Raw genomic sequence first — 111,832 nt, forward strand, 5'->3', positions numbered from 1 at the left:
ATTGGATTTCCTGCTGTTGAAAGGAAATATACATGCACAACTCGGGTAGTTCACCTTTGATATCCTTTCTATTGAAAGGACATAAAAGGTCTAGAAAAGGACATAAAAGTTCATACATACATAGCAGTTCATGTTGGAGTCATTTCTACTTTGCTTCATGTTTATCTACCAACATGAACTATGAGCACTGCATACACAATGAAATAGGTTAATGTGTTGTGAAATTGATCTCTGATTTGAAGTTGCTATAGTGGAACTTTGTTAACACAAAATTAATTTATATTTAGTGTGTGTTAACAGGATTTTGTGTTATAGGTCTGTGTAATGTATAAAATGCTTGGTACTTGAAAAGCATTTTGTGTTTTCAGGAATTTAGTGTTAACAGATTTTGTGTTAAACAGTTTCCACTGTATTAATTCATAAATATCTTGACAAGGGGCAAAGATTTATTTCATGATAATACATGATATGTGACACGATCTGGTTGATGGGGCCAAAGGCGTGCAAATTTGAAACTGAGATAAAGGTAAAAATATGGAGTAAAAAACAATAAAAACATAAGAAAATAGACATCAAAAATCTTCATAACTTACGAACCAAGTATCCTAGACCTTTGGTGTTTTCAGTAAATGATATTGTATGTATAATGTAATATTTATAGTAATTCATTTTTCAAAAATGCCTCCTTTGGCCCCCATTACATGGACCAGATCATGTAACATATAGCCTATATTGTTCAACTATACTGGTAATGTGGTATGACTTGTGCATAATTGAAGACCCATTCAGTGATTTGCTCATCTGGACAATTGTAAAAATCATAAAAATTCAGATTTTAGTACCTTTGTCATTGTCATAGATGTGCTAACAATACATAGCCTGCTTGTTGTGCAGCTTAAATTCATGTTTTAAGACCAAATAAGGCATTTACATGAATCTGTAATTCATATACTGACAGTATATAAATTAGCTACATATATTTGAATGGGGCTTCAACTTTACTGCTGTTTTCTTTGCTTTTGCCAAATTTTTAATTTTAAAATACCAAATGACAATTTGAATGACTTATCCTTCACTTTTAAGCAATTTATAAACAAGTTTAATTTTTTTAGACTTTCGCTGAGATCACTGAATGGGACTTTAAGTTGAAGTAGGTTACAAATCTCTTACATTGTACTTGGAAGTTGCGACAGTGGAACCTCTTTAACACAAAATTGTCAGGGCCTCAGATTTAGTTTGTGTCTTTTTAATGTATTAAAAATATATGTTTGGGACTTGTAAAGCACTTTGTGTAAACAGATTTTGTGTTAAACATGAACTATTCATAAATATCTTGACAAGGGGGCAAAGATATTCATGGTTGATAGAACCATTTAGATTTTCTCCACCGTCACTTTCAAAAACATTAGTGCTTCCAATATAATAAGCCAAATCAGCATTAAAATTTGCAATGCATTGTGGGACATTTTTTGCAGATGTTGCACTCTGACCTATCGGTAAAATTTTGTGCATACAAACTATTGTTCAAAATGTTTTACTAGAATTTTAAAAAAATGAAAAAAAAACATGGTTATTTCATAAATTGTTTATAAATATTTAATATTTTTGATATATCATTGTTACGATAATAAATGTATGAAAATGATTAAAGCCATTTCCCCGATAGGTCAGAGTTCGGTGTGTCCCAAAACTGCCTAAACCATCCCACAATGCTGCTTTTGTAATGCTGATGTCACTTATTGTAAGATACAAGTATTATGTTTTGTTACAAAGTACACAAATATTATGCACAAACAGATGTCTATTGAGTATATTTTTGCACAGAAAATAAATAAAAAGTTCATAATTTTGCTTCAGTTGTGGGAAACATTTTATTTTGGTTAGAAAAGTCAAGAAAGCATTTTTAAGGAATACAGCTTTCTTTGTTTTTCTACTGCATGTAATTTAATGTGAAAAATCCAAATGATGAATCAATGCAAATATATGTCTTAGCTTTATTGAATTTTGTGTAAAATATACAATATCAATGCAACAAAAGAAACATATACATGTGACGTGTATGCAGCTGAAAACATTGTTTTTATATTAAAAATGATGTTCTTTGTGAACTAAATTAACTGTTTTTGTGAATAAGTATGAGATCAAGCCAAATGATTAAGGGTGAAAATAAGCAGGCTGGGGTCTTGTTGCCTACTGTAGCCTATTGACATTAAATATCACAACACCAGGCTTAACTTTTTGTCCTGAACCATAGCCCGTATAATACCCAGGAAATGGGAAAATGGTGAACAAAAATGGGGTTGCTCTGCAATTTGAGGTCACAATTTTGGTTATTATTGTTGAAAGTCTTATTGAACTGAGCCATTGGAAATTAGACCATTGGCTTAAACTTTGACTGTTCCTAAAAAAAAGTGAGTCCTGTTTAGACTAAAGTGAGTCCTAGTCCCGACTAAACTCAGGAGAACCAGAACTTACTTTTTCCCCAAACTGAGTCCTGGTAGAAAAGCTCTTATTTTCACCCTTGTAAATGATGTACGGCAAAAGTATGGACTAATTTCTGGGTTTTTCTAATTGAGTAACAAGGAATGGTTATCACCAAAGAATCCATTTTGATGGAATGATGGCGAGAAGGAGACAATATGAATTTTAATTTTGGGTTCATTTTGTTTGTACATAAGTTGGTTAAATCTGTAACTAGCTACGATAGTGGAAAAGTTGTGAGACCATAGTCATTTCTGTTAGTTTACTTTTGACTGACTTAAGCTGCATTCACACTCCCATCGCATTTGCATTGCGATGGACAATTTTATATTAGCAGTATATTATCGCAGGTCACCACATGTCACAGAATGTCATAAGTATCATTTAAGTGGATTGCGGTATCACAGAGCATTGAAGACCACGCAGTAATTTTGTGATGCAATGATTGCTGCATTGCACCACACATCGGGGAGTCTGAACGCAGCTTTATCCATACACTGCTATTGTTTCTATGCTCAAAGATGGTCCAACACTTGTGCTTTCCAAGATGCCATTTATTGACCATTTGCCCATAGCCCATAATGCACCTTGATTTTAACTTCTAAATACTTCAGATTTAATAAAAATTCCTTTAAAAAAGGAATGGGGCGCCCAAATTATGTGATCTTGGACGTGATATGGTGAATTCCATGGCATGGTGTTTAGATATGGTCCCGGGGATTTGGTATCATAATGATTTTTCTAGGGAAGAGTAGAAGATGATCAAATGCAAGACAAATGTGTTTGATTGGGGAAGGTGTATCACAGGACCGTTTTGGATGAAATAAATTGAATTGGAATGAAGCTGTCGTGTCAATTTGCGATTATGTGGGGTGGGGAGTTCAATTTTGGGGCATATTGTAGTGATGATATTGCTTTGGATATTGAATATTGTTGAATTTCGTTATGCAGGGGGTATATGATGGATAGTATAGAAGAGGATCTACCCCTATGTTGACCAAAAGAAAAGTTTTTATGAATGTATAACGTCTGTGATACATATACATCATAACGTCTGTGATACATATACATCATCTACTTGCTAATACACTGAAAATCTAATAGAGATGAAGGATAAAAGACAATTACAGAACATTCATTCTTCAAAAGTAGCTATATGGGTATACAATGTTTACAAGATAAGAACGTTAATGTTTTGTACATGAACGTAACATCTTTGATACATAGTTGTTAACACACTGAAAATCTGACTAGAGATTTACAATTTGATGATATCCAAAAGAATACTTACTAACTTAGCATTGAAGAATTAAAATAATTACAGAACTTTCATTTGTTAACATACACGTAGCAATGATTAACAATGTTGAAAATACAAACGTAACGTTTTGTTCATAAACATAACATCCTCGACACATCTAGGATCCGCATAATTTGTTGATTAATGTCATAAACAGTCACAAAAGATTTATGGTCTGATCATTTTATCATTTTAAGGGGGAACCGATATTGCATTTGGAAGAACCAGGCTTTTCAATTACTATCAAAACTGCTGGGTACCAAACTTTTTGATACAGCTTGTATAGTAATTTGTTCTAATTTCCATGCAAAAGGAGCCAGTTGTTTCATCCTTAAAACAAATAGGCTACACCATAATTTCCAATTACCCCATGCAGATAGATAAGACCTTGGTAAGATAAGCGTGTTAATTGTTATGTCACTATCACTATCTTGATCTTGATAAGATGCCTGACTTTGAAACTTTGGGTACAAAAACTCATACTCTGCAAGTTAGGTCAAATTTTGCACTATGATTGTTTATTTGAGCTTATTGGACTATGCCATTCAGATTAGGCTATTGTAATCCAAAGTGTTGGTCACCGTCTATCGGGTTCTAAGAGGCGGTAAACTGGTTACAAAGGTCAAAGTGGTTACAAAGGTCAAAGGTCTCGATTTATTTGGTGTTTTTACAAATCCATTAATTTTGTCTTTTAAACAAAGAATATACGCACACCATTTTATCCTGTGCATAACAGAAAACAATAATAAAATAAAATCCAAGCATATTGTGGATTTATTTCTGAGCAAGGGCATAATTTTAGCAAAATAGCACAACAATTGCGGAGTAAATCTAGTAAGACTGAAATTAGAAGCTACTCACAAGTACATGCCAATATTGTGGGACGCCTCCGTAGAGGGCGCCCCAAAAAGTGGTGGACAAGAAATGTCCTCTTACACAAGACATACCACATGCTAGATTGCAGGTATGGGGCATGCGAGTGATGTATTTAGAAATTAAAATCAAGATGCATTCTGGGCAAATTGTCAATTGTCATGCTTTGTCATGTGAACTAATTTGACCCTATGGAATAACAGTCCAAGATTGTACCTTTTTTCTTATAGCATATGTACAAAGCTGTATGTAGCCATATGTAATTTGTTTTATTTTGATATATTATATGCAGGGACAATTTGCTTATACCTCACAAGACCCAAGATATTCCTTAATCAATTATCTCGGCATATTTTTGTTTCATACCAAGATATCTATCAGTTTTGAGCACAAAGAAACTAAAGCATACTTCACGTACTCCTCATATCAGATAAATACAGATTTGTGTAAGTAAAATACATTAATATTGTATTTTGCCAATTTAAACATACCTCAGTCCTTAGACCTAACTGGGAATAAAAGTTTAAATTTCATATTCAAACAATTTTTCAGGCCAAAAGCATGCATTTTAAGTTGTACAAATGACAACTTTTAGTGTATGCAAAGATGCTTCTTGTTTTCTTATACAACCAATTGTTATTCAAATAAATATATATATGCATGATTTTTATGCATGATTTTGAATGCTTCATGCAATGTCTGAATTCAGTGACAGAATTGTAAGAAAACAAGAAAGTCTAACAAGCCAAAATCAAAGATCAAATAAAAGAAATCAATCTTTTACAAAACACTTAAACATCAAATAAGTTTTCGGTTTTTTTTCTAGAAGTTGATTGAATATGGAATTGTAACATACATTTATTTCCAGTTGGCCTCATCTATCAGAGATGCCACTTTCAAGGTTTTACCCTGCATTCAGGGTTTTTGTGAGCCCAAATTCACACATTTTTTTCATTTTCAGCCCGTTATGGGGCTTTTTTCTCAACAGTTTCAGGTTGTTTTAGTGATATTTAGTGGCATCTCTGCTCTATAGACTTCAAATCACTCTCTGTATTATTCTGATATTGGGAGTGGTAGGAGGTGATAAAGTATATTTATATTCTGTATATTACATGTGGGATGTTAATTTTTTTTAGATAATACTAATAAATCTTTGTAATTATGTACAAATGTATAAAAGGAAAATATATGGTTTGTAATTATAATGTTATAAAATGTATACACTACTTGGTGCCTATTAAATTTGCTACCAACTACCAATCGTGTTCCAACTAATCATTTGTTATGTGGTCCGAATTTGCAATTTTTTCCCTGTGCATATCACTAAGGGAAAAGAGCAGTTTACTTTCTCAAGCAGGATCGTTTTTGACTTGAAAATAATGCTAATTGTACAAAAAGCGCTTATATGCAGTAAAAGCTATGCCAACCCAAAAAGAAGAGTCGACAAATGTGGCTACGAAGGCTGTGTGTGACACGTTGCTTGTATTGTGTGCCCCAACCAAAAATGATCAGCATCGCAACAAAATTGCCTATTCACCTTCTTTACTTAAAAATATTAAATGTTTGCAATTTCACCATGAAAAATTATTTTGGGAGCCCGAAAAAGGCAAAATTCTAATTCATTTTCATGGCCAAAATTTATTCAAATTGAAATTTGTTGCCTGCTACGCGCACATTTGACATGAAATTATAAGAATTATAGCCAAAATCCATTTTTTTCTCGCGGAGCGCGCAATATCTTTGAAAAAGTAATAACTCAGTTTACCATTTTCCACCCTCTTGGGCCACTCACTGTATTGCAAAATCTTTTAAGATTAAAATGAAATTCCTTAGTTTTTGTTTATATATAAAAATCGCTTGAATGCAACAATTGGACTACATCTGAAAAGAACTTTTGTGGGCTATTTTGAACAGTTTTGCGTGAAAAGTGGTTCCTTTTCCTTTGTAAATTCAGGAACAGATCTCCATTTCATTACGCTTGACAGACTTTAGAAGCTCATTGAATCAGTTTCCAGCATGACGACGAAGATCAAAATAAATTGCTCTTTTCGGGATGACTCCAGTGGCCGAATATATATTATAGCACCTTCGCTAACATTGTACTAGCACGAAATTCATAGATCACAGCTCACTTCATAATTATCAAAGATCTGTCGTACACGAAAATCTCATGCTTCTTTCTTTTGTACCAAACTAGTAACATTTGAAAGTACTCCTATTTAAAGCTGTTTCTCTTACATCACATTTATAGCAACAGGGAGTTTCCATAATATGATGCAATTAATGATGTGGGAATTCCCAAGATATTAATAAATCTGCCTTGACTTGTTATTGAACTTGATTAGATGAGAGGAGAATCCCATCTCATGTAAACAAACATTAATTAATGATGGAAATTGAATTACCCAGAGCACATCACATACCTAACTGATACATTAGCAGCAATAGATATCTCTCTAAATGTAAAAGAGTGAATTTCCACTCTTTCACGGAGTTGAACGAAGGACGACCGGTTTTTGAGTTGAAAACACTCTAAAATGAAAGAAAGTATATTTTTCTTTAGGCAATATTCACGCTTTTGAGAGTAGGCCTATACAGACTACTTTTTCCAATCTTTTTTAGAACGAATTTTCCCACTCAAAAAGGGGTTGTCCTCCATTTTACTCTCTCACTCACTTTTTTTCCCACTCGTTGTATAGGTATTAACTCGGCAGTACCTTTATCAGCTAGAAATAACTACGTTATGGCATGTTTGGTGCATCATTTGTACACTATTTAAATCATTGCTTTAAACAGAAAAAAGGGCCCGAACTCAATTTGCAAAGTTTTAAATGTTACACAGGTCCACGGACACTTTACAAGTCTTGAGACTCGCAAGTCATTACTAAATTATGCATGATGGATCGACGTTGAAGTCAGCATGGAGTCCGTCTTGATACTATATCTTCACTCTAAGAAATAAAGGTTCTAAATAGAACCTTTTTTGTCCTCAGGAGAACCCTCCCTCTTAAACCTCAAAAAAGGTTCTTAAATTTGGGAGAACCCTTAAAGGTTCTCTAAAGAACCGGAAACGGTTCTGTATCACATTTTGGGGCATTTTCGATTTTTGAACCATTTTTGGTTCTTTAGAGAACCTCTAAGCGGGCCTCTAAGGGTTCTCCTGAGAGGACAGCTTTCCTTTCCTCTCCTCTCCTCTCCTCTCCTCTCCTCTTCTCATAGTTTTTGCAGTGTAGTTAGGGACCGATCGTTATTTACGGCAGGGGGGAATGGGTGTTTTGACAAAAATTTCGCGTTCCCCCCTCGCGTCCGCTCAAAATTTTCGCGTTCCCCCTTGTTTTCCCAATTTTCTCCATTTAAAATTTAACAATCCCCCCTCCTGTTTCAACTAAAAATTTCAGGTTCCCCCCTCAAGACCACAAAAAAATTCGTGTCCCCCCCTAAATTTACCCATTCCCCCCCTGCCATAAATAACGATCGCTCCCTTAACTACGGTACTTCATCAATATTTCATCAATACCCTTATAAGCAATAGATTCATCAGTACTATTAATTGGCTATATCTGGACTTTAAGCAACTAGGACACTGATTTAGGTGTTTATGTTTTTATGTAGCCTATGGAGTCAAAGATGTCAAACTTACCATTTTTTTTTTTCATTTCAAGAATACCTATTGACAATCAATGACTTTATTAATATCCTTCACTTTTAGACAATTTATAAACAATTTTAATTTTTTTGCACTTTCGCTGGGATCACTGAAAAGGTTAACAAGTAACTCTTCATATTGACCCAAAATTATTGGACAAGATTAGGCCTACTCATTTCACTTTGACAAGCCTTCTGTTCGAATTTGATTTTTTTGGTCATTTTTGACAAGATAAACTACTCAAACTTGATAATTTGTGTCATTTTTGACAAAAACTTATTCATTTTTTAAAATGACAAGGTAATCTTATCAAATTTGATGAGCTTCTTTGACTTTTGAAGAGAATATCCGATTCATATTAAAGAGAAATCTGTTATGTCCCCATCTGAATAGTTTCCCTTTGACAAGTTTCTATTAAAAAATGAGTAGGCCTAGGACTAGATCGTTTTAAAGGTGTATCCAGACAAGAAGGAACAATCAATAACTTTTAAGTACTAACTCAAAACTTGAAGTCTTTTCTGATATTAAGGTTATTAATTATTTTAAACTGTTGTGATTTGGTAGTTCACATCATCTTACGAATGGTAGTGAGCTTTGGCAAAAACTGAAATTACTCAATTCATAACGAGCGTGTAGAAGAATTAAAATATCACAGATACACTTTTATAGGTGCTGCGGTTCTTGAGTTACGTTGTAAAGAGGGCTGAAACAACAACACTTTTGTAAAACATACACAACTCATTAACAACAATAAATTAAGCAAGTTTGCAAAGTAGGCCTATATGATTTGTAGAATGAACTTTTGCAAAACATCAAGGCGTTAATTTTCAATAATATATTGATATAGGCCTAGATAATGAAAATCGATTTTTAGGTTGCTTCGACCAACAATAGTTCGTCTACCCTTAAAAGCTATAGAACAACCGATCCAATTCTTTGGAACAATTGATAAAATACCCTTAAGGGGCATTTCGTGATCCACAGCATCATCCCCCCACTTTTCTCAAAAAAAAGTTGAGATTTTTATGCCACTGGAAACCTCTGGCTACATAATGTTTATGTATACCAAAAATTTCTTGCAGAATAATTCGTTTAGAAAAAATATCGTCAAATTTGAATTTCGTTCTGGTATACCAGAACGAAATTACAACAGTGGCCTATGGAGCAGTGTAATACACAAAATCATGCATAACTCACAAACGCATAATCGGAATCAACTGAAAGTTTGGGAATAAGCTTTTTTCATGAATATCTACTGAAAATAGTCATAAAAAGTGGATGCTAGGATCACGAAATCCTCCTTTAAAACATATAAAACTGTTAAACATTTTCGGAAAGACTTTAAAGGAAGGTGACCTGATATTTGGAAAATCAAATTCTTTATAATTATGTATGCCTATAACATAAAATGTTGTCCCTTTCAAGCATTCATGCAAAAAGACCATTTAATATGTTCCCAGCAAACACAAAAACGTTTTACAAACGTTTTAAATAAGTTATATTTTGGCTTTTGGTTTTAGTAAAAACGTTTTAATAACATTAAAATGTCGGGTTGTATAAAGGTCATGATAACGTTTTAAAACGTTTTGTATGAAAACACACTACAACAATATTTTTTAATGTTTTCAAAAAATGTTATTGTAAACTATTTTTAAAAACATTTTTACCAAATATTTTGTCAATACTTAAATAACACTATGTTTAAATATTTAAACCCAGCAAACACAGAAATGTTCTTAAAATGTTTTTTTTTTTCAAAACCTTTTAATAACATTTAAATGTCAGGTTATATAAAGGTCATGAAAACGTTTTTAAAACGTTATTGCAAACATTTTGGGCAAACATTTTTCGCAAAATATTTTTTCAACCCCAAAATAACATTCTGTTTAGAATGTTTTGTATCAAGTTTTCAAGAATGTTTTTGGAATGTTATTAAAACGATTTTATACCCTTTATATAACCCGACATTTAAACGTTTTCTGTAAAACATTTTTGTTTGCTGAGCAGTAGATTATCAAAAATGTTTTTAAGGTTATGAAAACGTTTTATACTCTTAATATACCCTTTATATAACCCGACATTTAAACGTTTTCTGACAACCTTTTATCACCTTTGCGAATGATGTCAAAAACGTTTTGTGTTTGCTGGGTTCCTTGTAAATGCGAGTTATTCTTTATGGAATTACTGACATTTAATAGGCCTAGGTAGTTTACAGTGTTTATGATAATCATTATGATCATGTAATAAATTGATATCAAATGAAAGATTATATTTTTCTTATTAACATACTGAAAATACAAGTTCCAAAAATCGGTGTGTTTCCGAAGATATGCATTAAAAAACTGTTGAATTAGTCAAAAACGTGGTAGGGCTTATAGGCCTACCACAGTTGAGACTAATTCAACAGTTTTTTGACGATTTCTTCGGAAATAGGCCTATAGGCCTACTGATTTGGAACGCCTAATGTCACCTGTCAATCAGGTTACCCACCTTTAAGTTGAAATTATTTTCTTCATAATTAGGCCCCTATGCCTAAGAGTGATCGAATTTTTATTTTCCCGACTTAGGGCCTATTTGTTGGGTCTTTGTGCGCGTTGGCGCTTTTGATGCATTTTTATATTTATGGAATTAATAAAGTTCAGAAGTTAACAAAAAAGATAATTAGGTCTATATTTTGTGTAAGTTTATCATTAACTCAGTGAGTGTTATAAATGATAGCCATGAAAATTAACTGAAGAAGGACAGGTCTGGGTCTGAAACAGAAGGTTGAAGAGCGCCAACAGTAGATTATTAATCATTCATTTGACACGAAGCCTGGCCACGAAGGGTCGAGACATTCAGCGAAATGATATCGATATAAAATCAGCTGCTATCTTCAGTAGATAGCACTCGTCTGACGTCGCAATTAAAAAGGTCCCGAATCCACCTGTTTACTGTTTAGAGGAACAATATTGCAATACTTAGAATGCTATATTTATAAATCCAAAATGCGAGTTTCATACATTTTTTGCTTAATAACACTAGCGGCAGAGATAATAAATTATTCACAGTCAGATATATGAGACCTTGAAGCAGACATTGCTTTGCAGATGACGACAGACTCCACTACAACGTCATCGTTTCCGGAAGTGAATTTGACCGAAACACACTATAAAAACCGCGGGAAACCAATGCGCGTTAAGCTCGCCTAAATTGATTAATTTAAAAATCGTCAATGTAACAATCACAATTTAAAAGAATATATATTTGAAAGATAGGAGGCCCATAATTCGATGATTAGATAAGTTTCCAAACCATTTTGATTAAATTTCGAGCCTTTTATTTGGTACTATATTTTGCACGCGGATTGATTCGTTTATTTACATGTCGTGTCTGGTCGGTGGATGTTGATCACGCGTTTTGTGTGTTCTTCCATCTGGTCAATGAGGATTTGTGTTGACGAGTTGGCCACAAACCGCAAAAGCCTGGCGGCTGTCTACCAGTATTATTGGATAAGTTTTATTACCAGTTTGACACATACCCACGCGCGTGCAAGCCTATGATAGGCAGTCCAGGGGGACAAAAAGGTATGTTATATTTCAGTTTGTCAATGATTTATATGATATCGATGCGGCAATGAACATGCATGCATGTATGTTGTCAGATGTATGTGCATGATGTATGACATGATGATGTTAAACTTGCATTGCAATTTATAGGCCGTTATGGTCCACAACATTATTATGTACCAAACATGCGAGCTAAACATGGCGACATGCCAAACATGCTAAAGAAATTGATAAGCTTACAAAATGTATAATTCCTATAGGGCGCTTGCACGAAAGGTTAAAAGGTTGATAAAAATGACCTGCATTGAGAGTCAGTCAAGACAGTGTGGTGGACATGGTGGAGGACAAACAAACTATAATCATCCCAGCACAGACATTAGTCCTAGTTCGCAACACAAACTTAAATAACGGGCAAAACAGACACATCATTTATCGGTATGACATTTTCGTATTGGTGCTGCCCTATCTAAGTTTGCACTGAAGTGCCATCTCAGTTTTGGTGCTACCGATGTGGATCATGTTTTAATGAATTTTATTTATTCTGGATAAATAATGGGGTATTATTAATTACAATTACAAGCATAAGAGTTTAGACAAGAAGTACAAGAAGCTGTGTAATTAATATTATGACAAACATGCAACTATTTAAGCTACAGGAGCCTTGTATTTTTTAGTGCAACGTTGCACTAGCTTTTTGTATACACTTCATCCCATGGCCATACCGTTGTGCAGAGAGCTACTACGGTATGGGTTCCTCGTACTACATTAGTCCTGCCAGCAAGACTTCAGTCTTTATCATAAACATAATGACATCTACGGACCTAGGTATGACGAGTTACAGTTACTGGAACTAGCACGGACATAGGCCTTCAAGGTACATATTTCGAGGAGCATAACAAGCACCAAATTGGTGTCGTATGACCTTTGACATTGTTTGACATGCATGCATTCTTTTGTCGAGAGTGACATGGTCTTTTAATTTGTGCCGAGTCCGAGCAGTATAGTATTATATAATATTAAAACAATTTAAGGTTTTAAATTCGGGTGAAAAATCTTGCATGTGTAAGGGGGGGCAAAGATTTTTGGCACGTCAAAAGGGGGGCAAAGGTTTTTGGCACGTCGAAAGGAGGGGGGGCAAAGATTTTTGGCATGGCCAAAGGGGGGGAAGCGATTTTGGCAGACCATTTTGAGAATTCACCACCCGGGGTACACATAATTATTGCACCACCCCTAACGACCAAAAGATAAATGACTGAGTATCATTGAGGACTAAGTTCCGCAGTCTACCTCTAAATCTTTGGCGCGTTATTAAAACTCATGCTTTGTAAGGAATATTAGCACTCTGTAGGTGATATTTCATTTTCACGTGCTCCAATATCGTTGTTGTGCCTCCAGGGCTAGTGACCTGTGGCATACATGAAACCTCCCTATAGTACTCGAGAACGGTCTACTTAATACTTTGAATATTGTGAGCAATATCTAGTGGAGTGTTAAGGGGGTACAACACCAATGTGGTAAATTTGTGACTATTTTTGCATTTTTCTCAAAAAATAATTACACACTGGTAACAAAAGTTATGTATATTATTGGGGCAAGGAATCCAATTACTACACTGAAATTTCAGCGACTCAAGACAAGCGGTTCAGTATATATGATAGGAAACGAGGTACATGCTAGCGGTACCTTATTTCTGATCATAAATAACAAACCGCTTGTCTTGGGTCACTGAAATTCCAGTGTAGTAATTGGATTCCTTGCCCCTATAATATACATAACTTTTGTAACCACTGTGTTATTAGTTTTTGAGAAAAATGCAAAAATAGACACACATTTATTGAGGGGTGTAGTACCCCCTTAATCTTGTCCTGTATTCCATTTAAAAAAAATTTTAATCATAATTTTAAATAACTAAAGTATTAATTTAGGATACGGCCTGGTTGAAGTCCCGGCTGAAGTCCTGCAGCTGTGACATAGAGATACACTGTACATTAAAAAAATCTTAAGTTGAAGCATTTGATTGAGAAGTTTATCCCCTAGCCTGGGTCTATCCAGGCCAGAGGATAGAGCTATCTCAAGCAAATAAAATCATGTTGGATCAGTCATCAGTGAAATGTGACCCCATGCAATGGAAAATTGGAAGTAAACAAAACTGATCACGGATGGGTCTCCCAAAAAAATTGCTCAAAAATATAAATAATTACCGGTACATGAAGTTTGCAGGTTTTGCCAAATGTTGAACCCATTCAAAAGCCTGGTTCAAAAGATGAGATCAATTATCATAACATTGTAGTGTGAGTAAGTACTATCCACGCCAAAAACCCTTGAGACTGTTCCTCGGCTACATCCTTGGAGCCTTGCTAAAAAGAGCCCACATATTGTTATTTTTGCTGAACCATGAAATGGTATCAGCCTATATGTTTGAATGTTACTAGCTTACTTACTAGCTTACTGAGTAACCATTTGGTCTGAAATGGACATATCTCTAAATGCCACGAAGGTATGACCCCATGAGTGGTGTCATATGAAAGAGGAAAACATAAAGAATATAATAACAATATTTCCAAACGTCAGAGGTCATCCTGGGGTCACAGGGGTCAAAAAGGTCATTTTAACCGAAAATGCTCGATTGAGCTTAAATTTAAATGCAATGATCCTTATGACATTCTAAACATGTTTAAAATATTTAAAACATTTATTTAAGGTTTTTAAGGGGTCATAAAGGGGTCAAAGGTCAAGATTTTCAAAATGCTCCAATTGAGCTGAAATTTAAATGTAATGATCCTTATGACATTGTAAACATTTAAAACATATTTTAAAATTCTTTTAAGGTCATTAAGGGGTCATAAAGGGGTCAAAGGTCAAGTGTTTGAAATGCTCCAATTGAGGTGAAAATTATATGCAATGATCCTTATGACATTCTAAACATTTTAAAAACATTTTAAGATTCATTTAAGGTCATTAAGGGGTCAAAGGTCAAGTTTTCCAAAATGCTCGATTGAGCTGAAATTTAAACATAGCGATCCTTATGACATTCTAAACATGTCTAAAATATTTTAAACTTCATTTAAGGTCATTAAGGGGCAATAAAGGGGTCAAATGTCAAGTTTTCAAAATGCTTCAATTGAGCTGAAATTTAAATGCAATGATGACAGTGGTATAGGCCAACCACAATATACTGCCAAAGCCACATGGTTCAGCTATGGTGCGGTTATCGCTCTAGTTTATCTTTGTATAACAGATTCCAAATAAATAGTAAATAATGACACAATAATAAATTTTGAAGATACTGAGTTTAGTTTACTGAAACTAAAAGTGGCATCAGGGACTGTCTTTTGGAAATTGCAGGAGAGCATTAAATAGCTCTTCTGTAGCCTTCAAAGAGACCTGTTTAGAGCATTTGCAATATATGAGGAGAGAATGGTCAAATGAGAGCTAAAAATCTCTCTTCCTAATCCTAATCCTATCAGATTAAAATTAAGGAGGGCAGTAGAGAGTGATTGCTCTTGCTCTCCTCAAAAGGCAGTTCCTGTGGCATCACAAGAGGGTAAGGTAAGGGACCATTCACAAACACAGGGGGGGCCTGATGCAAAAAAAATTAATCACGAAAATTTTTCGGGCCCCCCCTTTACAGACCTCAAAAATTTCAGGCCCCCCTTTTTGACATGAAAATTATGGGTCAACCCCATAGAAAAGCATAAACTCAATTTTTCCAGGAAAATTTGTGGTCATTTTTTTCAGGGTCAAAAATGTTCAGGGCCTCCCCTTTTTGCATCAAGCCCCCTAACAAGTGTTTGTGAACGGTCCCTAAGGCAGGCATTTTTGGGTTATTTTGTACCCACAATTTTCCAGGCAGGTAATCAGGTACCCGGTACCTGAAATTGGAAAATTAAATAAAACAGTTCTGGGAAAAAAATTATTTTTATTTTGTTTCTAACTTTTTTTGATTTTGGAGTGTTCCTGGAAACAGGCCTTGCCGTTTGAGGCGAGCGAGCGCTCTCGCTCGCCACCACTAGCCCAAACTTGATTTCTTGTGAGCGATTTTCCACTCGCCATAGGCACTAAATATTACACGCTGTGAATCCCCCAAAATCAGCCATCAAATCAGCCAATTCAGCATGTGAAAATTCAACCACTCGCCTAGCATCATGCTAGCGAGTGATTAACCACTCGCCTTTAAAATCTAAACAGCAAGGCCTGTGGAAAAAGTGGAAAACTTTTTTTCCTGAAAAAACTTGAATGGTATAAATGGCCAAAGCATATGGCAATGATAGCTCATTATGAGAATGACAGAAAAAGAACTGGACAGAAATAGACGCTTAGTCATTTTGTAAAAGGCTAAGGGAAGAAGTGCCCACCCAAATGACTACTAAAGTGTGCATATATAGTCGTGTTCACATTGTCGGACGTACGCCCGGTGGAACTAGGTCGACGCAAGTTGCTAGGAGTAGTGGTTGGCGCTGCCAGAGTAGGTGCAGACTGACGATGGTCAACATAAATTCCCTCAGGCGCACGTCCGACAATTTACTCCTGACAAATGTCAGGAGTATCGAGCTGGGTGTAACCTCCGCCAGGCATAAGTTGCAATGTGAACGCAGATTACGCCTGGCACCCGGAGTAAGTTTGACCTTTTGTTGGTCGGAACTAAGAAATTATATAGCATGGTTAATAAAGGTCACAGAAACACCGAAAGGTGGTAGCCAATGTTTATGCCGACCAGAAGTAAATGCTTGGTGGAACTAGTCGCCGTAGTGCTAGGAGTAGGCTAGGTGTGGACATGCGGTAGGAGTAGGGAAAATATTTGTGGAATTTTGAAACTAGCAATCGCCCGTGTTCGCGGTTACTGTCTTTTACGATCAACATGGGCCTAAATATTTTGCACAGACACAGATTACCTGTCAGCTACTCCTGTAATACTGACCTAATATCAGACATTTGGTCATGTTTTTTGAGGTGGGACCCAATTGCGTCACATCTTGCAATTTGTCAAAAATCAACTCCTTTTTGTCTTTCTGATTATATTTCAACAAGTTTTCACCCAAACCATGTAAAAGTATATATTTTTAGAAATCACACATTGTCAGGATTGCAAATCTGTTAAGTTTGAGTGGATATACAGGGTGTGCCAAAAATATACAGGGTGATTCCACTGAAAAATACCTAAACAATTACATTTCTTTCCCATTCCAATATTTTTACATAGTATATTAAATTGGAAAATGAACTTGATATTTGGAATGTACACAATTAGTCCTTTCATTAAATATTTAGTTTGCACTATATTTGTTAAGCCCATTGTGTTATACAGGGTGTGAAAAAAGTTGTATTTTAAATTGTTTAATTTAATGTAAAATTTCTTTAAGTGCCATTTGTAAGCAAATGCACTTCAAATTTTGGAAACAAAATAGTTTAAAGAATTGCTATAAATCACATTTAAATATCCAATTCCATATAGGGTGTTTCAAAAATCAATTTACAGTGAATACATTGTAACAATGGTACATGTACATGTAGGCATAGGCCTATAGATGCACAATTAGCCTACATCAATAAACTATTTAACAATAACCAGAGATCAATAATGTCATCAGATTAAATCCTTTGACTGCAATAAACTCCTTTGAGAAGATTTATTTGATAGATATTTCAAAGATAAAACAATTTCAAAGATATATTTATGACAGATGAGATTTATTTTCATTCCTTTCTTCATGCATGCAAAATTTAAAAGCCATTGTATTGCATGACACACATTCCCCTGCATTAATTAAAAGCTTGTTAAATCCTTAAATTACTAAGTTTATTAAGATTAGCTAGGCAATTATAGTTATAGAAAGTTAAAAATGAGATTAACATTGTGCAAATGCATTTTACTTCTGCTAGGCAACCAAGTTCATAAATTTTATTATTGAACACCAACTTCTAATTGGATTTACACAGAGCTCCTCCTCTACCGGCTCCTCCTCTACCGGCTCCACCCCTGGCTAATTAACTTAATTAAGCGGTTGTAATTAATTAATACATTTGTTCAACTGTATTTGTTACTATTTCATTAGATTAATAATTTATCTTCAATTTGAGACCAAAACCATTTCTTCATGATGGATTTTAGCAAAAATATATGAAGAAGAAGAAATTTTTTTTTGGAAAATGTGACAGCTCCACCTTTTTTGGGTGCCCACCTCCAAAAACATGACCATTTGTTGTTTTAGTCTGAAAGGCCCTTTCAGTGTTTTTGGAACTAATTAACTTAATTTGTCCCCGTTAAAGTAAACAAAAACAAAATGTGATGTTTTATTGGGGTGCGCAAAAGTCTGTTTTCCGAAATAATGTAATAGTTTTTAGCCTTACCAATTCGCCAGTTTCAGTAATTTATTACAGATGTTGTTAGCGTGTAACTCAAAATGTGAACACGACTTAATGGCTGTTTCTATTGGGCTCCAACTATTGATCACTCTTCTATATCTTTGTACTGAGTGTTGTGCTTAATGCCCAGAGTACAATGTACATGGGGGGAATCAACAAATTTTGTGCAAAATTGCCGCAAAAAGTGGATTTTTTTTCACGTAATTTTGGGTTTTACTGGGGGAGGGGGAGGGCAACAGGGGCAAGAGTTTTGACTGGGGGCATATCCACCTCATGCCCCCCGATGACGCCGCCACTGATTATTTGACAATTCCTTGGACACCATTGACATGAAGGCATTCAGGTCTTAGTTGCCCCAGCATGTGTTTTATTTCTCAGCTGTAATCACTGTGTCAACAGAGTTATCAGTAAGAAGGGAAAGTTATCGCTTATTAAGACTTGCACTACAGCCATTATGTAAAGAATGTTTATCACAAGTAGCGATAAGGTTTGCCATGTGCTTGTTGTGTCAGATGCTATGCATCTAATTTGACATGGAGGCATATATTTTAAGACCAGAATGGGACAAAAGCATACTGAGCGTAATTAGTTGTGTCAGTAGAGGAGACTATCGGTCGTGTCTGTAAGACTAAAATATAAAAAGCACTGTTTCTTTGACTTTATGCTAAAAAAAGCACTGTAAATGGAATAAATCAATAACCCCTAAAACCTAAGTCCTACAGAAATGAAAAAAAAAAAAGGTTTGAATCATTTTTGAAAATTACGCCATATGATTCTACCATGGTTGGTAAGTTTTGAAATGAAATAAAATGCTTTATTTCACAAGGTTTTGTGCATTGTGTGTTTCACATTTCACAAGGAGTCCAGTTTCCCCAATGTAAATTATATCCATCACTTTTTACACACATTATAGGGGCTGAAGTTTTACCTCATTTGGGCTCGAAATTAAAAGGGGACAATGTGATCAGTGAATACTTAATCATGATCATGCAATTGTCGAACTATAGTCTCATTCCCAGGCTGCATGTGGCTCAATCACGAACATAGAGTATCGAGAATGGCAGACACCCTAGTGGGAAAGAGAATGTTTTGGGTATTTTGCTTTGTGAAAGTGTGTTGGAAAGTACCCTGCTGGTGCCCCATTTTTTTCTAATAGTACCCCGTTCATGGCCTTTGTATGAGGATAGGAACGAGAAGGCCATGAAGTTTCGGGCTATGTTGGGATATTTGCTCTGGCTGCTTTGATCGTGAAAATAATGTAGCATGAACATTTCCATTTTTACAGTGACAACATTTAACACTTTAATCTGGTACAAGATACACTACCTTTGGAGCTGTAGGTTGTTTCTTTAATCAGAAGTATCAGGGAGTTGTACATGTCTGAATGCTGAAAAGATCGTCTGACATGCACAAATATGTTATATTGTGTTCAATTGTGGAGCCTTCACACTGAAGTATTATTGACATTCACTCAGCATGCAGTGCATATAGACTAACTTGGAAATGTCAGAGTTTGTTCCCATGTTTTGTGAAGTGTGTAATGTACCCACAGGTAAAGCACATTTTGCTGGGAAGGGGACAGGTAGGGCAAATTTATGTTTCTTGTGACTGGATGAATATAAAAAAGTTGATTTTTGCAGGGAATTTCAAATACATACATTTTGACTGTCAGTGTTGGTTCACAATTTTAACTGTAGTTTGAATTGTCATCCTTTCCTTATAAAATCTTGCATCAAGTAAGGTGTTATTCTTTAGTGCATTGGTGTGTGATGATGTAAATGTTAGTTCAAGACCTGGTTTCATGAAAAAATTGAGCTACATGTAATTTGAAATTCCCTTGGGTAAGGAACCGTATTGTTTTGTTACTGGTATGGGAACTCAAGAGCTGATCTGGCTGTGATGGGTTGATGTGGTGTGTGTAGGGTGTGAGCATCTTAGCTGCAAGTCCCTGATGGTTGCTAAATGGTTTACATTTGTATGGTGCATCGGAGGCCCAAATGTTAAAACAAAGGGCTAGCCGTTTCTCGGTAAATAAAGCAGCTACAGCGCTGTGATTTGGTGTGCTGATAGCACTTGAGCATAAATACCTAAAATATTGATACATGAGCCCTATAGTTAAAATATTATGGGGCAGTGTCTCAGCAAATAATACAGCTTAAAAAAGGTGGTACTACACCCCTTGATAGATTTGTGACTATTTTTGCATTTTTCTCAAAAAATAACACACTGGTAACAAAAGTTATACATATTATATTATGGGAGCAAGGAATCTAGTTACCGCTAGAAAGTACCTCATTTCTTAACATATATATAATGAACCACTTGTCTTGAATTGCTGAAATTTCAGTGAAGTAATTTGATCCCTTACCCCTATAATATACATAACTTTTTTTACCAGTGTGTAGTTATATTTTTAGAAAAATGCAATATTAGTCACAAAATATATCAGGGGGTGTAAGTTTGTGCACTGGTAACATGCAGGAATAGCCGCATTTGTGTGCAAATATAAAGCCCTGTAGTTTCATACTTGTCATCAATATATTGATACCTTTCACACTTGTCCATTACTGGCTGGTGCAGTTATTACATGTACATGATTTTAAGTGTGGATCTAATTATGTAATTTCTAGTAACCAAATGTATTGATTGACAATCATTAAAAAAACAGATCAGTTTTAGAAAAAACATTTTTTTGTGCGTGTAAAATTTATCACATTTTGTGTGTGTGTAATATATCACAGTTCATAATGCTAATTGCATTTACATCTGTATACAAATTGTAATTGACCCAATGGAAATAATGACACAATCTATACTCTTTATAAAAATGTCAAAATCTGAATTTTTTTTAAATTTTTTTAATTTTGTCTTACTGAAAAGAAGAGATTTCCTAAGATTATTTTTCTTTAAATTATTGTGATGATAAGATTAAGTGGAATTCAGAAGCACATTCTTCACCATGTACTCCCTTGTTTTATTACAACATTTATGGTTTGTTACTCATCTCTAAAGTCTGCAGAAGCATGGAGAAAGTTGATGTTACATGATATTTGAAGAGAAGATGATGATGATAAACAAATATCTGATAATGACCAAAGCAGATGCATGCAATAGCGTTACAAGCTCTTTTATGGATTTATATCTCGCAAGAGAGTGTGTGTACATGTATTCTATGTATACATGTAATTAAACTTGAAGTCAATGTAGCAGAAAAGACAATAAGTGAAATGAGACTGAACTGCAGAGCTCGAGAAATGGGAAAATGCCGGTCATCATTACTGCTCTCATCAAGATCTTTTTCTAATGCCGACATGTCAAAATAATTTGATAAATAATGTTGACTTGATTGGATTCGAATTGGATTAAATATTAAGAACAACAGCCCCAGTTTCATCAGCAAATTTGCTCAATTTGTAATAGTTTTGTTTGTAAATTTCTTTTGTACATAATAGGTCAACAAGGTCTGGCCATATACATGTAAACCTCAGCCAGGAGTAAGGACCAAATTAAAACAGGAAGAAACGCCGGGAAACTTTAATTGATAGATTGGGAATCTCAGTAGTCTATGATTGCATTGATCGTATGCCAGCCGTGTCCCTCCGCTCTCTCCTCTTCACTGTATGCTGCCTAGCTTAATACATGAGCACCAAGCGGTGTGTGCTGTGACAACATTGAGAAAGATATATACCCAGGAGCACTTACAACAACCAAAATCAATTCTAAGATGGCCGACTGACCCTGAACATATTTTGGATGTGACAATGAGGATGGGACTAAATCATATGTGAACAAATCTGTAAGTATTACAAAAGAATTGATGGACTGAATGCATGCCCAATTTCAAATCTTCAGTGCACTTCATATTTATTGTCTAATTTGGTACAGTTGCAAGGTATGAGTATGATATGCTGTGTTATGTGAAAATATGGCTGAGACGAGTCTACATTGATGAATGTAAGTATAATGTAGCATCATTTTGCAATATATGTACTAAACTTTTCCCATTTTACAATTGCCATTTTCAAAATGTTACAAAATTTAAACTGCAGTTAATTTGGTTCAAAATAGGTCTATACATACACTAGACAGCCTAAAAAATTAAGAAAATTGTGAACTTCCCTTTCCTTCCTTCTTTTCTTTATTTTTTGTGAAATGTTAATGCTGCAAAAAATGTTTCATAATATGTAGGTTAAAAACAGATAAAACATTGAATCAATATTTTCCGACAAGAATGTCAATACACACATTGTACATGTAGTGCCAAGAATGATTTTATGAAGAATAATTGGCAAACAGTGGAACAGTTCCTTCCGGTCGATCAATTTTCATGTTCAAATACAGTTCTTTAAGATAAAATATTGGAAAATGTATTGATTTTAACAGTGAATAATTATGAGATTTACAAATAAAGGCTTGTATGGATCTACTTCAGCTACCAAAGTGCTGAATATTACAATTTATTTTGAAAGCTTTGGTACATGTCTATGTATTTTGTATTGGGGCCAAGGATGCCTCCATTGGGGATGCATGTAACACAGCACAATGTTTTGAATTTCAGCAGAAATACTATGAAAACAATCAGATTTTTTCCAAAACCTTTCCGTGCTGCAGAAAGGTCCTTTGAATTCTTGTGAATATTTTCCGTGTTGCGGAAAGGTCCTCTGAATACTTGTGAATACTTTCCATATTGCGGAAAGGTCCTTTCTGTGCTGCAGAAAAGGTCTCTGAATTAGATTTATTGTTTCTACACGGTTTCCGCATTGGGTAAAGGTGACAGAAATTTAGATCTTTGTGCTGTGTATAAAATGAGAATTATTGCTTTATTGTCCTGATTGAATTCATCATCATCATCATCAGTCGGCTGCGGAGCAGGCGACTACACATTGAATTATTTATAACATAATATACATGTAGTGTATTATTTTTCACTGAATGCAAGCTTTTCTTGGGCGTGTGGCACAACGCTAAAATAAATAAAATAGAAGAACAAAGTAAGAATTTAGCATCAATTGGAATGTTATGTATTTGGTATACAAAATAAGTGAAGAAAGCCAAACACGCTAGCAGACAAACAGAACCATTGACTTACGTATTGTTTCCAAAATATTAATAAAGAATAAACCAAAGTAAAATTCAATTTAAACAGTAAACAGTAAGTTCTGTTTTTAGTATGCACTATCAAAGTATGGCATTTTAAGTAAGATGAAACATAAGAACAAAATTGATTTTTAAATTTGGAACATGACACAATGTTAAAACACCACATTAATGCTCAAATCTACAACCCGATGGAATTACACATTAAATGAGGAGTAATTTAAGAGCAGAATTTGCAGTGTTTTTGCAGTCTTGTATAAGATGAAGTGGTACTAAAGAGGTGCAAAATTTCACAGAGTGGTTGATCAGAAATTTATTTTTTCCAATGTTTAGGAAGAAGTGTAGATGAATGCTGAAGCCATTATGCTTAGGAAGACTTGAAAGCACTTCAAATTGAAATTATAATTGAAATATATTTTATTCACTTGTTCTGTAAAAATTTCAAGTAGGACAAAAATAAAAAAAGGCTACAAAAAACTTGTTGTGGCATGTATTTCATGCAATGAATTCACTTTTCTGAACCTTTTTAATATTTTTTTTCTGCTGTAACTTGAATGCAATAGAAGTGGTTTTTTAAAGCTTTCCAGTAGTATTTTGAATATCTAATTGTAAAAAGTTGCCGTCATAATTTTTGTTCGGAAATTGGAATTTAATCATGATGATATGAGTTTTAATACATGATGCATGCAATCCAGTGCAAGTATATTTGAATGCCATCTTCAGTAATAATAATAATTCCACCCTTAGGTGCCCAGTAGATAACTTATCACCATGCTTGCTATCCTCAGCATATAGATTATCATGTTATTAATTTGCACTATCTTCAGTAGAAAGGTAATTGTCACCTACAGTAGCAAGCTAATTGCTACCTAGTACAGTAGATGAAAGCTACTTGCCATCTTTAGAAGAAAGCTAATTGCTACCTTCTGTAAAAATCTAATTGCTGTCTTCAGTAGAAAGCTAATTGCAATCTTCAATAGAAAGCTAATTGCTATCTTCAATAGAAAGCTAATTGCTATCTTCAGTAGAAAGCTAATTGCTATCTTCAGTAGAAAGCTAATTGCTATCTTCAGTAGAAAGCTAATTGCCATCTTCAGTAGAAAGTTAATTGCTATCTTCAGTAGAAAGCTAGTTGCTATCTTCAGTAGAAAGCTAATTGCTATATACATGTACAGTAGAAAGTTCATAATTGCTATCATCAATAGAAAGCTAATTGCTATCTTCAGTATAAAGCTAATTGCTAACCTCAGTATAAAGCTAATTAATTGCTACCTTCGTTAGAAAGCTAATGAATTGTCTCTTCAGTAAGAAGCTAATTTCTATTTTTAGTAGAAAGCTAATTTATTGCTATTTTTATTAGAAAGCTAATTGCTATCTTCTGTAGAAAGCTAATTAATTTTCATCTTCAGTAGAAAGCTAATTAATTGCCATCTTCAGTAGAACGCTAATTAATTGCCATCTTCAGTAGAAGGCTACCGGTAATTAATTGCTATCTTCAGTAGAAACCCAATTAATTGTGATCTTAATAGAAAGCTAATTGTTATCAGTAGAAAGCAAATTGTTATCAGTAGAAAGCAAATTGCTATTTCCAGTAGACATGACAAAAATTGAACAGACATAGTTGCTATCTTCAGTAGATAGCTAATTGATATCTACAGTAGAAAGCTTATTAATTGCTGTATTCCATAGAAAGCTAATTAATTGCTATCTTCAGTAGAAAGCTAATTTCTATCCTCAGTAGAAAGCTAATTTTGATCTTCAATAGCAAGGTAAGTGCTATCTTCAGTAGAAAGCTAAAATGCTGTCTTAAAGAAAGCTTATTAATTGCATTGCAATTTTCAGTAGAAGCAGTAGAAAGCAAATTTATTTCTATCTTCAGTAGAAATATAATTCATTGCTATCTTCAGTATAACGCTATTAATTGTTATCTTCAGTAGAAAGCTAATTGCTATCTTCAGTAGAAAGCTAATTGCTATCTCCAGTAGAAATCTAATTGCTGTTTGCAATAGAAAGCTAATTGCTATCTTCAATAGAAAGCTATTTCCGGTAGAAAGCTAATTGCTATCTTCAGTAGAAAGCTAATGGTTATCTCAGTAGAAAGCTAATTGCTATTTCCAGCAGAAAGCTAAATTGCTATCTTCAGTAGAAAGCTAATTGTTTTATTCAGTCAAAAGCTAATTGCTATCTTCAATACATTGTAGCCATGGGAAAAAATGAACACACAATAGCTGCTAGGCTATTGTCAGCACAGATAGTACCTATAGATATAATTTGTCATCTGGAGTTCAGGCTGTATATTACACAAGATCTGTTAATTGTATAATTTACAGTGTTGTTTCCTATGTGTCCTTGTAATACATGATAATGACAAAGAAAACAATTCATCAATGAATTAACTTGGTAATCACATGTGTGTCTCTATAACAACAAAAAGCAACAAATAGATAAAAACTAACCGAATTTTTCATACGCATTTATTTATTTTGTTAATGAGTGCATTTTTTTTTATCTCTAAATTAACATGATAACATCTGAAATAGCATCCTAACAAGAAAAATCAAAGTAGGATAAAGGAAGACTTACATTTTGTTCGCCGTAAAAAATGAAAATATAACTCAGTAAAAATTGTTTAGTACAGTTGGATTTATTTATAAATCACATGTCCTTATTTGCGTCACTGTGAAGCACCACCTGTGCAGGCAATGGCAGTTTTGCATTTCTAGTTCAAGCCAACATGAGATGGAAGTACAATAAATTCATAAGGAAGTTGAATTCCACCACTAACATGTATGAAATGCATCATTCCATCATAGACAGCGAAGTGCAGTACGGTAATTATTATTTCCAATCAAATTGGTTCAATATAGTATAGTATATGTTTGAAGTAAAATATTACAAAGAATATTTTTCTTTTAGTCTCTGAAAGTTACGATTTATTCAGATTTTCTTTTGTTTTTGTAGAGGTGCTTATAGAGGAAGGAGGGACGCTATTATCTGTTCCAATTCCAGTGACACCTCATGTATGTCTTGGGTAGGTTTATGCCTATGTTCACTGGAGGGGCAAGAAAACTAGCATTGCAACCCGGTTATATTGATTTTTCAAAATAAAATGCCAACACCTATTAGGCAAAAAAAAAAAAAAAATAATGGTTTGCCTCAAAGCTCACGAGTGGTTTGAAAACAAATGCGAAATGCGATTTTCTTTTTTTTTTTATTCCTGACTTTTTTCATGGTATTTGGAGAAAAAAATCAGATTTTCGCCGAAAAACTAAAAAAAAAAAAAATTTTGGAAATAAAAAAAAATCTGCATTTCTTTTTTTCCAAATCTCACAATTTTACAAAATGCGCGCGCGAGCTTTGAGACGAACCTTTTTTTTTTGACCTTACAATGCATCCAAAGGTCCAGGGAAATTAATGAGCTATCACTGGAGCTGGAATAGATAATAATTATTAGATCAAGTGTGGTACATTATGAAACATAAATTAACTCCAACAGTTGATTTACCCTTTTTGGTATCATAAAAAAAGTGATTTGTACAAATTTTTTGTTTTATCTCTCCGTTTTGTATCTTCTTTTTTTTAAAACAAATTTAGAGAACATAGTACCACAAACCATATGTTATCTACCTGTACATGGATGAAAGAAATGAGATTGAAAATGGAAGGGGATATTGATATGTTGGCTTGATAGCTGGCTGCGTACATGCCCACATTATTATGTTGTCCTAGAAAATGAGTGTGTGGGGGTGTGTTTGTGTACTACTGTAAAGTAGTGTAAACCAATACCGCCACTTGCATACGTATGTGTAGGGGTGTGCATGTTGAATTGCTGTGTGGGACAGTGATAGGAATGTTGAGTTCTGAGCTGTTTGTGCTGAGAAGACGTATGTCACAATATCACCCTGAGGAGAGTGCGTTGCATACTGGACGTACACTTATCCCCTCATACATGTAGTTCATTCTGATTCAAAGGAAAGCGGGCTTTTTAAGAGAATCAATGCTGGCTTAGTTTTGGAACATGGGTTCTGTTCCATGCATTTTGTGATCCTAGCATCCTCTTTTTATGGCAAATTTGAGGAAGTATCCACAAAAATAAATTGTTCCATACGCCACTGTGTTGTCATTTTGTCAACAGACCATATAAATTTAACAATCTGCAAAATATATTTTGTACACAATGATTACGTATAAACCAGCAGGGACTGCCTTTTGAGATAAGCGAGAGGTTCCCTCCTCTACAGCTCCTCTTATTCTTAAGTTGCATTTGCAAGAGCGATTTATAGAGCTGCTCGACAACAGGTGCAAACAGCTCTTCTAAAGCTCTTCTTGAAGAGACCAGAAGAGCATTCTACAGCTCATTTTCAAAGGACAGTCCCTGAACCAGAGGTATAAAAATCACACCTTTTTTAAGATAAAATTTAGCATAAATTGTGGTGACAAAAATTAATGTTCTAGGCCAACAAACAGAAAAACAAACCAATGCCAACTTTACCATTATACAATTAAGGACAGCTGAGATACATCAAGATGATGATAATTCTGCAGTCACTTCATAGTCAATAGTGCACTATGGATGAATTTGACCCACATTTCTACTCGTGTTTCGGATGTTTTTTTATAGCTACTCGCCAGTGGTTACCGCTGCGGTTTAAATCTCAAACAGCGTGTGCTTTTGCTTGTTTAAAGACTGCACTTAAAGTGATTCATTCCTAGAAGTAGTATCAAATATTCTTTGTGTACGTGCAAGTTTGCTATGTTTCAAAGTTGTTGGTGTGTAAATTATGAAATTTTCCTCAATTTATGCTGGTTTGTTGGTTTGTCTGTTGTGCTTGTGTCAGTCAGGCAATTTGGCATGCTAGGGCACTAAGGCAATAACATGCTGAAGAATGTGTCCAAAATTACACTGTTTTTTTTTGGGGGGGGGGCACCCAGGCAAAGGCATGGGGCACACAAGGCTATTCGGTGTCATGGTTATTTTTGTCTAGATGATTGTAGAAGTATTTTAAAAGACATGGAACAGCTACCTTGATATGTATGTACACATAGTTGGGACTATCTTCAGGATTTCTATTGAAACAATAGATCTCATTTGTGATGAAATCTATATCAAACATGTGTCTATTTTTTAAATACTTCTGTTTAAATTTTCAGGTAATATTTACATGTAAACAAACTCTGAATGTAAAGCAGCAAATCTCTCTCTCTCTCTCTCTCAAAATGAGTGCCGTAGGTATCCATGCAAACGTGTGAAATAAAAGAACAAAAATGGTGTTGCATTTGCACTTGAAAGAGAGCAATTTGACTCAATTGGAGTAATCCCTGTAGGTACCCCATCAAACAGCTAATGTTCATTCATATTACATGTTTACGTAACTTATGAATGCAATGTGTGCAATCTTGTTACCAACTCTTGAATTGTTCCAGACTTGTGCATTTTGCCATTTAACTCAAGCTTGAAAAATAGCAAAAAATAGTAAACTTTTATTGCAGTTGTCTATAAGGCCTAGAAAAATAGTTTGATTGGTATACGGTAACATAAAAAAAATTAGGGTAGGGATTTTTTTAAAACCTTTTTTTTGCAAAAATAAAAAGCAAAAAAAGTCATGGTCAGGCCTCTTTTAGGGTAGGTCAGGTTACGCCAATGAAACAATTTTTTTAGGCCTAATACATTGAGCATAATAATTTGTTTCTTATCACACCAGCTTATTTAGTTGATTACTTAAATTCATTTATTCATTCATTCACCCATTCAGTCATTTGATCACTCGCTTGCTCATTCATTCACTCATTTTTTTAATTGAAAATGTTTTTATTAACCCTATCACTGCCTCTGGTTTTTGGCGGAGGGAGAGGAAAGGAGTGAAGAACAAAGATGAATTGAGATGTTGCTGGAATCGGTGGGGTTTTGAACTTTGAACCAACAACCCCTTGGGCGCTGCCAACAAAATCATGAATAGCAAGCCTGACCAGCCTTTTCATATGTACATGTATGGAGAGCTCGGATTATTGCGCAATCGAATCACATGGGATGTTTGCGCTTACAGGCGCTTTATGCTCTACTATTTTGTAAGATTTTTTGTTGTTAGCATTAATTTTATTTTATGGCAAATTTAGGTATGTACGTTCTACTCTTTTATGTTTTGGCCAACCACGAATACCTGAGAAGGAAAATTTAATTTAGCAAATTGGAATCTCTTGGTATGAAATTTATTGATCGCTAAAAGGACTTGCTTAATAGTATAAGATGGCTAAAAGGACTTGTGTAATGGAATTAAGACAGTACCGTATTAAAGGAGACTGGCTTTGTTCTATCCATAGAAATCGGACCATGGAGACATTCTTCTAATCCTCTATGATCAGAACTGACTTTGTCATTCAGTAATCAGATGTGTTATTACATAGGAGTATACATGTAGAGATCACAAGCTTTGTACAATGTCAACATGATAGGAAAATTCAGAAAGCTACATGACTGTGCCACAGAATGTACAGGTGTTGGCTGTCATAACAATGTTCAGTCGTTTTTGTTTATTTTGATGATGTGCAACGATGTCAAGTCAGATCCTGATTGGGCAAGCCTGCACACAGTGCCATGGTTACAGATGGGCATATGCAACTGTAGGCGTTATTTGTGAAATCATGTTTTAGTTAATGTTGAGTTGTGTTGACAGGTTTTAGGAAATATTCAAAGTTGAATGTCACTTATTAGGAATTTGAAATAATAAAGTACATTTTAGGTGAAATGTGTTCAAAGAAAGTGAAAGAGAGGAAAATATTTCTGTCAATGACCCCATGTTCACATTGGCTAAATAAGCTGTATTTTCGCTGGTCCCCCATTTTTTTTTGTTGCAAAAGGCATGTTCTTCCTCCTGCATTACAGAATTAAAACCGTAAGTGACAGCACCAGAACAAATGACGTCATTTCTGGATTTCAGCCAGGACGGTTACACAGCCATGCATTGAACAGTATACGCACCGCCATATCTAGGTGTACTAAAGTAAAACATCTTTTGGTTCAGGTGAGTGGTGTTTTTTTTTTTTTTTTTCATCATGCACTTTTCCATTGGGCAGCATTTGAAATAGTAGTGGTTAATCCGGTTGTCCAAATTAACCCAAACAGACGTAGGACAACCTAAATGAGGTTGCGGGTGTCTGCACACAATTTCTGTATTTTGATATCATTACTTACATGTAAAGGTGACAAAAATGGTGGCTATGGTGATCAACTTTATATTGTTATTTTATGCAAGCAATCACAGCCTGGAAAAACTTGGGGAAATCCCAGCTGATGATTCCACAACCCTTGAAGCTGTTATTGTTATACAAAATATTGGTAAAATGTGGACTGCTCCAATCAGTGTTGTGAGGCTATGCCGAGTTGAATGGAACAGTTGTAGTACACAGAACTTTTCACCCCTGAAGAAATGATGTATTTTGCGACACTCCCACCGGAATGCGGCGGTCTTGGGAGTGAGTAGAGCATGATGGGAAATGGAAAAAGGTTTATCATGTGTGGAATTGTGACCTTTTTCTGTTCAGCAATTCATGTGACGTTTAATTTAATGCACGTAGCTTGGGAAACAACAATCTAAAGGAAACCATATATTATGGTATTTAATTGGTATTTTTGATGAAGGGGCAAAAATGGGCAGTTCTGAAGACAAAATAAAAGAAGTGAAAAGGCTAAGTCCTGCTAGTAGTAAAGTTTGTTCGGCTTATAATAGGCAAAACAAAAAAACATTTGTTTTTTGTTGTTGCATATATGTCAATAAAGTCCCAACTAGCACTCCCGTAAATTCACTTAAGTGTGTATCAGTCATGCATTACGCAACGCGCAACTAGTGCAAGTGTTGTGCCCAATAATGGATGAGTCTTATTTCTTTTGCTTATTATGAGCTGAACAAACTTTAGTATCGTATATTTATAGCTACTGCACATATAATTTTATGTAGTAGATCAAAGGTTCTCAACTTAATCACCACATACTATTCTGGGTTAACATCAAATTGTACACAGATTTTAGGCATGCAACTTTTGAGTATCCCATTTTTTGTTTGAAATCAGTGTAAAAAGGAGGAACAAATCCCGGAACAAATGTGCATCAGACTCATACAATATATTCATGTGTGTATGGCATTGGCAAGTGAATTCAAGTGAATTTTCTTGTATATATATTACCTCAGTCCTTTGGCAATGCAGGTGCTATTCACTCACTGCCTTTCTCATACCACGCTGTGATCAGAGATGATTAAAATACAAGGTTTCTAGTTTGACGTCAAAATAACACCCCGTATGTTCTGCATCTAGCAACCATTATATAGTTAATGTGTATGGAATTGTTCATTAAAAATTGGTCATTGTTTTATAAAAACAGATTACTAAAATACAAGGTTTCTAGTTTGACGTCAAAATGACACCCCGCATACTTTCTGCATCTAATAGAAACCTTATCGAAGCAACCATTAATTATACTTCATTGTGTATGGAATTGTTCATTAAAAATTGGTCATTGTTCTATAAAAACAGAGATGACTAAAATACAAGGTTTCTAGTTTGACGTCAAAATAACACCCCGCATATTTTCTGCATCTAATAGAAAGACCGTATAGAAGCAACCATTAATTATATTTAATTGTGTATGGAATTATTAATTAAAAATTAATCATTGTTATATAAAAACAGAGATGACTAAAATACAAGGTTTCTAGTTTGACGTCAAAATAACACTCCGTTATGTTTTCTGCATCTAGATATGAAATAAAAACCTCTATAGAAGCAACCATTATATTTCATTGTGCATAGTAATTAAATAGACATTAGACAGGTATCAAATTACAAGGAGAACATACCCATAGTTCTCTTGGGTTTATAGATACAGCTTCTCTTCATGCCAGCTTGATAAACAAATCTCAGGTTTCAGATTTTTACTTTTCTTTTTATGTCATGTTGAGGTTTTGTTACTGGTAGTTTTTCCCCCTTTAAAATAAAATTGAATGAAAGTTGAATAATATTATTAATAATGGTAATTTATAATGAGTCTTCTGATACATGTCCTTGAAATTTTCAGCGTTGGTTCTGACCCATTTTGAGTTGAGCTCAAGAGATCCTAGTATAGAATCACTGGTACATGTAGTTCAGACCAGTTACCATGGTTACACAATTAAAACAACTTTTTATAAAAGACTAAATTATTTGCAAGTTTGGTTTAGTATCAAGTTAGTATCAAGTCAATGCATTAGGTGGAGGTGCCCTAGATTTAACGTTAGGTTTGGACATTTTAATTATTTTATTGATTTTTTCACTCTGGTAAGTCAGGTGTAAAATAAAGAAAATAATTAAATATCCAAAGCTAACACTAAATAGGGCACCTCCGCCTAATGGTGTGGATTTCATCAAAAATTGAACCACATCTGTGACTTGTCGTTGTTTATAAACGAGATGGTTTCCTTTAGGCTAAAAATTTTCCAGATTTGGAGTATCTCTGGACCTATAGCTAGAGATAAATGCTAGGGGATATTTCAAGGTTGAAAATAAAAAGCTCCCCCAAAACATTTTGTGTCTTCAATATGCAAAGATATAATTTGTGTACATGTCATAGTCTATTATTATTAATGACTTCAAAATACATTGGATTTATATCCATTTTGAAATCATTAAAAGACTATGACATGAACACAAACTATAACTTTGCATATAAAGAAACAAAATGTTGTTGTTTTTTTAAGTCACCATGAATGTTTGTAAATTGTAGCTTTTAGCTCTAGCTAGGTCCAGGAATACGCCAAATCCGAAAAAAAAAAAAAAAAAAAAAAAATCCGCCCACCCGCACCTCCTCTTTCAAAGCTGTGGAGTTAGTATGCCTCCCAGGGTATGAATACATTCATTTTGTTTCAATTTGAAAAATACATACAAATGCAGATTCCTAAAACCAGGGATATCCCTTCTAAAACAGCTCTAAAATGTGAACCACATGCAGATCCTGCTGTCGCGAAATATCCATCCATGTGAAATGTTTGTGCATTCAGTACTCTCGTAACTCCTTTGGTTCGTAAGGTCATTGGCAAGCAGGTTTAATCACTGATTTGATTGATCTACACCACCTACATGTTATTGATAATATGTTTCTTTCAGCTGAATTAGCAGCGATTTGACAAAAATAGTGCAGTTATCAGTGTCTTCTCAAGGACGTAAGATATAGTTACTCAGTTTTGTTTTGAAATCACCCACGCAGGTGCTTTATTTCCCAAGTGTAAGAATGTTTACTACTTATTGTTTGAGGATTATTTTATATGATGCTTGAGGTATCATAATAATCATAAAAGAAATGAACATATTAGGCCAAGTAAAATAAAAAACATGTTTCACGTCCGGGTTTTTGAAAAAAAGGAGGAAGAGGGGCCTTTTTATTTTTTATTTTTTATCGCAAAATCGGTGTAAATACCCATCATTAGAGCTGTTTTAGCGTATACAATAATGCCTTTTTATTTGTTGTTCTGAGAGATAGGCCCCCTCTATCACAAAACCTTATAAAAGTGTTCCTTGTATATTAGGCTAATGAAAGTCAATGTTATGTTTAGCGTCACCCGCCCGCGTTCGGATTTTCTGGCCGCGTTTGTGATGCCAAAATCCCAAAACAGTTCATTATTTTGTATTTTGTACACAATTAGTTTCCAGTGGGGACACAAGCACAAATGCCAATGATAAATCAACCTATTCCAACATAAAAAAGAACTAAAAACAAGATTCTGTTATCAAATTGAACTATAATTGGCCATTACCCCAAGGAGGGCTGGTTTGGGACCAATAATGTGGACAGTCATTTAACAATTTATGGCCTTTTTAACTGGTAAGAAAGCTGGTATAAATACCTGGATGGTGAAAAATATTTTTAATACAAATGTGTTGGTTCATATGCCTTCAAAAAAGGCTTACTGTTGATTAGAGTTGTTTTAATAGAATATTGGAGGGTATATATTGCGACAAGTGTTGATGAAGTGGCTGCTATTTTGTAATTAATGAAACGTTGCAAAATAATGAATAATGAATAATGAAAAAGTTGCCTCATTGTGGTTTGAAAAAAATGTTACGCTAAACATAACATTGACTTTCATTAGCCTTAGCAAAGCTATAGAAAGCATCTCTACTTCCTAGACATATTTTTTTAAAAGTTATAACTGAATTTTAAAAAATAAAAATAAAATTGAAGAAACCTCAAAAAAGGAAGCGGGAGGGGACGTGAAACATGTTTATTTTTTTATTTGGCCTTAATGGCTCACACGCCAAAATTGGATTTACAGGCTGATTACAATAGATCTTAAGATTCGCTAGTTCTTACTGTAAAATATTGATCAGAGTCACGGCTGAGACAGGAGTCATGAGACCGTTGTTCAACCATATTAAAATGAGAAGATGCTAGTCACACAACCCCCAACCTGCATACCCCAGGGCAGAGGATGATAATTTAGATTAAATGCATTGTCATGTTTTAATTATAAGGGGATGTGCAATAATTATTGGCCCTGGGGAGGGAAAAATGGGGGGGGTGAATTCTTTTTGTCAAGCCAATAAGAGTAGACATTTTTTGCAGGTCAAAAAGAGCAGGGGTGTGGTGGCAAGCGATTGTTGGCACACATGTATGGGTAACATTCAAATAACACGCTCTGAAAAGGCCTAGGAAAACAGTACAGAAATGTTCAAATATATGCAAAATTTCCTGCTTGCTTTGCTCGCATTATATATCTAGATCATTTTAAAAGGTTTGCAAATTGGGAACCAACAAATTTGCATAAATTTGTTAAAGGGGTGCAAAGATTTTTGCTGAGATGAGGGCATTCACCGGCAAGCAATTTTTGGCATGTACGCCATTTGGATATCTCCCACCGTTGGGGGCTCCTAACCATTGCACCTGTGGCGTGATGCTGAGCAAAGGGGTGGCCGGGAGCATGCGCCTCCCCACTTTTGTCAGTCAGTGGGGGAATGCACCCAGTTGGGTAAAAATTTGGGATTTACCTATTACGGCGATCGTTTATCCCCTTCCATAGCGCTTGTCCACCTACATGTACAAGTAGCCAAGGGCCAGGTCAATTTTCAGGATGGATCTGTTCGCATATTAGATAATCCTTCTATAATCCATGATCTGTTACCCAGGTAAACATCTGAATATGTGTAGGGCCTACATCTATCAATACGATGCACTTGTCGGCTGCTATGTGTCGCTCTTTATATATTAAACTCTAGGAATAAATGCCAGAATCAAATCAAGTGGAGGTCACTTCAAATCACATCCAAGTCACATGGTTTAGGAATATACCACCACTTGAGATGATTCTGGTATTTATTCGTAACTATCATTCACATGTAGCAAGTGATCATCGACAAGTGTATCGTTTTGATATGGATGTACACATATTGTGTTATTTCATTTGTTAGCAAGGTTTTATTTTAACTGCATGAGAGACTTGAGAGTGGATGTCAATCTGGATTAACTTTGTTGTTCTAAATTAAAATATTAACCTATAATGACTGCCATTCTCTGAAATATTGCTGCATAAATATCATCTGAGTGAAAAGTGCACCCATTTTAGTGTATCCCCTGAACACATCAAGAGATCAGCTCATGCACCTTTCAACTTCCTTGTTGTGGTGCGACAACATTTTGTCAGTTGAGCTTCAGGTCTTGTTTCAGCGACCACCAACTAAAGATACGGGCAAAACTCTGTAATGTACACCGAAAAGATTTTATTATGAGTCTCGGAGTAGCCTTGTGGAACTCTAGTCGTAATCCGGTTAGCAACGCAGAATGACGTCAGACCATCATAGATGTGCTGATGGGGGCATTCAACCTGCTGGAAATTGATGCAAATTGGAACATTTTCTTCCTGTTTATGGCCTTACAGGCTTTAACATCTTAAAGCCAACATATCCAGTTTCTGGTGATTCTTTCACCAAGATGATAAAATAATTATTTATTAATAACTATCAGGATGGTTTGCTATCCATTTTGATTTATGTTTTTATCTTTTCCAGACCTATTCTTGATGACTCCTGTTTGTCAAGTAAATCTGTTATTTCAATTTTGAATATTAATATTTGAATGCCCTCTCCTCCTGATTTGCACAGAAATATATATATTTTCATTTTAGGGATTTGTTTGTAGGTTCGTTACTAATGTCAGTTGATCCTCAATGTGGGCTGTTGATGATTGTTCAGCCTGATGACACCCACTACACATGTATTTGATCATATTCTCTCTACTGTCTATGATTTGATATATATATGCATAGTAAATTCATTCCTAGTTCTTGCCATTGAAGGATATGTACGGAGTTAATACAGAAGTTGACTTCTAATTAGCTAATTGAATGACACAAATGACCTCAATCACTAAACAACAAATAAAAACCAGCCTATTCTACTGGTCTGACCAACCTAGTGTTTACATTTTCGGAATTTATTGCTTTTTTAGCTGGATAAAATTCAAAACAGCCATTTTTTTGGCTGAAGTGGATTAATTTTTCACATTTTCTTTTCAGATTTTTCAAGCTTTTTGTGATTTTTTTAGGTCAGTTAGCCTCTTCCAGAAAAACAAATCCTCACCGACTCTCTGTACGTGGTAAATCCATCTGCCCGTAGGACAGGGTGTTTTTTTTTTATTGTTACAGCATAATAAATGAAAAGCATCCGGTAGAAATGACTTACTTTGTCTGCACCTGAGGCTCTAATTAGGTTTAATACAGTACCTGCACATTTCATTACATGTATGTGTCTGGTATTGATCTCCCTCCCTCCCATGTTTGCAAATATGTTCACTAGTCTACCCTCCCAGGTACAATTGTAGTATCTGTAAGATGCATTGCAAACTAAATACTGCCTTGTTACATTGGAGACAGGCAGGTGTCTGAGAATCAGTCTGCTGCAAAGTCAGAATGCAACATCTTCAAGCAAACAACAGCAGATGCAGCATTGGCTGTAAGCAATCTGCTCCTGATGAGGTATAAGTGCAATATTTGCTACAAGTGATAAACAAGGGCAGTAATGATGTTGTAAGGGGTGAACCCGACAATTATAGGTTAATAACTGCGCATTAGTTATTTGGAGGGCATTGTGAAAAATCTAAACATTTTGCCTTTGGAACCGAGGAATATCCCGGGAGGGCCGAGGTCCAAAGCAAAATGTTAAGATTTTTCACAATGCCCGACACATAACTGATGCAAATTTAGTAGCCGAATTCATAACCGCCTCTTTTAACTCATCACTCAACCAAATCTCAAGATTTTATTCTCCGAAATTTGTTGAAATAAACAATTTTTATCAAAACGTATATTTCGCCCTTCAAAAAGTCGAACAGGCTAAAACGGACTTACCAATTACAGCACTGCACAATCACGATATGTGCAAATATGGTAGTTGCATGCACGTGAAGTGTTACGGCGCAACAGATGCGCACATGCGGAAGGCATTGTACCTCGTAAGTATATGCGGAGGTGATTGATGGATATCAATATTCAATAACCTCCGCGCCGGTACACCGCGGTGTGCGTAAAATCATCTAACAACCAATTTGATTGGGACGCACATATGGCGTGATACGCGGAGGTTATGAATATGTATTAGTGCCCAAGATTTTTTCCACCCTGGTCCTGGCATTCCCTGAATGATTACCAACCCGACACATCCTGAACATCCCCATTTTTTTCGCTCACCAGTCTGGCCGATCTGAACTAATGCTAACCTCATCCCGATCCATTCTAGCAATGTCAATTGTAAACTAAGAATGACGATCAAACATGCATTATAATGTACACTTGTAAAGTGTGCTTTGGAAAGTGTACTCCCTCCTGGAACTCAAGTTTCTCATCAGAAGTTCCATGGAAGTGATTTTTTTTGTAGATTTGTAGTGGTCCATAGAAGATGTTAGGAATATGACATGAGTTTGCTTTTTGGTAAAAAATAAATTGCTTCAATAATGTATGGTGAAGAAGTTTTCATATAATTTTGTAATCAGGAGATGTGCCTAAGTATTTTACAGGTTCATGCATGAATTTGTGTGACAACATTTGCAATCATCATTTGCAGTCACAATGTGTTACATGTAACACAATGCATATTTTATAGGGCATGCCTGCATTGAGAACATTCTGTTCGCATTTCACTTATTTGTGTATAGTTCTGCCAGCCTTTATCGATAAATAAAAAGCTATGCTGGGAAATGGTGCTGTATAATGTATATACATGTATCCATAAACTTCGCATGTTTTAATTGATTTTACATCACAATTATTGATATTAGAAAGAGACCAGCGAACAAGAAAAATGCAGCGAGGTGGTAAACATGACACAATTGAGTCTAGCCAGCTGGTTGGCTCGGCCCCATCTGTGTGAAATGCCCTCTGCAGCATAGATCCTGTTTTGACTATTTTAACATATAATTTACTAGATTTCATGGTTTTCGGGTTGGGTGGTTCTCGTGATAGGCCTATCTCTAATTACCCAACACCCGTTACCCATAATACTGACCTTTCAAACTACTACGATATACGTCTCTCAATAATTAAGACACAACTATCAACTCTGTTTTGTAGCTGTGACGCTTACTTCGGAACCCATAATCTGAAAACCTATCGTTCACCTCTTCCAAGCCCTGTCCTGCTACCACATCGGAGGACCCAAAAATACCCCGAAATTCTAGTAGTATCTGGATGTAGGCCGTCAATTCAATCGGGAGAAATGTGAATGCAAACAGGTTATATAGCCCTCACCATAACTGATGATTTTTATGTTAATCATGTTTTTAAAATAGGCCTATTGGTCCGATGAGATACACCTGTTAGTCACACTGTAATGCTTTCCGATGCATGATGCGGTACTCTGCGCACACCCCCGTTGATACTCCGCGATAGCACACCGCAAGCACGCGATATCGCAACTTGCGTACGCGATATCGCACCGCGGGAACACGATAGCGCGCGGACGGACAGACAGACGGACAGACGGACACTATGTGATTAGTATTATGATACTTCATGTGCATGTTAGGCTATCTTAATTTTATAGCGTGTCTCAAAGCCCCCACCCGCATTAATTAGTAAAATTGCCCGCGTTTTATGTGTTATTCCAGCTGGATTCTTGCCGTCTCACATTTTGATAAAAAAATAAGCACGCACAAGTCAAACACGTAGCGTAGTGCTGCGTCCAACTGCGTGCACACATTCTATATCAATACACAATGTTATGAGTCTCCTTTTTTTGGCCAATTATTGAACAAACTATATGTGACTACTATCAGTACTATGTGACACTTTCCCATGTATTACATGTCTGAACTTGACCAATGTTATCGTACTATCTGTTGGTTTTTGTAAATGGAGTGGTTTATATCCGGTTTTCTCCTCCTGCTCAGATTACACTGCCCAATCCGTCTCATGATTCTTGCATCGCTTGCATAATTGAATAGGTTGCAGGATGCTTGGATGGATCATGCAAGGAATGTTGTCTAACTTCATTATCTATTGATAAAACGAGCCACAAATAATTGATTCAGGATATTTCTTGAATAAGTTGATGTCAGATATTTTGTTTTATTATTAGGGGCCCAATTATTACTTTTTTTTTGGGGGGGGGGGGCTAATTTCATCATTTTTTACATGAAAATAAACTTGCTAGTTTTGTTTTAAAAGTGTTTCAGTTTTGTGAGTATTTAGTGACATCTTTTATTTTAACCAACCTGTGTGATCTTTACTTAAGGATGTTGTTACTGAATCTGATTGTGAAAATACAATGTGGGAATGAAAAATTTTGAAATGTGAGAAAAAACATTTGTTCTGTGATCAGAAGAAATCAACAAATCAACTAGCCTTTAATAGTGTCATACTTTTAACACACCTTTTTTGCATAATGTCAGTGGCAAAATGTTTTCATAATGTAAACATAATGCAAAAAATGTGAGCTTTTTGATATTTTAAACAGGTTATACTTCATAAAGCACTTCTAAACAAAGCCAAAATTTACTCACTAGTGTAGAATGGCCACTCAGTAGGGATACAATGTTATTACATTTTGTAATTAAAAAACGTAGGGCCTGATCATGGATTACACTGATCTCTCACTTCTCAACACATCTCTTTATGAAAACATGTAGAAATGAATGAAATAATAAGTCATTGAATATTAAAGAAAATTACAAATTATTTTTTGAACTTCCATTCATTATTTTTGTCTGACTTATGAAAGAAAGTAAGGAAAAAAAGATGCTAAGTGTTAAATGCCAGTGTCATGATTGAAATGCATCAGTCTAAATTGAGAGAGAAAGAAAGCAAAGAGTAAAATGTCTTCATACCCTCAAGCGTGATTTTTTTGTCACGTTTCCATGGCAACTTGGAAAACACGGAAATGTACGGTTACTTTGTCTTGACTCAGGGAAATGTTACATTCCCCCGGTACTTCTTTCCCTTTGCTGTCGTTAGAATTGGAAATAGTGAGCTACAGTACTCGAGAGATTGCAAATGCTGATAGTATTAGGTAACAAAAGGATGACTTCTAAATAAATTGGAATTTGTTTTCTAATTTTGTCACTTCCTGTAACAAACTTACATGGAATAATGTTCAGGACATATGCTACATTGTACTATAACATAACATCCAAATAGTCCATTTCTGCATCTGTGTAAACAAATTGTTGTTCCTTGAACTTGGTTTAATTTCTAGCATATTTTATGTAAAATCTCAATTCTTGAAATACAATATAATAAGTTCAATTTACTTGTCCAGTAGAAATGTTGAAAGAACTTGACGATAAATACATGTTTTTCCAAAGCTGTACCTTAAATCATAATCCATGCAGACATAGCTGGCTCACGTTCAACAGTGTCATGTTGCAAGCAAGCTTTGATTAGGTGGGATGGAGGAGTACACAGAATATTGAATAGGTTTCAGAATAGATTGTAAAAGATGCAAAATATTCAATTATTTCCAGTACCATATTTATATGAAGAACATGAATTAATGTTGGGCATTAATGTTGGGCATTTTGGTAGGGGTTCTTTGGTGACATTTTGTTGGAAAGTGACATTTTAGTAAAAGTAAATGCAGATAGAATAGCCATGTAATATATCAACTACTTTTCTAATGCAGTTATTATTATTTTTGATTAACATTTCTTAGCAAGTGCAAGTTATGTTGGAACCCTATAATAAACAAGGTCGAAAACAAGTAACATAGTGTCAGAAATAATATAAACCCATATATTCAGTATGAACTTGTTTAAAATCCTTAGTGCATGAAGAAAATTCTGAAGACAAAATTGCTGTTTCTCTCTAGTGTGAGCTATCGACATCTAACGGCATAGGCAAAGTGAATCCAATAATACATGAAATCTCGTCATACCAATACACACTACATGTAGTTAGCCATCACTGCTGTATGTATGTTGAGTACATGTACATGAAGAAGGCCAGAAATATTTGTAGGCACACTGATATGGTTTCAATTTTGGTGCATTCAAATGATTAACTCTTTCTCAAAGGTGGCTTGATTTTGCAGAAAACAACGGAGGGTATAAAAATGTACTTTTTCAGCAACTTTGGTGTATTGATGGGTGGGTTTTCAGCAGTAGTATAGCACCATAGGAAAAAGGCTTGTGCCTCCCCATCAGACCTAGTGCCCCCCCCAATCATGGTGGTGCCCCCCAATATGATGATCCACACCACACTAGTTTTTAGTAGAGACCAATGTGCCCACTTGGGCAAAAGTGCCCTTAAATTTGGCAAATTTGGGTGCTTTTTGACCATTCAAAATTGGTATGCCGATGTAGTATGTATTTTGGAAGTAAAATTGATGTTATAAATAATGCTGGTCATTGGCCATTGTGAAATAAAGTATAAGTGAAATTATAGTACATGTATAGTGTCATCCTGGTTGTAACATGATTTGCAAATCTTATTACACTTTATGCTGATAGGTTTCCCCAATACAACCTGATACTAGGTATGTATCATATGAAGTTATCAGGACTGGCTAGCTGCAGTCTTTATGTGTCAGAGTTCCCAGAAGGACTCTCACTTGTTGTGTGTTTTTGTGCCAATTTGTGTTTTTTACATTTGTCAATTTAAGTGAAGTATAGGGGTTTAGAGCATTCTCTGACACCCGCTTGTTGGTAATCATCCAATTTATATGGTAAATAGAAAAGATGTCAAATATGTTGGAAATATGAAGCAAAAGGGATTTATTTGGTCATAAATATGGCTTGTTATTTGAGTAAGAGATGGGTGAAAAAGTCCTAGATTGTGGTCAATTTATAATAGTCTTTTATTTACAACAAAAAAGGGTAATTTCAAATGGTTTTTGAGTATGAGTGCCAGCATTTTGTAACCTGTATCTCTGTTGAGAGGAAAACTTGATAACAAGTGATTTTAAAAGATTTTGAATTTTAAGAGTATTACAAGATTTGCTAGCTTTAGTGGAGAGGAAAACGTGATCAGGCTAGATTTACATCTTGCTGGTGAATACTGATTTTTTTGTTCAAATAATAAATTGGCAAAGAACCTGATCCCAAATCAGAAAAATAAGGCAAAAATTGGGCAGATGCCATGTACATGTAGATGTGATCAGCTCATCACTACTTGTAGTTATAAGATAGTAGGATAGGCACAATTAATCAGAGCACAAAGGGAAAATAAGTCGTATGTCCAGAGCATGTAATTCTCGCTTGCGTCATTTGATGCATGCACAAGGTAGGATTCTTTGATGTGCAGATGAATTGTGATCAATTAATTCCCAGCTATTTGGGTTGGATCCAAGTTATGATGTAGTTTTCAATAATTTGACGATCTAGAGTAGATTGGTAGTGTGTGCCAAATTTGTGGTAGATACATATTATGCAGTGGTACCAGAAGCTTATCACTACACATAAAATTGCATGTAATGTAACAAGTGCTGTCTTCTGTAAATAGCGATTCGATGCTACAATGTATCTACAGTAGAGTTACTGTATTTTGATATAAAATTGGTTGACTGAGCCCATATTTATTGGCCGAGCTATGAGTTTTAAAATATTGGACGAGACGTAGTTGAGCCCAATATTTAAAAAACTTGTAGCAAGACCATTGGGCGAAAAGCATCCAATAAACACATTATTATGTGTTTCATCCAATATTTTCACACACTTGGATTCATCAAAACATAATAATGACTGGTAGAAGTGCTATGTTCAGCAGATAGCTTAGACTCAGTACACCGGTCGATCTTACCGTTTCCGATGTTGATTAAGATACTTCTTGCATCGATCCCGAGATGCGGAAAAAACCAATAGTCATTTTGTCCCACATAAATGAATAAATAACAAAAACCCCGATCCCCGGTGGACTCACCCAAAAGGTGACGTCACACCATATGATCGTCCTTATCCTCCTTGGTCTCCGACTGACACAGGCGTGCCTATCGATTGTTCATAGCACTGTGTATCAATTTCTCGACCAAAGGCGAGATATACGGTTGTAGTTTCACACCTTAGGTAAAACCAAACCGGTATTGTTCGGCTGAGGATAGTTTTGACGGCATTTACTGGCGAAAAAGTGACAGAAAACGATCCAAAACTTAGCTACATATCGTGCCTCCGTTTATATACGGGACACACGAGCAATTCAAAATGGCCGCTCGTTGACGCCATTCATTTTGTTTCCCACGTAAAACAACCATTGCAGCCTGTAAGTTACAATAGATGTTTGTACATACACATTGTATTTCATGTACGGTAGGTTATTGTTGCTATGTTAGGGTGATTACTCTATCGTTATGTCTTCATTACCGTCCAATAAAGACGAGTTAATCAGATATTCATACGGTGGGGATTGGTAGGGACCCGTCTGACATTTTAGTAATAAAGTTAGCCAGTCCTTACTTTACCACTAACGTTAGCGACCAGCCTCCGTGCTCAGGTTTGCTTACTGGGCTTGAGTCGCGTGTTGGGGGGGGGAAGTGCCCCCCTCCCTTTTCTCCTCGCTTCGCCTCGGCCCTGTCGGGCTTGCCCTTCCCTGGTGACGGAGCGGGACCCACACCCGCTCTGTTTCAGCCACTGGGCGGGCTCACGATCTTCTAGATGTCTTTCTTTTGCTTAGGACTCTCCGAGTTCCAGCTTGACGATTTGGATAGGCTCCGTCGCCATCGCCATAAGACGAAGAAGAAATCTACCAAGGGCACTGGTAAGGTCGACACGGTGGATTCTGCTGTGACAGCCCCTATGGGTCATGGCAGGTCTGCTTAAGGGGCTCCGGTCCCGGACAAGCAAGCGGTTCCTTCGGGACTGCTAAGCGCGTCCAAAGGCTCAGCAGCCAGCGAAAGCACTGACTATACGTCGGAGCAAAGTAGCAGGCAGCAGAGCGGTAACCACCAGCGAAAACCCTAGCGGGTTTTGCAGCAGGAGGATACCAGTCGACACGGTAGATTCTGCTGTGACAGCCCCTATGGGTCATGGCAGGTCTGCTTAAGGGGCTCCGGTCCCCGGACAAGCAGGCGGTTCCTTCGGGACTGCTAGCGCGTCCAAAGGCTCAGCAGCCAGCGAAAGCACTGACTATACGTCGGAGCAAAGTAGCAGGCAGCAGAGCGGTAACCACCAGCGAAAACCCTAGCGGGTTTGTAGCAGGAGGATACCAGTCCTCTAGCGAAAATCCTCACGGGTTTTTAGCAGGAGGACACCCGCCTGTTGCAGGCATATCTACAGGCTCAAACAGCCACAGTAGTAGCCAGCGACGGGCAGCATGCAAGGGTACCCGGGCTTGCCTGGGTTGAACCCTAGCATGCATGGGTTCAGCAGAGACGATAACGCGGCTAACGCTGTGGGTGTAGTCTTAGCAGAACCAACTGGGGTTGTCACACGGCAGCGTTCCATGGCGGGACCGCCGAGTGATACCCTGGGCCCTAGAATAGCTGCTGGCTGTCCACAGGGACTGGCTGGCGATTATTCAGGGGTTGGGCTCGCAGTCTCTCACGGGACAGCGACCCAGGTGCATTCGGTGGCAGCTACAAAGACGAGCCACGGCTTGACTTCAGTGGTAGCCGCTATGCACCCGCCCATAGCTGCCGTGAGTGGTCCGCCACACACAGCGACCTTGGGCGAAGCTCTAGAGGGTACAGTAAGTAGCTTGAACAGCCTAGCTGATCAACAACCCACTTATGTCCTCGAGAGCCAGCGGAGCGTGGGTGATCCATTACCGTCAATGGGTCAATTACCCTCTCTTGATCGATCACTGTCAAATCAACAGGGCATAGCTCCATTGATTGACGCTGCCTATTCAGGTGGCGAGGTGATTGATCGGGGGTATGCACGCTCAGCTACCCGTGGTACCAGGCAAGCTCCCTCTAGCCAAGGGACAGCCGGTATAGCGGGTACCCATACACATCGGCTTGATCCCTTGCGGGGAACGCAGTGAGGCATGGGTACAGTGGTACACAGCCGGAGCCCTCACGGGCACCTACGCTAGTACCACGCCAGCACACAGCTTGATCCCCAAACAGGGAACGCAGTGTGGCGAGGGTACAGCGGTCCACAGTTGGGAACCCTCACGGGTACCCACGCTGATACCGCACCGGTACCGCAGCACCGCTTTAGTCGCCACAGTCTCTGTGGCAACAAGGGGGAGGCGGTGCTGGTACTGCAGTACCATGGGGTTACCCTGGTGGCGGATCCTTTCAGGGTCAGCTGCCGGCGGGTATGCCCGTGGTACCCGCCGCAGGGTGTTTCTTCCACGCCTAGCACCGTGGCAAGTGTCGCCAGCGATGGCCACGCAGTACCAACATCAGCTGTTGACCAGGCCAGCCGGCATGGGGCTAACCCAGATCTTGATCAGGGTAGGCCCGTGCTGCTAAGCGCTAGGACGACGGCTGCGAGAGCATCGCGGACCCAGTGGTGCCATGGCGGATACCTCAGGGTCTTGCGGGAGTACTCCCTCTTCTGCTGGCAGGTAGTCGGCGAGCCACACAGTGGTTATGCCTTCTTACCCGCTTTCAGATGCCCGTCCTCAGTTAACGCCATCATCGGAGCATGATACGGATACTGTGGGCGAGGGAAAGGAGTCGGAAGCTGAGTCCGGTAGTGACATCACTACAGTCTCCTTCCCCGCTGCCCGCGAGGGGAGCAACAGCACTGATCTTCCTCCGGACACCCCTAAGGGGAGTCCATGGAGGAGGACCAGGGGATCCTTTCAGTAGGATGCTCAGCTGCTGCTCCTCACAGGGGACGCCTGCACTCTCATTCCCGGCAAACCTCACGGGCAGATATCGTAGGGCTGTCGAGTTCAGTAGAGCTATGACGCCGCGTGCTTGCACGCTTCCTCTGCGTGTAACGCGGGAGGACCACGGGACCTACCTGAGGGGATCCGAGAGGGACCCAGATGTCGTCAAGCGTATCACGCTCAGACAACATCTGAGCTCTTCCATGAGGTGAGCCTATTAGCGGTGCTAACAGCTAGCCTCAACGAGAGCTCCATGGGCCTAGCCCATAGGGTGTCCACTCAGCGCCGGGGAGGGGCCTGCCACTCCAATCGCGCAACGCGATGGAAAGGCAGGGTCCTTTTTCTCTTTGGATGCTTCTGCGCCACGGTGGAGGACCGTGCAAAGAAGCTACCAACGGGAGCACTCTGAAGAGGTCGGAAACTGCCCTTACCATGGGTAGGAGCTCCGACTTCAGCAGGCCGTGCACCACCAACAGTACCCGAGCCCACTACCTCTGCAGCACCCATTTCTGGGAGGCGCAAGGGTAGCACAGGAACAGCTGGCAAGCCCGAAGAAGAGCAAGCGCTCTTCCAAGGGAAGCTAGGCAGAGCATTCCTGGGGGCTCAGCGGTTTTTCCACAGGGGATCTCCCAGTGGGCGACCGCTTATGGCTTTCACCCAGAGGTGGGAAACCATCTCTTTGAGCGCCTGGGTATGGTCAGTGGTGAGTGGGGGTTACAGACTGGCAACCCAGTCTCCCCACATTCATCTGCACATTTCAGAGGTCCACAGTAGTACCGCCAGACGGCCCCCAGCGCCGGGCACTACTGACAGGGATCACACAGCTTCTCACGAAGCGGGCGATTGTCCCGGTCTACCCCCGTTCTACGGGTGATCTTGGAGCCATTGGCTCCAAGGAGACCGGCGACCGGCGACGGGAGCCCCATCCGGAACCGCAGGCTGTTGAACACGTTCTTCAGGCCCAAGAGGTTCAGAATGGGGACTCTCGCCTCGGTGCTAGCCTGCTCCATCAGGGGCATGGGAACAGCATCGCTAGATCTCTCGGACGCCTATCTGCATATGCCAATCGCCTCTCAAGATCGGAGGCATCTGCGCTTCTAGGTACAGGATCAAAATTACCAGTTTTGATACCGCCATCCGCCTGTCCATCTCTCCCAGGGTGTTAACACTCTTGGTCAGAGCGGTGGCAGCGTACCTGAAGCACAGGGGTGTCAACATCAGTTGCTACCTGGACGTTTGGCTCATATACGGACGCACTCCACTGAGGGCTACGGGTCTCCTGGGGTTGATAGTCCGTAGGGTGCGGGACCCTGGATTTTTGATCAGCTCAAAAAGTCCAGCGTGGTCCCGACGCAGTCACCACTATTTGTAGGGGCCCAGGTCTCCCTCACGGAGGGGTTCGCGGTGCTCTCACCCGAGCGGGTGACGAACATGGTGCGGTGTACCTGACTCTTGGCCGAGTCTCGGGCAAAACCCGCTGTGGCATGGATGAAGGTGGTAGGCCTAATGGCCAGGATGGTAGACCTCGTACTGTACTGCCGTTTCTACGTTAGGCGTACCCAACTACACCTTCTAGCCTGCTTGCAGGCCCAGTCGTCACCCCATATCCCTCGCGGTTCCGTTGTCGGAGATCGCGCGAGAGGAACTCTGGTGGTGGACCCATCAGCCCAATTTGACCCAGTGTGTCAGGTTTCCTGCCCCCCCGGTATGTCACGTAGTGACGACCATAGCGTCAAAACGGGCTGGGGTCCACATCCACGGAGACTCCGCCTCGGGCCTATGGGGCCATAGAGACAGAGTTTCACATCAACCTCCCTCGTTTACGAGGAGGTGATCGTGGAATCACATAACGTTGTCCTGACGGATAACACAACCGTGGTAGCCTACCCCAACAGACAAGGGGACTCCGGGCCACCACGATTGAGCCTGCATGCACGACACCTGATAGGGTGGTGCAAGTTCAGGCAGATTACGATGAGAGCGATACACATCGCTGGCGTCACCAGCATCCTCGCGCACAATCTGTCACGAGGAAGGGTGTCGGGACCAGCAGAATGGTCCCTTGCTCGCAGGTCGCTCAGACGATCTTCAAGGGATGTACCACCCCTCGAAAGATCTGGTCGCATGTCATCGCACTCATCCACTGCCGGTGTACTGCTCAAGGGTCACGGACCCCCAAGCATTCACCGTGGACGCTCTGTCCATAGACTGGGGAGGGATGACAGCTTATGCAGTCCCTCCGATCTCACTACTCATGAGGGTGGTGACCAAGATCGGGTGGGAAGACTGCATTGTCATTCTGCTAGCGGCAAGGCCGCTGGCACTCCCAGGTACCAGATCTACTCCGGATGCCCGGAGCGGAGGTACCCAGTCTATCACTAGAGCACCTGCAGTTAGCTGCATGGCCCTTACCAGGGAACACGCAGCGGAGGGATACTTTTCATCAGAAGCTGTTTTCTCATCGCCGGGCTAGACGGAAGTCTACCCTCCGTGCACGATATAGCCAGAGTCTGGCTCCATACTACGCTTGGTGCAATGAGACAAATAGCTCTCCCGCTAGAGCCTCTGTGCTGCTAGTTCCGGAGTTTCTGACAGAAAAGTTCCAAGCAAGACTTCAGCGGGCCACTGGGGCCAGCTATAAGTCAGCTGTCCTCTCCATTCACCGAGGTTTGAGGCGGTCGACTATCATAGCCGATGGTTACCTTATTAGTCTACGCCTCGACGGTATGTTCAACGAGCGTCTACCAAAAAGGAAAGTGATCCTCCTAAGGGATCCCAACACAGTCTTAGATTACTTTAAGGGTCACCCTTTTGACCTTCCGTCAAAAGCGACGCTTAAATACGTAACTCTCAAGATGGCTTTCCGGTTTGGCGTTGGCTTCGGGACGGCGGTGCTGAGTTGCACACGGTCTCGAGGTTAGCTTCCGTGTTCACAAACACTGGAGCGACACTGTTTCGGCGCTCTGTTCTCGTGACTACGAACGGGCGCGGTGCATACCGACATTCGTCCCTCTCCAATCCCCAGGGTTGGGCAAGGTTCGGCTGAAGCCAAAGATAGGCTGGGGTGTCCGAAGGCGCTGCAGCACTATTTCTTCCGAACACAAGCCTTGCGAGGGACTCACGACCGCATTCATCACCCTTACAGAGTTTTCGGTCCAGCCGCTGTCGCAATGGCTGGTCCAGGTGTTGGTGGGGTCCGGGGATCGCGAAGGTTTCGCGTCCCACGACCCACTCGACACTGCAGCTATCTCATCATCTTGGGTATACCGCTCGGTTGTCCCTTGAGGAGATCTAGCAGGCGGTGTCCCGGAAGCCACCTTCGCCCTTCTCTACGATACTTCCGCTTACGTTAGTAATCAGAGACGGGCGGAGGTTTACCGGGACATTGTTCGGGCGATCATAATACGGTGGTGTACGGGTACCAGGTTTTCAGACTATACAGAATACTCAGCATGGTAATAACCAGTGTCGCTATTCTTAACCACCAAACTTATTAAGTAAGGAGGTTTATGTCTGTGATCGCGTGGTCTTTTTTGTTTCCCGACCGTTGGGGGAAAATATTTTCTGACCTCGCGAAAACCATCGTTACCGCTCCCGATCCCTGATCAGATGCTGACCAATCTTGTACCTCCATCCGTCGGTTACTTGCTAGATCGATCTTTCAGATGTTGATGCAAGAAGTATCTTAATCAACATCGGAACGGTAAGATCGACCGGTGTACTGAGTCTAGTCCCAAACAAAATGTTTGGTAGACTCATAACCGTGCGATCTTACCTTTCCGATGTTGATTATCCCGGACCCCGGCCACCCCCTACAAGTTTGGTCCGAGTAGGGGATCCCAAGTCGGATAAGGGACGATCAGATGGTGTGACGTCACCTTTGGGGAGTCCACCGGGGATCGGGGTTTTTGTTATTTATTCATTTATGTGGGACAAAATGACTATTGGTTTTTTCCGCATCTCGGGATCGATGCAAGAAGTATCTTAATCAACATCGGAAAGGTAAGATCGCACCGGTTATGAGTCTACCAAACATTTTTTGTTTGGGACTAATTGGTATGAACAGAAGATTAGATAAGCTTAACAATTGCAGAAATGTTAAAATGGGGCTATCTTCAGTAGATAGCAACATGATGTTACCTACTAATGCCCTGAGGGGTAACCTGAACACTTGACAATCATTACATTATGAACTTAACTAAATGATAATGCTATATGATTGTCAAGTAATTACGCACTACATACACATTGTGTTCACTAACCTTACTTCAGGTGAGTGTGCCTGGTATATGGGTAATGTACGGACCTGAGTGAGATCACTATTGTTGAGTAATTACACAACTACACACTGTGTTCACTATGACATGCATCTGTCATCATCATTCTCAGTTTTCAATGAATATTTGATCGGATCAGATCTAGAAAGGCTAGCATGGATCGGGATGAGGCTAACCAGTTCATATCAACCTGTGGTGTGTCAAAAAAAACCCAAATAGGTCCAGATTGGGCGAGATTGTTCCAAATTGTTTGTGACAGGTCAGACTGCATGGCATTCCTACCGATGGTAGACAAAAGCTTAATTAAATTATAATAATAGAAAGGCTGTCTTCAGTAGATTTTAGCATGATTTTAGCTGAAGCAGATAAAATTGAACAGTGTTAGCATGTTAGAATGACAATAGTGTTATCTTCAGTAGATAACTTGCTGTCTTCAGTAGATGGAAGGTTGATATAAAAAGCTCAGAAGATTGTTAAAAATAACCGATTATCACAATTAAAAAACCCAACAATCAATTTAACGAGGCAATCAAATTATGTTACCAACAATGTTCAATTTTAACATAATTTTCAAGTTTTTGTAAAATAGTTTATAACCCCCACTTGTACAGATTCTGTTTTTTACTGAGTGTTCATTTCCAAATATCTACAATTTTGCTGCAATATACATGGCCATAACATTTGATCATTTGCAGCAGCCATTGTTGTTGTTCCAGGAAGTAAAATCTAGTTTCTAGTTTGAATGCAATTTCGTCAATAGGAGGCACACTAACACGTGTCCCAGGACAAAAACTATGATTGTTTAAAATAATCGTAAGAATAGCAGTACTTTGTGATGCAATGTTTTCATACCATTGGGAATTGATTTTGAAAAATAGTCCTCGAAGTAAATTATATAAATCTAATGACATATTCTTAAAGTGTATGTAGCAGGGAGGAAAAGCCGACGGTCAATTGAAAATTTTGACCTTTCATATTGAAGATATGGATTTTTTTTTTTTGGTGTTTTGGGAAAATTTTTTCAAAATTTTCAATTGATCGTCGGCTTTTCATCCCACCTACATACACTTTAAGTATAAATCATCAGATTTATAAAGTTTACTTCAAGTACTGTTAAATATCAAAAATATCAATTTTTAATGATTTGCCATAAAATGTGTATTAAATTGAGAATTTCAAAAAATCAAAATTATTTGATATCAGAATGACATTCTTCGTATTCAGAATGCAATTCGATATGTCTGATGTATTCTAATGTCCCACAATAAATACTGTCCAAACGTTCATACCCCAGCCCTTAAAGGTGGGTAACCTGATTGACAGCCTCCAACTTTACCCCATCAAAATGCATATTTTGGTATCAGTTGAAAGCTCATATTATTCTCATTAACATATTGAAATTAGGCATTCCAAATCGGTATATTTCTGACGAAATCATCAAAACACTGTCGAACTAGTCTCAACATGTGGTATACCACGTTTGAGACTAATTAGATGATATCTTCAGAAATACACCAAGTTGGAACTTCTAATTTCAAGATGGTACTGAGACAAATAGGGTCTTTCACTTGAAATCAATATATTATTATTATATGATCATGATGATTATCATTTTTAAAAACATAGATTAGATGTATAAATGTTGGTAATTCCATAAGAAATTAGTCACCTTTACAAAAAAATATTTACATGTTCCTTTTGCATGAGTGCTTGGAAGGGATGACATTTTATGTTAAATGTAAGTTTTAAAGAATTTGATTTTCCAAATATATCAGGTCACCTTCCTTTATGATAGTAGTGCTGTCTTCAGTAGATAGCAATATAATGTTATTGCCCTTAATTGTAACTATTCAACATAATATTTATCCATCTATAAGATAAAATAGCCGGTAGTGTGGATTGCTACAATTTACCACAAGTTTACAGTATACCTCGTGGTGATCTGTATCACTTGGTTATAATGTAGTTTTGTTTCCTTTAAAATCCTTATCAGGAAAATATTTACCAAGGGCAAAGGGAAAGTTTTTTTTATCAATTTACATGTCATTATCACGCCATGGAAAAGTGATTGTCCCTATGATGCAAGTAGCCATTTCTGTTTGTCTGATTTTAGTTATGCAGGAAGTTCACAGTGATGTTAAAAATACATTTAAGAACAAAATTTTAAAACCAGGATAATTCATACGATGAAAAACGGTGTATAAAACAACCTTTTCCAAATGGGTCTTTAATTCTTTAAATAGCTGAATTAGGCAAGCACAGCCACTGAAGAAAATTTAACCATAAAAGAATGCACATTTCACATGCATATACATGTATTTATTACATGATAAAAGAGGCCAATGTACCATGTAGTACTATAAAGCAATGTAAAAATGCATTGAAAAATGTTTAAAATAAATATCCAGAGGAATCATAATTTTGCCAAAAGGAAATATGCTGTATCGTAACAAAATACTCCAATGAGAATTACATTGAAAAGCAAATTTCAAATGTTATTTACTGTGAAGAAGCCTGCCTGGGGGCGCTTATTCTTGTGCGTATCTAATGAAATTAATGACTGGTTGAATACTGTGAGATGAATGATAATGTAGGAATTCAAAAGATGCGTATTCTGTAGCAAATTGAGATACTGCAACAACATGGTGTGTGTATTTTTGCAGCAGCTTTCTTGTGTCTTTCTTATAAAATTTGATCAACTATAAGTCTATCTGCATTGAAATCTGCTATGAAACAATCCGTAGGTAACTTGTTTTGCTTCAGACATTGCATTATGTCATCAGAAGTTAGCAATAATGTGGAAGCCATAGCTATGTAAATTTGCTTGGTAATTATGATTCAAACATGGCTTTGTGGACCGTCACAATTGCCATTGGCTACATGTACTTCATGTTATGAAGCCATGATGTTGTCTGTTTTTGCCATTCATTACTAACCTGTGACATGATTAGAATAGGAATAGACTGTTTGGGGGAATTGTAATATACTTCAGCTGATGCGTAAATCGGGCAATATTTTAGTATACGAGTGGATATTCATTATGTAGTGGTAGATAAAATGAATCAAGAGTTTAATTTTGACACTACACTATTTTTCACTCACTTGGAATGTTTTCACTAGTTCGACTAGCGTCTTCTGCAGATTGTGATGCTGTAATGGTATCTTGCTTGGCTACATTCGGGATATTCCTCACTGATGACGTCATGTGATTGATAGTAGGATGTTCCAGGTGAGCGAAAAATAGTGTAGTGTCAAAGTTAAACTCTTTATTCAATATTTCAGTAGGTTTAATATCTAAAACTAGCAAATAGTACACATTATTACCATGCTTGTATGTGGTAGGTTTATCAGAGGTAGGGACAAGATTTGTGCACATTGGGTTATAAAACAAATTTTTTTCAAATCACTTTTATTATTCGTATTATGAATTTCCAATTCATAAACTGCTTGATAGATTGCCTTTTGTGTGGGTTTGAACAAATGCTGAAAAGCAATAAATAAAGTAAACAAATCATATTTCTGATAACAATAATTCCATTGAGATTGACATTTTAATTTGATGATGGGATTTGTGTGGTGAATTGTCATTTGCGGTTAACCATCCACATAATTGCTGTGTTTGAAATGGCAGTCTTGTAAAATTGTAATCGTGATATATCAGTTTGTAGGGTACATTATAAACAAGGCCCACAGTTAGAAAGTGTGCTACAGGGTTGTAGCAAGGTTGAAAATGTGGGGGCGGCCATCAAAATGTGGGACAGCCAAAATACAAATATGTGCCAAAATTAGAAGAAATTTACAAAGAAAAACATAACAAATTTTTCATAAAAAATAGGGCGGCTTGGGGGGATGTCCATGTCCCCGGGAGCCCGGTTTGTTACGGCCCAGGTGTGCTATTAAGTTGGGAATGAAATATGCAGTGAGAGAGAAAGAGACATATGGAGGAGGGTAGAGAGAAAAAGGAGACAAGAAGTTGAGAGTGTAAGAGAGAGGGCAGAAAGGAGGGTGTAGAGGAAGAGAGAGCGTACACACACCCCTACTTGGAAAGACCTGTAACAGCCTTTCCTATAAGGAAGACCATAGCTTTGCTCTAAACCGTGGACCGTCTTGACTTTTTACTATCCAACTGAAACATGGACTTCTGTGCATGTTTAAGTTGTTTGCAATGCGCTGGTTAGTACAGAAAGGGAACCACTGACGTCCTCAGTTCCTGAGTGTCCTCGGTTGTCAAGCTATATTGAATCAATATTCTCATTAGTAGGTCTTTACAAACATACACCCAATGCACACAACTAATAAACATGCTAAAAATAGTTTCTCCAAAGGTGAAAATTGGACATTACCTTGAGTGGCTCTAAACACCGCTAGTCTATAGGGATGCATACTAAATAGCTAAACCAGATATACATATTCACTTGTATGTGTACCAGCCCTACTACACTCTCTTATTAATTAACTATGTGTCCATATGGACCCAGCACACATAGCAGGTACTACACATGAGCCACCATGTGATATTATGCAAATAGGAAATGAGAATGTTATTGATTAATTAAGGCAAGAAATAGGTTAATGATTTTTTTCCCAATTTTGTTAATTTTTAAAAAATGAATTAGGCAAACATGCATGAATGATACACGATTTGTGTTTTTGTACTATATTGTATTGATTTATTTGAGGCAATTTGTCATCTCTTCAATAACATGCTGTTCAAACAGTACTTCATTGTTGTTTCAAACATGCTTGATTAAAGGTTGCCATTTTGTGACAAATTTGGTAATGAGTGAGTTTATTATTTCATACAATACGTTGGACTTCTCGTTCTGTTAATTTAAAGGTCAGATAGGAAGAATGTGTGCAGCAGTAGCTGACATGGCTGTTTCTTTGGGTTAATTGCTTTGCTGCAAAATTATCAATAACGAGTAGGAAAATATTTTTAGAGAAAGCAAAAATGTACTATTTTGATCGATTGTGAAAGCAGCAATTTCTCACAATTTTTAATTTGTACTTTTTGTATTTATATAAAAGTCTACAGTACTAGCATGCTTTTTTACCCATTCACTCTCTTTTTTGTTATAAATAAAAAACAATTTTGATTAAAATGTCAATCACATTAGTCCGTCTGTCATAAATAGAATTGCTTCCATCTGAAAGCTGAAAAGGTGGGTGAATTGTCAGCGTTGAAGAAATTGAAGCAGATATATGTTGTAGTTGTATCTGAATTCTTAATGCTTGGTCCTGACACAGCCTTTACATTGATGACTTTATAGGCAAAACATGGAGGTAAATGTTGGTTGTTCAGGATTTTCTTGATATGTAGCAAAAAGTCCCAAAATGGTAAAACGTGAGCATAATTCTGAGATTTTCTTTTCACAGAAGTGCCAAACTTTTGGGGGCTTTCTGTGATCAAAGAATAACAAAAGACTTTTTGGGTTAGAATGTTTTTGGATGGTTGTTCAGGCTAATTGTCTTTTTTTACATGTAGGCATAGTGTCAATGCTGAAATAACTTAAAATTGAAGTAATGACTTCCAACCCTTTGTTCTAATCCCTAACCCCTAACCCAAGTTTGCGTATCTTTAACCCTTAAAACCTAAACTCTAAATGATAAAACCTGGGTTAATAGATACTTGTACAGGTGAATAAGGGCTCATTGATTCCACACTAATAATACTTATGTTATTATGTTCCTTATGTGGTTGAGGTCCAATGCTCTTTAATCTTTAGCCAAAGCTCCAAGCTCTTATGGAATCTATTATAATAACTTGAATTCTCTTTTGTTGACTTTGCAGATAAACCGTTTAGATCATCTTGATGCGGTAACATACGCTAAGCGGGGCTTCATGACCAGAGACTGTGGCTTCATGTGATTGCATCAGTCGGTCATCGCTGATTGAGGGACGATGCCTCCTGCCTACATCCACCAACCTGCCATAGAGTTGTCGGCTATTGATGACTCTTTACCTCCTGGTGGCGCTGCAGGAGGAGGAACAGGAACTAATACAGATCCAGCAATCACTGAGGTAGGCTTGGGTCTTGATTTATCTATACAACAGAATGTAGACTTTGGTAAAAAATTAACTAAAAACTACCCATTTAGTAACATTAATTGGTATGCTTCATTCATTGAGACGTTCATTTCCTTATGATTGGTGATTTTTTGCCCGACAAATCCGATGTTTTGTACTCACTTTCTGAGCTTTCAATGAATGGTTATGTCATCTTGATCATCATCGAAAGCTCAGAAAGTGAGTACAAAACATTGGATTTGTCGGTCAAAAAATCACCAATTGTATGAAATAATCCTACAAATGAAACTCTTTAATTCATTCCTTAGTTAATTTTTAACATATTTTCAAATTATATATTTATGTGCATTGGATGTTCTATGTTCATATTTTTTAATTATATAGTTATATTTTATTTAAATGATAGATATTATGTGGGATAGATGTTCGCTGTTCATTAATTAAGTATGTGTTGCTAGTATGTGAGAGATGGCGAGTATGAGGGAATGAGGGAGAGGAGAGAAACCATAAACTTACAAACCAAACTCAGTTAATACTGGGTTTGTACGTGCCTTGTGAATTATTATGATCTTGAGTTCAGGGGTGGATATGGATGTACAAGTAAATGCTATTGCATTCTATTGATCGTTATTGGACTTTGACCTTGTATAGTCACACAGACTGTCTATATGATAACCACACTCTGTGTATCACATCCAAGTCTGCATCCACATGAAGTATATGAGAATACACGCTTCTCTTTTCATCAATATCTTAGAACATAATTCATACATAAAGTATGAAGGCAAAGTTACGCAGATAAATGAAAGCTAGATATCTGATGCTGTGAAATTGAAAATGGACTATTCCAGTTGAAATAAAACATCACCCACACAGGGGGTGTAGATGTGAAATGGAGTCACCCATTCTGGTATCCTCATTTGAAATTCACACTCCTTTTGTGGAAGATTAAGGTCAATGTCTTCCATAGGGGTGTATGGATTTCAACTGGAATAGCCCATTGCATTTAACCCTCTTACTGTTGTTTCTAGAAACATGTTATGTTAAAATAAACTGAGAGATAAATTTAACAAAAATTAAAAGAACCCAGTTGTCAGTAATTGAAATTTCCATCATGATAAAAAGCACTGGAAATTAGCAACTAAGTGAGTGAGGAAATGTGAACCGAGTGAATTGTTTACACTGGCTTGGCCTAGCTTGTGTCTTATTGAAGCTCAGGTAGTGCATGTGAGTGCTTCAATGGTGATCACAGCTAGACGTTATTTCAATGAAAGATGAAGTGACAGTTTTTGTGATGGCATGTCAACGAGATGTAGAGTATAACATATAGCGCATGAAGCATGGAACATTAGGTTGATTATATCGTGGCATGGATACATTAATACGCAAGCATTATTGTTGGTAGGGATAATAATAACCTCATTAATATGGTAGAATGGGTTATGTTGATATATCTAGCTTGAGGCTGAAATGGAAGGATGAATGCACACTATGTAAATTCTAGCTTATTCAATAAAATTGTTGCCAGAATATTATAGCAGTTGACACCAATAGCTGGGTAAATTAGGCTAACAACAAACAAAAACATGTTTGTTCCCTTTAGGGCACGCATGCTTGTATTTAGTTTATGGGAGCAATTCCACTTCATTTAATTTTCATATTTCAAAAATTTGAAAAAAAAGAAGATACATTTTCATGCATAAATTGGAAAACAATAATGCATGTGTAATTAACACTTCTTTTAATTTTCCTGGGATCTAACCTAAGAAGATACTGATTTGACTAGCACATTATGTTTGAGGCATAATTTTCTCAATATTTAAAAATAATAATATATCAATAATATGTCAACAAGCAACAAATTCAGGCTATATAAGGTACACAAATTGTTCATTGTACAAGAAAATCATTTTTTCATAGCATTTTTTCCATAGCATCATCAGTTGAGCATGTTGCAATGTGTTCATGTGCTATGCAGGTGTGTTCCTGTTTACATGTAGGTAGCTAGCTAGTAGCTATTTGAGTGTATTGATGGTGAAAATCTACTGCTAAGCTTGACCCAATTTTTGCCAAATGTCATGCCATCTGTCATAATTTAGTATCAGTAAGTAATCATGTGAAATATAATGTGTTGTGGGTGGTTTGGCACCTTATTTACCCTCAATCCACTTCCGATTATGATGGCAAATTATAGGATTTGATATTGCATCAGTTGTGGAGGATTTTTTGTTGTTACATGTATGTCTAAAAGCTAAATTTTGCTGATTTTGATACAAATAAAACTGTGTTATTGCAAGGTAGTGGAGAGGTTTCCTGTTGGGTGGGTAGCATTTCAGTAGTACTATATACCTTGACTCCAACATGTCTGTCCTGTGTGTGGCAACTTAAGAATTATTTTGACTTGGCTTAAAATACCAAAGGCAAAAACATTAATTGTCAAGTAGGTTAGATATGAACATTGCCTATAGGAACATTATAGGTTGATTTTCATAGATTTGATTTATATGCCAATAAAACCCAGGGTAAAATATTCTGATAATTTTGTCATTCATTTGCTTGATAATGTCATTTTTTTCTGGATTTCTCAAATAAAAGAAACCAAAACGGAGTAAAATTTCCCTCTGCCCCCCCCCACACCAAAATTTATGCATCCTGCAGGACACAAAGTTGTTTTTTGTCTTATCATCATCAAAAATGTTATAGTAAAGTATCATCATCATTCATCATGGTTTGATAGAAATTAGATATAAAAAACAATTTAATATTATTACTTGAACAATTTCTCTGTATGGAATATATTGTTTACTATAATAAGTATTTAAAAGTGCCATCTTCACTGACTTATCCTCTTCTGTTGCTTCCTGGGATGTATCTTAATGTGGGTGTGATCCTCAGCCACGCAAAAGCATGGTTTCATGGCTCTGACCACCGCCTGAGCAACGATATTGGTAATTGGGATCGCTGTCCATCAGGGTGGGATAGCTCAGATGGTAGAAACTGGTCATGCAAACCAAAGGTTGCCAGTTCGAGTCCCACTTCAGCCAAAGTTTCTTTGCTCCCCATCTTCATTTAATATTATTACCTGGTCAGTTTCTTTATACATAACATATGATATTGTTTACTATAAGAAATTATATATCACTGTCACAGCAAAATGGTTGAATTAAAAGACATTTTACAATAGCTATCATAATCATTCATCCTGCTCAGCACCTTCTCTTCCAATAACAAGATCAGCAACAACAACAATAATGATAGCGCAGAATGTAAAAATAAAAATAAAATGCTGATATGTGTGGAAGTGAATGACTTTAACGCAAATTCTGCAAATAGAACTGTTCTCTTCAAAAAGCCCTGCATTCTAATTTCTGACACATGTAAACTCCCAAAGCTGATTTCATACTGCATCTCATCAATATTTACAATCCCCCTTCCTTGTATGCAGCAAAGGTCCTAATGGAAATTGGGGTTTTATCATTTTCACTACTGGTTATTTTAGTTATAATCCGCAAGCGGATTTTGAACTTCCGATTGGAGCTATTCTCGATGCGCTGCACCAACATGCTCAAAGCATGTATTGATTTTTATCTGTTCAGTATGACATTTATAATACAGCACTAGCACCATACATAACACAGTATTTGCATTAATAAGAACCCAATGAAATGCCCAAATTTTAAAATGCATTTTTCAAATTATTTTCAATTTCTTTTACAATTTTCCTTATTTCTATTTTATGTTGACATTGGTGGTTTAGAAGCAAAGCATTTCTGTTCTCATATAGAAATGACAGGGCATTTAAATATGGCATGATTGTCTACATTTTGCTGACATGTACACACTAAAGATACAGCCTGAATACACATGTATTATTCATTCAGATAAAAATGATAGAATGGGCTAATTTTGCTCCATGCGAAAGGGGCAAAAAGGGAAAACCAAAATAACCTGACCTGAAATACCCTAAGTTTTATCGAAAGTGTCATGAGTAAGCAATGTGAGATCTTTGGGAAAAAATAAGTATGTGTTTAATAAAGCATTTCTCTGTCAAGAGTTGCAATATTAAAGGTAGTGCCAGTACATGGAGAGACACCTGTGTAGTGGTGAATGATTCTAAATTATAAATGCATTTAAACAGGTTCTTACTTGGTAGGAATCAAAGTCTATGCAAACCAAGATGAGTGAGGGGATAGTGTGATTGGTTTGCAGGAATAGACCTAAAAATGAGCAAGCTGTTCTTAATTGTTTGCTTGATTTTGAAACTGACTACCACAGTCGGTGACAAAAAAGAGGCTATGAACATGATAAAAATATACAAGCTTCCTTATAACACCAACATCTCAGGTTTGATGGGGACTTCTTTGTGGATGAAGCTGTCAATAGCATCACCACCGGTGATTGCATTGCGGACTAAAGATAGCAATAGATAGTAACTGCACTGCTGTCTACTGAAGATAGTAAATGCACTGCTGGCTAAATATAGCAATAGTAATTGGACTGCTGTCTACTGAAGATAGTAAATGCACTGCTGGCTAAATATAGCAATAGTAAGATAGTAAATGCACTGTAGACTAAAATAGTAAATTTGGTGCTGTCTTATGAAGATAGTAAATGCATTGCTGTCTACTGAAGATAGTAAATGCATTGCTGACTAAAGATGGTATATTTGGTGTTGTCTTCTGTAGATAGTAATTGAACTGCTGTCTACTGAAGATAGTAAATGCATTGCTGACTAAAGATAGTAATTGTGGTGCTGTCTTCTGTAGATAGTAATTGAACTGCTGTCTACTGAAGATAGTAAATGCATTGCTGACTTAAGATAGTATATGTGGTGCTGTCTTCTGTAGATAGTAATTGAACTGCTGTCTACTGAAGATAGTAAATGCATTGCTGACTAAAGATAGTATATGTGGTGTTGTCTTCTGTAGATAGTAATTGAACTGCTGTCTACTGAAGATAGTAAATGCATTGCTGACTAAAGATAGTATATGTGGTGTTGTCTTCTGTAGATAGTAATTGGATTGCTGTCTACTGAAGATAGTAAATGCACTGCTGACTAAAGATAGTATATGTGGTGTTGTCTTCTGTAGATAGTAATTGAACTGCTGTCTACTGAAGATAGTAAATGCATTGCTGACTAAAGATAGTAATTGTGGTGATGTCTTCTGTAGATAGTTATTGGACTACTGTCTACTGAAGATAGTAAATGCACTGCTGACTAAAGATAGCAATTGTGGTGTTGTCTTCTGTAGATAGTAATTGCACTGCTGTCTAATGAAGATAGTAAATGCACTGCTGACTAAAGATAGTGTATGTAATGTTGTTTTCTGTAGTTAGTAGTTGTACTGCTGTCTACTGAAGTTAATGCACTGCTGACTAAAGATAGTGTATGTGGTGCTATCTTCTGCAGTTAGAAATTGTACTGCTGTCTATTGAAGATAGTAAATGCATTGCTGTCTACTGAAGATAGTTAATGCACTGCTGACTAAAGATAGTATATGTGACCGTACAGCACGAATGAGCCGTAAATGTCCTCAATTGTATTCCGAGTTACAGTGTAAAATGGGCATGAAGGTCGTATTCATTGGTACCTCAGTTTGGTGCTACGTGTACCTCATTTAATGAGATACACGTAGCACCAAATTGAAATACCTATGAATATGACCTTCATGCCCATTTTACACTGTAACTCGGAATACAATTGAGGACATTTACGGCTCATTCGTATGTACGGTCACATATGTGGTGTTGTCTTCTGTGGATATTAATTGAACTGCTGTCTACTGAAGATAGAAATGCATTGCTGACTAAAGATTGTAATTGTGGTGATGTCTTCTGAAGGGAGTAAGTGTACTGCTGTCTAATAATATGCAAATTATGAAATTGCAAAATAAAGTTTCTACATAGCATACATCTTTCAAGTGTGATGTTCAAAATGACAGACATCAAAAAAGAGATTTGATGAAATGTAAAGGTGTAGTAACAATTTTGGCATGGACTGTCTGGTCAGGAAAAGTATGGTAAGTTGAGCTGTACTGTCTACTAAATCTAGTAATTGCACTGCTGTCTTTTTTAGATAATAACGGCACTGCTGTCTACTCAAGATAGCAAGTGCACTACTGTCTATTAATACTATCTATTAAAGATAGTAATGTTACTGCTGTCTACTGATGATAGTAACTTCACTACTTGCTGTCTACTGAAGCTAGTAATTGCACTGTAATTATGACACTGTAATGTATTGTAATTGTATCTCTGTTTATACTGATGATAGTTCATAGGCTTGTTATTTTAGGGCCTATTATTTCCAGGCTCATACATACAAAAACTTGGTAAATTGATTTTTGCAGGTGTAAGATTATTTGATATAAGGAACTGATACAAGTTCGCTCTGACTTTGTATTTTTGGAGGGGGTCAGGGAGATGAGCATTAGCAGCTATCCCCCTAATCCCCTTGCCCCACCCCCATCCAGTCGAGAGAGTTTCACATCCATCATTGCATCAGTGCCACTGGTTACCGTTTTGTGTTGGGAACTGTTACGTATCATCATGTTGCATGGAGGTCTATGTGGAATTGGTTGCATATCAGACTACATGTAGATATTTAGAATTGTTTAATTATTATAAAAAGTCAATTTATCATGACTTGGGAAGTTTTTGAACATGCAGTCAATGGTTTTGGATTACAATCCCTTTATCAGGTTTCCTGTTTTGTTGACTGTGAAATACGGAGGAAAAAATGTGGAAATAGATTCCATTACATGCATACAATATATGATGTGTGTACTCAGTGTACATGTACCTGATTTGTTCAATACAGCAATGAGGCAGGCATATGTTCTGTTCCCATACATGCTTAAATAGTTAAATACAACTAGGCTTACATCAATTTCCTCAATAAATTATCCAGCAATGCTTGTGTTTTGTTTTTTAATTAAAGTAGTGTGACATTTAAATCCTGAGAGCCATAAGTAAACCAGACATGTATGTATACAACCTTTAATGTTGGCTTAAAACTGTTATAGCTGGATGTTGTTTTTCCCCTTGATTGTGTTATTTATAAACAAGTACTGATCTGAGAGCAAGATAATTGCAGAATTACTCCACCATGTGTGATGGTATCTTGTCGAAGAACTTCACTCACAATTGGATATTATCTTTTAAAACACTTTTTTTTCATGATTTTCAGTAGAATTCATGTGAAAAACCAAGCATGGGAATTTCTAGCATAATCTGATATTAGGGTTGTGACTTGAATTAGTATTGTCTGTGTGGCTGTGTATAATGATTTAATACTGACTGGAGACGTTGCTAACATATGGTACTTTTAAGATAACGCATTTGGCAAGGCATTTTGCCTGCGATGGATGATGCAGTTGTCATTAGATTTTAATTTTTACAGCAACATAATTTTTGCAAAAACAAGCTGCTGTTAATTAACAACAAAATTTTAAAAAAATTGAACAAAATCAGTGGTGATTTTAAAGATTATTGATAACAAGTAAATTTTAAATATTTATTTTTCACAATAACCTACAATATGCAGAATTAAAGAGATTTCTGTGAATTGAATTGCTTAGCAGTATTCAAACATTGCATGGATGCCAGTAAACATACATGTAGCAAAGACTGCAGCTATAATTGCATTGCGTGCAGAGCTATCAAACATCAACTGCACCGTTAACGAATGGAAAACTGAACAATTTATGAATGGAATTTATCAGGTGTTTTTTATGGTTCTCATTTCCAGGTTAATACACTTTTGCTGTGATGATGTATTTTGATTTTTGCAATTTCATTTTGAAATAATTTGATTTCTTTCTTCCTTAGTGATAAGGGAGGGCGGGTTAGTGTAGTGGTCTTCTCACTCGCTTCTCACCACTGTGGCCCTGGTTCAATTCCCCGCGGCGCCACATGTGAGTTTGGTTGCCGATCCATGCTCGTCCCTCGCAGGTTTTTCTCCGGTGCTCCGGTTTTCCTCCTGCATCTAAAATCGGACCTCTTCCCATATCCTTGTCCCGTCATATCCGGATGGCGTCCCTTAAATTTAGTAGCCTCTGAGCACTATTGGGATTAGCCTGGCTTCGGCCGAATGTTATAAATAAGACTGTAAATGTGCAAGTGCCATTTGGTCAGAAATTCTAAATTCTATGGTTTTGATTGACCAGACAGAAGTTAATGTTGGGATAAGACTTCATACCAAAATGGCAGAATTATTTATGGGTAGAACCTCCTCAGATGACCATGCCAGCAATTTTTAGATACAGCCATGAATCCATGCTGGTCAAGCCAATTAATCAAGAACTGATCTCAATTTGTTTTTCTTGGTATTTCTGTTGTTTTGCAGTAATTGGTTTTGTTTGGCCTTGTGTGTAATCTCAGTGGTGTTTTATAAATATTTTTTCCTTCGTCATACTACTATTGTAAAGACCCACTTGAATGAAGGTTTTCCTTTGCAAAGGTATTTTCGGCTATCCTGGGTAATTTAGTCCCAATTCTCATTTTCTTCATGTTTATGTGATGTAATTTACAAAAATTAATTTAGTTGTCATGGTTGTATTTTTATTATTGTGTTTTCTGCATCTCCTCTATGTGAGCAGCAAAGCAAAGCAAAGCAAAGCAAATCAAATCAAATCAAGACTATGATGTATTGTGAAAAGTCCAAAACACTTCCAGGAATTTAAAATGTGTAATTTTTATTTTCGCCAAATGAGCGCCAACTCAAATCAAATCAAGACTACAGTGTAATGTGAAAAATCTAAAACACTTCCAGCAATAATAGTTAAACTGATAAATTACGCATATTCCGTATACCTTCCTCGAGTCAGGAAAGTGAAATCAAATTTGAGGTTTTCTCAAAAACTGGTCATTTTTGCAGGTATCTGTTATGCTGGTTGCATCATTTCTTTTCTTGAAAATGTATAATTTTATACTTCCCATCATAACATTTAGAGATACAATAAAACAATACAATAAAACAATATCTAAATTACTGACTATAGTGTCCTAAAATAGGTTACATGTAGGATATAATACTGTATTTTGCATTGGTACAACAAAACTGAAATTTTTTCCAAAATTATTTATTCATCCTTGCAAATTTCTGCTAAGTTTCAACACAGTACTATTTTATCATTAGCAACTTGACTTATGAGCTCTATTTGACAGGGGTGTCAAGGGTGACTAACCATCACAATATCGCAAAACGATTAACGTGGCTGTGTACTCTAGACATTGTTTCTTTCGCGAAATTGGTTTTTTTTAATATGTTTGTACTTTGTTATGTTTTTTTATAAATACAAGGAATGAAAATCCAGATTTATAAACTCCAACTGCAATATGTTAAGGATTTTATTTCACTATTCCACTCGTGTTTGAAATTTAAAAGGAAAGAAAATCTTTGTTGTACCAGCAGGGTACACGCACAAGAACAACGCATCGCTGTATCGCGTATAAATGTTAATTTGGTAACGCACAGATACGCTTACGCATGCGCGGCGACGCTTATCTGCATGCGTGGCGCATCTTATGGAAACACCACGGAAGCACTGATTTCACAAAAACCTAGCGGTCAAATGGCTCCGTTTTAGCTGATAAAATGTGATTTTTTTTTCAAGTTCTTTCCCCGATTTAAACATCAAGATATGAATAGATTTCGCTCAAACTTCTCAAGGGGCTGTGGATTTACCCGATGTTCACGTAATGTAAGGTAGAAAAACGAGAACTGCCGCATTCTCCTGTAAGCTACAATCAAAATGCAAAATGTGACCACTTTAAACTTCAACGGCCTTTACTTCAATGTTCATTTTCTCGGTAAAATGACGATTTAGGTACACGATAACTCAATAAATACAGCATCTATAGGTAAGCAATTATGCTCATCATAAAAAGCATGATTGACTTAAGAAACGGTTTTCTCATTTTTTTTATATTTTGGTCTATTTCCAATTTTAGGCATCATTTTGTGCAAATAGGCGGTTGTGAATTTTCAAAAGTTCATTTTGATGCCTTATATGGTCAATATCTCCAAAAATAAGGCCAATATCAAAAACTAAAAAAACGTTTTTGGAATGGTGCCTCAAGATTAAGAAAAAAGCAAAACAAAAATTTTTGGAAAGCATGTTTTTTTATTATGATGTACCGAACAAAAATTGTCAAAAATTCACTTTTTGTGATTTTCTTCATAATTGTTGTTTTTACACCAAAACTGTACTTATATTGAGATTCATTGATGTCTTGCCTTTATAAAAATGTATACTTTTACATGTCTTGCGTGAATAATTACAAAGTTATGGCACTTTTACTACATGCGTATCTGAGAGTACACAGCTGCCTTAAGTGGAACACAATCACACCTACACATGTATATTTCCATATGTTTTCTTTAAATATTATTTATTAGTTTTCTCTGATGTTTTTGTGGTTGGACTTATTGCACAAAGGAAACACATTGACAAATTCAATATTGCACATCCAAATTTAAAATCTTGAAATAAAATTGAACAAATTTTATTCTCTGCTCATCAGAATAAAATACTGCATCTGCCATGCTATGGATGGACCTACTCAAATGTCCCACCAATAGTGCAGTGGAAATGAACCTTGTGTTGCCTTATGTGACATAATTTCATAAACAGCTTGCTCAGGAAGGTGTGAAATGGGGGTTAAGTACACAAGTTGTGAACTTGACATTCACAGAGATCAGGGTTATTGCCAGCTACCAGGCTGACCAACAGACATTGAAGGGAATTTATATGTCAACCATCACTGAAATGAAGAAATTACACTTAATTTGCCTGAGAGTATTTTAGACAAATACCTTAAAATTTTAGCCGGCAGTAAAGTGTGTAAATTAATGTAATTTTGTATTTTGCAAGTAATTCAAAGAAATATTATAATCAGGTGACAACTCTGTGACAGGGATAAAATAGAGGGACTAGAGGGTACATAGATTATGTCATGAAAAGGAAATTTAACATTAACTTGATTATTTTAACAAAATCTTAACCTTTTTTTGCGACACCGGTATATCCATTTGCACATTGTTGTAGCATAGAAAAGAAACCGTGGTCAAATAGTAGAAGTGCTTAATTGAATTGTGTGGTGAACTTCATCTATGTCCAACCTGCATGCACAATTCATACTCTCCAGGCACATTACAATCAATTAATTGTGGACTTGGATGAATAAAAGGACATTCAGCTGTGACATTGCTAGCTACATTCCTCATTTGTTTGTGTTGGAGGTGTGCAATTACATTATTTGCTTTGTAAATTTTCACTCCGATTCTGCAGCGAGATTTCATCATTTGTTTGAACAGATGTGTGCACACATCTCTGTTTTGTAATATTTGCTAGCAACATATGTAGGAAATGTAAAATTAACCAAATTAGAACAGGAAGGATTTAAATTTTAATATCAAATGAGTCAAGGGGATTGTTTTTACAATCTCCAAGTATACTTTTTTGGGATACACACACACCCCTACATGTTCCTGCTATCATATGTGGATGTTGGGTAAAAATCCATACACAGAGGACATATACATTTCACTATCTTACTGTGGACACACCTGGTCAAACTGCAGTGAACCATAGACCTTTCATCTGTCGATGGGGTACATTTTGGCATGGTAAACAAACGCTGTAGCACATGTATACCTCAACACACAACACAAATATGCCCTTTTCCCCTTCCTTCTACATTTACCAGAAAGATTTTGTCCCAAATACTATAATCAAAATATTTAATTCTTGATCACGAGAGCAGATGTATACCTACTGCGCACATTGCGTCAAGCGCACTTTCCATGGAATAACACAATCTTGACCTAGCCTAGCGACATACGCATTCGAAGACAGTGATTGGTCAGTTCTCAACAGTTGGCTTACTACCGTCATTGCGCTGTACGCATATATCTTTGGGTACTGAGTACCGTACATGGATTTACAAATTTGTCAAACAAAATTTTGTGACTTTTCTACCCCTTTTAGTTGAACACCAAAAGATTTCATAAACACGTACTTCTGTAGAGAGTAAATTCAAATCAACATCAACTAATTTAGACTGTTAAAATCAATAATGATAACTTTGACTATAAACATATTTGATGAAATGTAGGTGGGATGATATTTGGAAATCACAGAAAGAAATATCAAATATGAATGAATTGAAGTTGATATAAAGAGGAAAAGAGAGAGAGGAAGAGGACTGAAAAGAATGGAAGAAGAGGGAGAGAGAAGGGACTGAAAGAATGAGCATGATGAGTGTGAGTGTCCAATGATAATGAAAGGATAGAGAGATTGTTATTGTTATTGTGAGTTGGAATAAGGTTGATTTGAAGGAGGAGAGAGTGAGAGCAATTATTATTGTAGTGGGTACAAGTGTATAAAATTTGTCTCAAGCACACTTTGGGTTTACATTATATTTGTGTCTGTCGATCTGTGTGTGCATCGTGTGCTTGTGTGCATGTTTGAGCATTTTGTTGAACATGTCTGTGTGATTGTAAATAAGCTGTATACAGCATACATAGAGTCTGAATAAAACTTGCCAATACTGATGATATCCAAATTGATGGTTTGATTATCTCCTTCAAGTTCCATCCATCATGCATGTACTACTTGACAGGATATTCACATTTACTTATCTTTTTCCCTCGTCTTGTTTCCATAGCAACAGTTATTTGGCAATGAAGTTATCACAGGGCCCACACATTTCTGGGAGCAGAGCTATGCTCCGTATCTCATCGGGTTTGGAAGTGCAATAATAGTCATAGTATTTGCAGTGGTGAGTATCGTGGATGGGAAGTGCTTGCTATAAGTGTAATATATCCAAGTAACACAGGAATTGGAATTGATATGAAAATCTTGAAAATTTGATTAGACCTTAATGAAAAGGGAATCAGCCCTTCTTTGTTTGGGTTTTTTCCATCATATTGATAGTGACTAGGGATGTTGGAAAGGGCAAAATCTGGCTTAACATTGGTACCAAATTAACTTGAAGGTGTGTTCCCCCTGGCACATATTATTTTGTGATACACACAGGCATAAGATAAATTTCTGCATGGGTAATTTGGAGCAAGCTTTTAGCACCATACAGTGTACCCAGTACATGATAACTCTGGGCTTGAAGATTGTAGATTTTCAGTTCCCAATTAACCCCAAGCAACAACAGGCATTGCTTTCTGATGACCAAATAGCTCTAGCTTACACTTCATGGAATACTTGATCGCAAAATCCTTGTTGTTTACGAGTAATATGAAATAACTAAATATCGTACGTATGAAAATCAACAAATTTTCCTAAAATGATCAATTTTCACATTTAACCTACTTTGCACTGATTTGACAATAATTTTTAAGTATTAAATTTGTTACCATGCATCCTGACTCTAAAAATAAAATAAAACTGCATTTTGCATTTAGGTTTTCATGCCACATGCAGGAAACACCTTTTTAGACTTTATGCAAGCTGTTTCAATATTATTGGTACCCATCCGTTTCCAGTAATTATGGACAAATTACCTCTTCAAAGTGCAACATACGATCCACCGCATATGTTTTTAGATCAAATATAAGAAAGGTCATAAAGCTATTCTAATAATGTCAAGAGAATCCAATGTTGCACTTTGAAGAAGCAGGCATAACTGCTGGGTACCAATCATTTTGATGCAGCCTGTACACAATGAAAGGTTTGACCTAAGTCATGGATCACACCCATTAACCTTACAATGTTGATGTACCAATTCAAATAAGAGTTATGAAGGATAAGCTTATTATCTTCAAGACTTCCAGTCTTCATCCCTAGTTGATGGTATCAATATAAAATAAGATAAGCGATCAAAATCGCCATATCTTCAGGTTACACTTTTGCTTTATATTTTAATGTTATGGAAGACTTTCCAATATGATGCGATCAATTGAGATTAATGAGAAGATAGTGAAAATAGTTTCATCTAGAATTCTGGCGACCAAACCAAAAGCTTTAAACCGCAGTTAGGTCAAGTTAGGATTAGGATTGAGCTATGTTTCATCTGACAAAACAGAACAATATATTTTTTTCATCACAAAAAGATAATTGCTGTATTTTTCTGACATTGGAAACTAGTGCATAAAACCATAGTGTAGGTGTACATCCGTAAACACCATGATTAAGGGGGTACTACACCCCTGTGGTAAATTTGTGACTATTTTTGCATTTTTCTCAAACAATTTAATAACACACTGGTAACAAAAGTTATGTATATTATTGGGACAAGGAATCCAATTACTACACTGAAATTTCAGTGACTCAAGACAAGCGGTTCAGTATATATGACAGGAAATGAGGTACATCCTAGCGGTACCTCTTTTCTTAACATAAATAACCAACCGCTTGTCGTGGGACACTGAAATTCCAGTGTAGTAATTGGATTCCTTGCCCCTATAATATACATAACTTTTGTTACCAGTGTGTTTTTAGTTTTTGATAAAAATGCAAAAATAGATACAAATTTATCGAGGGGTGTAGTACCCCCTTAAGGTTGTCCTTAATCCTGTGTTATGATGTTATTGATGCTTATCAATGTCAAGATTAAGGGAGAGAATAAGTAATTTAAAGAACAGTAATGGTTAGCAAATCGAGTCAATTTTTAGATTTTTGCACTCCCTCTGTATAAATATTCTGTACTGTGTAGGTGTTCATGTGATAAAACAACCACGATGATATGCATTCAATCATTCTTGTTTTCAATTGATGTTTATTTCCATATTGTCATTGTAGGTGTGCTATTGCAGTTGTAAGATATGGCGAGCTAAAAAACTGCTGAAAGAAGAGGAGAGGATGTGCGTGTACCCGCCGATCAGACCAGAAACCCAGCAAGGGCAACATATACAACCTAACCAACCATATCAATCTTATGGCTCTCATAGAAGTGAGCCCATCAAAATTAAACACCATAAAAATCTCTTTGAGAGGTACGTTATGCATGTATTTCTTTTGTTAACTTTGTTTTTGTTCTTGAACGCTGTAACATAATTGCCCCCTTTGCACAGAGTCATGGAGTCATATGGGAATTTGTTTTTTCATTGTGTTGCAATTTATTCCTTTCGCTTCCTCCAAAGAGGGTGCCAGTTGGTGCTACCCCAATATTTGGCCAAGGGTACAAAGAAATATGTAAATGCATGGAAGTTGGCTTACCCATTCTCCTTGCCACGCATGTGTTTTGCTTATGGTTGTGCTTCCTTGTTGCACTGGAAGTGGTGTGGACTATAATTTATCTCTGATTATGTTGTACATGCATGTATTATAAATGTTAATGGTAAGATAAATAATTTTGTTGGATATTTCTTGATATTTATGTGTATTTTAAAGACATTTTTAAATAGCTTGTTTCTTGAGTGTCTAAATGACCTATAGTAGAAATCACACTGGCCTTAATCCTAACCAAAACACTGAACAAATCATTCCAACACTGGGTGACATGTAAGGTATTCTGTTGTTATGTAGTGTGTAGATCAGTGTAGTTGTAAAGCTTTTAAGCTTAAAGTGAGTAATAAACTTCATGTTTTCTATTCTGCAGGAGAGTTTCGTCAGCTTCTTTGACCATAGAAATCAACCAAACAACAGAGAGTGTGCAATGGGTAGCATCACCCCCAAAGGAAAGGTATGAAGCTAAGGAAGTATTACCCAAGCAAGGCAGAGTATTTTCATGGATGTTTGAAAGCATATGTAGCGTTCAGATACACAAGCTAATAAATGCCATTTCCAAACTTTGAGTTAAGACCTTTATAATGCTAGTTTGAGATTAGCATCCTACTTGAAATATTCCAATGTAAATTTTTGGAACTATCGTCAAAAGTAGCACATATATTCTTATTATTTTCTTTATATTTGACTCATTCCCAAATTGAGAAAGCTGATATATCGTTGTTTGCATCTGTTGTGTATATATATCTCCTCATATTGCTAAGCATGGGTAACTTTTAAAACTTTTAAAAGTTTAAAGGACTTAAAAGGACTTTTTACAGGGTCCCAAAAGTAAAGGAACCCATATTTTTGACTTATTACCAATGTAAATATCAAAGAATAAGAGTAAGGTTCTTTTATTACTGTCAGGTAGAATCATTTATAATTTAGTACCAAATGTTTGCTTTGGATGATCAGATTTTTTTCGTTGGCATGCTGCACATGTTAGGTTGGCAAACAAATGATAACACACTGTGTGTCAAATTTCATTCCTATTTTACCTTTACCTTGAAGCGAAGATTTTATGGCGAACATATTCTTCCGCTGTAATTGTGTTTTCTAGGCTATGCAACTTAAAACATCCAGTGACATCACTACCAATCGTGAGGTGAAAATCAGTAAAGTCTGTTAAAGATCCGTGTAAACAAACATACAAAGAACAGTAAACATGTGTGACATGACCAATAAGAGAGTGGTATTTATAGCTTATGTTATAACATACGATTGGACATTGAAATTAAATTAAAGCCTTGTACGAGTTGGAGGAATATTCTTAAATAGATTTCACATGACTGTGCAACAAAGGTAATATTACATACCGTTGGTTCTTTTGGTTAGCTGACCTGTGCCCGATACATTCTGAGATATTCAACCTATGTATTTGAAGCCATCCTTTTTAGATGGAGAAGCAGAAAAATCCATGACAGTATCTGCAGCTGGAGAGGGAGGGTTCCCGGGATCAAAGTGCTCAACCCCCTGCCGGCCATCCTAAGTCATGGGGGAGGGAGGAGTGCAGTTGCAGTAGTAGACTGACTGAACTGACAACAGGATGTAGCATAACCTTGGCTTGATAATACTAACATCTTCAAGACTGCACAACCTACTGCACGTCCTTAAAAAATGTTGATGCAGATCAAGCCAGGTAGTACCACACCTTTTCAACCTTATTGACGTAATCTGAAAATCTGCACCTAGTTAGAAGAATCACAAATAAAAGGAATGTGGGCCCAGGGGAAGTACAATAAAGCAGAAATAGAAGCTCAGGCAAACTAACATATGTGATCAAGCAAAATGAGTCTAATTCAATGCCACATTTTCCAGAAAACCCCATCAAAATTGAACATTTGGTTCCTGAGATATGATCAGTTTCAGTATTCCGAAAACAAAGGAAATATCACTTCCTTTGTTTGGCCATATCTCAAACTCAATGTTCCTGACATCCGACTAATTTTGTTTGATCACATGAAGATAAAAGATTGAGAGAGCAAAATAATTGGAACCACATGGATCGAACAATTGTACTTTATGGGAAGGACAGATTCGTGTAGTGCTCTTCTCACTGGCTTATCACCACTGCGGCCCGGGTTAGTGTAGTGGCCTTCTCCCTCACTTCTCACCACTGAGGCCTGGGTTCAATTCCCTGTGTTGCCATGTGTGAAATTGGTTTCTGATCCGTGCTCATCCGCGCAGGTTTTTCTCCGGATGCTCGGGTTTTCCTACTGCTTATACAGGGATCGGCTCAAACAATAATTTTCAGGAAATGAATGAGTAATCCATCCATTTTCATCCCTGCTTCTAAAATCGGACTTCTTCCCATATCCCTGTCCCATCATATTTGGTTGGCATCCATTTAGTTTAGTAGCCTCTGAGCACAGTTGGGCTTTGTCTGGTTTCGGCCAAATGTTATAAATAAAATTTCCTGTGTCCAGTATCATCTTAAGCCCTGCTAGAGTGAAGCATGTAGGCCATCCTCTTAATTAAAATATTATCGTATGCGACTGCTAGGACATTTGAGAGAAGAAATGATGATGACTAGCAAAGGATTCACTTACAATTTGTGACAGTGTGGTACAGTTGTGTGAGCTTTAGACAATAATACTCACTGGTTCTGTGTTGATGTTGTTTACAGTGCTCTTCCCTTTCTGCTTTCTATTTTTTGAAGATAACTTCATTTTCAAGTTTTTGACTTATGTCCCCAGGTTTAAAAAATAACATAATATTTAATTTGATCTTATAAACTACAAATATTTAACCAAACATAATAATTTTTTGCCTGCAGTAAATGCAGACATTTTCAATTGAAATCCTGACAAATCAGACAGTGTTATCTAAAAATCAAAATCTAAACCTTAGAAACTGGAAACTTGACGTGCTCTTTAGTGTTCTGGTTCTTCAAGTTGGGATCAAAAGTGTATTAATATCTCAAACTCAAGAATGAAAAAGGCTATTAAAGCATTGGGTCAACAAAATTAGAAGATAAGTGCCTGTACAAGTACTCCCAATGCAAAGTTTAGAAATGGTTTGATTCAGGTATGTGGGTGGTTGCTGCGTGGGATGAATGGTTAGATGGATAAACCATACAGTTTGGATTTGTTGATTTTACTTTCATCTTGAAAAACCCTTGTAATTTGAAGATGGTTAAAATTACTATTCCAGACTGATCAGTACATTTGATCGGTCCATGAAACCTCTTTTTTATAGATTTTTTCACAAATATTCATTAATTTTGGGACTCAAAACAGGTCCCTGGATGATTCATCAGCAGATCACAACATTTTGTAAAAACTCATTTTAGATAACTATGATACTGAGGTACTTAGTTGTGACATTTGAAAGACGCTAGGGTGAATAGCCAGTATGTCCTGGGAAAAGCTATTGTGTCTTGGAAATTGTTGAATTTTCAGATCAATCAGTGATTTTTGTGCAAAATAGGTCTGTGTGAATCTACAATACAGGGTCATTGCTACATGAAGGGTTTTGTGGTGGTGGTGGCGGCATATTTGTTGCAAAATTATGTCTTTTTGTTTTGGGAAAACCTTGTACATTTTATCCTTATGGCAGAAATTAATGGAAATTCATGTTTAAAGATTTTATTTGACTTTTAATATTCACTTGTATATTTCTTTGTATGTTTTTATATGTATGTATGCCTTTTGCCCTTCTATGTATAAAGGACCCCTTCGAAATAAGCCTTTGGGCTTAAAGGGCTATCCTGTGATATCTCCTTGCTTTGTTTTTTGTGTATTATATGTTATTATTCTTAATGCATTTTATATCTATTACCTTGTATTGTTGTATGTGCAATATGGAGATACCAAATCAAATCAAATCAAAAGCTATGAAAATAGAGAGTGCCTCATTTTTTGACACAAATTGTTTTTTTCCACACATTTGGCCACCAAAGTAAATGAATACAGTCATTAAAGGTCTGTACAAAATATATACATGGGCCAGTCTCGGTAGTTATCAATCAATCATATATTGCATTGAAGTCTGTATTTAGCTCCGTTTCTGAGAAACACTATTTTTGATACATCGTATAGTATTTCTTCAATCAATATTAATATATCCTGTGAGGATATCCTAATAGTCATATACAAATTGATGTATTTTTCTAGAATCTGAAAGTTCCATAGGATATGCAAACGACACTCTGTTCATACTGAGAAACTCTTTCCCACTTGGCCTGAATGTAAATGATATAAATGATTCTTAAAAGAAATGTGTACGTGCAAATGAACTTTGAAGTAACAGTGTTGTTCAGAAGCTCAATTAACATGGGTATAGGATGCTCTCTGATTTAATCTTCTTTATTTTTATATCTTTTCTTGGTAGTTCTGTAGCTGAATACTTAGAATCTGCAGGAAATAGAATGACACGGAAGCAGCTGAGACACTCCTTGAAGAATATAAGAGCATTACATGAAGAATTCTGGGTAAGCGTCAAGGATGTTGTGGCGGAGGTGTGCAAAGATTTTGTGAAACAAGGACGTAGTTGTTTTAGCTGAATTTGCAAGAAAGGACATTTTAACTTACAATTCCCACTACTTTGGCTTGGATCTGTGTAGCATGTAGCTGGCATCCACCAGCCTTCAAAGCACAATGGGTGGTTAGTTTGGTCATGTGACTGCTGAATTGAGGTCATATGATTTGATGATCTTTGTGATTTTATGTGACAAGTGATTGGAAGTTTTCAGTTTGATGTAGAAACAATGTTAATTTTATATGTTCCAAAGCGCTATCATAATACTATGCTGTATCTAAGTCAAAAAGAGATAAAGGGATAAAACAGTCAAGCACAGCTTATTCATTGATAATGTTGTGTTTACTCTTTTGGCCATGTTGTGTTAGCCATGGGTGTATGTTGTATTTTGATCCATCATTTACACTTATCACGTTTCCAGTCTGTACTGCGATTCAAACTTTCTATTAATGATTCTTAGTAATAGTAGGTAAAATGTGTGGAAGATTCGGGTTGCATTTTTCTCCAAAAACCTGGAGAAAGACCTGGAGAAGTGATATTTGAAAAAAAAATTCAGCAAAATTTTGGAAAGATAGCTTTAGATTTTGACCAGTAATCATTTCAAAGTTCAAAGCATCAGTATATTGTTTGGTTTCTTCTCCATCAAATTTTGTATATTTTCATTGCAGAATCCTTGCACATCCAATCCCAACCCACTGGCCCTGGGAATCCAATCCTTGTCCTGTAAATTTGCTGTCATGCTGGTGACTTTAGTCCTGGGTCAAGATATGGGACTTTGATAGGCTGGAGTAATATAGTAAACTGTTGCACCATTTGATCTGGGCCGGTTTCCTGAATTATAAAATCCTTTTTATTTTTGGCAGGATATACCAATGAATCACCCGGAGAGTATAGAAGTTCCGGGTTCCGCCTCCAAGAATCGCTATCGTACTATACTGCCAAATCCTGAAACAAGAGTAGGTCTACCACCCGTACAAGGGGATCCTCTCTCAGACTACATAAATGCCAATTATATACGGGTAAGTGACATGTAGAGTAGTGTACATTAACATGGGAAAATAGTTTTTACAAATTTCTTATTTTTTACACTTTTTGCAGTTAAAATCAGAAAAATTTAAAAGCCGGCAATATATTGGGATTTCGTGTATAGCTGTTTGAAATAAGTCACATGTTTAATGGTAAGAATTAATAAGAAAATAATGCCCAAATGAGCAAAAATATTATGTTGTACAGTAACCTCTTTTTGTCAGCATATCTTTTATATGCCAGACCTCTTATCTAGACTTCTTCTCTGATCAGAAGGAAGTAGATGAAAAGTAGATCTCAAAATTAATTCAAGGTCTACCTTGACTGCACTTGGACAAAAGTACTAGTATGGAGCTATATTTGGAATATTGTCCCAGAATTCATTGTGTTTATTCCAGAATTCATTGTGTGTATTCAGAATCGGCAGATGGTGCAATTCAAAATGAGGTTAATTACTCTCTTCATTCCGTGTCATCAGTACTATCCAACAGATAACTGCTGTTGATGTCATGTGATGATATTACAGACTGCACTGAGAATTGTTTTTTATTTCTGCTGTATTTGCGACCTAAATTGCGATTGATTTGCTGCTAACCGAAAAAGTGTGAAGTGTTGTTATTTTTTTTACGAACTCTTAAAGGGGTGTTGAGGGGTTTTGTTTCCCCCAATTTTCATTTATTTTTTTAAAAACAAGGGAAGAAGCATACGCATCGTACACTAAAACACTAGAATCCACAAAAGCCAACTGTTTCAAGCCCCATTGTCTAGTATTTTGGGTCGAGAATGCACTACTCGTGTTCCCTTTCAATTGTTGTTACAGCAGTCACGTAAGCAACCATGTTCTATTTAGCCTGCTATGTTTATTTACTAAGATATTAATATCCAGTGTGTCTTGGATTAAAACTTGCCAGATAGATTTGCACGTTTTTCTTGCTGTATTTTTTTATTTTTGTCTTTCATTATAATTTACAGAGGGACTGCTACTTCAAATTGTGTGATATTGTTTTTCTTAGGAGATACCCCTCTTCTTGGTCTTTTATGAAAATTCTCTTCCAGTAAGGACCCCCCAAATGTAATTATGTGTCCAGACATTTCCATCATAGCTAACATTAAGTGCAGAGAGAGCATTATGGTGACCCACTATTTTTTTAATTTTCCACCCACTAGATATAATGTGATTTGATTTGTGGAGTGATAAATCTCGTTATTGGTTTACTGGGTCTTGTATTGATTCTTTCTTAACATCTCAACTGTCAGGAGAAATATGCTGTAAAAAAATGACAAGTAAATAAGGAGGCTGACTGGCTGGCTTGTGGGTTTCATGTCACTAGATTTAATGGGGTCTGTCATATTTAGGCATCCAGGGGTCCATTTCACAAAAACTTAGGATCAATCTTGAGTCATCACACCCAGGCTAAAAGCCTATTAAAGCAAATGTAGGATTTAGGGATTCAATCATGTTTCACCGTTGTTCATCACCGTTTAACAACGATGCGGCAGCGTCGTCTGCGTGGTTTACGCTCGGGCAGCTAAAGCTGCCCTCGCAAGTAAACCACGCAGACGCTGACGCGAAGTTGTTAAACGGTGATGCACAACGGTGAAACATGATTGAATCCTTTCAACAACGAAAAGAAGCTAAAGATCGTATAATTCACGATTATTTGACGAGAAATGTCAGTCAATCATTGTCACTAAGCCTCACAAAAACTTCGATGATTTCTCTTTTGATATCAGCAATAAAGCTACAGAATAAAACGGCAAAGTTTAGCCGCTACCTGAAAGACACTGAATTCAACTTCTAAGCTTGCATACGCACAAAGGTTCCAGGCATGACGAATTTTACTGGCGCTCGCAGAACGCGTAGTCTCGCTCGCGTTCGGCGTATCGCTATACAGTAAAAGTGTGGATTCATCACGGATTAACAACGGTTGGCTCTTGTACAAAGGTATAGGAAGAGTTGTTGAATGATATTTGTAAAATACTATAGGGACATTTGCAGCCATACAGTATTTTGAAATTGTGTGAAGAAATAAAGTAAACAAAACCAAGGGGGACGTAAAATGAGATCTTTGTAATAAAAAAAACTCCTCCCAAAGTACATTTACATTCATCTGATGTTCTGATACATTTGAACTTTTGTTAAACTGCCAGTTGAATGTTTAAGATGATTTTTTTTTGCCAGGCAACCTATTAAATGCATGTGTTGCTTTTCACTGTACTGTACTTTTATGTGATTTGTTTAATGCCAAATTAATTACATAGGCAGCATTTGCAGATTGTACATTACAGGCATTTATTGAGTGCCCCGTAACGAATGGGGCACTTTACAAAATAGTAGGCCTATATACAGGTACATAGAAAAGTATACAAGTACAAACATAGAAAAGTATACAAGTACAAATATGCGAGCTGAATTGCAAAATAACTGGTGCAAACAGAGTGTACCATAAAACCTTGTCTACAAGCACATAGATTGTTTTTGATGACAGCTAAATTGATACAAAACAGCCGTAAATATGCCAATACAATAGATTGGTCTTATAATAATACTTGTTTGTATACGCTTGTATCCGTAATTTATTTGCTTAAACTTCATAATTTTATAATTTTGTTATTAATTTAGCTTTCATCAAAAACACTCTATATGCTTGTAGATTAGGTTTTATGGTATGGGATGGTAGCAAGAAATGTACATGAATAACTGTTTTGAGTTTTTAACAGTGGGAGTGTACTGTCTTCCCTGCTGTCATGAAGAAGTGAATTCCATAGACGGGGCACAGAGGCCAGAAAAGAATGATCACCAGAGTGTATGTTGAAAGACAAAAGTCTGCATTGTTTAATCATGTCTTGTGTTTGTTCCTGTAGGGTTACGACCAAGAACCAAACTGCTGTGTAGCAACACAGGGTCCTTTGCCTCACACCATAACAGACTTTTGGCGAATGGTGTGGTATGTCAATGCTCCCATTATTGTCATGGTAACCAAACTCAAGGAAAGAAGTAGGGTAAGTATTGAACAACTTGATGTCATGATGAGAATGTGTGTACATGTTGGATGTATATAATCACTGTAAAACAAGGAGGAAAGTGTGTCTGATGTTCTCTTTTCATGTGGAATGGATAGGAATCATTGCAAAAATGCATATTTGAGCCCTAGATACGGTGGGTGACCAATCCCTTAAAAGGCCTATAGGAAGAAAAATATTTGTGCGCATTAAAATTTTGTGAATTAACTCCACTCGGGATATTTTTATGTGCGTGAACATTCCATGCCTTTTCAAATATCCTTGCATATCAAACTGGGGAAAAACTTGGCTCAGCTACTAAGTTTTCATGCAACATGCATATATTGCTAATTTACAATTCAAATATGACTTAAAGGATGAAGAACCACTGAAATGGCAGAGAGATCCCAAAGGCAAAGAAAAATGTTCCAAGGATATGCTTGAATAACATAATGTATAATAAACAGTGAGGAAGAAGACAGTAGTATTATTTTATTAAAAGTTTTATGAACCTTATGGCAATTGTCTGAGAAGCTGAAGATATTGCTGTTTTAACCTTTATTTTTCTCAAGATCTGTGGTGAATGATTTGACTATAAGAATAATATGAGATTAGTTCCTTTGAGAGAATTCAGATTTGCAAGGTTTTTCAATCATTTGAATTGTAAGGAATTGGCTTCTATATATAATAGTTTGTTCAAAATGATTCCTCCTGTTTTACAGATTACAGTGTCACAGATATTATAGTTTTGTTGTTTTTGTTTGCTTCAGTTGTGGTTGATCATTTAAATCTTGTTTATTTGTCTTTAGTTTTGTTGATGTAATGTTTTGAGATGGATACCTAATAATGATAGGGTCTCTGTATAAAAAGAGTGTTTTTCAATTACAATGTAAATAATAGATAAAGTGAACTTTGAGGGTACTGTTAGCTCAGTTATCAAGCATCTCTATACCTGCACTTATAAATGCACATTTATGTTTTTGTAAATTTGAGGTGGTTGATGCGTGATGACATGCCCGTTAGAAACAATAGGTGACGATTTAGTGGGTACACTGGAACTCACTGTGACACGCTACAATACAGTGTACATGATCGAAACCCAACTTTAATGAAAAACTTGAGCAACTAGAAGTTCACACAACTGTACTACCGTTCTCCTTATTAGATACATGGTTACCTGCCTTTACAGAACAGTAGAAACAACGGAACAGTAGAAACAACCCAGTTGGCGGTGACACTCATCAAAAATACGGGGAATAAACTTGATAAAACGCCCAGTGATGTGAGGTGTCCAGTATAAACGCATTAACTCACCCAAATAAATGACTGGCCTTAATAGTGTAAAATAACACTTTTGAATCAGAGTGAATGTAATAAAAAAAAATGTGTAAACACTTTGTGAATCCCAGTGAATGTAATAAATCCAAAGTGTACAGTTGGTGAAGGGTGATGTAGAAAAGCCATTGTCAATATTATCTCCTTCAAGGCATCACTGGCCAAACAACTCACACGGAAATACTCAAGTGCTGAATATACTTAATTACTTTTCTATTTACTTATTGAAGATCTCAAAGTAGCAAATGATATCAGTCTGAGGATTGGTCTGCTTTAGACAATTGAAAACTTCCTGATCACTGTAGTCTTTCTTTAAATAAGGCAATTTATAGCGCATTATGCCAGGCCTCAATGCGCTGAACAAAGATACTAAACCTACAATTTACATCATGCAAAACAATACAAAAAGTATGCAAACATAATAAAAACATAGCAAAATATCATTCATAAACTACGACAGCAATTAATACACAATAAATACTAATAAATAACATAGGCTAAATCAATTACACTCGTTAAATAAAAGCCAGTAATTGCAGAGCAAGGTAGACAACCAAGGTAGACAACCGTTGACCTGTTGCAAGACAAAAAGACAATTGTCTACCCGAGCCTGCTAAAAATGATCCCCAGGCAAAAAACGCCCCCAAAGATTCCAAATAGTGAGACCTCAATGTGAAGACCTAATAATTCAAAAACAGCAATTTCACAATAAACATATTAATATATATATATTGTAACCAATATAAACAGCCTCTTGTCACACTTTCACGATATCCGATGGGTACCTAACAAGCGCTACGAAGCGTGCCTCTTCACACCTTACGAAATGCTTACTAGCGTTGCGTTGCATTGGAGTTACTTAGGCTACTATTATTTCCTCTTAATAAAAACAAACGAAACAAGTTAGATTTAAACTTCTACCAAGGATCGACCGGGGCTCGAACCAGCAACCTATCGATCCATAGTCGAAACTACACACTATGCTACAAGTGGTTGTGCTAGAAAGCTGTCTATTTATTATACTTATTGTTTACGGAATACTATTACTAGTATATTACCAATGAATAACCCTAATCCTAATCCAAACCCTAATCCAAACCCTAATCCTACTCCTAATCCTAACCCTAACCTGGCGAGCTGTACAGCGCAGAAACACACTGCGCCGGGCAAAACAGGTACCTGATCGACGCTACAAAGCGAATCCCCAAAACACCTTGTGATCGCTACAAAGCGAGCTAAAATGTGACAACGGGGTGATAAGCAATACATGTATAAAAAGTGAAAACATGTATAGCAAACAATGATTTAAAAGCGTGGATTTGGTCTGCAGAATCAAACAGCGGGAGAGGGGAGGGTCCCTCCTGGAGAGGGGAGGGTCAGTCATTCACCTTATTGGACAAGAAGAATGTATCTGTCATCTTTTATTTTCACTGCTCTGAAATAAACCTCAAAATAAATCCTCACAAAATTTCCCAATATACAGAACTTTTGTCCTGACTCTATAAATAATTGCTATAAGAGCCAATAGATGTTATATAATAGAATCCAGCAACTCCTGCACCTCAAGGCCTGTTAATAGCAATTCAATTATACTTGTGTATGAGTTATGTGCATAATTGTTTGATTTAGGGATTCAATCATGTTTCACCGTTGTTCATCACCGTTTAACAACGATTGACAGCGTCGTCTGCGTGGTTTACTTGCGAGGGCAGCTGTAGCTGCCCGGCGGCGTAAACCACGCAGACGCGCCGGACGCGAAGTTGTTAAACGGTGATGAACAACGATGAAACATGATTGAATCCTTTCAACAACGAAAAGGAGCTAAAGATCGTATAATTCACATGATTGTTTCATGAGGAATGTTAGTTAATCATTGTCCCTCAGCCTTACAAAAACTTCGATGATTTCTCTGTTGATATCGGCAATAAAACTACAGAATAATAGCCGCTGCCTGAAAAAATATCGAATTCAACTTGTAAAGCTTGAATACGCACACATGTTCCAGGCATGATGAATTTTACGCGCTCTAGCGTAACGCGTAGTCTCGCTCGCGTTCGCGTATACGCTAGAGTAAAAGTGTGGATTCATCATGGATTAACAACGGTTGGCTCCTGTACAAAGGTATTGGAAGAGTTGTTGAAATTTAAGATGATAAAGGGGTACATTTTGAATCATGCTTTACATCCGGAAGTATGAAATGTACATCACATTCATGCCTGGGATGATTTGGATGATTTAAAATGTAGGCAGAAAATATAAAATGGGTTAAGTGGTTATCTTTGTATTACTTGCTCTAAATTTACTGGCATTTTATGGATTGGTAAACCATTTAATTTTCCATATATATTAAAGGTGTATGACTAGATTCACAGCCTCATCCCCCATTTTTTGTCATAAAAAGTGAGATTTTGGTTTTAGAAGAAGCCTATATTTTCTCATAACCCCATTAGCATGAGATATGTTTCGTTTAGATGGTGTGAACAAAAATGTGCTAAAAAGTGGCATGGTAACCATCACTGGAAGTACATTATAATTATATATAATACTATATTATATGGGGCATGGTTATACACATTTTTAATTGCTTCTCTTATCAAAATGGCTGGAGTAATACAACTCTTTGTAAACGGGCTGTTTCAATGGGAGCACCATGAAAGATAGAAAACAGAATATGAACAAATCAGGCCACCTACCTAATACTTAATACTGAAACAAAAAATGATCTTATGTGGGTGGTGGTTGGTTGGCATTGACGAGTATAATAACTTGGTTTCCAGTCACTCTTGACGGAAAGTCTGCGCCTTAATAAGCTGTGGTAATAAGTATGATACAGATAGCATACATGGGCATCACCACAGGGTGGCAGGTGGGGCATCAAATATTTTGATGTAAAATTAGGACTGGAAAAAATTCCAGTCCTAAATTCTGTTACCCATTTTGGATGTTTGTTCTTCTCTAATGGGGGCAAATTTGCCAATGACTGGGCTTTTGTTACGTTGGTTGGTTATGTACCTGTTTTATGCGCAGAGTCCCCCCTCAGAAAAATATTTTTTGGTGAAATCAGGATGGAAAAAATGAAATATTATGTGAAATCAGCCCCTGTTGTATTCTGTTTTTTACTAAGACATATTTCTCGATTGGGCTATTCCAGTTGAAATCCATACCCCCTATACGGAAGACATGACTTTAATCTCCCACACAGGGAGTGTGAATTTTAAATGGGATTACCTGAAATAAGTGACTCTATTTGAAATCTACACCTCACTGTTTGGGATATTAAGGTACACCATGTCTTCCATGGGGTATATGGATTTCAACTGGAATAGCCCATGATGAGGTTTTTGCCCCCTTGGATTAACCAATCTGATTACATGCACCTGAGTTCTACATGTATGCAATACAATCATTTGACTGAGACCATGTGTTGTTCCCTATGTAAATCTATGAATCCTTCTCATAGTTGGTTAATAGAAAGCTTACAGGAACAGCTGTGTCCAATGATGTCACTGGCCCCATAAATCCACACAGTATTTTGTATGTTGTTATTTTCTTTTCTATATATTAAATATTGAATAAATCAATTTGCATAATTATTGTGTGTTACATGAACTGCTGAGGAATGTAGGTCAAGAGACTATTGCCGTGGGACGATCTCGGACCATAAAATAATTTGATTTGGAAAGTCGTACATCTGCTTTCAGATGAACAGTGAACATGGTGGAACTAAATTGATTATATCACATGCATGGGCATCCTGTCTGATTGCTGCCCATTAATTTTGTCGGTTAATGTGTGACGTCAACTGCACAGTTGTGAAATGTAGGGATGGATTTTTAAAAGAGAACCAAAAACAACAAAAAGTAGGATTAAAAAAGCATGTACATGTACTATTGTACACTCATGTGTTATGGCATTGCATTCAAGCATGGTATTGAAATCAGTGCAAGTAAGTCCAGTGTAAATGTTATGGCTCAAAGCCTAACTAGCATGAGCCTAATAGCATGAGAAGGATTTGAACATTTGTATCTCCCATCCTATGCATCCTCTTTTTTTATGGTATGTTTAAGGGATCTGGAATGGCGTTTTGAAGCGTTTGACAGCATTTTTTTGGGACATGAGAGCACATCAGACATATCAATTGCATTCTGAATCTGAAGAATGTCTTTCTGATATCAAATAATTTTCATTTATGAAATTCACGATATAATACAAATTTTATGACAAATTATTAAAATTGATATTTTTGATATTTAACAGTACTTGAAGTAAACTTTATAAATCTGATGATTTATACTTTAAGTGTATGTAGGTGGGATGAAAAGCCCGACGATCAATTGAAAATTTTGACCTTTAATTATTGAAGATATGGATTTTTTCCCAAAATACTAAAAATAATTAGGTCTTTTTGGGAAAAAAATCCATATCTTCAATATGAAAGGTCAAAATTTTCAATTGATCGTCGGCTTTTCCTCTCAGCTACATTCACTTTAAGATCATATCATTAGATTTATAAAATTTACTTCGAGGACTGTTATATATCAAAAATGTGAAAAATATCAAATTTTAATAATTTGTCATGAAATTTGTATTATGTCGTGAATTTCAAAAAATGAAAATTATTTGATATCAGAAAGACATTCTTCATATTTAGAATGCAATTCGATAGGTCTGATGTGCTCCCATGTCCCACAAAAAATACTGTCGAAACGCTTAAAACGCTCATTCCAGATCCCTTAAGTAGATACCCATGAAAAATGTTTATTCCAAAAATTTTAGTTGATTCTGATTTTGTGTTTGGGAGTTATATGATGATTATATTACATTGCTGATAAATACAAATTTGATATTTTTGCAAAACAAATGAATCTGCAAGAAATTTATTTTTGAAATAAGTGGGGGACGAGGCTATGGATCAAGAAATGCCCCTTTAACCATAATATACCATAATTAGTTAACCTATGGGTAAATATCCTCCTGAATGTTGCACAGAATAATATTTGGGATTTAAAAATAGAATGTATTTTGCAAGCAAATACTGTATTATAGGGGGATATTTGGGATTCAATATAGAATGCAAACTTGTGAAATACCCAGTGTATTAAAGGGGGAGATTATAGTGTTAATAATATTTCACAATTTTAATTGTTCTGAAGAGTTTTGTGTTTTCTTTTATTTGCAGTATAAAACAGCAACACATTGAATATCAAAAATATTTTTATAGGATTTGAAAATTATAGTTCTGAAATGAATCAAGAAAAGTGCAACCTGATATAAATGTTTAATTCTGCAGTTTGCATTTTATAGAATGTAATAAACTTCAATACCCACAAGCATTCATAAATCAATGATTTATATTACATGTTTATACATGCTTTGTTTAATGTGCATTGTAAAATAATTCATAAATGATGTTGACTTTGTTTCAATGTTGAATGATTTAGTGCGTATATTTATTCTACTAGTGGGAGTTTGCCATATGTTTCTATAATATTTTGTCATGAGAAAGTTGATTTAGTCTGCAGTTGAAAAACATGAGTTTCATTATGTGTTTGTTTATTTTCATGAATAATGATACATGATGACTTCCAATGTTGGATGAATGATTAGAGGTTAATGACTGCATATCACTTGTTTTAATGGTATTGTAAAACATCTATCTTGCTTTAGAACCGATGAATGTTATGAAGTGTGTAGCCCTGGGGGACATTCTGATGTTCAAAGCACAATGTTTAGCTGTTAATACCTGAAAAATAAATGATGCAAAGTTCTTAACCTCATTCATAACCGACACATTTTACTGTTCATTCCATCCTGCCAATGTGAATGTCTGACGGATTGGCGAGATTTTAGCTGGAACATTTTTAACAATATTATGAAAATGGGCCTTAAACATGGACTCCTTGCAGATATGAGAAACACCCTCTTGTTTCCTCTGAATTATTAGCAATGATATGTAGGGACTTTTACAATCCTTGTAGCATCCGGAAACTTGTGAAATTTGAGTGCATCTTTTCATGCCTTCCCTCCACCCACAAACCAAACATTTCCTCAAATGTCTGCCTTTCTGCAGTGGCGGTTCCATGTTGACAATTAAGGCAGACAAAATTATCAAATAAAATGAAATAAAATGAAATGAAATCAAATAAAATAAATACTGCACAGTTAGCGGCTCTGCCTCCCTGAATTTTCAATACTCGCAAGCTGCATGCACTTTAACTTTTAGACTTGATCAAGTCCTAAAATATTGCACCAACTAAACAGGATTATCTGGCACTGGGGTTGCATGTTACTTTTATAATTTCTCATTTTCACATCTAACATCTGTTAGTAAAATACTATGAAACACTTTAAAAAGCAACACAACACTGAACAATTCACCTTCAATGTGGGAATCAGGCGGCGAATGGCATGATAGAGCCGGCAACTTGTGAAACCGCCCGGCCGTATGGCATTTTCCATATACTCGGTTAGGTTTGTGGGGTTCATTATCGAACCCCAACGGTTTTAGCTTGTAAATATTATTTATTAACATAGGCCTATTTGTTTGTGATATTTCAAGCGTTTTAAAATTCAAAATAATCCCATTCAATTACACGGTTGACAATGAAAATTTACTGAATTTAGAGAATGCAATGCGGCCACCACCTGGTGGGAATAATAACATTATGTACATCTTAAGATTTATATTCAGGCTAAATAGTTTGTTGTGGATAACCTGAAATTATAAAACGGGTCATCCAAAGCAAACTGGTGCCTGACGGTGATTCATTCCAACTGTTGTCTTTAAACGATATCAATAAAAATTTGAATTCAGCAAAACACCCATGCAACAGCTCATCAAAAAGGTTTGTTTTCTTCTGGGAAAATTTCATTTGAAAAGTCTATTGTCACGTTTCCATACCCATTTTCCATGAAAATCGCCTCCCCCAGACCCATATTGTAAATTCATCAAGATGTGGTGATCCTTGTGACAAGAGATGAGTATTCTACCAGCTGTATTTGGTTTCATGCTTCTACACATACACCTCGTGTTGTGATGTAATCATGCTGGCCAAATGAGATGGAAAGTCAACCATATTGAACTTGGAATGGCCTACATTTTCAAATTATACCTACAATATTTTTCTGAATTAATCATCATTAAAAATTGAATCACATTTGTTAGGGATGTCAACACTCACAGCGTTACATAAACAATTAAAAACAAAAGAATTGCACACTTGTTTATGTTGTATCTCAAAATTAATATTGGCGACATCCGACTTACTTTGCTTGATTGCATACAATATGGTTGGTGGAATGAAAGAATGCCATATGCTCCTTTGTATTTTCATTGTCACTGTGTTGCAAGTGACATAATAATGTAATGATAAATTTGTTTCAAGGTTGGATGAATGCTAATGACCGTATGGGTTGCTGTATAATGGACAATTTGCAGGCCGGGTATAATATTCATGCTTTTCACATTTCAAACAGGCAACCGTATATTAAAAACCCTGCGTAAATATATTTTTGACCTGTAGGATTTAATATAGCTGTTTGAAACCGTGAATAAAAAAATGACACAACTGTTAGCAGTTAAAATCACAAAATATTAACCCACGAAAATAAGCTGCTATACAGTATTAAGCACATCATTAAATACCGTTACAAAACATTGGAATTAATATTGGAAGGAGATAGTAATCTGTGTTCCAAGAAAGAATGTTGATGATTTGCGGGAGGATATTGCCCTAATCATATTCCTAACCCCATGCTCATCATAAACCATTCATATGGATTTCAAATGGAATTGTATATCATGAATCTTAATTACAGCATTAATTGTTTTTAACTATTTTTATCTCTACCACAGCCTAAATGTGAAATGTATTGGCCACATAAACAAGAGGTGTTTGCTGATATAGAGGTCACTGTGGAGGAGATTACTCGCAAAGAGGATTATATACTTAGAATATTCAACTTGAAGGTAAGTAAGACACTGTTCACACTACAAATGTCTTCCTTCCAAGTATAGACACAGCTGAGATGCATAAGAATTTTGACATACATGTAGGCTATTGATTATCACATGTCACGTAATCACTTCATCTAATGAAGTGAGTGTACACGTTACAGAAATAGCTTAGTCAAATTAAGAATCAAAAGTACCCTTTTGCTTCATTGAACAAAAACCTGTGCATACACATTAGGGAAACAGCATTTTTAATCTTCATTCAATCTTTATCAAAGAAGAAGAAAATGTCATAATGTGTACAGGGTCTATAAGATGATTGGACAAGTTCATTTTATGTCTGTAGCTATCTGAGCAGAATCTGTGCCTGTGAATGTCAAACTGAAAGTAAGAAAGAAATAGGTTTAATATTTTCTGATTAGTCTATAAAGGGAAAGGTACCAGTACATTGAGTACAAGCTTACAAAGATGTTCTTCATTGTCTTCTATGCATATAAAAACAGGGAAGATAATTTATATGAGCATATAGGAGACTACACATAGCTACATAATATATAACTCGTACAAAGGTCCTTATCATTTGGTTAGCTGTTTAATTTTGATTGTTTTTGCTATTTTCATCATCAGCTGTGAAAAGACTATTGCACTCCACACAAGTTCATTTTCAAGTTATTTTCATATGGCAATGCTAATAAACGTGTGTAGCTTTAAGTTTCATGTACGGTGACGACATCAACTCGCTAATTAAAGGTGTGGGTGTTGCTTCTGAAATAAATATAGTTATATATTTTTTAACATAGTTTGTTGTCCTGGTGATTGGATGAAAAGAAATTTGTAAATAAAACAAGTATTGATGTTTTTGTTAGTTCAATGGTACAAATATTTTCATTTGGTGAAATATGAACGGTCTGTTCAATTCAACTTGACAAAGCCTCATTGATATTTCACCTTGTGAAAATATTCTTACCACTGTACTCATTTAGCATTCAATATTTGTATAACACCCTGTAGGAAATTTTAGAGGGATTTTAACAGTACATAGTATGTGCTTCAAAACAGAACTGTTTTCACATCTCATGAAAAATGGGTATCACCGAGCTAGTGTCGTTTTTTTTTTTTTTTGTTGCTTCAATGACTTTAATATTGAACATAAGCAGATATGTTTAATTTTACATCATATTTTGGCTAATTTTTTTACAATCTTAGTAATTTATACCTCCTTGTCTGCTACCACTTTTCCAGTAATATATGTGACGATCGACCAAACACACATAAATGAGGCAGAAGTTGGACCAGTAATAACATTTTGTTCAATTTATTGCTGAAAGATATGAATTGAGATATGTATTAGAGGATCCTGAAACTTGAGATGATTTAATTGATTCAGAAAGACATTTAGCTGTAGTATGAAGCAGAATGTAAATTAATATCTCAATTTCAGACAAGTGTCTCTTTTATTTGAGTTTGGTCATGTTTTGTAAATCCTATGTACTATTTATCCTCCTGCACACATTCATCATGTTTTCATTCCATCGGCCCAAGTACACTTGTAAGCTACTTGGATTTGCCAACGAGATATTGAATGAATGGCCCCGTCTCCTGTTTGCATTTTTTTGTTGCTTCATCACCACTTAATATAAAAGTAAGGTAGAGCACACGTCTTACTTTAAAGGCAAATCTCTATGTATTTAGAACATGACTTCCATGACTGTGGAATGTAGGACAGGTGGTATTGATGTTATATTCAGAACATACAGGGGAATTTATTATCTTATTTTTTATATGAAAGTCATAAGAATCTATTAATATTCCTTGAAGGGATAAAAAAAGAAAGTGGTTATTACCGGAGTATGGTTAAGCACCCAATTGTATTTTTTTAAGTGCTGAAGTAGGCCATATGTAAAATAAGAGAATAAAATATTAAGTCATTCTTGCCACCCAAGGGCATACCTGTTAAGTGTTGGTAGAAGTGTGTGATTGCAGTAAAAAAGAAAATGAATGCTGTAAACTTCTTTTACCAGTACTCTGAAGCACTTGTTAAAACTGAAGGAGAGAACAAATGTGAAATGTGTGATATATTTTTACATTTTGCTTGAGCTGTGCATAAAAATGAAGGCTTTCTTTGAAAAGCACTTGACTATAATACATGTATAAAATGGTATTTTCATGAACTTGTGAAACATTATATTTCTGGGCTTACTTTATTGGGTGATACTAAGTCAAAATAAGTTGGTGACATTTTTGTGTCAGTAAAAAAGTACTGATTTTACATTGGGCCAATCAGATTTTAGTTGCACTGTACTAAAGCTGAAGGTTATGCTGGTGCTTGAATTATGACACAGACGCATATAACTAGGCCTCTTGAGTGACTGACTAGTGGTGTCTATCAATAGTGGCTGCATATGAAATGATGCTATTTCTGGGATATGTGTGTGCCGGCTGAACTGAAATGACAGCATTCGACATGCCTATAGCTGTGACTTGGGGTTCAGGAAGGGATAACGCTTGTCACTAACGCTATACTCATGTGTGACGGGTCCATATCAAAGACAGTGGAGACTATGTGATGGTGGATGTTGTTTCACAAACTTGCATCTTTACTATATCGGTCTTTCAAGATGACCAAGAAATTGAAAATTACATTCCAAAATTATGGTGCAGTTTATGGGATAAGTTGTTTGGATTTCAAAGTCTTGTGTGATACATCTATAGCTACAACAAACTACACCCTTTGTAGCCCAAATCATACAATTTGAGAGCAGAAATATGGACCATTCATGTGTAATACCATCAAACCACACATAAATTGTGACCCGGCAGCACAAACGAACCGTAAATTCCCTAAATTGTATTCCGAGTTACGGTGTAAAATGTGCATGAAGCTTGCATTCATAATGTATCCAATAATTGTCCTACAAGTTTCTCATTTCAGTCCAGTCCGCACATCAATCTTTAATCCTATTGTTGAAGAGGATAATAAGCTTATACTTATAGTAAATAGCTTTAGTCTTTGTTTGCTATGGCTAAATCCTGTTCAAGTGGTGGGTTAACCAACAATTAACAATGAGAGGACATTCCTGAACCTCGTTGACTTGGGGATGATTTGAAGTGACCGCCAATTATCACAATTTAATATTTAATACCAGCAATGTAGAAAAAGAGAAATATTGCAGCACCAAAATAATGTACCCTTTTACTGAAGGAGCAAAGTTGAACAAGCCATAACTCCGCTTCTGAATATCGTTTGAAGTCCAATGATATATCATTGTAAAGCTTATGATATACATTTTCTAAACAGGGAAAAAAACAAAATTGACCAGGGGCCGACTTTACGGCTCATTCGCCGTGGACGGTCAAAATTAGACAACCTTGCAAACTTTAACTTCTGCTCTAGTTGAATAGCCAGATATAGTATCAACACGTAGCCTTGATATTGTGAGTTCATAATTACAGGAATTGAGTAACATATTCAACTAACAATTGTATGATGTTTACCATGGTATTTTCATGATTAATTTCAATATTGTTTCTTTTTTTTCTCTTTCTTTCAGTACTTGCCACTTGATGAGAACCGGCAGGTTTTACATTATTGGTACACATCATGGCCTGATAACAAACCTCCTGATAATCCCATCACATTACTTGAGATGATTAAGGAGGTGGAGATCAGTAGAAGTGATCCTATACTACCAAAAGGACCTGTTGTTGTACATTGCAGGTATGCATATTTATGCATGTAATATATTTGATAATTTCAAGATAAATGACAAATGCTGCACTTCACCATTCATATGCACATCCCAGCAAAAAAACATTTTAGACATTATTCACAAAAGGTTAGAAAAGTTTGCCAGAAAACGTTTAAATGTCTGGTTATATAAAGGGTATATAAAAGGTATAAAACATTTTCATAACATTCAAAAACCTTTTTGATAACTTATGCTAACATAATGTTATTTAAGTGTTTACAAAATATTTGGCAAAAATTGTTTGCAACAAATATTTTACAATAACATTTTGAAAACATTTTAAAAATGTTGTGGTAGTGTGTTTTCATACAAAACATTTTAAAACGATTTTATGACCGTTATATAACCCGACAATATTAAAACATTTTTACCAAAGCCAAAACCCAAAATATAACCTGTTTAAACGTTTTGTGTTTGCTGGGATGTTTATTTATTGTAAAAGGTTTGGATTTAGAGTACAATGTATGAATTTTGGCATGTTGCCGTGTTCCATATTTCTGTAAAGGTAGCAATAGAGCAAGATTCTTGAGCCTTTAAGGATGAAAACTAAACAAAAACTTGGCAAAAATGTCAGTTATGCTCTTCTATGTTGAGACAGAGTACATGCATTGTTGATGGCTTTTCATGCAGCCAATAAGATCACATACGGTTAAACTGGGTGATCTAAAAATAACAGTGTGTGTACTGTTACATGTGCACATATAACTGGTAAATAAGCAGACATAAAATTTAGATATTGTGCCTCATTTGTTGTAGTCATAGTCACCAGATACCAGACTCTACAATTTCAATACAGTACTACACAGAACTTACGACTTATACATATCCATCTTGATAATATTACAATTTCTAAAGAAGTCTATTGTTGGTGTCACCAATCATCTTATTCATTACGGTTGTTCTCTTTCAGTGCTGGGCTGGGAAGGACAGGCTGCTTCATCGCAATTAGCATAGGAATGCGGCAACTGGAAGAAGAAAATATGATTGATATACTGGGCATCATATGCCAAATGCGCAAAGATAGGTAAGTCATCAAATTGTGCACAACATACGTGTGTGCTGGATTCAGAAACATAATTATGTACAGAGTACTGAAAGTCGGGCGGTATAGAGACAGCTGCATAAGTAGACCAATTAGCTCAGTCATGATGCTACGTTCAAACTCCCGCAGTACTGTCATATTTTTGCTCTCATGGAAATATTGAGGTAGTTTGAAATTCACCTGGGCAAGGAACTTTCTGCCAAATGTCCCGATCTACCCATAAGAAATGTGGGGAGCTGATCCTGGCTGTGAAGGTCATTTTATATATATAGGCTGAATAGGGTTCTGCATCTGTATAAAGCTATGACATTAATAACTGAAGATGGCTTATATAAATTACCCATGTACAATTTTACGATCAAGATTTTTTTTTTTAAATGGTGCTAAGTAAAAGTGCTAACCTTCACGGAAGTAATGTACTATCCTATGGGGCAATACTCAATGTAAGATAGAAAACACAATATGACAAAATCTGACAACCTACCATAAAGATGAAATGATGAGAAAGAACCAATAATTTGATTATATCAGGTCACTAATGGGTGTTTTAACATTTTTATTTCAGAGGTGGCATGATTCAGACCAATGAGCAGTACGAATTCCTACACCAAGCACTTTGCATGTACGACAAACGTCTGCCAGAGACTACGCCGACACCGGATTGATGCTCGCTGCTCACTCACCATAGCAACCTGTTTGTGTGCTCATGTTTTCATGTTGTCTTTCCTCCAGTGTGACACGGTTGTCTCTGGATGGATATCCAAAGTACTGAATCAAATAGCATATACCCAGTTTTGTGCAGTTATATAAACTTTTCTATGGAGCAGCTATGGCAGTGGTGTGTATGTGACATCATAGTGCAAGGGCAGAGTTCAATGTTTTGCATAATGAATGTATGGTGATTTCTGACACTGCATGGGTGGAACTGAAGTCACCATACATGTCTCTTTTTCTTACTTACCGAAACGGGTAACTACTATGCTGTTTTCACATTATGAAAAATGTTGAATTTTGTAAATGATGTATATGATAACATGCCACCATTATGTTACTTGTATATATTGTGCAAATAAGAGAGTAACATTTTTTTATGTAGATAGACTTGTGTATGTGCACACATAGTGGGCTTTGCAAAAGGCTGTTCTATGGGATCCACAGTGAGTAGATTATAAATGGTGTTATGTTATGAGTTTCATCTTTTAGTGCTAACTGGAGAAAACAGTTTTGTTGCCATGCTACCAACGACATAGATAAATGTAGATCGCTGAGCTCAAGTTAGTATGTTGCCGTTTCATTGAAAATTGCACACTGATCAACCCATTACAAAATGAAGGGACCTAACAAAAACAGCACCAAATACTACTAAAATGGTAACTGAATTTACTTTTGCATGTATGGATAAATAAATTGAAATGAATTGCACATTTTAGCACATTCAACTTTACTGTGTACCATTGCTTTAGCGTAATATTGCAGAATAATAAAAGCAAGCATACTCCTAAATCTAGTACATTCGTCCCGTTGCCATACAAGCTCTACCACAATGGCAAATGAAGCAGAAAGTGGTAGCGATGATCAGGCAATGATGACAAAATATACATTGTACCAGATTCAGAAGATGTGCTTGCATTCCTTTAATTTAACAATAATAACATAAAATGAGGATAAACTGGGAAATTTAGTTTGTTCAACTTTGTTTATCTGTACACAAAAGAGTAGATCTCTTTGCTAATTTGGTAACATTTGGTGCTGTTTTTCAAACCGCGTTTTACTTCAAAGCGGGCAATTCTGGGTTTGATTTATAACGAACCGGTAACAAGCAACCTTGGGCAGATGACTTCATCGTTTCGGCGAGCAGGGAGCTCTATTCTTATTTACCTCGTTGCATGTTTCATACAAACCATGTACATAGAGCTGCTGACTATATCAATGTGGAAATTAATCATTTCCAACATTGGATTTGGAAAACCTCCCTAGATAACCTTGCACCAAATGATGTTAAGTATTTAATACTAATAAGCTGGTTGTTAACAGTGACAATCAAAATTATAGACTAACAAAGACTTTCTGATATTAAAAAAACTCAAAATGAATCTTCTCTTGTTATTAAAGTGGTTTGTTAGGGAATCAAATTGCAATATTGAAAGTTGAAAACATCTTGTTCATCTATGGTGCTTCTTTATTTGATTCTTTATTTATGAAACATTCCACAAAGAAATTGTTAGCATAATTTTTTCATCACTTTTTAGCTCGTAAGTTCCTCCAAGCCTTCTGAATCTGACTGAAAATCACAAATATATATACAACCTTTCAAAATGCCTGCACTGCAGTAGTATAACATGCAGGGCAAAGCTGTCAAATTATGCACCTTGTCATTTAAATTTGTAATTGATTATAAAGCTGTAAATCAGGGGTGGCCCTTCCAATGCGGTCTGTGAAGCCTGTCGGACTCCAAATTCAAGTCATACACACACCTGAAACTAACAATTGCGGAGTATTGAAACAGTTAACCAATGTGGTCAAGTACTAGGTCAAGTCAGTCAAGTCACTGTAGAAATACAGTGGGGTCAATTCGCTGAATATCACTCAAGTCACTTGCCTCATTTGACCTCAAGTCACAAGTCATGACTTGTTACAACACTGCCACCAAGGCATTTCCATAGTCCTCCAATCAAGAAAAAGGTTGGCAACAATAATAATATTACGTTAAATGTGAACAAATCTGTCTCAGTATTCTTTCACCTTGCCTATGTTTATGAAGAAAAGTATTTCACATTAATTATATTCTTGCCTATACACCAATCCGAGAAGCGTTTACTGTATTTGGCCCTCTATTGACGGCAACACAGATGTACCAGAGCGGAGATTTAATTAAGTAATTCAATACTCATGATTGTGTATTGAATATCACTGTTGTGTACAATTCCCGGGTACAATTCTGTATAGCACACAATAAATAATGGATGGAACCCCCGACCTCGGGACACCGCAGTTTTACATCGGGGACACCGCAGTAATGGCGAAGTCGGATAGGTGTATAACAACAAATCTACCTGCCAATGTGGACAGTATTTTTCACAACAAGTATTAAAGTCCCTAACTCATGATACAATTGTTGCAATTTTCAGTCAACAGGGTGCACTAGCTGGTGTAAATCCAGATTGGTTTGTAGTCCATGGAGAGTCTGCTTATTTAGAGAATAAACGATAGGAATCTTTATTTTGACTATCCTTTACCGTGTGATAGAGCGACAGGCAGGTCCAATATTTTGAGAAGTGTATGCCGGCGCAGCCGGTATCCACTACGAGCTATGTTTAGTGGTACATGTAGTATGTATATATACTGTACAGCACAGAGTGATGTGGTTCTTGCAAATTGACTTTGTTGTTGTAACAGATAGATCAAATACAAACAATTGATTACTTGTCCAACTAAATTATATTGACAACCAGGAAAAAGGATTTTACTTTCAATTGTAGATTAAAACAGTCTTGTTAACAGTTTCTTTACACTCTAAATGTTGAAAACAATTCTGTCCAACTGACCCTACCCTTGAAAAAGAGGTAGAAAACAAGCAACAAAAAATTAAGGTATCATTACGTTAAAATGCCAAAAGGTACAATGGTTTCAATTTTATATGTTGATTAGTATATACTCATGATAAACACACATCAAGGTAGTGTTTTCCTTTAAAAATGTACAAATTAAACAAGAATTCAAGGAATTTGGAATGTTAATGATTTTCAAATGGTTTAGCTCATTGATTACATTAAGCGAACAGCAGTGTGTTGGATGATTTTTTGTTTGTTTCTTCTTCAGTATTTAAATATGCTAGTCTTTGTAGACTGGCTACAAGCTTGCATTTTTCTGCATTTATGATTCAATAATCTTTATGGTTTAAACATCATTAAATTTTGCTTGAATATGTTAATCGCCTGCTCCATATTAGTAATATATGAATGTTATATATAATATAAATAAGGTGTATATAAAACAACTTGTATATATATGTTTCATGTGCCAGCCACATGTTCTGTATAAAATAATGTAAATAAGAGATATTTATGAATGGAGTAGAATTTATTTATGAAAATGTTTTTGCTGACAAAAAATGGCATGGGTTTTTATTTGACAAATATGTATATCATGAAAATGAGATGAAATAGTTATTTTTATGCCATATGATATGTACCTACTTTTTATGTATGTATGTATGAATGAGTGTTAATCATGTATGATTATATTAGTATTTTAGTATATTCCTATGTTTTAGGTAATTCTAATATATCATGTCAAATATGTGTTGTCATTGTGCAGGTGGTGAATGTGATATTTGTTCCAAAGGTGTAAACTTCTGCTGGTTTCATACTCACTTGTACTTTCCACTAAGTGGTAGTAACCCAGTGGCACGCTGCTGAGAGGCGGCGGCATGACTCTGAAAGCCAATGTTGCTGCTCTTCTTGTAAAATCGTATTCATTTCTCATACCTCAGAGCGGCACTGCTCAAGACTTGAATTCAACTCCTAGCCGCTTTTGGCAATGCAGTGGAGTGATCGATATATCGGCTTGCTGCTAGATTTTATGGTGAATGTGCAGTGAAGCAAAATGGTTGTCAAAGGGACAAGCAGCAGGAGAGAATGAAACCAGCATTAATTTATTAAAGGAAATAAGGTCTAAATAAAATAAAATATTTGGAAAATGACAAGTTTATGCAGGTACATAAAGATCAAATACATAGATCATTAAATCGTTATGTCATGCAAGATGCTTCAGAAATACTTCAGTATTGTCCATGGATGCAGCTGTATATCGTCACATTACCTAATCAATTACATGGTTAACCATTGCAGCCTGGGTTGGCTCCATACTACTTAATGATACAACTCAACCCAGTATTCCAAGTATATACATGTGATGATTATGGATGATTTGAAACCAGTATTCATGGTATTGATTGTAAATGATTTGTTGCTTCTTTGAGGCAGTGATGATGTTTTTACATCCCTAACACAGTGTGACTTTGTGCGCATCTGTGTAAGATGAGAACATTTAAACTGCTGTGGCCACAACAAATGCACTTCTGTCAGTGCCAAGAGGAGCAGAAAGCAGTGGATTTGTCTGATTATTGCTATATTATTCTGTAAATACACGGTGTTCTAAAATGATTAGAACCCATCTATGTGATTGTTTCGAAATATGCATAGTTTTACCTGACTATAGTTTGTTTAAATTATTCAGTTTTCATTACTTTGTTTGTTTTCTTCTTAAACCTGGGACACTCAATAAATTGAAAACACAATAAATAATCTGTTCTTCCTAGAGGCCCAGGTTACTGCACATGTCAATAAAGTCCCATCTTATGCTCGCTTGAATTCACATACATGTGCCCCAGTCACATGTATTACTCAACATGCAACTAGCATAAGTGCTGCTCCCAACTGCATCCACACCAATATCAATACAGGATCTTATGAGTTGCATTTTTTTTTTCGCCAGTTATAAGCTGAACAAACTATAGCAAGATGATTAAGATAGCAATAAAACTGGCAACATACAAAGATCCATCTTTGGTGTGAAGTTGAGATAGGGAATTGAATGTTGCACTGATAATGAGATGGTTTTGGAAAGGTGGCATGAACTGGTACTAATCATTTGCAAACAGATGTATGGTTATTGTAATTCATACATTAGATGGAAAGAGATTAATATCACTTCACTTGATTTCATTTTGAGTTTGGTATTGAAGTCATTGCTTTTAAGCAGTTTGCCACAAGCATGCTGACAAGCCATCATGGTACAGATGTGACAATACGGGGACGTGCCGCAAATATGGGTAGCATTTACGACCTTTTGGTATATCAATGACCTTTTTTTTCTAGGCCAATTTCGGTGTATGAATGGGTCCTTTTTTTTTAAATTTTGCCTCAATCTAGCAAAAAAATTTTGAATTTCCCCACAAGTTGTAAAAACTAAGACAATTTGGGTTTAATTCAGCTGAAAATTTTGACTTTTGGTATATCGATGGGTTCAAATTTCTTTAAAAATTGGTATATTGATGGGTCCACTTTCAAATTCTCAGTGGCATACCACTACCAAAACCAAACTTGAGTACCTATGGGGTGTTTATTCTCAACTGGATTAAGTTAGCATGTGCAGTTTGAAACCAGCTAAAAATGCATCTATGTCACTACCAAACTTGAGGTGAAACCAAAGTATAATATTTATAACCTGCAGAAACAACTCACAATTTATCTACTTACTAAGATATGAAAATATGGTGCAGGAGTTGTAACTTGACTCTTACAAAGAAATATATCTGTTAACACTGCCTGTGCACAACCCATAAATGGCAATAGTCCTTTCCCTGCATATCCAAGATGGCTGCCATGGCCTGAATGGCCATCTTGGATTGCAGTTAAGGTGAATTTGAAAGCTGTTTATGAGGAATGAGGAATAATCATTTGAAATATTTATGAAGTGATTCATTGTCTGCTTCACATACCGTCCTATTTCAATTGACTGCCTTTTGCGGTTATTTATTGTATTCATCTAATTGTGATGAGATCATTACACTGTTAAAGTAACATTATATATTAATTTTGAGGTATTATCACAATATTACAACCTCATGTCCATTCATGAGAGAGAGAGGAGCATGCTCCAATATTAAATAACAATATAAAATGCAACAATGAAAATAAAAATCACACAAGGCAGCCTTATGAGATATGACAGTATGTGATGCAGACAACGAATTGTTCTATGTTCCCCTCACTCATATCCAAGATAGCTGCCATGTGCTTGTGCTGTCGGCACAAAAAGAGCAAGGATTAGGATTGTTTTGTGGTGCATTTATGCACCGTTAGAGAAGGAAGTGTTAATAATAGTAAATTCAAATGTTTTCAAAACTCAATTCATTGCACTGGTTCATACATGTATGTCTCATTTAATATGATGTCACAGCTAGGATCGTGAGCCAATGTTTGCCAGAATTGTTTTCTAGTGAAAATCAATCAAATCATTATTGAAAATGCACTCATCAGGTGTCAAAATATCCTACAATTAATGCAAGAACAAATTTAAGCATTGATATATATTGGAATCAAAATTGTTTTGGCAAATTTCTGTGCATAATATATTGTGTTTCTTGTTGCGAATAGTTTTAACATATAAAAGACATTGCACTGTAAGTGACAAACATGTTTATTGTCTCACAGATAGTATTTACACGAACCATTAACGTAAAGATTTAACATTGGAAGCAGCTAGCTCATGGGGTATTCTGTGATGATTATTCTTCATTTATGAAGTTGTTTATGAAGATTCTCTTTGGATGATCTTCAAATGTCCGCTTTAATAATGTGACCAACATGAACAAGTTCTGGATATGATATTGACATAATTACTCAGAATTGGGCTCATCTTACTCACATGTCTCTTATGATATCTATATTATACCTAAGTTAACAAAGTTCTGGAAAATATGTCTTCAGTTGGAACATTATATATTGTATGTATCAGGAATGATAATTATATCCAATATTTAGGGATAGGATCTTGGTTTTGACGTATGTTGTCTATGTATCCTATTTCTTGAATGTATTGTCATACATGGTGAGCGATGAAGTGGGTGGATGGTGATGTTATGGTTACCAATAGTGTTTGCTATATTGGGTCAAATATAGTGCTGCAATCTCAATTTTGTCAGTATGCTCATCTGCATTTCCTAGAATCCCACAAAACATGCATCTTAATGATCTAACACTAATCTGTCTCAAAAGCCACACTGAAAAAGTGTTGCATTTCTTAAGACATTTTGTGAGTGTAGGTGTGTTTAGACGGTAGCCTACTTTCGATTGTAACTAGCAAGCGAGCCAGCAATTAAATTATGCTACAAACGAGTGTGTGTCCACACGGGACTTACTTGTAAGCCAACTCAAAACTAAGAGTGACCTTCACTGGTAAATTATGCCATGATTATGCACAATCAGAATAGGATTGGGTCATCAAGGTCATGCTTACATGCAAGTTTACATGCAAATCTTGTTCACACTGGCCTTGCATTCGAATGTAGCTCGCTACATGTAAGATATCTTACATGTAAAATCGTCACTTGTAACTTGCATGTAGCTACATGCGAGTGCCTTTAGACGGGCACTACATGCAAGTTTACATTCGAATGTAGTTACAAGCGACTTTACAAGCGATCGTCTGAACAAGCCTTGTGTAATTGACAGATCCATGCAAATTTTGATATCACCAGTCATTAGGATATATTACTTCAGTGTAAGCAAGCATACTAAGAGTTAGCCTAGTAGTATCAAGACGGGGATTATACACCTGTCTAATCCCTCAATCAAGTCTTGATTTTGTGTACACTACATGAAGGACATAGACCAGGTGTTTTTTCCAAATAGTCAGCGAAATGCCATTAAAATTTTGAGGATATAGTCAGTAGTTATCATCTACTGTGTAATTATATTCAGTCAGAAGTGTAAAGGACCAGTCCAGAGGTTTCAAGTCATGGTCAAGGTCAATTTTTCTTTTCTTGGTCAACTAATTTTCGATCAGAAGTGTTAGGTAAGGTGCATAACATTTTAGATAATAAAGTGACCATGATTGATCCAGCCATCCATATATGACCTCACAATTATGGCACACATATGCTGCATGTATCATAGAATTGTAGTCTTAAATACTGTATACATAGTACTAGCATGAATGTATGCGTGAGAGATAAAAAGAAATAGCTGCTTTGTGTATTTCACATTTCAGGCAGCTTTTCTGTGGCAATATGTAAGGTATTACAGAATATGTATTTTCAAGTTGGCTCTATGTAAAATAAAAGTTTTATATGTGTAGTCAATGACAAAATGTGACCAGAATTTGCTCATGCAAAGGATGTAATGGAGTAATTGATATGTTTATTTTTTGAGTTTACTCGGCAGAATTAAAACAAATTAGGCTAACATGGATTTGGGATAAAAAGCAGTAAAGATAAATACATGTAGTAATATAAGATAATGTTTGTAATGGTTGATCAAAACTGCAGTTTTTGAAATGGGGACAAAGAACATGCTAACATTTGGAAGTCATGCAATGTTGCAACATGAATTATTTCTTTTAGAAAAACCAATCACCTCCGTTCCATACTCCATATTGATCCAAGTAAAATCAAACTCTTTCTTGAACTAAAATTTGATGGGAATTTGGATATATAGCTGAACGGAATTTCAAATCAACATGAAACTCACAAAACAGGTTGAATTTAAAGCAAACAAATGCATCTGCAAGTTTTCCAACATATCTTTTGTAATGTTGAGGATATAAGCAATAAAGATTGCTTTTCAGGAACTTGCTGCTTTATTCATCTTTTTGTTTTCTTTGATTTCAACCACATTACTTAGAAGTTGATCATGTTGTAGCACTGGATGGGTGCTTGTTTGCTGTAAATTGCAGGTTAATAAATGAATGTATGCTTGTAAAAGTATGCATTACTGACTGAGTGAAATGCATAGTACATGCTCACATTATGATTGCAGCATGGTGGAGTGAAATTGTTTCTCACTTACTAGATCAGTAGGCAGGACAGTTTGCACTTTTCTCAACTTTATGGAAATTTCAAATGTGTGAAATGTTGAGCAAAAAATTATTCAGATGAAAAATAACCTCTCAAAGTATATATACAATAATAATAGTTGTGTAATACACACGATGGTACAAACAGATTGATAGCCTGGAAAATAAGCAGCGTGAGTTCAACAACATTAAAATTTGAATTCTGGGAAGCATATATTGTTGAATTCTGACGCTTTTCCTTTAGTACTTCAGTACTTCATAATATTAATTGAATTATAAGAAGTGTGCTGTGTATATTTGTCATGGTAAGTGAGCCAAATTTACAAGCATTTATGTATAAAATTACACTATAATATTAATAAAATATGTTCTTACGATCTTAGTTCCCATCAACATGATTAGGGACCAAACCTAAATATTGATGAAGCCTTAAGAACTATCCTAGTTGTTTCTTGTGTACTCTGGACAAAAGCGATGTTATGATGGCCCATTTCCAGTTTGCTGCAGATGAGGAAGGAAGAGGTCATCCTTCGAAATGATACTAGTATTTATTTCTAAGGTTTCATCAAACTTTTGGTTTGTGCCCTTATGTTAATGGTCATCTTGGATCTCCTAGATACATACATGTACCTCTGTTAAGTTTGATTTGGGACCAATTATTAAGAGTGATGAGGAGATTTTGCCAGTTAATGCAATTGAGAAATTTAGATTTATTTTTAGTACACAATTGTACATTTATGTATATTATTATGATTAAAATTATTTGTTTAGATTTTTAAATGTTGACCTGTAAATACAAGTGTATGCATGGTGACAACTGGCACTCAGAATAAATAAACGCTGCTGTAGATACTGATACATACATGTAAATGTAGTCCCCTTGTAGGAAAATGAAAACACTAGAATGCTTATAGGCTCACTACTCTTGATTTCAAAGTAAAACAGCACAATTATTTTTTCTTAAATTTAAAAAAGTGCAAAATGTAATGGACATTTCAAATGATTTTGTACTAAAATCCTAAATTAAACTGAACTATTGAGGGATTCTTACACATAACAGGGCAGTAGCTTAACCTTTGCCATGTGACCAAATACAGAATAAATGGAGGGGGGGGGGCAGGTAAGGGAGAGATGCAGGTTATTGCAATAACAGGTGTGATACAAGGTGCCCAATATGAATACAACTTATGTTTCATTATGTTTGGGTTTTATGGAATTAAGAGTAGACACGTTTGTTACTGAGAGAATGTTTGGATAAAGTGGTTGCTTGGTTTAATGGCACTTGTTGCCAGACCATTTGCACCGGCCATCACAGGACAAGATTAGTTGGCAGACCATTTGCACCGGCCATCACAGGACAATATTTGATTGGTGAACTATTCAATGGAATACCTGCTTATAAAAGCATATTTGCAAATTTTATAAAATTTTGTAATGTTGGTAGAGTATTCAGATATTTGATATTTCACTAATCATGAGCCTCATCCTCAAAATGTAAATCTCCTAGATCACCACAATATGTAATAAAAACAAAGGTGTAGGGGCAAAAGATTTGCAGCTCTTCCTTTTATTTGGTTAACCTTATTAGTTTGCCAGTGAAAATCTTCTCATTTGACAAAAGATTTCTCTCCTGAAGTCCAGAACAGTTGTAATAATCCAAATCCAAATTGTAATTTAAAGAAGAAAAAAAATCATGCATGGTATGATATATATTATGTATTTGCATGTTACCATGGAAATAGTTACTTGTATAAATATTTAATGAGATGTGTAGATAATCCAAAGGTGTATACATAGTGTTGTTATTAAATAATTTTGGGATGTTCAGTCAACACTGCACTGTCTTATGGTGCCACATTTAATACAAAATAATCAGTTCAGCTCCTTCCATGTATGGCCCTGCCACAAAACTTTCAATAGAGTAGGCACATCAAGCACTTGTCAGCAAAGGCCCCCAATCAGACTAGAGTATTATAATTGGCATCTTGCAGCATGAGCACTACAAAGGTTTGTACTAGTAGTAGTGTGTTGTCATTGACAACTCATTACATACAGACTCCAAACAACATCTTCATTTAAATCATACTTGGAGTTAGCCTAGTATCAAGACATGGATTATACAGCTGTCTAAGCCTGCCACATTTTGCGGATATTTTGATCCACTTAAAGTTGATAAAATGCTTGTAGATGGCATTGTAAAAATCTTGTTTGCATGATTAGGTTACCTTATTGGCATTATGTTCTGTATAAAATTATGTTCATATACATGTATATCTTTGTGTTCATGGTAGCAAGTTAATTAATGCAGCTGACTTCACTAGGCAGCTTCTTGGCAAATAAGAGAAGATTGCTATGTGGATAACAGGTCTATTCTTAAATAATATCTATTTAGATAATTTTGAATTGTTTCAGCATTCTTCCATTGAAACCATTAAAGTTCTTTATCTTATTTTTCTCTAAAGCACTTCACAAAGTTTTCTTGTCTTTTGTCTAAAACAATTAAAAACATATTAGTTGTAATATCTTTTTATTTCATACATGTGTATTTCTGAGCAGCTGGTGAGGTTGACTCCTGTTTACCTTAACATAAAAAAGGGATATAATTTGCATATTATGTGCGATTGCTATGAGTTGGAATTAAGTGTTAGATTCCTTATTGAAAAAGGTTTACTACTTAAATAAATATTGAAATGTTTTCCTTTGCGAAGGAAAAAGTTTCCAAAATTTTATGTTAAAAAATTAAAGAAACTTTGAATCACTCCATCATAAAAAGTTGTTTTTTTAAGTCCCAATTTGACTCATATTTGAGAATGATGATCAGGATTCTTATATATTCACAAGAAAAACCTATAAAAAGTAAAGCTAGATCTAAGTGCTTATTTCCACCTTTAAGCTATGTAGATTCAAATCCCCTAACAAATTGTACCAAGTTCTGAAAGTACTCTCAATTTAAACCCACTATTCATATGTTTCAGTGACTCAAACTTGGCACATAAGCTAGAGTACAGGTTATTTAATTTGCATCATTCAGAATGCCACATTTCAGGGGTGTAACATGCAGGTTTGAAAATATGGTTCAGCTATCATCATAATATATATTATATGATTCTCAAGATAAGTGAAATAAGTACTGCTGGTATAGAAAGAAAAACCCATTTACTTATAATATTGGGGGCTTCAATGCAGATGATTTGAACCAGGCCAGCTCATGTAATGTCAAGTTTTTGCCAATGAATCCTACTAGTTTGTTCTACTAAACCTGTATGCAAAACATACAGCATATAGGCTATAATACAAGATTTAATACATTGTATGTAATATTGTATTGGAATATTTTATTCAGATTACTGTAAAGTAAGATCTATGACATTTTAATTAGATCAAGTAAATCTATAGAACTAATGTCAAAGTTTGTGACATGTCAAAGTTCATGACATGTCAAAGTTCATGACATGTCAAAGTTCATAATTCTGAAGTTAATACATGTAACAAGAAATTGAATAATTCAAAACTTCATAATTATTTGTTATCAGATATACATTATCTTGGATATAACCAAAGAAATAAATCCCATGTACAAAAAGGTAAGCATTCCAGAAAATATTAACAATGTCTTTATTTATTTTTTCTTCTGCTACATTCCGTAAATTAAATAGTACTATTTAATTATCATATTGCTTAAGACAATTAATTATACAGAAGCATTTATTATAACCTATGTTCAAAATATTCTGAAATGTTGCACTGTACTCCTACCTGTGTAGAACTGGTATCAAATGTATAGAGTGATTCTAAGTTAAAATGTCCAAAATGCTGCTGGCTGTCTGTCTGTATAAAAGGATATGTATGAATAAATGTGATTTACATAGAGTTACTGTCAAATATGCCTGGAGTCAATGAGTTTGATTTCTACATCTAAAGACAAACTTTTGAAAAGGACATTTCGTGATCTACAGCCTCATCCCCCCACTTTTCTCCAAAAAAAAGTTGAGATTTTTATACCACTGGTAACCTCGGGCTTCATAATGTTTATGTACAAAAAATTTGTTGCAAAAATATCACCAAATTTGAATTTCATACCAGAACGAAATTCCACAGTGGCCTATGGAGCAGTATAATACACATAATCATGCATAACTCACAAGCGCAAAATCGGAATCAAGTGAAATTTTGGGAATAAGCTTTTTTCGTGGATATTTACTGAAATGTGTCATAAAAAGAGGATGCTAGGATCACAAAATCCTCCTTTAAATGAAGTTTTTAATGTTTACACATGTCCCAACAATTTGAATCGGCCAAATTTGTTATGCTTGTAAAATAGATAGCTTTGAATTACCAGTACATCCGAATTCAGATAATAAATCCCCCATATCACTCCACTTTATAGCAGAGATTCTTTCATTTAACCTCATTAGTTTGGCCGACAATGAACAGAACCTTCCTGACATGCAATCGACAGTAATCATTAGCAGTATAATTTTTGCTGAAAAATAATAATATAAATAATAAAATAAGTTGACAGAAATCATTAATTACGGTTTCAAGTGAAAATAACATTTTGAATTAGCCCAGTTTTCACTGCCTCATCCAAGAAATGAGGTATGTGACTCATTCAAATGCATTATGAATGGGACAAGCAACAAGCAATTATAATTATTTTGTCTTCAACAAACTGACCCTATTATTTGCAGTGTTCACCAAGAGAAAAGCATGAAACAAAACCTGAACAAGTAGATTTGTATATTACGTATTTGCTAGAGAACCTTCGGCTTCATACACATCATCTTCAACATCCTCAATAAATTTGTTAAGTCATACTCTACCTGTGATCCAATTTGGGTTACAGTCAGCCTAGAGGGTAGCTACCTATCCTAAATACAGGCAGAGCTCAATTCATAGTCCCCTCTTGAACCATTTGACAGGGTAAAAATTGCCAAAGATGCAGAGAATGGGAAAGTGTATACATTTGGACAATAAAAAGCAGAATTATTTTAACTGAATATTTGACTGCCTAAATGATTTACATTGTCCGTCAGTTGGTTTGTGACACAATTTGATTCAATCAGTCCACAGAAGGCAATTTTGAAATTGAATTATTAAATCGAAAATTTAATGGGGTAAATATGAGCTGTTTGCCTCTAGCACAAATTATGAGCTTTTTGCCCATATCACAATTTCACAAAGGATACTGTTGGCCTGCTCTCAGATCAGATATGTATCATATGTTACAAATGTGCCCAGGATTTGGCAACATTGAGAGAATTTATCAACAAATTGCCTGCTGGTAAGGAACTGAATACTCATATGGCCCATTCCATGTCAACTCCAGGGATGTGCACCGCAGCACCTCTTCAATTTTTTTTTCTTTTTCTGTGTGGTGGTAGATATTGATGAGAAAGTAAAATCCGAAAATTTGAGCTTCATACTCCATTTTGTTTTCCCGTGGCATCAATTTGAAATTTAGTGGGGTCAGCATAAAAAATGTGTCGCAACGCGAAAGACGATGTTTGGAGGTCCATGAATGTATAAAGGGAACCATTTACAACTTTGAAAAGTATGTATCCTGGGGTACTTATTTGTGTAGAATTCAAATCTGGCATCAGAAAACTTGTAACTCCTTTACTTTAAAAGATATAGGGCCCTCAAAATGCAACTTCGTCCATCCGGGACCAACTTTGGGGGGTCAAAACTCCAAAAGTAAAAATAATTTTATTGTCCATTTTTTTGCTAGTCAGAGCCCTTTGGTAGGACATTACTCTTATCCAATATTGAGCCTATTAGAATATTTTTAGCTGAGATATTACCCATGCAAAACCCCAATTGTACATTTTTGTACATTTTGACCCCCTGAAAACCAATGTCAGGCATTTTGATCCACCATCAACTTCAGGTATGTTGAAAATATGTCCTTGGACAACATTTCTGAGAGATATTGGCTTTGGGACTCGATGGCTTTGCATTCTCCATAGAGTTGTACATAAGTCATTATATATGCGAAATCAACCAAGGGACACAGAAATTATGAAACAGATTAACCTGAACACTTTAATTTGTACAAAGATATTTATTTGACAACTTACAATAATACATTTTTATTGTTATTCTTGTCATGATAAACATAAGTGGTGGAACTAATAATAATATATGTACATAAAGTAAAATGACATCAATTGCTTCGCCCTTTTCTCCAATGCAATGTTGGCAGTAGACTTGAAAGACCCCTCAATATTGACTTATGGAGGAAGTGTCTGCTTCAAAGACAGCAGCAGACTTGTGCAACCCAACCAACTAAAAACAACAAATTTATAAATAAATTTACCCAAGTGTGTCAACTTTTCCCCCTTGACTGCTTCAACATTTTTTCACTGGTTAGATTTCTTTTTTTATTTCATCATCATCAGTAAAGGTAAAAAGAAAATGCCTTGGTGCAACACTGCTCTGGAATTCTGAAGGACAAAATGTGAGGTGGCACTCCAAGACATAATCATGCCATCAATTGCCAATCTGACAATCTATAAACCATTCTTATAATTGACACATTCCCATATTCTCCAAATTCATAGGCCAAACCAGGAAATTACAAATGGGTGACCTTTATGTCCATATTGTACTAATCAATAATTGCTTATAAATATTTAGGCAACTGAATACTTGCACTACCAAGTACTGAAGTCCCATGAAACTGAAAAACACTTTCATCAGCACTGTGAGAACAGACAAGAAAGATTAGTATCTTTAAAAGACTCGTATTGTATTCAATCTATGATTGCAGAAATACACAGGTGATGAGTGCAACCTGCTTGTAGTGCAGGGCGATATATTCAAAAATTGTTTTAACCTGTTGCTATGGTAGTTAATCCTGATACATCATCACTTCTACGGCAAATAATATGCCCTAGTGACAAATTGCAAACAATTGCCTTCAAGAATCATTACACTGATTGTGTTTTAGAATTGCTGCTGCCGTTGATCACTAGCGATTACTCTTGTCACTCACTCACATATGCTAGTATATTGCCCCTTCGCATGGATCTGTCATCTTACTACCAAAATGAGGTTCTCCATACAGATGCATGTGCAGAAGTGCATTTTTATTTTTTGCATTTTTCTTGCATGCATGTACACAATACACTAGAAAGTTTTCACATGCCGTATCCAGTAATTAAAGCTTACATATGAAAAGCTTGCAAATATACCCTTGTTTTGGGATGACCATGCAAAGAGTCAATTGGCAGGTTTAAAAACACCCAATAACTTACACAACACATATTCTTTGTTTCAACTCCAAGTTTGGTAGTGATGTTATAGTTGTGTATTTAGTGTGTGCTGACATATTCCCACAGTGTGTATACACATGCATACAAGGGTAGTTGGTTGGTACACTTAAGGGTAGACAAGGTATTGTTGGTCGAAGCAACCTAAAAATCGATTTTCATTATCTAGATCAATATATTATTGAAAATTAACACCTTCATGTTTTGCAAAAGTTCATTGTACAAATCGTATACTCTGCAAACTTGCTTAATTTATTGTTGTTAATTAGTTATGTACGTTTTACAAAAGTGTTGTTGTTTTAGCCCTCTTCACAACGTAACTCAAGAAC

General features: G+C 36.2%; 1 protein-coding gene across 1 annotated transcript; it reads left to right on the top strand.

Moving 5' to 3' along the window:
• Nucleotides 1-11,710: 11,710 nt before the first annotated feature.
• Nucleotides 11,711-97,362, top strand: LOC140155846 (tyrosine-protein phosphatase non-receptor type 5-like). The gene is made up of 13 exons (XM_072178836.1): nucleotides 11,711-11,866; nucleotides 21,664-22,007; nucleotides 56,599-56,829; nucleotides 69,508-69,621; nucleotides 71,595-71,788; nucleotides 72,394-72,477; nucleotides 76,395-76,494; nucleotides 77,405-77,560; nucleotides 80,433-80,570; nucleotides 89,761-89,874; nucleotides 93,411-93,577; nucleotides 94,519-94,632; nucleotides 95,216-97,362. Exons 3-13 carry the CDS (start codon nucleotides 56,710-56,712, stop codon nucleotides 95,313-95,315), a joined length of 1,401 nt encoding a protein of 466 aa, XP_072034937.1. The 5' UTR covers nucleotides 11,711-11,866; nucleotides 21,664-22,007; nucleotides 56,599-56,709; the 3' UTR covers nucleotides 95,316-97,362.
• Nucleotides 97,363-111,832: the final 14,470 nt, after the last annotated feature.

This window comes from Amphiura filiformis, chromosome 6 (genome assembly GCF_039555335.1).
Source record: "Amphiura filiformis chromosome 6, Afil_fr2py, whole genome shotgun sequence".
Taxonomy (NCBI): Eukaryota; Metazoa; Echinodermata; class Ophiuroidea; order Amphilepidida; family Amphiuridae; genus Amphiura; species Amphiura filiformis.

Excerpts from the sequence above, each read along its gene's own strand:
- LOC140155846 (XM_072178836.1), top strand. The coding sequence starts at position 56,710 with ATGCCTCCTGCCTACATCCACCAACCTGCCATAGAGTTGTCGGCTATT. Across the intron at positions 56,830-69,507 it reads CAGATCCAGCAATCACTGAG|CAACAGTTATTTGGCAATGA; the intron begins GTAGGCTTGGGT and ends TTGTTTCCATAG. Across the intron at positions 80,571-89,760 it reads AACTCAAGGAAAGAAGTAGG|CCTAAATGTGAAATGTATTG; the intron begins GTAAGTATTGAA and ends TCTCTACCACAG.